Here is a 131,870-nt window from a genome sequence, read left to right on the forward strand (position 1 = left end):
ATTTGTCTGTTTGTTACTTATGGGGGAGGATAACTTTGATCTCATCTATTTATTGTCTTAAATCTTCGTCCATAGATGTTTCTATGATTTGAATTTTTATCTATATATTGCTTTGAATCGGTGGATAGATTGATGTTTCATATATATATATATATATATAATATGTCGGTCAATGCAGGTTGACCTCGACCTTCAGAGTCCATATGTACTAACGTGGTCTTATCATCGGCCAACGGTGTCTCAGTCAACGCGTACTAACGTGGTCTTATCACCGGCCATCGTAATTTCAGTCAACGCTTCCGTCTCCCACGAAGCTTCTTCCCAACATGCACAGTACACTTCCTTGGGTCTCTCTCTCTCTCTCTCTTCTTGTTGGTAAGGCATATGATACAGGAGGAGGCGTCCACGAATCAATGCATACTCTGCATGCACACCATTAGATTTTACGCTGCATCAGATCTACATCTTTATGTTCCGAAGGGCGTTGCGTCGTTTACCTGTCGCCCCCCCTGCTTGCAATTGCAGCTTCATGTTCAATCCCCACCTACGTGTAGCACCACTAATGGCGGCTATCCCTCGTGTGAATGGAAGAGTCAGTGTGCAAGATACCAAAGCTAGCTTACCATTCAAGTCTCAAATCTGGAGCGATTTCCAGAATCCACCACTTGCTCTTGTGACTTTTTTTTCGTGTGTGGGAACGGGCAGTAATGTCTTGCGTAGAATATTGTTTTCTGCAATGTCTGTCTTTCTTCGACGCTGTACATACAGCAGCAGGTCTCTGACCACATGTTGACCAGATCCATCCATCACCCTCTCTCTTACATCAAACTGTACTTGGATCACAACACTATTGTATCCTTGGCTGCGTTGTTTGAATCAGTGATGGTTGGACAAACAAGAGAGAGAGAGATAAAGAAAGATCAAATGAACCTGGCACCGCTGACTTTTGGCTCCTTAGATCAAGGGCTAGTCTTTATTCTGGTTGACTTTTCAGCGTCTGTTCAGCTTCTCCGTGTAATTCGCCGACAGCAAAGCAGCCTCCACTGTCCATCTCCAGTCAACAAAAGCAACGGAGAGGAAATTAAATGAGCTGTTGTTTGCCGTCGTTCCTCCTCGGGTAAGCCTTTGCGGCTTTGCTTTGCCTGCCCTAACGAAAGTCAAAGGTTCCTTCGTATCAATGGAGACATGGCAACTGGTAAGAATAAGTGAGATTGAGATGATGATGATGCATCGATACTTCTCCTTGTCTGCCCAAGAATATTACTTCCATTTGCGAGGAGAACTCTTTCTGTCCTCCGAAGAAGTCAAAAGGACGATATAAAATTCAGCTATGTGTTGCCTTCGCCGCTACTCTTCCGTCGACGTGACTGCTCGTAACGGACTCGAACTTGTGGGAGTACCTCCGATCCCTGTTTCGGCCGAGACATGAGTTGCCAAGTCTGCCTCGCAGGAGCGACGAGAGCTGATGTCGGCAACGTCTCGGCCCCGCACTTTCAAGGCGAGGATCTCGTGTTCCGTGTCTCGTGTCGATAGAGGAAGAGTCGGTGGGTCCAGTCAAAGAGTTGACTATTGGCCCGCCCTCTTACGTGGGAAGCCTCGCGTTGAACTGTTATTCGTCCGTTGACTCCTGATAGATTACTTCACTACAGTGTACCCGTTCATCTACCTCTCAAGCGTAGGGTGCCACGTAATATTCTGTCCAATAAAAAGCCAGGTAGACAGCCGATTCTGATCGTCCATCTCAAGGTTAACCCTCTTCCTCCGCTTCTGGTGGTAAGTATAGCCCCGTCTCTTCCTCACCGCCGAGAGCGCTGACGCACCGCCTGATGTCATCGTGGCGCCGCCCACGGCTACTCCCCCCTCCCCTTATTATTGCCCTCCTCATCGCACCAGAGCAAGACTTCGGACTTGTCATCTCCTCTCTTCCTTGTTCTGCCTTCCCTTGATCTCTTCCTTTTCGATCCTGCCACAGTCATTTCATGACACAGAGCTATATGGACAACAGCGGTGGCATAGGAGTGCTCACCTTGGACACATCGGCTCCTCTTTTCCTCGCTTCGTCTTTGAGCTACGGCGGTGGAGGTATTCTGAAGCGCAAACAGCCTATGGACTCCGGCGGCCACCACGGTGGCGCCGGCACCATCGAGTTCCCGTTCAGCCTAAATCCCCGAAGGGATGCTGAGACGGCGAACGAGGCGTTGACAAGCAAGCGGGTCGTCGCGGATGAGGTGGATTTCTTCTCCGATGAGAAGAAGAAGCAGAAGAAAAAGGATACGATTGCAGCAAGCCCGGTGGAGACAGATCTCGATCTGAAGGTGCCAAGTCTTGGTATCAAGAAAGAAGACCTCACCATTCAGGTTGGTGATTGCAGTACCTTTGAACGTCTTCATGCACATCTTAGATGTCTTATGTTGGTGAGTTTGGATATGCTCAGACTGGATTGCACCTGCGCAACGGCGATACGGCTAAGGAATCGGTGGACGATGGGATGGCAGCCATGCAAGCGGAATTGGCACGCATGAACGAAGAGAACCAGAAGCTAAGGGGAATGCTCAGCCAAGTCAACTCCAGCTACAGTGCCCTCCGGATGCAACTGGCCACACTGATGCAGCAGCGGAACAGAACCCCGCAAGCACATGAGGTAATCGATCGATCGCTCACCGACTCATCCACATCAAAGCAATCAGAGAACCCGAGCTTATCAATCGCTTTCTCATCCAGGAAAAGATCGATGCCGAAAATGGCGACCAAGGAGGAGCTCGCGTCCTGAGGCAGTTCCTGGATTTGGGTCCGGACGCCGACGTCGACGAGCACTCCAACTCGTCAATTGCTAGTCTCGAGCGATCCTCGTCGACGCCGGAAAACGTCGAAGTGGGATCGATGGGTTACGGTCTACACAAGAACGAAGGTAACCCCCGCGAAGCACTTGAATTGACCCCCACAGCGACTGCCGAGCAGGAATCCACCATGAGGAGGACTCGTGTTTCTGTTCGAGCTCGATCTGAAGCCCCCACGGTAATTAAGTTCACCACCGCTCACGACCAGTAGGGGTTTGGCACTCATCGATCGGCTGAACTGATCCGGTTGTCTTGCAGATCACCGATGGGTGTCAATGGCGCAAGTATGGGCAGAAGATTGCGAAGGGGAACCCGTGCCCGAGAGCTTACTACAGATGCACCATGGCCACCGGTTGCCCCGTCCGCAAACAGGTAAATGCCGATCGGTTTCCTCGATTCATTCGTGCGTCACTGTTTATGATGGCTGCAACTCAGCATCCACTGCGTGCTTCTTCGATCAGGTGCAAAGGTGCGCCGACGACCGATCGATCCTGATAACGACGTATGAGGGCACTCACAACCACCCCCTCCCACCGGCAGCGATGGCGATGGCATCGGCCACCTCGGCCGCGGCATCGACGCTCTTCTCGGGTTCCACGTCGAGCGCCGATGGGCTGATGAACTCGAACTTCCTGTCACGAGCTGTTCTCCCTTGTTCCTCGAGCGTCGCCACCATATCGGCTTCCGCTCCTTTCCCGACCGTCACGTTGGATCTCACCCGAAGCCCTGATCCGTTGCAGTCCCAGAGGACGCCCGCAGGCCAATTCCAGTTCCCCTTCCCGGCCCTCGGTGCGCTGCCTCAGCCTCCGTCCCTGCCGCCGGTCTTCGGCCAGACACTACTCAACCAGTCGAGGTTCTCGGGGCTGCAAGTGTCGTCCGGGATGGCCGCCACCCAATTCCCACACCCAAAGCCGCAGACGACCATGCCGTCCTCACTGGAGGAAACCGTGAACGCGGCAACAGCTGCCATAACGGCCGACCCAAACTTCACAGCGGTGCTCGCCGCTGCCATCAAGTCCATCATCGGCGGTAATGATCAGGCCGTCAACAGCAGCCAAAACGACAACGTCGCCAAGAAATCTTACAGCTTGCAACAATAGGCATTACTAATACACTACTGTTGCCTTGTTTTCTTGATTTTTCGGTTGTTTTTGACGGAACGAGAGAACGAAGAATGAAATTATAATGATAAAACAAAAAGGCACACTTCAAGTAGTATCATTTGAAGTCTATTTATACATAGTGAAAGAGGATATTTCTTTAACTGAGCAGAGAGATTTCCTCATGTAGTTGAGGAAATCTCATCTACTATGCAGTTGAGAATATCTCTCTTTTATCAGAGAATATCTCTTTGTTATCATGCCCCCGCAAGATCGAGCTCCTATCAAGGATACCGATCTTAGATCGATGAAACAAACAGCCGTATGGACATGAGAGACACGAAATTAATGTCTGACAACTTGATCTCGCACGAAGTGAAAGTCGATGGCGATGTGTTTCATGCGCGAGTGGAACACTGGATTGACACATAAGTAGGTAGCTCCAACATTGTCACAATATATTGTGGGAGTATGAGTAAAGCTAACTTTGAGTTCCTTGAGGAGATTTGTGATCCAGTTGAGTTCAGCAGCAGTGGTAGCAATAGCACGATATTCAGCTTCAATTGTAGACCGGGCCACTGTCTTTTGCTTCTTAGAACTCCAGCTGATTGGATTAGACCCAAGAAAGATGACATACCCTGACGTGGAGGTTCTATCATCAAAGTTTCCCGCCCAATCAGCATCAGCAAAGGCATGGAGATGAAGTTGAGTGGTTTTGCGGAGAAAGAGACCATGATCAAGGGTCCCTTTAAGATATCGCAAAATTCGTTTAACCGCAGACCAATGTATAGCAGAAGGTTGGTGCATGTATTGAGACAATTTATTGACTGCAAATGAGATATCTAGACGGGTGAGAGCCAAGTATTGTAAGGAGCCAAGTACTTGCCGGTATTGAGTTGAGTCCGTGGTAGGGCTGCCATCACATAATTTGAGTGATTCACCAGTAGAGAGAGGAGTAGCAACTACTTTCGCTTCCTGCATATTTGTCTTTAATAATAAGTCTTGAATATACTTTCTTTGAGAGAGGAAGAGACCGGAGGATGTAAATGTTGCTTCCATTCCCAGAAAGTAGCTCAATGGTCCTAAGTCTTTGAGGGAGAATCGATCAGCCAATTGATTTAAAAATGTCTGAACCTCCAAGGGATCATTGCCTGTAACAACAATATCATCTACATAAACTAGAAGATATATTGTATTGCCATGATGTTGTCGGAGGAATAAAGAGGTGTCAGACTTGGAGTTGATGAAGCCAATTGATATCAGAAACGATCCAAGTTCAGTATACCAAGCTCTGGGAGCTTGACGGAGACCATAAATGGCTTTTTGTAATTTGCAAACATGTCTCGGATACTGGTGATGAACAAAGCCAGGGGGTTGCTGCATAAAGACATCTTCAGTTAGAGTCCCCTGTAAAAAGGCATTGTTAACGTCCAGTTGTCGTAAGTTCCAACCTCTAGAGATGGCCAAACTTAGAATAAGCCGAATTGTTGTGGGTTCAACTACAGGACTAAAAGTCTCTGTAAAATCAACTCTAGGTCGTTGATGAAACCCTTTGGCTACCAATCGTGCTTTATATCGAGCAACGGACCCGTCGGGGTTTCGCTTAATTCGGAATACCCATTTACACCCGATGATATTTTGTGCAGGATGAGAGGGTACAAGAGTCCATGTGGAGTTATGTAGAAGAGCATCATATTCTTCACACATAGCTTGACGCCAATGTGAAGATTTTTGTGCTTGAGTAATTGTGGTGGGTTCACTGGTCTCAAGAGAAGAATTGGTGATAGTATGGAGGTCGAGAACCTGACGTGGTTTAAAGATACCACTTTTTGAGCATGTTGTCATTGGATGGCTAGGAACTGCAGGTTGTGTTATTGGTAAGAGTGGTGGAGAGGCATCGACAGGATCCAAGAGAGGTTGAGATACATCGATGGCACTAGGTAAAGAAAGTTGTTGTGTTTCTGAGGATACGACTTCAGTGGTAGGGGAGACTTGTGAAGAAGGAAGGGGAGAAGGAATGGGGGGAGTGGAGAGTTGTTGAACCGGGAGAACAAAAGAGTGTGGATCTTCAACAATAGGACTGGATGGTGTGGGAGGAGGTTCGTTTGAGGGGATCGAATGTATACTCTAGGAATGAATATTTGTCGGAGTGGTATGAATGGTAGGAGATTCATGGTTTTGAAATGGAAAGGCAGATTCAACAAAAACAACATGCCGTGAAATAAAGACTTTTTGAGATTGTGGTTCGTAGCACCGAAAAGCATTATGCTCAAGAGAATATCCTATGAAGATGCAAGCTTTAGATCTTGGCGCTAACTTGTGTGGGGCATAAGGACGTAGCCACGGATAACATAAACAACCAAATATTCTGAGTTTTTGAATGTTTGGGGATTTGGAAAATAGTTTTTCAAATGGAGACTGGTATTGAAGAATTGGAGTGAACAAACGATTAATAAGGTAGACAGCAGTTTGAAAGGCGATAAACCAAAAAGTTGGTGGCATGGAGGCTTGATGTAGAAGTGTGAGACCAGTTTCTACGATATGTTGATGTTTACGTTCAGCAGAGCCAACTAGTTGAGGAGTGTGTGAGGGTGACTTAAGGTGTTGGATGCCACAAGTTGAGAGGTAGAATGTGAGGGCTTGAAATTCACCTCCACCATCAGAGTAGACTGTTTTAATTGTAGACTGAAAGAAGTTTTCAACCAACTTTTTAAAGTTGGTAAAGACTTTTGAAACTTCTGATTTATGACGAAGAGGATATAGCCATGTGTATTTAGTAAAATAGTCGATAAAAATAATATAAAAACTAAACTTGTCAAAAGAAGTGACAGGAGCAGGGCCCCAAACATCAGTATAAATAATTTCAAATGGTTTAGAACATGATATAGAGGAAACACTGAAAGAAAGTCTATGACTTTTATTATGAAGACAAGCATCACAATAAGTGACAACCCTATTATTTGTAAGAGTAGGAAGAGAATTCAATGGAGGTATTATTTTGTTTGCAAAATTGAGAAACGGAAATGAGATTTCGTTTAATGTAAGGTGCATATAAAACATCATCGAGTGTAAAGGTTGTGGTAGGTGAATTAAGCAGTGTAGAACCCGTATGAGTAATAGGAATTCCTTTACCGTCACCGATGATGATGTCCTCAGTGCCACCATAGTTGTTGTGGATGGACAAGTTCTAGAGATCTGAGGTGATATGGTGGGATGCGCCAGAGTCCACAATCCAATTATGATCACTGGTCGTTGGAGTAGTCGTGAGATTTGCTTGAGGCCAATGTGATTGAGCAGGAAGTCTGGGTCGAGATCGACAGACCTTTGCAGAGTGACCGACTTTATCACATAGTTGGTAAACAATTCTTTGTTGGTTTGTGTAGTGAGGGCGCCAGGACTGCGGATGATTGAAGAAGCCACCTTGGTTGTTGTGATTGGAATGTTGAGGATGAGGAGGAGGAATAGTTGGTTTGGAGCTCATAGGTTCAGAAGGTGTCTTGGTCAAACCTTTGTTGACAATCTTGTTATACGAATTGCCCCTCCTTTTTTGAGTGACTTGAGCTGTGATGGATGGTCCTGGCGGTTTGTCCTCGCGCTTGAGATATATCTCAAAGTCAATCAGCTTGTCGAAAAGTTCTTCGAATGTGATTGGTGAATCACGCGCCCGTATTGCTGCTGCCAATTCCTTGTACTCGTCTCCGAGGCCATTGAGAATATGAACAGTAACTTCTTCATCACTGAGGGAATGACCTACCAAGGCCAAGTTATCGATGATAACCTTTATGTTATGTAGATAATCAGCAATATTACTTCCCTCTTGTTTTATCTTCATGAGGCTGGATAGAAGACTAAGCATGCGAGTGCGAGAACGATTGGCCAAGGTGGTTTGCAACTTGCACCAAGCTTCGACAGCAGTGTCACATGAAGAAATGAGTGGGGCAAGGGATCCAGCGACCGAGGCTTGAATTGCTTGAAGAATGAGGCGATCCTGGCGTAACCATAGTTTGTGATCCGGATTTGGTACTGGATCGAATGCGCCTGGGATGTTGAGCATCGCCGATGGACAACGAAGAGAGGCATCGACATAGCCTAGAAGATCATAGCCAAATAGTATATTAAAAAATTGAGCACACTATGATGCGTAGTTACCACCGTTGGATAATTTGAAGGGGATGAGGGTTGCTGCATTTATGGAGATAAGGTTTGTATGTGGGAAGATACTATGGTTCCCTGCGGGAACAGTAATGGGAGCATCAGAGGTAGATGATGATGACATATGAAAGATATGATCAGGGAGAAAGAAGTGTTGGTATAGATCAATGTCACCTGAGGTGGTGGCAAATAAGATCTGTGAAAGAATAAGGTCTTCGTTGAAGGAAAAGACTTATGCAAGATGGTGTAAAGCTGTAGATTTCTATGCAGCAGTTCTATAGGAGGGACTCTGGGCAATGATGCAACCAGTGGCGTGATCAGCTTTGTGCAAGACAACTGCAGATCTATGTGCAATAGATCAGCAGTGAGGAATCTTGGCAATGAGGCAGCAGCGTGGAAAGTTACCGAAGGCTGCTTGTCTCTACGAAGGCAGAGCAGGATGTTGGCTGCTGGGAGGCCTGCACCCAGAAGGTCCTCTCGGAAGCAGTGAGGATAATGTTGCCGGAGTCAAGGACAGCGGTGGCGGAGGCGTTGGAGGGAGAAGGCCAGGAGCTGGTCGATGGACCAGCACGCGGAAGCAGAGCAGATCTGGCAAATCTGGAGCAGAGGGTCAGTGACGGGGCGCTGGCGGCGATGAAAGGTGGGAAGATGATGATGCAGCAGCAGCTTCCATGGCCTCTGATGGGTGAGGTTAAAAGACTCAAAGAGGAGAACGTCGCTCTGATACCATGACAGAATGAGAGAATAAAGAATAAAATTATAATGATAAAGCAAAAAGGCACACTTCAAGTAGTATCATTTGAAGTGTATTTATACATAATAAAAGAGGATATTTCTTTAACTGAGCAGAGAGATTTCCTTATGCAGTTGAGGAAATCTCATCTGCTATACAGTTGAGAATATCTCTCTTTTATCAGAAAATCTCTCTGTTATCAGTTTTGCGGATAGAAATAGAATCATGTAATCGATAAGTGTACACCGACCTTTGTCACTCCCTCATGCTCGTTCATCTCCCCTACTCCAATTGGATCGAGAAGGACCTCTGACGGCCGGCGTTACCACGCGTCGTCGTTGGAAGGTCAACGATTGCGTCCATGCACGTGAAAAAGCAGGCCGCGGAAGAAGAAAAGGAGAGGGGCGGCATTGCAGACAAGGAGGAGACGAAGTCGAAGTCGAAGCCAATTTGGACCCCTTAAAAGGTTGACACCGACAGGATGAGACTAAGTTGGTCTTTTGCAATATCTTATTGGACCGAGAACAAGAAATCTTAACTGGAGAATAATGTTTTGTCTTGCACGAGAGAGGCTGCATCAGATCGAGAGAGAATTATGAGAAGCTAATAAGGGTGACAAAATGATGATTGGGAAGAGAGAAAAAAAAAAAGATAATTTTTTTTCCTTTCTGAATTAAAAGAAATATGATTGATAAGCTGTCAGTCCTAAAAATCTTTGTTGAATCAATCTGAAAAAATTCGTCTCTGTTCATATTCTGAGAAATTTGTATTTCTAAAGCTGCAATTGGTCAGAAAACAAAAAGTGAGAGAGAAGGATAGAAAGAGAAATGGAAACAGTGTTCTCTTTCTCTTCAATTGTTTGTATTAGTAACGAGAATTTGTGCCGGAGGGTAATCACATCGGTATCCAAGAGATGGAAACATGACTACAATAAATACAAGGATAAGATAATTAATATAATTGGCCATTGATAATTGGCTAAAATACAAAAGAAAGGTTTTAATTTTCTTAGAAACATGATTTGAAGTTACCTCAAAACTGATAACAATCAAGATCTCTCATGATAACAACCTCGATAACAGCTAAGATCTCCCTAATTACATGATGAGATATCGTAAATCTGAAAATATTTTTACTTTTAAATGTATAAATATGAAGTATTATGTATTGTTTCAATCAATACAATCTTTTTCTTTCTATTTTATTTCTATAATAATAATATGCAAAATTTTCAATGATGATTGTTTATGGGAGCAAAACGATAAGATAATTAATATAAGTGGTCATTGATAATTACCTAAAATACAAAAGAAAGGTTTTAATTTATTCAAGAAATAGAAACATGACTTGGAGTTACATTAATACAAATACAAGCTGAACATGGATTTTTATGCAGTATTTTCAATGATAATGATTTCAAGTGATGGGAGCAACACTATAAGACAATTAATAATAATTAGTCATTCATAATTACCTAAAATACAAAAGAAAGGTCTTAATCTCATCCATTCTAAACCATAATTTTACTCTTAATAGACACCACCTCAAAATTTAGCTATTTGCCCCCATTTTAAAATTCTTTATTCAAATATTACATGACATTCAACTTTTTTTTTTTTTTTTTGAATTTATGGTCCCAATGATATCTGTTTTTTTTTTTTCTTGTTCACCACATATCTCCTACAAATGTATTCAACATATGATGCAGGTCATAACAATGATTCCAGAGATATCAAAGTGATGTGATGCACTTCAAGGAATTCAATGCCTTAGATCTATTAGAATGCGCTTTATAATTTGAATGAAAACAAGGTGGAGACAACTCTTTTCACTCTTTCCTCCAAAAAAATAATAATAGAAGGTAATAAAATAAAATCAGCTTAAAAGTTCTAATGAAGCCATAAGTTAATAAAACATGACCAAAGAATATGTCACACATGATTCAAATCAAGCTTTTACTAACATACAGAAGACGAGAACAAATTCCGATTGAATTGTGACTGCCAAGACTCAACAAGCAAACTTTTGGCATAAAAAGAAGACTATAAACAGGATAACAAATGGTAAGGTTTCACATGTACCAATGAAAAAGAACCGATAGCAGCTACTGCTACATGACATCCGTACGTCAGAACAAAGGAATTGTATCGTGCCACTGTGTCGGGTTGCCAACATTGAAGTACCTTTGTGCAGCACATACTCTTATAAGCATTGAAGAATAAGGCATCCTGAAGCAGTTCTTATTCATGTCTCCTTTTTGCATCATCATGTCCTGCTACAGGGCCAAATCGGAGAAACATAATAGGGTGAAAAGAGAAACGTAAGCAATTTATCTTGTAAACCAAATATGAACAGCAAATTTAGTAACAGACACAAAAGTAATCTGTATCACAGCATGAATATGATGACAAAAAAAATGTCATCTAGGATATCAAGAACAAGTTTTATTATCTGATAAGGAATAAAAATGCAGACAAGTAGTCAAAGTTGTCGATTGGAAAACAAAGTAAAACGATTTAGAGACAGTAGGGAATAGTCAAATCATTGAGATCAGCAGAGATGGCACCAATTTATATATTGCAACCCTAAACAATCCCAGAAAAAAAACACTCCATTTTCTGACATTTAATATGCATCTTCTGAACAAACCAAATATAATCTCGAAATACATCCCATAGGAAGTTAGTACGGGTTGGATGCAATTGCTGGATATAACCAACAACTTATCAGACCAGACAATTGTTAAGGAAAAAAATCCCATAGGAAGTTAGTATGGATTGGATGCAATTACTGAATATAACCAACAAATTATCAGACCAGAAAATTATTAAGGAAAATCAATAGCAATTAGCCTAAGCGTATGAAATAGTTGTTTTCTTGGGCTTTAAATGTTAGAAGCTAATTTGTAGAGTAAATTTCAATGTGAATATTGAACCCTTTGGCTGAGATGAAAACTTCAATTTAACTTATCATAAATGTTTGTAGTTTTGTCAGTTCTGGTGGCTTCAAATTGGTATCAGAAGCTCCAAATAATAAGGTCAAAAGAGATAAGAAAAGCATTAGAATTAATGAGAAAATCATAAATTTAACTTAGGCGGTAACATCACACAAATTATTGTAAAATCTCTAGGGTAATTCACAAACCATTTCAAGTTCAGACAGCAACCTATCCTCAAAGATATCATATATAACAAACAAATCAATCATGAAATTAACAAGGTTACCATTCACACATTTTTTTAGCAAGTTTGAGCTGTAATAATCTTCAAGCTAAAAGTATATGGCAACTTGGAAACCTATCGTAACAATAACAAGTCAAAATATCCCAACTATAGCCATATGGATCTTTTTCCACCATTAAGCTATTTGTAACATAACATATCTAACTAAATTAAGAACATTAAAAAATATAGTTTATGGTAAACTTTTTTCGTCTCCCTCTACCTCTCCATACGTCATTAATTTTAATTGACTCACTTGTAATCAGGGTTTTTAATTTCGTACCATACCACCTGGTACGGGTGGTATGTACCGACCCGTCAATAGATCGGCACATGAGAATCGCTCACTACCGAGTGGTATTAGGTTTTTTGCCTCGTATCGGGTAATACGAGGTTATATCGGGCAATAACAATTGAAATTTCGACCATTACCGACCTGTACTTGACGTTACGTAACAATTGTCATCTAGCCAAGCGAACACGTCATTCCCCTTCGGCACAACATTCTCCCAATGGTCGTTGTAGCAATTGCCATTAGCCCAAATGAGTGCCCCACGACTGGATGTTACATTGTTCCGCCACTCGCCGACATATTGGTTCCCGCTCCGCCACTCGTATCGATCGTAGCCCTCCTGTAGGTTGTGCCACTAGCCGCGCCTGTGATAGTCGTTGTTGGAGTACCACTTGCATCTGAACCTATGCTCTCGGTTGGCGACACAGGAGCTAGGGTAAGTGTTGCCTTCCGACTCGATGAAGGTCCCAAAGCCTTCCATCCGGCCGGAGCAAAGCTCACCCATGAAGGTTGCGTTGGAGGGCCACGAGAACTTTCCCTTTTCGGAAGCCTTCCCTCTTCGCCACTCCCCCTCGTGCATGCACCAGTCGGCCCTAAGGCATTTTGCCCGTCGGTGGGGGGAGTTATTCTCCTTCACGTCCACAATCATGTACAAAAACCGTAAGTTGCTTTGTGTTCTCCGCTCGATATGCTGGAACAGTACAAGATTAAAAACCTTACCTATAACCACAACATTAAACATGATCTTACTATCTTAAATGATTCTTCCTTATCTTATCCTCTATCAGAGCTATTAATTTTGTAAATCTTCACATGCTCAACATTGTTATCACCACTATAGTGCCATATTATTTCCTTAACTTCCCAACATTCATCCAAAGTTAACTAGTGACTGAAATACTTAATCTAAAGTTAAAAATGTAAGACTAATCAAGGTGCTACAATCTCCCTCACTAAAGGACTTGATGGCCTCATCAAGGCCCAGCATAGCCCAAATCAAATCATAGTATGATGTATGTGAGGCTTAACCTAGAGGTGACTCTATACCATGACACATTCATTAACCCCGTTAACAAGTAGCCCTTTCCTATTCGAGCCCCTCATCATACCGCATACTAAGCCGATCCTGGTACTAATTGTCATGACTCGACCTGATGGGATAACTAACCTATTAACTTTATTTAGCCTAAATTACTAATCAAAATGCTTAAGCTGAAGTTAATAGGAGTACACTCATTAAACCTTTATAAGTCAATCTTAATCTTAGCCCATTTTCGATATGAGATTAATCGAGGTGTTGCACATGTAGCGGTAAAGAAACTCTAAATAGCATGGCAATCAAAACTTCCATAATGTTACTAAAGTTGTTTATGGAGGATATCAACATCAATTGTCACAATGGATTTCATTCCATATATAATGGAAGCTAAAGATTAATGCCTTCAGTGCATATTAAGCACATTAGGCATCCTAATTATCATTATAAAAGAAACAAGTGCAAAATTAGGTAAAAGAATTAGATATGCTCTTATTAACTTAATCCATTTCAACTGTGTTAGTAGATGACTAATTTATGTTAATCTATTACTAGATTCTTGTGGGCCCATATCGTTGCATTATGTTGCAGGGTGCCTAACCGCCCAGCTGAAGATCTCCGTGAAAATCATTGTAATTCTGGGCACTGGTATGCTCTCCCTCCATCATGCCTATGAGCATCCTAGCTAAATCGTTTGCCCTCATACTCCTCACTATCCACCATTATGCTCCTCATCCAAGCTACAATTGCTTCTTTGACATCATCATGGCTTCTCCACCAAGCCTACAAGCACACTGGCCTTGCCCTAAGTGTCTTTGATCTCCTCAACGTCCAGCACTCCTTCAATACATTTATGTGAAAATATCAAGCTATTCCAGCTCTACATGAAGGTCCCACTCCATCCCGCCACATGCATGAAGAAGATGGTGCCTATTTGCATGAAATCATTCCGTGCGTCACTAGCAAGGAGCAATACCATCAACAAGTGAACCACCAAGGCATGCCATTGCGTGATAGAGGTGGAGCTATTGAATGACTTCATGTTCAATTTAAGAAAGAAATAGAAGGGTTAAAACTGCAGGCTCACTTACCAAGTTTCTTACCAGGAAGTGCACTTCAAATTATAGGTGTTCCTTTGGGATTGATTGTAAATACTCAAAAGACGGTGGTTCTTAAAAAAACACCTATAAGATATGATGTTATACTGAAAAATCTCAAAAAAATAAGATGATGATGTCCAACTAAAAATAAATGACTAATTTCTTATGTTTATGAATCAAATTTGCCACTAAATAAAAGAACAGTGAGTACATCAACAAAGAATGATATAAGGTAATTTATCTAATTTAATGCCTAGAGATATCACCTCTCCAAGAGTAAATTGCAGGGGCAGTTAAGATATAATTGTACACTTCAGTGTAATTTATGAATTAAAAAAAAAGATGGTACAGAATAAATTAATTGGAATTAAAAAAAAGGACATATATGCGACCATTGCCTATATATGAGAAGTTGTATTCTTCTCAGCCATTGGTTTGCCACACAAATCCTGTTCTTTTCCTTCTAACATGAGTATTTTAAGTAATCCCTTTAATCTTATGTAACCCCTTCTGCGCAGAAAAGTGTACATTTGAAACAGCTCATGAAATATTCTGTCATCTTGTGTGTTGTAACAAGGAAACCATATACAAAGAATAGGGTGACGAGTCAAGAGAGGACTAGGCAATCACTCAACACAAAACACAAGATTATGCAGCTTGGCTGATAGGCATATGTCAACAGCCCATGATCAGGAGCTTCAATTATGATGGAGCTAAATACAAAAATGGTATTTCCTAACCCAACAAAGAAACTCAGTTTTCACCAAAACTGATGTCTGTTCAGAAACCCAAATATTAGATATATACTACATTATAGAATGCCCTATCTCTAAATCACAATACCACAAATATCTATAAAGGGATTGTAAGCACATAGACCCAAGACATTGTAGGATAGGGTCAAAGCCATGAAAGAGACCACCCCATCTTCAGTAACCTCAATATTGTACTTCAGAAGTCACACCTACATGGTTACTTTGGTAAGTAACCGTTTCCAATAGTATCTTTCCTATCTCTGTCCTAATCCTATATGATTTGTTAATCCTCAACACAATCTGAGCAACTAAAACATAGTCCAAGATAGAGAGAAAAAAAGAGATAAACTTCATGAACCAACTAGAGGAGAAGCAATTTCACAACACTTTCATCAGGTGGAAGAAGACTAATGCAGAGATAAGTTAATCTTTAAGGAATAAAAACAAAAGGATAGCAGTCAACAATTTGTTAACCTGCTATTTTCTCTGGATCCTGTAAGAACATCAAATAATCCACAGCAATTCCACCAGGTGGCTCGGCGCTCTAGTAGTGTTACTGAAACCTGATAGGTCAATCCAATCAATCCCCATAAAACACTTAGCAGTTAGCAAAAAACAATATGCTAACAGTAACAGAAGACGGAGATCGGTGCTCGTGGTACTCGCCTCAGAATCGGCTGTCCCACGGCATAGCTCGGTGTTCTCACGAGGCACTTGGCTGACCAAATTGTTGAGGACAGTGACTGGCTTCTGTTCAGTTCCATGTGACAAGGAGTCCACATCGATCGAGGTCTTGGAAGTCTCGGCCGCAGGCTCGGCAACCTCCACGACCTCCTCTTTCGCGGAAGAAGACCCATCGACAGGAACAACCGCCGGAAAATCCGCTACGACGCCTGCCTCTGGAGCTCCATCCCGTACCAAGTCGACACCCACTTCTTGGGACTCTTCCGATGCAGGCACGGGTGCCACCTCCACGCTCACTTCTTGAACCTCTTTCGATACAGGCGCGGCTGCCTCCTCCCTCTTGACCACGGCGGTCTCACGATCGGCAGCGTCTTCTTCACCGCTGCTGGCGCTGTCCTCCTCCCGGTGGTGGCCGTGGCCGTCACCGCCGCCTGTTACGTTGACGAGAGAGCACAGAGATGAGCAGAGTGGCCGGGCAAACACTAGAAAAGAGGAGGGGGACGGGGACAGAGCAAAAGAGGGAAAGGACGATTACTACCTGAAGGAGAAGGAGGAGCGGGAGGGGAGGTCGGGGAATGGGGAGAGTGGGCGCCCTGTCCCATCTCCTTCTTGCGGCGTGCGGCTTTCCTCTTCTTCGCACCTGACGGCATGATGGGATGGGATGGGGGAGGTGGGGGGAAGACGAGGAGGGTTTGATGAGGGGCCGTGGATTGAAGCGAGGGGGCCAATGAGCAATGGGCGTTGGGAAGATAAAAAGGGATAGGATTTGGGGGCTTATAGCGGAGAGAAGAGGAGCACTGCGCTCTGATGAGGATGGGGGCGATGGGGACAGAGTTCCGTCTTGAAGCAAAGTGGAAAGCGGGGAGATTCCCATGTTGTCTTCTTCTTCCTCTTTAATTGCCATCATGGAGACAGTATCTGGTTCTCTCCAAGGCTTCCTTCACAAAGTTCAAATCTCCCAACACCTCGGTTTAAGCAACCCAAATGGCATATGATTGGGTGGGATTTTGAGGTCACGTGCTAAATCACTTCTGTTTGAACATTTTACCTAAAAATAGTTTTTAATATTAGGCTTTTTATATTTTTATTTGTTATTTTTTATTATTATTTATAATCCTTATATTAAAAAAATTAAATATTTATTAAACTATTTTTAAAAATAAATAAATATGCTCTCAATTTATAATTTAATTTTAATTAAACTTTTTTACTCTTTATCTATAATCTTTTTTTTCCTTTCATTTTTCATCTTTTTCTCTTTCTCCTCCTTCTTCTTCTCTTCTTAATCAAAGAAGATTGATGATAAAAAAATAATAGATGATGAAATATGATAAATTGAAGATTGATGAGAAAGATGTGAGAAATAATTTTTGACACTTGTTATAATGGTTTAATAATTTTAGGATTATATATATTCTGTAGTTTAATCTTCTACATCAGTTTCATTAACCTAGAGCGGGCGATAGGGAAAGATAGTATTGTGAATAGTAAAATATTATTTTTATTAAGTTTTTAAGAGATTATGAATAGTAACAAGGGGTACATCTTTTTTATATCACTTTGACAAAAATATATCTTTGTCCTCTACCAACCTTCTTCGATCGCCAACAAACTATCATCCCCACCATCTTCGATCACCAACAAAATAGATTATGAATACTATCTATTGCATTTACTCTCTTTTCCCACCTCTTATGCTTGTCTACTCGTCGTCGCCTTCGAAGAGGAGGATGTGATAGATGACACCAATTGTGGTGGATATGAATATCATAGTACCACAAGGGATACATTTTAGTATTTTTACTGTAGATTGTGAAAGCATTAACAAATACAAATCAAAAAATTTGGAAAGATGAGTCTTATAAAGATGAAACATTAACCGTTAACATATATCCATATGAGGCTACTAACATAATGTTAACAAAAGTTTTATTGATCTAAGAGATGCCACAGCTTAATTAATTTTACTTGATATAGATAATACATATAGTATTTTAAATATCATGAGTCTAAATAGGAGGATGATTTTTATTTTTTATGAGAGCAATGCATCATAGAGTATTGATAGAGAGGTATATTTCATCAATGAAGTAGTCTTTAATCATAAATTAAAAATATTATTATTATTTTTAGTTATTCTATTTATGTTTGACTTTCTATCTCCTCTTTTTGGATCCAAATTCTCAACATAATGATTTTTGCCACTACATATTCATAGCTTTATTCAAAAGGTAAAATACAGAGTCCATAATTAGATAAGGTTGGGCGTGACATAGCTCTTCTGTATCTCTCACACGGTTGGGTAAGAAGCAGCCATGGCGATACCACAGAGTCCTTCCTTCGCGGCGACATCCTTCTTCATCAGTATGTAACCATGGTCACCCCAATTGCTGCTCCATGAATTCTTCGCTATCCAATACTTGATCCCACGCCAATCTTTCCCGTATCCCACAACCGTGACCGCATGGTTAAGGTCAGTCCCACAAGGCCCGCTAAAGATCCCACCTGTGTACAACTGGAAGTCGAGTCCACCGGCATCGATGGCTACCGACACAGGTTGGTGCGACACCGCCGCCATGAGTGCTCCCTCGTCGTTCGCCGGGACGTCTTGGTATCCGGCGATGGAGGCCGCGTGATGCGAGAGCTTCTCGAAGTCGCAGCCTCGCTGGTATCCTACGTACGGGTACTTGGCTTCGGTGGTGATGCCTCCCGTTAAGACGACGAAGGCGAAGGCGTTGTTCATCCACCCACCGTTGCAGCCGAAATTGGAGGAGACGCAGTCGACGAGCTCTTGCTCCGACAGATCCATCAACTTCATCTTCTTGATCTTGGTGATTCCTTCTATCGCAGCTACACTGGAGAACGCCCAGCAAGATCCTGTTTTGGTGACAAAGCGATCAAGCTCGATTCGATATATATCGAGAGCAGAGTTGATATCGGCTTACCACAGGAACCTTGGTACTTCACCGGAGATACTGCACCTCGTCTCCGCCAGTCGACGTTACTGGGAACACCGGTCACGTTCTGGTACGAGCAGGGTGAGGCCGGTGGCTTGGAGGCGGCGTTGGGTCGCCTGAGTCCAGTGTGGGTTGCCATGAATTCTTCGTTGGTGAGGTCTGCGAACTGGTTAAGGCCGATGGTGTAGTTGCGTCGGCCGGATTTGCTGAAGGCGTCCACGTACTTCAAGTTCTTGGCGAACACACCGAGGCGGTACGACTTCTCGATCATGTTCTTGTAGGCGCGCCCATACTTGGCCATCCACCTCTCGAACTTCTCCACCACTGCATGGTCTGGAACGCCACCGGAGGCCGTCGGCCAAGTGCTGCAAAAGATGCTACAGACGAGAAAGAAGAGCAGTAGGTTGAATGCAGAAGCCATGCTTGTTCGCAGCAAATGCAGACAATTATTCTGTGCTTTGATGTTGGTGAAATCAATTGCATGCAAGCCTGTGTTTATGTAGAGGGATCCAACTACGGGTTGACGAAGACTGCGTCGTTTGTACCCGCGCACGGTATCCATATGTAGCGTTGACAAACCAGCCAAAAGGCGCAAATTAATTCTTGCAGAAATAAAGTAATGTTTTCGTGTTGCTTAATGCGAATTAGCACGCAAGTGCTTAGAATATTGTAAGGTTTTATACTTGCGTAAACATCTTGACAATATTAAATGGTGCATAAAAAAAATGCTCACACTGGTCACTATAATTCTAAGCATTTGCGTGCTATTTATTTTAATGCATTTTTTATAAAGATATTTAATCTTTCATATTATAATGTCATTTGCTATCTAATCAGATAATTACTTTTATTTTTAAAATTAATTATATAATTATTTTTGTTTGATTAATACTTGAATTAGTTGCTTAGTTAATGCTTTATTTACAGCTTCTTTTGAAATACCGAAATCAAAACACCCTTCTTTTGAAATAAGATCAGATTAACGACAACAGTCAAATGTGTGCACGCCCAGCAAATCTACAATTACACAACAAAGATCCCACAATAGCAAGCCAGCTTCTTCTTCTTCTTCTTCTTCTTCTTCTTCTTCTTCTTCTTCTTCTTCTTGATGGGAAACACACAAATAGATACATCAAGGGATAGAAAGGGATCATATCAACTCCTTGCACTTGCTTGACGTGTAGATGAACCCCCATGAATCACAAGAATGTACACCAACTGTGTCACTGATAGAATGATCAGGAAAGCCTCCATGGTTCTCTGCAAAGCGTCACACACTCTTCCTTAAAGTAATGCGTTCATAGAAAGATGTGAAGATTGTCATTTCTTACCAGGCGTGCATTTCTTCCCTCCAGAACGATCTCCTTGCAGGCCAAACTGCAACCAAATGTGATCGAATTAAGTAGGCATCCACGGGTCAAGTATTGCCATGCGTAGCGTTTGCCATTACCCCATCGCAAGAAGCGTGAGAAGCCATGCAGTGACAGCAGAAGACGCCGCAGGCTGCATGCTGTCGTAGTTCCAGAATCGGATGTGGTTGAATCCGGCGATGGCGGATGCGGCGCCGACCGTGCCAGCGATCAAAGCGAACACGACGAAGAAGCCAGTGGCGAAGTTGCCGATGGGAAAGTATACCGGGGCGAAGTGAGCTGGGAGGGTGAGTTCAGGACCTGCAAGACTCGAGACAACGGATCAGCAATGGCGAGGTCGGTCTTAGGGTTGATCTGAACGAGGTGTTGTACCTATGATGAAGCCGCGATTTATGGCGACGTTGATGGCCCATCCTCCGATGGCAGTGACGATGACGTACATGCAGAAGTTGAGGAAGAGAAGAAGGGACGCCACGGGCTTCAGTGCCATGGTTCCGAGGGTAGAAGAAGGCTGGTGTTTCCCTTTCTTCTACTTGTTAGTCTGCAGCAGATGGAGATCAGAGGTCTCAGCTTATATCCATGCCGATGCACAGCTTGTAATGTTCTTTGCTTGCCCTGACTCGGTGTGTTTTGTGATCTGTGGGGTACCTAAACGTTAAACAAGACTTGTATCGGAAGGAAAGGAGCCTAAGCCTTGAAGGGGAGGAATAGTACAGCCTACTCGGATCTCTCATCTTTCCACGTTAGCTTTCTTCTATCTGTTCCATGTTTTCTTTTCGGTAGAGGCAAACGCAGCATTTTTTGACGAGCTTAAAAGAGAGTTGGGAAAGATGAGAGATCGTTTGGCGTCATTACTCTTTCTGGCTGCAGGCAAATCATGGTCTCTAAACAGTCCGATGGCAAAGATGAAGAGTAAGCAGTTTCCGGCAAACTGCAGCTTTATTTCTCTTCTATTATTCAAAGAAATAATACTTAGTAAAACAAATGTATCCAGTATTACTCACATCAGATGTAATACCCCAACTTATTCCCACATTAAAAGTGAATGAATAAAGTTTAATATAGAAGTATATCTTTTATGCTAAATATATTGAAAAAATCAGTAACTAAATGGGCAAATTCTTTATAAAAAAATAATATTTTTAAAAATATCTTTAATTTCTAAAAGATGATATTATCTTAACTTTTAACTCATCGACTACTACCTCCATATCTTGTTCGTTACCTCTATGCATTATCCTTACCCTCCGACAATATATGAGTTCATCGAATATTTATGGCTCCTGCTATTCTTGTTTCCTCGTCCTCTTTCGCGATCATTTGTCTCTTTCTTTCTATCAACACTAATACTATTTATCTCTTCGAACAATAAAAACTATTAGATGATGGTGAAAGATGATATTATCTTTTAAAAAATAAATAACGTTATACGAAAATAAATCAAAAGGAGGAATTTTAGGGGAAAAAAAGGTAAAAAGTTGATATGTTTTTGAAAAATTTTCCCGACTAAATTTCAAATATCAAAATGTATCTCAAAATAATTATATTTAAAATGATAAAAAATAAAACTCTATTAAAATAATAATAAAAATATGTAATTCTTTTGCCGACACTGTCTAAAGCCATCAATAGTGGCCAAATTAAATACCTCTCAATCGTCTAACTCATAGCTCGTTCTGTTCGTCTCGCGGTAGGTCATCGTCGTGTTGTGGTAGAGGAGGAGGCCCCGATGATCCAGTTGCTGTTCGCGCTGCTGTTCGCGGAGGTGGCCGTGGTGGGGGTGCTCCTCTTCAACACCCCGCTCCGCAAGCTAGCCCTGCTCGGCCTCGACCGCCTCAAGCGCGGACGTGGCCCCCTCGTGGTGAGGACCATCGCCGCCACAGGTCTCGTGGTTCTCGGATCCAGCCTTTACAGCATGTCCAAGATCTGGAGCCGATCCGACCAGATCGGCGCCCTCACCCCCACCGATCAGGTCCTCCATAGCCGGCACTTTCTCGAGGCTTCCCTCATGGGTGCAGAGCTCTTCTCCTTCTTTCTCTCGTTTAGGGCTTTTGGTTGTCTCCTGCTTGAGTAGTATTGTCTGGATTTCTTCTTTGACTTCAACATGTGTCTCGTCAAATTGCTTGTCCGCCAACGCCGGCGATCGACAATTCTGGTTAGGGCAGAACACAAACTAGCATATGAGGTCGAGACTTCGTTGGACCTATTCCAGTCTCAAACCATCTTAGTTGAGTGATCCTGACTATTAAGTGGTCTTGGCAATGCTATGATGCATACAACAACGACTTAACCTTCATCTTCAATGATGGATTGGATACGATAATGAGTCAATTGACATCATCGACAGAGCCTCCATATATTAACCCCGATCGTCTCGTGGTAGTACCGGCCAAATAAAGATAGTATTTAGCCCTTTGATTCAACTATAGAGCTAACTTGATTCTGTTAGATCCTTGAATGATCATTTTGAGGGGGCTTGATGTCACGCCCTGGTCAAATTTATATGAAACCTCTTCACGTATATGTGTATCATCTCCTATAATGATTTGATAGAGTAAGTTGGGATCAATAAATTTCAAGAGTTTTAACATGAATCCTACTTAGAATGTCTTTTGATGCAACCAGGTCTGGCGACCAATAGCAGCCCCAAATTATATAATAGGAGACCCAAGAAAGTCATCATTATATTTGGAGAAGATGGATAGGGAAGCCAATAAGAAACTTTTTGTAGCAATACTTTTATTTTTATTGGCTATTTGAAGGATCTTTATAGTGTCTGAAAGTCCTAATATGCGTATAGCATAGGATATGTCATTTTTCTATGATGCTTGTGTTTTAAGAATTATATATATAGAGGGATTTTGTGGAGGGTAGTATCAGCTCTTAAGTGCATAATGTAAAGGATAATAAAGCTTTTATTTCTCAGTTTATCTTCTTCCATTGCTGTCTTTCTCTTCTCCCCTTTTTCTCCCTGTTCTGCTAAACTTTTTCTTATTACTTTTCCTTTGGGATCTTTTTTGACACTCTACTATGACTTACCACTATTGTGTCCATCCATCATGCCTTGCTATCTATCTCCTTGCCTAGCTACAAAGAGTTGGATGTTTATTACGATGCTAATCACTTCTTGTATGAGTCTCCATTGGCATAATTAAAGAAGTTATTTTCTTATGCTACTGCCTGCTGATCAATGACAAACTTATTGTCCATGCATGACAAGGTTGCCCAGAGAGCCCACGTAAAGTTTTGATTGACAACACCTAAAACCAGTTGGACATCAATGTAACTGGTGATTACACTTATGTGCACGAGGGATTGTCAATGATCCGAACATTACCAAAGATCATACAAGCTATACCAACAATGTTCTCCCCCATTTTGCAGAGTCTCCAATAGTAGTTAGTATTCGCCACAAGCCCAAAGAAGGGCCAATCAAGATTTTGAACCTGAAGAGATTAATTGCATCTTGGCAAACTACACCATGGAAGAAAAATATTACAACCCACCCTAGCATCTTGAAGCCTTCAAGAATGACATGATTAGCTTTAAGTGACCCCGTGAAGGCCTAGGTTATTCTCTGAATTTCTTCTTAGTTGATAATATAGAAACTAAAACAAGCAGCAAAAGGTATATTCTCTTGTAAGAGTATCAGAGTACAATTCACCTTAAATATAGGTTTGTGTTGGTAATAGAGCAGCAAATGTGCTAAGTTGATGTTTGCTAATTGCTGGTGGCAGTGTCCTTTCTAATTTATTCTCCTTTTTCCTTTTCATTGTAGAAGCAGTTTTCTTCCTTCTAATCTTCACTGTACCTTTTGTTATCCTTTCTGCTCTATAGTTTGTGTGCTATTTACTTCTATAATTTAGGTAGAAATTAATAAGTGTATTCATGTGTGTATAACTTTGACCTCTGATCAGTGAGCTTACTCCACTCTATAGATTGTATAGTTTGCTGGTGAGTCTAAGATAGTTCGGATCTCTTGGATTAGTGAACAAATTCAGGCACTCAAGTATTACAAGATTGGTTGGTCCCTTGTATTAAACGGATATGATCTCAACAGGAACTAGTGGAATGGGCATGGCTCGACCAGTTCATGTCACATTGAACTTTGTGCCATCGTGCCATACCAAAACAAAAAGAAAGGGCATACTCAGTGGGCTCCCCGCCAATGCAGGGTCGCGGGAATGTCAATATTTGCAGTTAAACTTTTAAATATTTAAAAAAGCTATTTCCGTGACGTGAACCCTGGTCTTCTAGGTCGTAAAGGAGCTTCCTACTGTTGCACTAAGGCTTAATTTGTGCCCAATGCCCTACCAAAAGACTGTTACAGTATTCTAATTATCACTGTTTATGGGATAGAACCATCATTCTCATTGGCACAAATTATATACGCTTCTATTCTAAATGCTCATGTGTTTTGGCCCCTGTTAAACTGAACATATCAGTACTTAGCCTCAGTCAGGCTTAATCAAAATGAACCTTAATTATTGTGTAGGGGCTGGAAAGTATCAATCAGTACACACTTAAACAATATTTTATTTTTCATATTCTACTATAATGTTCACATATTACCTTCTAATATTGAGAAGATTGCTTGAATGCAAAATCTTATCATTCTACAGGTCTTCATGTGTATCACCATAAGAAATGGACGATCATAAAGGATATTATAACAATTCAGCATTATTATTAATACAAACACTCTAATATTGCAAACGCATCATGTGCTAATCATGATCAGAAACTTTTCAGAACCATTATATATATATTCATGGAAACACCTCAATCCTTTGTACAAGTCATTCACAGCTTCACAAGGGAGGATCTAGCATGCATAACCCCTGTAATATTGCCCCTACAGTGGAATATCTAAACTCTTATATTCGATCCAAGAGATATAATGCAGGCAAACTAAGCTTGACTAATAAATTATGATCATGTTAATTTTGGTTGTTTTCTGTTTTGACAAACTTTATTGTAGCCTGCAGTTTAGCTTTTTTGATGGTCATATACAGTTGAAAAGTGAGGCACTAGCCGAAAATTAGGAATTCTTGGATGGAGACCAAGCAACATTATCGTACATTTTTTACTTTAAATATGTTCATTGAATGTCAGGATTTTTTCTGCTCTATTTTAAATGCTAGAACTGATGCAAATATGGTTTTTTCATTTGTTCTCTCTGAAAATGGAAATCTTTCTCTTTTTTTTGCAGGATATTCGTTGTTTCTTGCTCTAATCATTGACCGTCTTCACCATTACATAAGAGAGTGGCGTGGGTTAAGAAAGAGCATGGAGGCTGCAATGAAGCAGAACAGATTATTAGAAGAAGCGAAAAGTGGGAAATCAGATGAGATAAAAGGACGTGAAGAAAAGATCACGAGTCTCAATGATGAGATACAGCAATTAAAATTGGCTTCAGAAGAAAGAATGAAAGAGGTAAAGACGGCAGAGGCTAATGCCATAGCTCTGAGAAAACAATCTGAAGGGTTACTTCTTGAATATGACCGCCTCTTAGAGGACAACCAAAACCTGCGGAGCCAATTGCAATCAATTGATCACCATTTGTCACATTCTGATAGCAAGAAAAATGCATGAGCAGAATATTGCATTGGTATGTGGGTAAGCACAATCTGCCGCTCATTCATTTACAGTTTTGTTATCATGGTGTTGATTTAGTTTTGAGCTCTTTGGTTTGCACATGGTCCGATTAACTTGTCCATGACTCCGAGTTTTGAGCTATTTGGTAGCCTTCTTCCATGGTTACACATGATCCAATTAACTTATCCATAACTGCAGTCACACAAAGCATCTAATATTTGGGGTTAGTACTGTAAAGAAAACCCAATCTTTAGACGGGTGGTTTTATTCATCCATTGTCCATGGGATTAGCAATGTCATGCTCTATTGACTCTACCGTGCTTAAGCAGACTTGACCCCTCAGAATTGCATGTCTTTTGCATACTATTTCTATTATCAAATTTTTGTTTCTTCTCAGTGCAAATGAATGATGCATTAACTGGAGATCAATAGTATTTCTCGGCACCAATATTAGAAGCTAACCTCTCTTTGGCTGTATGCTATATAACCAAAATGCTGTCACATCCATTTTTTGGATATACATTCTTGTGTGCCTTTTTCTACTCTCTCTCTCTCTCTCTCTCTCTCTCTCTCAGACACACACACACATTGGTAGCTGCTACTGTGATGTGCATGGGCCAATTTATCTGTGCTTTTCTTGATGACTCATTTACAATAAACTTCGTGGCTTGGTGAATCTTAAAGAGTAACCTTGTTGCGTTTGACAGGATACTAGTGCAATGGAATCTTGTCCAATGGATAGGATACAAGATATGTTTAGGTATGTCCAACCCAGCTTAAAACTGTTGGTCGCTTGGTTTACTTTTTGGTTTTGAATGGTAGCAATAGAAACTGATAGTTGCTTTGGTTTCTCTGTATATATATATATATATATATATATATATATAATTTTTTTTTTTTCAACAAGCTCACCCTCTTATACTTGTATGGTGGTATTGTGCTTTTGACGCGGTTTCTACTGTGTGGACAGTAGCGGGCTTATGTTTTTCTCCCAAGTGTTGGGAAATGCTCCCTTTGGGATGAATAACGAGATAGATTAATCATATCATGGTCTTCTAAATGCAAGAGCATATAAAAGGAAAAACTTTAATGGAACAAATTCCAATCTTATTTTTTTGAACTGGTATTTGTCTTCTGCATGTTTTCAGTGATTTTTTATTTTATGCTAATACAATAAAAATTTTAATTGAAGTCATTTTGGAGGCGAAACAAATTGCAATACAATTAAAAAGGTATTTGCATACCCATTGGATCCAACCTGCCAATTGAGATGACTTTGTCGAACAATCAATCGTAACCACCACAGCATTCTCCTCCTACTCCTCACGTGGAACTAGTTTGCAGTGCAACAAGAGAAGCGTAGATGCCGTTCTGGATCCCCATCAACGTATCGTGTCGCCCTCTCTCGGCCACGACGCCGTTCTTCACCACGGCGATCGTCTCAGCTCCTCTGATGGTCGACAACCGATGAGCGACTATCACGGCGGTCCTCCCGACCATGACGCGGTCCAACGCCTCCTGCACCACGCGCTCCGACTCGGCGTCCAGCGCGCTCGTCGCCTCATCCAGCAGCAGCACCCTCGGGTCCCTAAGGACCGCCCTGGCGATGGCGATCCGCTGCTTCTGCCCGCCCGACAGCTGCACCCCTCGCTCGCCCACGCTCGTATCGTACCCCTGCGGTAAGCCCGAGATGAACCTGTGCGCGCCGGCGGCCTCCGCTGCCGCCACTAGCTCCTCTTCCGACGCTGGTCCTTGCTTTCCGTACTCTATGTTGGTTCGTATAGTGCTGTTGAACAGCACCGGCTCCTGGCTCACCAAGCCCATCTGTTGCCTCACCCAGCTCACCTTCAGCTTCGCAATGTCCATCCTATCCAAAGAGATTGTGCCCGCTTCAGGATCGTAGAACCTCTCCAGGAGCGCAATGACCGTGGATTTCCCGCTGCCGCTCTCTCCGACGAGCGCCACAGTCTGCAGAATACCAAGAAGAAGAAGAACAACAATAAGAAGAAGGTGACCTCTCCAGTAAAGCTGATGGATTCTACCTTTCCGGCGGGCATACTCAAGCACAAGTCTCTAAAGATTTGCACGTGAGGACGGGATGGATATCTGAAGCTGACATGGTGGAACTTGATGTCTCCTCTCACGTTCTGCAACACCTCGCCCTCGTCGGTGCTCGAATCGATCTTCGACTGCCGGTCCAAAATGGCAAAGATAGAACGAGCACTATCCCGGGCGTTGTTGATATCGCTAGCAGCTGTGCTTGATTGCGAAACTCCAAGGGCTGCCAAGGTTAGCGCAAAGAACACCTGGCATTGGAAAGAAAGAATGAGAGAAGAAGAAGAAGAAGAAGAAGAAGAAGAAAAGGAATACACGATATGAAGAAAGAAAGATTCACCACTTACCCTGAACACCTGGGCGAAGTTTGCTTGGGCGTCGTGCACAAACCGAGCTCCTATGTAGAAGCAGAGAGCATACGTGCAGTACAGAGCAATGAACGAGAAACTGTAGCCCAAGCCGCTTATGATCCCTTGCCTCTCTCCATTTCTCATGGGAGCTTCGCATTTCCTAAGGTAAGCATCCATGACATTCTGCTCTCCACAGAACGAAGCCACGGTACGGATGCTGGCGACCGCATCGCTTGCCACTTGACTTGCTTCTTCGTACATTTTCTGCAACACACAGTTTGCTAAAGAATTCATGAAGAGAGAGAGAGAGAGAGAGAAGCGGGGTGCTGGACATCACCTTTGCATCTTCACTGAATCCACGAAGAAACTTTATCTGAGCATATTCCTGCAAACTTAACAAAGGTAGCAGGACGAGGACTATGAGCCCCAACTTCCAGTTTGCTAACAGTGCTATCGCAAGCCCTGCGATACATGTTGCGATGTTCTGGACTACAAGGGACAAGGAATCTCCGACAAGCTTTCGCACGGTCGAAGCATCTGCTGACAACCTCGCGCCGATTTGCCCGCTGCAAAGAGAAGCACATGAGTGAAATGTTTGTGGGTATTGGAATTGAGTGACGTACTACCGAGACTAAAAGCATGGCTAAGTCAAACCTGGTATTGGAAGGCTTGTCAAACCAGCCGATCTCTTGGTGCACCAGCCTTTCGAACGACAAGAAACGTACTCGTTCGATCAGCTTCCCACCAGCCACTCCAAAGAGGTAGTGCTGCGCCGGCAACACAAGGAAAGTGACCACTCCGAGAAGAACAAACATCACTGCCCAAAACTTGGAGTCCTTGCGGAGTTCATCTGGGGGTTCGTAGAAAGTCTTGAGCACGCTTGAAATAACAATCCCGAACACTGGGAAAATGACGCCATTTATGGCAGCTACTATGGATCCCAACACAAGCACAGGCGTCTCAGGCTTGTTCAGATAAGCCAGTCTTCTAACAGAAGCTTTTTTGTCCATCTCGTCCTCGTCGGCACCCTCTTCGTCGAGTCTGTCTCCTTCTGGGCGGGAATCCTGCGTGGAGTTTCTGCGGCTACGTCCGAGTGATGATGAACGTCTGCCGACGGATATCCTGGAGGACAAATTACTGCTCCCGGACCGTCTTATATAACTCAAATCCATGGCATCAGACTCTGGAATCATTGATTCTTCCTCTTGCTCATGGAACTCTTGCAGCCGTATTAACTGGGAGTAGGAGCCATAAGGATCCTTGATCAACTCAGCATGTGAACCTGCATGTGTCGATGTTGCAGTTATCCAGATCTGTGAAGCTACAGATTTCCGAGAGGTTTCTGTTTCCACGTACCTTGTTCTACGAGTTCTCCACGAGACACGACCGAGATCGTATCGGCATTCTTGATGGTGCTCAGGCGATGGGCGACGACGATAGTGGTTCTATTCGTCATGACCGTCTCCAAAGCCTCCTGCACTATCCGCTCCGACTCAGCGTCCAATGCGCTTGTTGCTTCATCAAGAAGTAAGATCTTAGGGTTCTTCAGAATGACTCTCGCGATCGCTATCCTCTGCTTCTGCCCACCCGAGAGTTGCGTGCCATGCTCGCCGACCATGGTGTCAAGCCCCTGCAGGAGACGGGAATGAACTAAGAAGATGAGCATTTGGTCACATGTTGGTGGGTAGGTGTTCTCCGGGTTACGTTTGGCATCTTGTCGATGAACTTTGCAGCATTAGCGAGCTTAGCTGCTCTCTGGATCTCTTCAGCTGTTGCACCTTCCTTTCCGTAGGCGATGTTCTCTCTAATAGTCGTGGTGAACAAGACAGGCTCTTGGCTGACGAGTCCAATCCGTTCCCTCACCCATTTCAGCCTCAGCTCCTTCAGATCAATGCCATCGATCAGTACTTGACCGGCCTGGGGATCGTAGAACCTCTCCACCAGGCTGATCACAGTTGACTTCCCGCTGCCGCTCTCTCCAACTAAAGCCATGGTGGTGCCACTTGGTACGAACAAGGAGAAGCTATTAAATATCAACTGGTCAGGCCTCGCTGGGTAGCTGAATCGTACATCTTTTAACTCAACGTCGCCCTTGATATCTTCCAGCACGATCCCACTCGTGTCGTAGACGTCGATCTCGGGCTTTCGATTGATCGTCTCGAACATTTTGTACGCTGCAGCTTGGCCTGCCGAGAACGCGGTCAGACATGGCGATGCCTGACCTAAAGACCTGGTGAAGCAAAATAAATCGAGAGAAGACAAGAGAAATGAGCCTAATTCATAGTTATTTTTCCTGCAAAAACAAACTGGTGCCGGGGATGTGACTTACATTGCACCAGTCGTGACAGTTACCATGCAATTGAAAACATCTGCTCCTATGTATCCTTTCTCGATGATGAGCTTGGCACCGTACCATACAGCCAGACCGTAGTTGCAGAAAATGAACATTAGAACGCAACCGATGCCCACCCCAGCAGCGATCCCTTCTTGGACAACAGCTCCATATGCTTTCTTGATGAGCTGCTTGTAATCGTCGATTGCTTGCTTCTCACCATTGAAAGCTGCAACCTGAGATTCATTCAAACAAGGATTATAAACAGCTTCACCTTAAATGCGGAATGCAGCAGAGAATCTTTACGTACTGTTCTGATGGATCCGACTGTGTGTTCGACAACAATGCCGGCTTCAGCATATGCCTTTTGGCCGCGGGTTGATGATCTGAATATTATCAATGACATGGCGGCACCGGCAATGACGGTGAGAGGTAAACTCGCTATCAGGACAAGTGACAGAAGCCAACCTTTGGTAAATGCAACGACAAAACTGCCGAAGAAGGTTGCAGCTAATTGCAGACATTTTCCGACCTGAAAAAGACAGATAAAGTGATTCTTAGGAAGATAATGATTACAGCAGATGTCAACATATAACTTGATCTTTAGAAAGGGACTTGCATATGTCAAGATAATGAATGCATCAATTCTTAAGATTCTGTGAGAAATAACCTACAACATGTTTCATATACAATTTGCCCATGCAGATTAAAAGATAGCTTTACAATCGAAATGCATTTTAAAAGGAGTTATAAGAAGATCTTAATTAAGTACGACTTTTTTTACATTGAGTCTCAATGAAGGTATAATATCCATATAGCTTGAGGCTAAATTGTTGAGATATTACCACCTTGTTATGGAGATTTTAGGGCTTCATATTAAGAAAAAATTCGATACGTACCTTCTCACCTATAGCATCTTGAATAAGTATTGTATCTCCGGACATTCTACCAATCACTTCACCAGCAGATGTTTCATTATCAAAGAATCCAATTTCCTGTCTTAGTATTGCTTTCAAGTACAAACCACGGATTCGTGTTGCCTGCCTTTCTCCGGTTATCATCCAGCAAGCCACCTCTGTCACCAAAAGTTCACTATATTTAGGCGAGACTTTTAGGTGTAGGGGGACAATTGTTTCATGATGTATTATGAAAAAATTTGGAATGAATATCGTGTATCAAAAGACATCAATCCTTCTAGTCCACACAAAATGATACATCAATTGTCCTGATTCAGTAAAAAAGGCTAATTATAGACCTAATCAAACAGCTGAGAAACTATCTCATTCTTTAGATACATTCAGCAACAAATTAGGCGTCAATCACGACCAATAGTTTCAGAAATTTATAATTGGAAGGTAAATGGTACAACATACTTGTTAGTTGATCCAGACATCTTCAAATCAATGTAGCAGATATTGTCAAGATTCGTGTGACCAAGCCAGTGGTCTTTTTTGGCATTATACAAGCAAGTGCTTTGTTGAAAATTAAGATTAATTATCTTATACATTGTATTGACAAAAAATATTATAAAATGATGTGTGAAAAATCCATGTGACTTTTTGTGACATGATAAGGAGGATATTATAAAAAGATCAATAATAGACTTGTAAAACTTTCATATGGTGTCTTCTAGAATGATAAGGAGGATGATCATAAAATCCACCTTATCAATTGGGAGACCGTTTCCAGCCCTAAAGATGTTGGTGACCTTGGTATCCAAGATATTTTTGTTATGAAAAAACAAAAAAAAATCTTTATGTTAAAAGAATTCTCCCTATTCTCAATAATAAAAACTGTTTTGGGCCCGCATTCTTATTCCCAAATATGATCAATTAAATCTCTGGTATTTTTCTTAAAAGAAATCTCTCTTGGACTCGAAAAAAAACTTTCTTTAACACTTTGGGACTTATGAGAGGCTTTTGTAAGCTAATTAGCAATGGAATAACACTAAAATTTGGGATAACCCTTGGTTTGATAATCTTTCTCTGGTTTGGTGGCCAACTTACATTAGTCTGAATGAAATAGCTAATGTTTCCTTTGTAGATGATCTTATTTCCTCTTCTTTTTTTTAAATTGCAACTTACTTAAAGATCATTTTCAGCCCTTGTTGGTTAGTTTAAACTTATTCAAATTTCATGTCACACCTGATAGTTGGATATGGCCTTATGCTCCTAAAGGCTCATTGTCCTCTAGCGGTGCTTACTTTTACATGTGAAACAATCTTCACCACATCGAGAAAAGTTAGTTAGGATGGAAGGTGATGTGGGGCTTGGGGTTTCTTGTAAAGTTAAATTATTTATATAAAAATTATTTAGGAATAGATTACCAACCTTTATTTTTCTTTAAATAGAATCATGCACTTTCAATTGAACATTTGTCTAAACTTTTCTCTGACTCTCCTCACATCTTCTGCGAATGTGCATTTATTTATAATTATTATGACTAGCCAACCAACCAGGTGCATGCAACTTCAAACTCTTCTCCCATTAGCCTCATGACTATTGGTTATTTGAGGGACAAGTGCAAAAAAAAAAAAGGGTAAAGGAGTCCTATTGGTATTTCTCTTTGGTTTCTATGTCTCAATTATAATGGTCACATATTTTGTAATGGTTGACCTTACTCTTTATTGTGCAAAATGACTGTCATGACAAATGATTATTGTTCAACTCTAATAGGTACTAATCAAGCACAATATAAGAATAGAACTTTTAACACTATTAACTTATGTCTTTTCTAACATATCCTTGAATATGATGGTGTTTTTTTTATCAGGATTGTTTGGATGCTGACAAAGAATACATCATCAAAGATAAAAATGGACACTTTATAACGTATACCTTCTCAAAGTATAAATATTAAAAAAATGGATAATTACATATTATTTTATGTAATTAGTTACTAATTAATTATCTTTAGCATCTTAATTTTTATATTTTTAAAAATTATATTGGAATCCTTTTATTTAGGAAAGTAAAATATTGAGATCCCTATACAAGGTTAAAAATTAAGAAAGAGATAAGGGTTTTGTTGGAGCAATAGAGCTAAATATTTTATTAATAAATATAAAAATCTAAATGTAATTTTTGAAAATATAAGGACCGAGATACTAAGGATAACTAATTGCAGTAATTAGCTCTTAATAAGAAGTATAGTATATTGTTATCTTAGAAGTTTCCAAAATAACTAAAGAGGAAAGCTTTAAATATAATAAGTTGAAGGTTCTCAATTGGTTAAATGGAACGAGTGGTGTCCCTCGGAGTCAAGATCAAGGGTATCTGATTTTTTATTTTTGGTACAACAACTTAGTGTATTAACTTTCCCTTTATCAATAGAAATATAAAAATTATGATACATAACCTTACCAATTTTGCTAGAGTAAATAGCTCACTTCAAGTTAGGGAAGTGACGCTTCTCACCATTTTACCTTTAATTAAACAAAAGATTCTTTAAAAAAATGTATGAAAATTTATATGGAATATGAGTACATGAACTTTAAACGAACACATCACATATGGAATTATTTCATATTTCTCATAATTACATAGGGGTTTATAATATTGAGTGTTTAGAAAAGTTATAATTACATAGAGAAAACTTAATTGTGCAAAGACTCAACTGATCATACTAACACCATCTCTAAATCATTTCTCTTTGTATTTTTTTATAATAGACTTTTCGAAGCACATATATTGTGTGTATGTATGTGTTTATTCAGGTACATTAAAACATATGCATGTATCGTTGTATGTTTTACATATACATACATGAATGCATGTATTGTTTGTGTGTGTATATATATATGCACACGTATGTGTATGTATAAGTGTCACGAGTATATGATATGTAAAAGAGTGTTGATAACGGGTCTTGGTTTAAGTTATCTGGACTAAGCTACTTGATGTTCAAATTAACAATGTTTTGTGCTTTATCATCGTTTTAAGTAACATTATGTATGTGAAGCTATGCATGCTGATGCAGTGATGCAAATGGCATGAAGGCATGAATTCGCTTACGTAAGAAGGAAGCAACTCCTGATCCAGCTGCCAAATAAACGAACTTTAGAACCACCTGACCAAAAATACTCCAAAATTAGAGTATAGTCTACAACAAAAGGACAGTAAACAGAAGTGACAACATAATAAATCAATGCCTTCAGATAGCTGTTACTGTGTTGGATTAAAAATAAAAAAAATTGAAATCTATTCTCCATATATTTGTCATAGAATCTCGAATACGTTCTCAAGACATGAGAAATGTTAAGAGTCATAAATATATATTCCTTATTTTTTAATAGTTTAAGATTTTAGGATTTATGATCATCCAATCTAATTCCTTATCATGGTATCAGATCATTTAAACTTGCGTCATACATCTACATTTGACATGTGGGAGGAGATGTTAAACCCTATAAAGATAGTTTGGATCCTTTCATAATAATATGGATTTATGAGATTTGTGATCATCTAATGAAGATATTTATTAAGACTAGCTAAAAGATAACTTAAATTTATCATCATTGTAGAAGTTCAATCTCTCCCAGTTCTAAATGAAAGCACACGCAAAACCATATGGATAAATCGTATTCTTTCCATGATAGTGTCCATGAAAGAACGATCAGACGCAAAAGAATAATGGGTTACTCGATTGCAACGTAGCTCGGAATACTATCAACGCAAAGATGGAGGCTATGGCGCACCTTGGAGACCTCACGGACGATGGATTCGCGGTCGGCGACCCCGAAGATGTTGATGACCTCGGCGAAGATGAAGGTCATGATCGGCATCGCCAATCCGCTGCCGATCGCGCCGATCGTCCCTGTCGTCATGAGGACGGTGTCCCACGCATCCGCGAAGGACAGCAGCTTGTAGAACGCGACCCTCTCGACCGGCTGCTTATTCCTCCCCCTCTCGCCGCCGCTCTCATCGGCCTCCGCCTCTCCTATGTTCGTGCTCTCGTCCCCCATGTCTCTCCTTCGAACAGAGAGAGGGAGTGGAATCTTTCCTTCTTCTTCGTTGGGGAGAGCAGCGAGGAACGAAGGAATAGTTCTCGTATGCTTCTGACTCCACTTCTCACAGGGGATCGAGTTTGTTACGATCGGTAACGGCAAGGGCAAAACGAAGAAGTGGGGAGAATATAAGGGACGGTGATCGGGCGGTACCTCCACATGAAATGAAACGTACCCGCGTCCTCGAAGCAATGTATGCCAATCTCCGGAACACCGACGCTTCCAGAAGTAAGAAGGCCCGGGGACCGATGGACGGCGACGATCGGTCTGGGTCGAACACGTGGTCTACATCAAGCGGGCTTCTACTTCATTCTCCTAGATTTCTCGCCTTTCCCGTCCCTGCGTCGGTCACCCAGGTGGGCCCCGTCTCTCTTGCCAAAGTGGAAACGGGTAGATGTACTGGGAAGGGACATGGGTGAGAGACGGACGATCCATCTCACCGGGGGGGCGCACCTGACGCATGAATTAGGTGGATAACGGAACGGCAAGGCTTGCATGATACGGCAACATTTCTCTTTCGAAGCGTTTCCTTGTCTTTTGTTCTCTCTCTTATATGTATAAAAGGAAGCAGCGTCGCAGATAGACATATAATGGTATCTTCATTTCTGAAAAATATGACATAAATTACTATCCTAAACATTAATTTAGAATGCATGACAATTGAGTTTGATTCAATACTATGATTCCGACCCATGTTTGCTATTGCAATATTTATGGGGTTTGAATCAGAAAGAATCGAACGATATTATCGGTATAGAACGTGTACCATCTCGACACAGAGTCTATACCTTTTTTATAATAGGACACATGGTATGCACTCAATATGTTTTTTTTTAAGAGGGTATGTATCGATATATTTATACTCGATAGATCAATATACCGAGTCAAATTTTAACTAGTACTGAGATTACTAGTCTTGATTCCTACCCCCTCATAAATATTTATACTAAATCTTCATAGAATTTAGATTAATACTTAATGATAGGAGATACACTATCAATTAATCATCCAACATATCACAGAGAAATAGGCGAAGATGAAACTTTCTTATTATCATTTATCGCTATTTTATTATTATTATTTATGATAAAAAAAGATAATTATAAATTTTTCACAAAGATAATCATAAGTTTTCTTCTTTTTATAACAAGGTATAAAAGCTCATCTTTAACACATAAAAAATGAACTTCCAAAAATTACTCGCACTTGTATTCAGACATATAGTGTTATTAACTTGAGTATTGAAGGGATCGGATCGAGAAACATCTCTCAACATTGAACTTTATACATATGACATATTAGGAGCTCATCGTTTTCACCTCGGAGATACTTTAGACAACCCTATGCATACGGGTCTGAATCACATCGAGCTATCCCAAGGCATCAACGATATTTTCCTTAATATTTTAGCACTAGAAGCATGGTCTAATATTGTAGGAATATCTGTCTACCAACTCTCCCAATAAATGCTTAAGCGAGGAGGCTCTCCTCCCGATCTATAGTACTTTCACTCAAGGGGGTAGTAACCACTCTTTCTATACGTAGATGCATTCACCTCGATGCGAATACTGACACGATACTGGTGCCCTTTCAATGACCCGGGGGTAACCCCAAATCACCTACTTGTCCCTATTAAAGCATTCATAAACCTCACACAACATGTGCAAATGCTAATGCAAATGATGCAAGCTATTGCTCTGCTCTTGCCCTAACTAACGCAATAAGCAATGTCACCACCTCAAATGCGGTCAGCAGCTCAATTGACACCGGCACCGACGCTTATTGGGGTTCCCTCACCAAACATAATACCAATATCTCAGGAGCGCACGAGGCCCATTGAACCGTCGATTGAGTAAGTATCTCCATTCCCTAACTGTGAAACCACTCTATTCTACTTGAATCCTAAACCTAATTAGTCGATTGGACAAATGATTTCTTGAGTATCCAACTATGATAAATGGACTAGCACTTGGAAGAAATGCTATAAGAATTCCAATAATCTAAGGGGGAAGGGTCGACCAACCTTACCTCAGGTCAGTCACCATTTACCAAGGACATCGAAGAGGAGTCGATTTCGACCAACTTCTGTCTCCTATCATTGGAGGTCTTTGACGGTAATATCGACCCGTAAATTACATCATTGCTTTCCATGCCCAAATGTTATTATATAGTACTTCGGACACCTTGATGTGTCATGCCTTCCAAACTATATTAAGAGGCTCGACAAGAGAATAGTATACTCGTCTCTATTAGTTCCTTGGTTCAACTCACTTGAGAATTCAAGCTTCACTTCATCAGAAATATACACTCGGAATTATCGGTAGAAATGCTTCTTGGACTTAGGTAAGGGAAGAAGGAGATGCTCTCAGACTTCGTCACGTGATTCACCAACAAGATATAAAGTGTGCATGATGTTCATCCATCAGTTGTAATACAAACCTTTGTTGCTTAATCCCTCTTGTCTTTTCTAATCATTAGTAGAGAGGCCATAAGCCACGATACCTAAGGCACTCCAACATGCCAATCATATGTTACTATTGATGTAATGATCTCATGTAAATACGATGAGACATGCAAAACGTTAAGACATGATCAACTATAATCATTGCCAATCCCAAGGTCACCACAACGAAGAAGAAGTGATTGACTCGAGTTGCCTCACTCAAGGCCTAAGTCAACACTCATAAATATGATCAGAACTGAAATCATTTTATAAATAAAAAAAGAAGGGACTCTTAAAAGACCCTCAACCGTTGAATATTTCGTTGGCAAAGAGATATAGATCCAAGTACTGTTGCTTTCCTTGAGATTACGGCTATGGCATGAAAGATTATTATGACTTGAAATAACATATTAAAGAACTCATTCGTCATAAACACCTCAGGCAGTTTCTCTACAGGCACTGAGAACATTCACCCCAACCTCGAGGCTGATGGAAAGATAGATTGATGTCATTATTGGTAGATCTATCTCGGGAGGAGATAGCTCATCGAGTCATAAAGCTTATACCTCAGCTACCTTTGAAAAACACCCACGAACAGGGGATGACTTGAAAATCATATTTAAAGAGGAAGAGATAGAGTACCTTAACCCAAACTACAATGATATCTTAGTCTTCATGAGGTTGATCAATGCTTGAGTGGAGAGGGTTATGAATGATACATGTAGCTCTTGTAATTTCCAATACTACGATCATCGAGATAATCAATAAAAGCATCATCGTCAACGACCTTAGGCACACATTCTGGATGAAGTAAAGCTTGAACTCTTTTGTTAGTTGAGCAAAAAAACTAATAAAGAGCGAGTTTAGATGAGTGTACTACTCTTTTGTCGGGCCTCTTAAGGAGGTTAGGAAAATATAACATATTAGGGCATCCAAAGTGCCATATAGTGGCATATGAGTCCGGAAGGCGATGATGTGCTCCAGTGGGTTAGTAGTGTCGTCAAAAGTTTCCAATGATGAAAGATGAAAGTTTATTGGGATCGACTCCTTGATATCTTCGAAACATGGTGATTGACCCGAGGTGGGGTCGACTTGCCCATCACCCTTGGATTGATGAAAGTCTCGACGTATCTCTTCTAAGCACTAGTCCATTTACTATAGCTAGATCCTAAGAGAGTTATCCGTTGAATCGACTGAGTGGGTCCCGGATTCGAGTAGAGTGGTGGTGGAGTGGTCTATTGAACTCTATGTTTAAGGAATGGGGCGCTTCCTTGGTCGATGGTTCGATGGGTCTTAGATGCCCCTAATATGCTAGCAATTCATCGGGTGGAGGACCCCAACGGATGTTGATGCTAGTAGTTGTCGAGTTGCCGAAAGTGGCTAAGGCGATAGCATTGCTTCTTGGGCTAGCCGAGGTAGAAGCGGGGCAACGATCTGCATTATCCGAGCCGGTTCTTACATTTGTCGAGTAAGATTCAAGAATAATAAGTAGATGGTTTCACACCAAAATGTTATGAAAAAATATCATTAATATCTTTATTAGTACGAATGGCCCTGATCCATACACATAAAGTCGTTCGAAGTTGAAAGCATCTTTTCCAAAGTTATTACCTACACAAAGATGGGAATCGAGAGAAGTTTCCCAAGCCGATCCCTCCGATGTTTAAGTCAGTATTGAAGTTCACTTATATGGCTTTAAGTTCTCTATAATCCTTACATAGAGTTAAGGGTGTGTTTTTATACCTGATCTTGAGGATATGGAATATCCCATAAAGACTTCGCAAGAGAGGCGATTTGTAATTAACTCGAACTATCCCTTCAACTTCCGAGAATATTCCATAAGAGAGTCAATTCATAACCATCCTATGCTACCTTCAGACTTTTAAGAATATTTTGTAAGGAAGATAGTTTAGTAACCAACTCGATAGACTTTTATCCACATGAGCCTTTTGTGATGCTAAAATGACAGACAATGACTAACTGATGTATATTTCATATCATTCTTATATTTTCATGAATTAAATTTTTTTTTCCTCTGAGTACTCATAGCATCAGTTAAAATGTTAATTCATGAAATTATTCGTCTCACGTTAAAATACATCATCGAAATTATTTTCGATCACCTAAAATGTTATTCGTCTCACGTTAAAATACTCAGAGGAAAAAATGTTATTCATGATTTAACATGTTATTCGTCTCACGTTAAAATACATCATTGAAATTATTTTCGTCAGTATTTTTCTTTTGACGTGCTACCTGGTTGATCCTGCCAGTAGTCATATGCTTGTCTCAAAGATTAAGCCATGCATGTGTAAGTATGAAGTATTTCAGACTGTGAAACTGCGAATGGCTCATTAAATCAGTTATAGTTTGTTTGATGGTATGTGGTACTCGGATAACCGTAGTAATTCTAGAGCTAATATGTGCATCAAACCCCGACTTCCGGAAGGGATGCATTTATTAGATAAAAGGCTGACGCGGGCTTTGCTCGATGCTCCGATGATTTATAATAACTCGATGGATCGCACAGCCCTCGTGCTGGCGATGCATCATTCAAATTTCTACCCTATCAACTTTCGATCGTAGGATAGGGGCCTACCATGGTGGTGATGGGTGACAGAGAATTAGGGTTCGATTCCGGAGAGGGAGCCTGAGAAACGGCTATCACATCCAAGGAAGGTAGCAGGGGCGCAAATTACCCAATCCTTACATTGGGAGGTAGTGACAATAAATAATAATACCGGGCTCTTCGAGTCTGGTAATTGGAATGAGTACAATCTAAGTCCCTTAACGAGGATTCATTGGAGGGCAAGTCTAGTGCCAGCAACCGTGGTAATTCCAACTCCAATAACGTATATTTAAGTTATTGCAGTTAAAAAAAGCTCGTAGTTGGACTTTGGGACGGGTCGATTGGTCCGTCTCGCGGTGTGCACCGGTCGTCCCATCCCTTCTGTCGGCTATGAGTGCCTGAAAATTAATTACATCAAATATATCAAATATTATATATATTTTTGGGACTCGGTTATAAAGGGACCCAAACCTGTTCCGGAAGCATCCCGATGTGGCCGCTGCGCGGATCGACTCTGTGACCGCTGCGCCGTGTCGTCTCGTTCCTCGGAGGCGAGCCATCGGACCGCCCACTGCTACGGCGCAGGTAGGGAATCCTCTGTGCGCAGGCGGCCCGGACGCCATGTCGGCTCCAGCCGTGGAAGGCTCGGCCGCGGCGGCCTTCCGCTCGGTGCTCACCCGGGTCCTTCAGGCAGCCGAGCGGTCCGGCAGGTCGCCGGAGCAGGTCAGAGTGGTGGCCGTCAGCAAGACGAAGCCCGCATCCCTCCTACGACAGGTCTACGACGCCGGCCACCGCTGCTTCGGCGAGAATTACGTCCAGGAGATCGTCGAGAAAGCCCCTCAGGTTCCGCCACTCTCTTCTCTTCTTAGTCGCCGCCGTGGATTTAGATCCTTGAATCTGTCTGATAAAGATCGGCTAGTATTGGCGAGCTTCGATCGAATGTTCGGAAGTCTCAAGACGTCAGTGTGGATAACGGATTGTGTGGGCATATGATCGAAACCCTAAGTGCGTGATGTTAATTTATTTCATCCTTCCAATATCTTGATTAAAGTTCTAATCATTGTATGCTTTCAAATATCTAACTCTGTCTATCGAGGTTATGTTTTGTGAAGGCCGAGAACAGTGCTCGAGTAGGATGGTAGACGGTCCGATATCATCCATTTGGAGATAGAATGTCAGAAAAGCATGATGACTGAAGAAAAGGTGGTCCATATTCGTACATCGATAGAAATATGGGAATTTTGATGGATTAGCAGTGAGTTTTAATTATTCTATGCATGGTTGGTTGAATACCTAAACCGTCTGGAACAAGGAAGAGAACTTAAATTTGTAGCTCATGGAATTCCATTGAGGTAGGGAAAGAGCAAGAGAAGTTAGTGGATGTGCAGAAAATTCTGTAGTGACATTGTTTGATCATAGAATGTCTGAAGATTTCCTATGAGCAAAACACCATTCTTTGCAGCCAAGGATCATGGAAGCTTGAAAATGCTAGAATTTGATGAATTATTACATCTGTCTGATTTGACCTTTGGTCGTCGGTCTTTATCTAACAAGTATTTGCCAGGTCAAGAGAAACTTGATCTGTGACGTCACAGTTGAAAGGGAAAGCATAAATAATGTAGTGGTCCCAGTATAATGGACGGAACAATGTCAAGAATTTGATGCAGCATTTTTCTAATCTCAAAATGTGATGTAACTTTGTTGTATAAGTTGCATCACTAGGATGGTGTGATTGAGGCCACAACTAACTTTACTCATAATGGTGAAGCCCAGCAGTTATCTATCGTACACTTTCACATGGTAACACAGAACCACATAAAGAGATAATACAAGCCATGATTAGTTGTTCATGATGATTATTCTAACTCTAGCTACAAAGTTGCATACCTAAGATGATTTAGTTATTGTAACACCATGTTCAATACAGCCCAGATGAGCACTCAGTTTGATTAATAGATTCTTTGATGCAGTTGCTTATATTCACATATGATGGTTCCTTGAGGAGAAACATTCTTATAACTTGTGTTGCACATTCTATAATTACTTATTATTTGTTGAAGACCAATTACCAATAATTACTTCTGTGCAGATTCTGCATTTCTAACAAATGATACGAGATAAGGATAACATTAGCTTTTCCATGTTAACTTAATGGCAGATTATTCAACAGTTGATATGCTCCCTGATTACTTATTGCACTTATTTATGTCGATTAGATATTTTTAAATGTATATTCCTAGTGTTTTAGAGTAGGCAAATTCACATGCTTACATAAAAGAAAGTCTCATTTTATTGTTGGTAAATATTAACTGTTAAGTCATTTTCAGACATGAAAATTACAATGGTTTCATGCCTTTTCAGCTTCCTGTGGACATTGAGTGGCATTTCATTGGAAACTTGCAAAGAAACAAAGTCAAATCCCTTCTTGGTATTTTTCTAGAAACCATTGTTAAGTCTTTGGTTGGTTCATTCCATTAAGTTGGACTTTAGCTTCCTTTTCATATTGACTACTGAATTTTTTTTCCAAATATAGGTGATGTACTACTGTCAAAAATTTTAATTTTATGATTCCACCATATTTTTGTCTTGCTTATTGTTTTTGTTTGTTTTGCATTAAACACTAGTTCAATAGTAAAATTCTTTGATTGAATTATTGTTGTAAAATGTCTCACGTTTTACCTTTTCATCTATGGTAAGGCGAGAAGAACCAAGTAGTACCTTCCAAAACATATAGATATAAAAACCCAATTTCTTTTAACAAAACAAACTATGAGAAAGAAACAAAGTAGTACTTAAGATTTTACTAAAGAAACAAAAGAGTTCAGGAGCTTCCTAAAGAGAACTTTCACCTGAATATACTAATCAATAAGGATTGGTATGTCACATATGATATACTACAACAATAAAGATGTAATGATTTAAATATCGGCTATATGGATCTTTTGCTGTCATTAAACTATGTAAAGGCATATTCTTAGTTAAACTAAGAGAATTTATCAAAATCAACACGGATTTGATATATCACATGCTAAACCTATACGGTGCAATATCGATGTGAGACCAATAAGATAACTTTTTTCAACATTCATTTTTCTTTTGAGGATTCTGAATGAATTTGGATCATCTATGATATATCTTATGATCATGCACATTATCTAAGACCATGATAATGTATGATGAGTATAGTATCTCAAGGAGAGATGGTATACGACAATTAGTTAACTAAGTACACATGTTTCAATTAAAAGTGATGCATCTTAACCTAATGATTCATAGACAATATATCAAATTTTTGAAGAAATGTGATCCCATCAAATAAACCTAAAACCACATCAATTGCCATCGGGGAGCATAAATTCTATTAGCACCAATATTTGGTTAAAAATTATGTCTGATATATTCTCAACGCTGACCTTATGTGATGATATTTTGTAAACCTTGCATCGTGAGAGCATCGGATTAGTTCCTATGATGTCTGATGCCTGGTGCATATGGATGAAGTAAGTAGCCCCACCCAAGCAATTAAATGGCTCTTGTACTGGCTGGCCAAAATAAGGCATAAATAATTGTCTCGTGCCTGACCTATATCCCCACCTATACCAATTATGCACCAACCTGATACGAACCCATATCATTTTGTACTGTTTTATCCCATCAAGAACGTGTTTTTGATAAGCATAGCAAAATGGTCTGTGTGATGATATCTTAGAATGTTATTTCTGTTCCTTGTGAATAGGCCATATGGAAGACCATTTTGCATGGAAGAATGTGGACTGGACTAATTTCTTGGATTCACATGTCATGCCAATTTGTGATTAAAGCTGATTGACATGCCAACATTTATGCAGTGAGCTCATTGTTGATTCATTTGATGGAAATCTGTGAAATTTCTATATGATTTATGCTAAATGATACTGTATTATGTTACTTTGTGTTTAGTCAAAATAAACATGTTTCTTCTTTTAAGCTAACTCTGTGCTTGATAAATCCTATACCTGTCTGTTGTCAATTGTGTTAATTCTTGATATAACCATTGTCCATAATGCAGCTGGTGTCCCAAATCTTCATATGATTGAGAGTGTAGATGATGTAAAGGTAATTTCAGTTTCATGATTCGTTCTTAAATGTGGCTGATGAGTGTGCTAACATTAGTCAAATTTAGCAAATTTTTCTTTTTTTATATAGCCAATTCAAGTTCTAAGATTGTTCGGTGATTACTTAGCCTTGTTTCTAGACAGAAAATTTAAAAATAATCAAGGATTACCGTATCTTTAAGCTGAGTGCCATGTGCCTTCTATGGGTTTAAGAATTGCCTAAAGGATCAGATTTGTTGTATTTATACTTACTGTTCTTGTATCATTTGATGATGCAATTTAAATGAGTCTTTTCACGATGCAAATATGTTTTGATTTCTTTATCTTTTAGTTTGCAAAGAATACAACAAGATGGCAATTATAAGCAAAGTCAACCGTTTTTTTGTAATGTATATAAACTAACAAATACTGATCATGCATAGATAATATACAAAGATGAGAGAATAATAGGTTTCAACATAGCACTTACCAATGACCACCCGCAATTGCTATGACTCTTAACTACCAACTACCTTTGTCATAGAGAACCAACATCCTACATCAGAAATCAACTTTTCATTGAATGAAGAAAATCACAACTAAAATCCAATTCTCAATTCTCAAGATCCCAAATTACATTTCTAGGCAGCAATATCAAGCCCGGGGAACACAAAGGACAAATGATAGATCTAGTTCACAATGTCTCATATCTAAGTTTGTAACTATAAATCTGATCACAAGCCCAGCATGTAGATCAAGCAATTTTGCTCAGTTAGGTTTCATATTGCCAGTATTGTTAACATACACTACTGTACTGAATGGTAACCTATTGTGGTGTCAGTATTCTCAATGTCATTTCCTCCTCTTCTCATCTTATTCCCTCTTTATTCCCCCTTTTTTTTCTCAGTTTGGTTTTATGTTGGGAATAACGTTTTAGGACTGTTATCATGCCGAGTTCTACCAAATGGTTTACCTATTGCCGTGCCGGTATCCTCTCCACCCTTTTCCTACTTTTTCCTCCCCTTCTGCTTTCGCTTTCTTCTCTAGCAATAGCTTCTTTCCTCTCTTTCTTCATTTTTCTCCAAATTACTTCTTTTTTCGTCAGATTTCTCAAACAGCATGAGCTTAGAGCTTTTCTCTCTTGCTGCAGGACAACTTTCCTGAGAGGAAGGTTGGTTTTCTCCAAACTAAGGCAAATCTGAATCTTGTTACCACATTTATTACTTCTTTTTGTTTAAGAATATTTTCTTTTTGTGTGCTTAGATTAAGGCTAAAATTTCTCGTTTCAATCATGTCTTGTTGTTCAATTAAGGCTAGATGCCTAGATCTATGTATATTTCTTGCAGAATTATTGACAGCATCTGAATCATTCTTGCAATCAGAAAGTTTGTTCATCACAATAAATGAACAATAATTTGATGAGGATGATAAAATTTCTTCTCCATCTGATTGCGGTCTCTGTGAAGTCTGGAATGATGCTAGGGAGTTGAACAGTAGCATGTTTACCAATAACAGTGGTTATTAATATTCAACCATGTTATGTTACAGACATGAACCCACCTCCCTTGGCAACAGTCATTCCTTTAGTAGTAGTAACCATGTTACTAATAGGATATCACTTGTATCATAAATAAGTAGTGTATTTGTAAGTTGGCTAATATATCTGTGATGTATGGTTCATAATGCATATATCATTTATCATGTATCATGTATGATGTGCTAACATTATGCATTGTTTCTAGTCTTTTACATGTGTTTTGATATATGATTCATGGTAGCTTATACAAATGTGTTGTGCCTTGTATTGGTGGGGGTTTTAGGGGAGAACTTATATTTAACTTACTGTATGACAATCAATAGTGATACCTGACTGAGATTTAAACCTATTTATCTTCAACTTTGAACCCTATAGCAAATATTTTGTCTCAATCATTCTTATGTTTCCCACAACCACCATATTATATCTCTGCCAACAGAACTATCAGCAATTTAGCAATAAAGTTAAAGCTCTATCATCTTTAGCTATATGTAATATTGTGTCTTTCCATCTGAACGGCAGATTGCTAATCATGTTGATCGTGTGGTTGCTAGCTTGGGAAGGAAGCCTCTGAAGGTGTTGGTGCAAGTGAATACTAGTGGAGAAGAATGTAAGCAGTAAATATGCTAACTTCGACGATAACACTGCAACCAGTACAAATTCTGTTAACTTTCTATGGTTATTTATATTATAAGTTACTTGGTTGACTATATTGACTTTTTTAACCCTTGTTTTCTTCATAATATACACTCTACTATCATCTTCAGACCTTTTTGACTCAAATAGGAGCTCTTAATCATTTGACAACAGACGATATCCAATTGCTATAGTGTTCCTTTGACATTCAATTTATTTATTAGCTGTGATGGGTCACCCAAATAACAATCTCCATCACAGGAGAATCTTCAATCTTAGCTTCAAGCAAGATTCTGTGTTTCTGGTTATCCATTATTTCTCACCAAAGGAAATAGTTATCTTGAACATAGTGAACAATAACTAAGGTTGATTTTTCCATCTTTTTTAGCATGTCAGAACATGTCAAGATGTTGGAAGCCTCATGGAAGTTTTTTGATGTAGATTTTTAAGGTTGTGTCTGACTGGGTGAAGGGCATCCAATTTGGTTGTTCAGACGACGTAGAGGATCATGTTGCAAAGGACCTCCAACTTGATTGTTCAAAACTTTTAGAAAATTCATGATATCAGGACCCTTGACAATTAAATGGGCAAATAAGATTGTTCTTTGCTTCTATTTCTGGCTTTTGTACTCAATGGTGGTTTAGTAATCTATTCACTGAAAGACCTTCCATTATTTGGCAGCAAAATTTGGTGTTGATCCATCAGGCTGTGTCAATCTCGTGAGGCACGTGAAACTTGGGTGCCCAAATCTCATTTTCTCTGGTCTAATGACTATTGGCATGTTGGACTATTCGTCTACTCCAGAAAACTTTAAGGTACTGTTCTCAATTTAGCTTGCTATTCCGGAATTTATCCACACTGTTCATCACCTGTTCATCTGACGCTTGGTTACATGTCTGAGATCAGACACTATCAAATTGCAGGGCTGAGGTGTGTAAGGAGCTCGAAATACCAGAGGAGCAGTGTGAGCTGTCCATGGGGATGTCTGCTGACTTCGAGCAAGCTGTAAGTAATTACAAGTTTGAAAGTATATCCTACAGATTTAGACTAGCAATTTGGACAGTGTTGGTTGTGCTAGAGAACCTAACTAATTCATTTTGATATGAAATTTCCTGTGGAACAAAACTGAGCCGCCTCATGTACATTACAAAAAGTCGGATCATATCTGAGTTTAGACCATTCTCATACTGCGTTATCTGAGCATGACATGTGTTTATGGATCTCTGCAGATTGAAATGGGCAGCACAAATGTTCGGATTGGGTCAACAATATTTGGAGTGCGAGAGTCCAAAAAGAAGGATGAATAAAAAGCCAATGAACATGGTCTTTTTTGCACTAGATCCGCTAAAATTTGCAGGCTTAAGCAGAATGCAAGCCTTGCTTTTGATCTTGCGCTCGCTCGGCAACCATGGTAATAAGTTATCAGTTCACTATGTATCTGTGGGGATCCTTTTCTGCCACAAATATGGAGTTTTTCAAAGAGTTTATGATAGTTTGCTCTATATATAAATATGGATCAGGGATTTAAATCAATTAAAAAAAAAAAAAAAAAAAACTTCTTCCTAATTGAAGCTTACAGGATTTAAACTCTTCATATCGTGACTCCTGGAATTATCATCTTGTAGCAGTTAGTGTCTGAGCAAAATGAATCATGTAGAAAGTGTGCATATTAAAAAGAGAGTTCTACTATGGATTAATTTTATATTATACACAATGAAAAGAGTTGGATGAAATATTGGGTTTGATTGTTAATTTTTGTTGTTGTTGTTTTATTGTTAATTTGATAGTTTAAGTAAGCATTTACATCATGTCAAGTTTATAGTAAAGAGTATACGATTAAATCAATACTTAAATGATCGAGTGCAATCCAATTGGTCAACTTTGTCAACCCTATAAATATATGCAATAAATAATGTTACGCTAACTACGTAAGTATGTCAAACGGCATAGGTTATAATTATGTTAGGGTAATTTGTTAGTAGGATTCCGCTGTATATGAGTTCTATTTAATTGAAACTAGATAAGAAAAATCTCATAAATACCTATTAAACATCTCACTCGGATATTCGTAATTTTTTATACCAAAATTTGCTCTTAATATATGAGTTCTATTTAATTAAAATTAGAAATAAAAAATCTCATAAATATCTATTAAACATCTCACTCGAATATTCCTAATTGTCGATACCAAAATTTGCTCATAATATATGAGTTCTATTTAATTAAAACTAGATATTAAAAATCTCATAAATACCTATTAAACATCACATCTCACTTGGATATTCCTAATTGTCGATACCAAAATTTGGTCATAATATATGAGTTCTATTTAATTGAAATTAGAAATAAAAAATCCCATAAATACCTATTAAACATCTCACTCAGATATTCCTAATTGTCGGTATCTCATAATATATGAGTTCCATTTAATTGAAACTAGAAATAGAAAATCCCATAAATATCTATTAAACATCTCACTCGGATATTCCTAATTTCCGATACCAAAATTTACTCATAATATATGAGTTCCATTTAATTGAAACTAGAAATGAAAAATCTCATAAATATCTATTAAACATCTCACTCGGATATTCCTAATTATCGGTACCAAAATTTGCTCATAATATATGAGTTCCATTTAATTGAAACTAGATATGAAAAATCCCATAAATACCTATTAAACATCTCACTCGGATATTCCTAATTGTCGATACCAAAATTTGATCATAATATATGAGTTCTATTTAATTAAAATTAGAAATAAAAAATCCCATAAATACCTATTAAACATCTCACTCACTCAAATATTCCTAATTGTCGGTATCTCATAATATATGAGTTCCGTTTAATTGAAACTAGAAATAGAAAATCCCATAAATATCTATTAAACATCTCACTCGGATATTCCTAATTTCCGATACCAAAATTTACTCATAATATATGAGTTCCATTTAATTGAAACTAGATATGAAAAATCCCATAAATACATGTTAAACATCTCACTCGGATATTCCTAATTGTCGGTATCAAAATTTGCTCATAATATATGCCTTAACTTTAAACTTGTTCCTAACGAGTAATTTACACCAAAAATAAAAAATAAATAAATACTGATTTGACCATAAAATAATAATTAGATCAAATCAATTTAATTATATTATAAGGATTTTTTAATTTTTAAGTTTTTACTTTTTCTTGTATAGCATTTTTTTTAATTCTCGCATAGTATTTTTTTTTTTAAAGATGATATTATCCCCACCTTCGCCTAATCCATCGTGGCTCCTTATCGCCATTTATCACCTTTGTCATGTAATGGTTGCCTCATCGCAAAGTCATTATTGTTGCTTTTGTTATGCCCTCAACCACCACCTTCATCCTCTCCCTCACTCTTACCTTATCCATCGTTATCGTCGTGCCGCCAAGGTCGCATCGCACTCATTGGCCTCTTTCCCCTTCACCAAGGTTAACGATCGCAATTGAGGCAAGGGCTTTAGCGACGTGAGCGCAATTGATAAGAGCTTAAGTAGAGCCTCACAGTGGCAATAACATAAAGGTAACGAGGCCTTCCAAGGGGACGAAATCATTGAGAATAACAATAAGGGCCTTACTATCATAGACTTAACTAGTTTTACATAAGCATGCTGCAGCATGACTTAGTATTTCCGAAATCTCTTATGATCATTTAAATAATTATTTTAGTAAACACGAGCAATACAAATTACAAACAAATTTACAAACTCTAAATGATCGCACCATAAGGATCCAAGGTGATCTCCGTTATGATCAAAAGTTTTCATAAATACTCACATAAACCACCATACTAACTCAAATGTTCATCCAATCATGTGCCACCCGGGTAGCTCCAGATGCATTGGTTGATATTTTATACCATTATATGGAATTAAAAAAATCTTAAAAAATAACTGTCTAAATAAGTTATTTTTGAATAATTTTATCTTATACGATGATTGTATATAATATATGTTTATATGTTTAAAACGATCAAAAAATCAATTAAAATAAAATTATCAAATTTACTATATATCTGTTGTATGCTACTTAAGATATGAACAAAATTGAAAGATAAAAACATAATAAACATTATATCGATATCTTATTTATGGTTTTGTCCGTGATGACGGTGGAGATAGCCCATAGCATTCGATGAGATAGAGATGATTCCGATGACACGAAGGTAGAGGTAATCTCGTATTTAAAAGAAAATAAAGAGGCACCGAATAAAACAAAAACAATGGTCAACGGAGAAATCCACGTCGCACGCACGTGTCTACCAACCAACACGTGGATTCCCACAACCACTACCGTCCGTCGGCGACGGCCTCCGGCAAATCTATGGGCTGTTTTCCTTTTTGGACCCACCTTTTGTTTGACTCGGTCAAATATCTTTTGCCTGTAACTCACAGCCGCTCCATATCTTTTACATGATTCCACCATACTTAACACACACAACCAGCAACTATCTAACATTTTCCCAAAAAAATCCAAAAAAATTATATTTTTGAATAAAATTATAGTATTTTGATTCATTAAAGTTATAGTATTCTAACATTTATTAGCTATTCGTGATGGCAGTTTCATCCTTGCGAAAATAGAGGGATCTGATCTGTAAACAGTCAAAATGTGATTTCTTTTCGAAAGATCATCCAAAAGAATATATTATCATTATCATCATCATCATCATTTCTGCTATCATTTCAATGATGATGCAGTGTACTGTAGATTAGAATACAAGACAGCGAGAAGAAGTCGATTAGCTTTCTCATCTTCTCTCTTTCATCTCTCCTCTTTCATAAAATGCTTCAGCTCTCCGGTTTTGGAGTAGTTATGGAAGTCAACTTGCGGATTATGGTATGGCGGGGCTGCTAAGTCTGCATACTGTCAGTGTGACACCGAGCCGCACTACCTCTACCCACAGGAACACAGGAAACATGCAATCCCCTCTCTCTCTCTCTCTCTGAGGGAGGCAATACCGCTTACGTACGTACCCTTTGGCGAGCCAAAACCGGCGGCACCCACAGGTCTCCACACCCCGGACGAAGGCGAAGAGGCGGAGGAGACATCCGAAATCGCCACGGTAACCGTGGAGGCAGCACCACCCGGGATTGCATTTCTGCTCGTGGTTTTCCTCCACTTATTTACCCTTCGTCGCCATTAATTTATGTGAGGTCGTCGGTCGCGAGGGTTAGGAATAGCAGCAGCGACGTAGAAGTCGCGATGCTCCGTTAGCCGCAGCTCTTTCTGAGAAGGAAGACCAGCTGTATATTGGTGGTCCAATCCCCTTCTGGCCCATGAAAAGGTCGAGCATAGCAGCTGTGGCAAAGAGATATATCACGTAGCACAGAGAGAGAGAGAGAGAGAGAGAATGGATGGAGGGAATGGCATTCCGGGAGGAATGCTACCGAGCAGCATGAGCTCGGGAGGATTGATGGGCTTGGATATGTCCATCCACCCGCAACAGAAACAGCAACAGATGCTTCATCACCAACAGCAGCTGTATGCGCACCACATGTTGCCGTTCCAGGCGCCGGTGGGCAGTGATGATGACCACCAGGCGCAGTATGCCAACAGGCACGCCCAGTACGTGCAGGCGTTTGGCCAGGCCGTCCGGGGGAAACAGCAGCAGCCGGCCATGAGCTCCGAGGAGGAGGCCGGGTACGGGGAGGACGTGGAGGAGCAGGCTCGCCGCGGAGGGGTGTCGCAGCCGTCTCCGTCGCCCTCGCCGTGGCAGCGGATGAAGTGGACCGACAACATGATCCGGCTCCTCATCAAGGTGGTCTACCGCGTGGGGGACGACGGCGGCGCAGCGGGGGAGGGGGAGCAGCAGGCCCACGTCGCGCTCGCCAAGGGCAAGAAGTCGGCGGCGGCGGCGGCCGCCGCCGCGTCAGCGTTGTTGCAGAAGAAGGGAAAGTGGAAGTCGGTGTCGCGGGCCATGATGGAGAATGGCTTCTGCGTGTCGCCGCAGCAGTGCGAGGACAAGTTCAACGACCTCAACAAGCGGTACAAGCGGCTGAACGACCTCCTGGGGAAGGGCACGGCCTGCCGGGTGGTCGAGAACCAGACGCTCCTCGACACCATGGACAACCTCTACCCCAAGGCCAAGGAGGAGGCCCGCAAGCTCCTCAATTCCAAGCACCTCTTCTTCCGCGAGATGTGCGCGTACCACCACGCCGGAGGAGCCTCCTCCTGCGCCGCCCCTCCCCCTCCGCAGATACCGCCACCACATCCTCCAGATCAGCAGCAGCAGATCTGCTTCCACCACCCACCGCCTGCCGCAGCGCCCCCAGCCAAGCTTCCCGGAGATAGCAGAGGAAGAGGAACCTTCGCTGAAGAGGAGGGCATGGCGGAAGAGGCGGACGATGACGACGACGTGGACAGCGAGGAGGACGAGGACGATTACGATGAAGAGGAGGAGGAGGAGGACGACGACATGGAGGGTCACGGCCATAAGCGCCACTGTCACCATCACCAGCAGCAGCCCAAGAACGAGGAGGGTGAGGAGGACGAGGACAGTAAGGGATTCACGGCGGGTGCCAAGAGGCTCAAGAGGGCTTCCTCCCAGATGTCGGCGTCGCCGCCGCACTCGCTGACGTTGTCGTCATCCAGCTCCATACAGCAGCTGCGCTCCGAGATGATGGCGGTGTCCGGCGAAGGGGAGCAGCAGCAGCGGCAGTGGCTGAGGAGGAAGGCAACGGAGCTGGAGGAGCAGCGGGTGGCGTACCAAGGCCGGGCCTTCCAGCTCGAGCGGCAGCGCTTCAAGTGGCTCCGCTTCAGCTCCAACAAGGAGCGGGAGATGGAGCGCATGAAGCTCGACAACGAGCGCCTCCGCCTCGAGAACGACCGCATGCTGCTGCTCCTCCGGCAAAAGGAGTTGGAACTAGTACACGGCGGCGGAGCGCTCTCCACCGCCACCGTAATCTCTGCCGAGGCGCAGCAGCAGCAGCATATATCGAATGCTGATCACGCTGTCGTCGGCAATTGACGTGTACAATTCGTGCCTCCAAACAATGGTATGTTCTTGCACCGATCAATCAATATGATGTTCTTTTCTCTCAATGTTCTGTAGTTTTCTCTCAATTAAAGCTAATTTGAACTTTTTGGTGGTGTAATAGAACGGAGGAGTCAAGAGAGACACAACAAAGAATGCTGAGCTCCATGGCATTGAATTCTCTGAAAAATCAACTAAAACATAGTTCTTAAAATGTTTGGAAACAGAAACTCTTCGATTCTCGGACAGTCCCAAACATAAAGTTAAGGATTCATAGCTATCATATTCCAAGATTAAGAATCATTGAATACCTCATATACATCCACTTGAAGGAGGAGATGTGATCACATAACTCATTTCTAAGAACAGGGGAGAAGAACAATTCAGAACCACAAAAATAACATTATGGAACATAACTCATTCCTAAGAACAGGGGAGAAACACAATTCAGATCCAAAATAACATTATGGAACATTACTTCCACAACCCAAAAGCTTAAAACTACTTAAATTAAGAGCCAACATAACCCAACTCTTAAATCATTTAACCATCTCTAAGCTAATGTCATCCAGGATCTTCTTTTTTATTGCAATAAAGAATACACCAAGTGTGCGTTCTCAGTTAACAACCGCAGAGAATGAATCAGTGACCAAAGGCAATGGATTAAACCATCTCAGAAAAATGTTACCAGATAACTTCAATCTGCAACAATCTCTATCTCAGAGAGGAGATTGTCACAATATTACAGCAAAAAAACACTGGATTTTCTCAATTGCATACACCTTAAACGCAACTTGTATACTGGTTTTCGCAAACCTAACGAGCATACCAATTTAAAACTCTTACCAACTATAGATATAGTTGGATAAATTGTGTTTTCTTTGGTGAACTCTCAAAAACAAAAAAGACAAAATTAGTGATAGCTCACTGCCAGCGCACTGGAAGTTTGAAAGGAAAACAGCTCTTTAATCCTCTAACTCGATGATCTTCACGACGGAAGCATCCCCTACTTTCTGGCACACCACGACTCGATCATGAGGCATGATCAGGCCAGAGGCCTTGACGTGATCGAGAGCAACCTTCAGAACTGACTCATTGGTGGCACTAGTTGACTCAGCCTGCACAAGTACAAGTCATAATAAGTCTTCATTGTTTAACAACAAACTTAAGCATGTTAAAGGAAAGAAAGGGACCAGTGAGGTTTAAGAAGCAAATGGGATTATAATTTACCCAGAAAATAAACATATTTATTGTTCCAATCAGAACAATTGTCCCACAACTATAAGCTTCATTAAATCCATTATGATAATATTGCCTCCTTATTTTAAGATCATTTTGATCAGAACTGATTAGTTATTCACCATGTTTCCCCTCTCAAGCAGCAATTGATTATAAATTGTACAATCCCTTTATCTTATGATCTTAAAAAAATTGCAGACATTATATATATATATATATATATATATATATATATATATATATATATATATATATATATATATATATATATATATATATATAATGTGTGCGTGTGTGTGTTATATATGTATGGGAACCATGGTGAATTATGGATTATCTCCCATTAGATTTATGATTTAGGTAAGCGTTAATAGCACTTTATCTTCCTAGACAGGATATCAATGACTGCAACATAATAATTTTGCCCCCAACAACTTGAGGCAAATTTGTGAAGAACCAAAATTTTATTGATTGGAAGATTCCGAGTTCATTAGCTCTATCAATCATTGCCCAAAGTATATCCCATGAAACCCGTTCTTCCCACCCATGAAACCCTTCCTAGCTAGCATCTGTCACTTGCTCCTAAGCCTAGTAAACTAATCTGGATGCACTTCAGCCACATCATCTATAACATCTGGATTATCATGATCTAACATGCAGCATATCCTACAATTAAAGCATCAAATTTGTTATTTCCAGCACTAACATTTAAAGGTTCTGGTGAATTAAAGAAATATAATCCTCAGAGATGAGCTCAAATCCTTCCTCTGAATAAGTAAAACACCAAATCTTTTGGGTGGAGGGATGCCAATTTGATTAGATGACTCATAGGGGGAAAAATGAAAGATATCTTAGAAAAGATTCACACAGAATTTTTTTAGGAAAAACTGCACCATTCCACACTACCATATATACAAGGAATAACTTAAAGCTTGTAAGAAACTAATAAGAGGTAAAAGTACTTACAGGATGACGGGGATCAGCAAGCATGGGAAAAAGGCCTCTAACTATGAGAGATTGTCTAGCCTGCCAATGTTTAGCTTACATTAGTGTAGGTTCAATCGTACATACCAATGAGTAACCAGTAACCATACACAGTACTTAAAGAAAGTAACGGTAAAAAAGTTCATGTCAAAAGGACATAGAAATATTACTGTATTAACTGAAAATAAAAGACGAAAACCAGATCCTCAAATATTATTATTGCAAATCATCTCAATGACTTAGTGACTCAGGCATGGTCGAATTAAACATACTTCAAAAGCACCACTGAAACTCCACCGAAGTTGGTTTGTTTTAAGCTGAGGGATGACCACAGATAGTACAGGCATGGTGGGCCTATATTTAGCAATTAACCTACACAAAGAACAAAGTAAATCCAATACAAGTCAGAAACTTTTGGCATGTGCCTGCAAACAGATGCTACAACATGTGAATCGAGTCCCAACTAAGGTGGCACCTTGCAGCTTTTCCAGATGAAGTGAAACAAATTATCACAGAAGCCTTGACTTTAATGGCCGCACGTACCTATAGAAAATCATCACATAACAATTTTTTTATAATAGCTTCAAGATGAATAAATTTCTTTGGATAGTAGTTGATTATTCTTGGATCAAGAAAGGGAAGGTAGAAACATACAGCTGATGAAGCAATGGACTCCAGATGGGTCATTGGTTCGCCAACATATTTCATAGCTTTCTTGAAGTACAAATCCTGGTTGTAAACTTTCTCTGCCTGCAAAAGTGGTTTTATGATGATCAAAGGAAGAAAAAGTGAAGAGGTTTGTGGATCCAGAGATGCCTATTTTAAAAGTTAGGGGACAATTGCCCCCGCAGATCAATGTGGATCAAACACTGGATTCATTAAACTCTTCACCACACAGAGATGCACACATACTAAGAAAATTTTTACCATCACAATTTGTAATTACCTCAAACACAACATTATAGCTCATTTAACATAAACAGAATAAGAAAGGTGTATGACTGCCAACAAGAACATAGAAGATGGATGTTGGATGGGCAAAATTAATATACATATAATCTTTTTGTGTGCTACACAACAACCATTTATTTATATTCAATAACAAGATTTATAGTGGTTTTCTTTCTGTAGTTCACCCAAGCATGTAAAATCTTTTCCAAGCACAGAAATCTGATCATAAATCTCCATACTAATTTTGTCATTAACAACATAAAAAGGACAATAGTGGCATTCAAGATTTGTATTAAGTAGCCACTTACAAAACACATATAGCAGTAAGATGAGAAAGAAGGCTGCATATCAAAAGCTTCTTTTGTCATTTAAACTTCTCATATAGTTTATAGAACTTCCATAATTGCAATCTCGGTCTTAACAATCAAAACGTTCAAAATGATCTTATGCAAGGAATATGAAGGAAGGCTCACCTCATAACAGATTCTACCCACAGTAGAAATGGTCTCAACAGGATACAATCCTCGAAGAGTTTCAGCACCCAGAAGGATTGCATCACTTCCTGGAAAAAATCAAAATTGTTGAAAATTTGTTTGGAATAAGTCCATGAAACAAATTAACAAATGCATGCATCTTAAACTATAAACTGGACAATACTTGGCCATTGACTAAACAATTTAGGACAATTAATTTCCTCTAGCAAAAGAATATTACCATCAAGTATTGCATTCGCCACATCAGTTGCTTCTGCACGAGTAGGTCTCAAATTGCCGGTCATACTATCAACCACACGAGTGATGACTGCAGGCTTTCCAGCCATGTTACACTTGTAGACAGCAGCCTTTTGGAACAAAAACACCTGCAGACAAATCTCAGAAATTAGCATCAACCAAATTAGTGAAGTAGCATAGATAAGAAACAGATAGTTTTTTTCTTGTTTTTTGAGAGAACAAAAGAGAAAATAAATGACTAGATGATACTCTCCAGCTGCAATCTTGAATGATCATTAAGTCAAACACGATCACCAAGAAGCACAAAAATTTCTGCAGTTCTTCCCACTTCTCTTCTTGTTTAACAACTTCACAACTAACCATTTTTGTCCTAAAATAGACTACTGAAAAGACTGTTGCTTTGGATGTTACCAGGTATGCTCTTAATAAAATTGATGGAGTATACACTCATCAATTACCTCCTGAATATTAATGCATTCATCTAAATTGACTCAAAGCTGTGAGTTGCATCAGAAGAATTCACCCTTGACATAAGTGGGACATAAGTAAACTCATCTTGCTTCAGATACCTATTATTTACATATTTGCTTAATATTATTGACATAACTATTATCATATTCATGATTACCAAACATTCGTGATATCACAAAGACATGTCAAAGTTTGTAGTTTACATGTGTAAAAACCATGGTACCAAAATAAGTTCTCTAAACTAGTAAATTCAAAATTGGAGGAGAACGTGACGAATTGGAAATGAGAACTAATAGGGTCTGTATATGTTGACGAACAATCAGAATCCCAAATCTTTTTTAGAAAAAGAGAAAAGGATACACTATCTTCACATTAACTAACCAAACAACACATCAAGGGCCTCTATGGGATGCAAAGAGTCCATATTTGTCAAAGCAAGACATAACTATGAGAAAATAATCAGAATTTTGAGTTGAAGTTCTCACGTCAGTAAAATATCTCACTAATTGGAGCCCCAACCAGGTGTCATCATAATGGTTGGTTCTCCTCTGTCTTGAAAAGGTTATGAGTTCATATCCTTGAGGAAGTTGTACCCAAGTATTTCAACGAAGAAGTTTTCTAGGTGCAGGATCACCCTTTCTGTGACTCTCTAATTAAAACTCATTTGTAACAATCAAAGCATATGACTGAACAATAGACAAACTCGCATAGCTTGCCACAATCAGACACAAAAACATGGATTTCGAACAGCATATATAAACGTAGATGGGAGTGCTCATGCCTTGGAATCAAAATAATGTATCAACATGCTTAAATACATGGACAACCATATCTACATTTCTTCATGAGGTTTCAACATCCTGTACGATGCTCACATAGCTATGTTACATATGCCTAAGAATACACAGGCAGAACTTCAACAAATTATTTTGCAATTATGGATCCAGAAAGAAAAGAAAACAATTTGAAGTTTAATAATCAAGAATTAACAAGGTAAAAAAACCCATACAAAATGCAATAAACTAACCTTTTTAACCTCATTGAAGTTAATTAATTAGACATGTAATTAGTGTGTTACATGCAATTAAATTTTGCATGTAAACATAATAATTGGTTAGCAATAACTACAATACTACCCACAGTATAAGGAATGTCAGTAAGTGCAACAATTAGATAGCAATAAGTCAATCAACACTAGCCACAATAAGAACGCAACCTTCTCAGGAGGGAGATCGACTCCAAGATTCCCACGTGACAGAATGATGCCATTTGCTTCTTGTAGAATTTCATCAAAGTGGGTAAGACCCTGCAACAAATGAGCAATCCTACTCACAACTTGGAGATTTTTAATGTAAATGTTATAAGTATCTTGATTCTTATTTGCAGCTAACCTCTATGTTATCAATTTTTGCAAATATTTGAGTTTGGTGGAGATCACCTAACTTTGACAGGAATTCCCGAGCCTGCAATCAATAACAACATTTGAGGTGTCAGAATATTTTTAGATAAATGAAAAGAAGAGCATCAGAACAGGCACAATGAATTGCAAAAGGAAAGGTGGGATTAAATACTTTGATGCACCATAAGAGTGAATATTAAGAAGAGAAACAAAAGGTAATAAATGTGAATGAAATAGCTTACTTTCCGAACATCTTCTGCATGCCTCGTATAAGATAAAGAAAGAAAATCAATTTTGTTGCGAACACCCCATGTGGTTATCACCTGAAATATAGACCATACAGTGAATGGAACCCAAAGCTTCTTAAATAAACATGAGACAGAACAAGGTCATCCAGAAGAAAATTTTTGTACAAGCAAACCACTACCTGAATTGCTTAAACGATAGTATGTAACTCTCGAGGACTATAATAACTCCTTAATTGAGGGTGGAGTACAACAGACATGTTGCTTTTTCAATATGCTTGTAAGACAATAAATAAATAAATAATCAACAGCAGCAATCAAGAGAACAGCAGACAAAGTTAACTAGGCAATCTGTCGCCATGTAGTTCAATCTAGTTGAGCACAAGTTCAACCTTGTTGCATGGTTAACTATTGTAACCAATCTGGGATAAGCAACTAGCAAAACCAAACAAACAAAAAATTCTCATGCAAAGGATTACCACTAATAATCATACAAATGTGAGAACATTATACCACCAGCTATATGCATTATTCTAGGAATGGAAAAACCTACATTAAGGGACCAATAGAAATCAAGTAGACAAAATAATTGGGACCTAAATGCTACTAGATACACCTCTTCTGCTAAGTGTCAAGGGATCTTAAATTTATTGGGGGAAATCATGACTACAAAAGCAAGTCATTTTAATAGAAGAATGTCAATTCCATTCCAAACCCATCTGCAACCCATCTTCTTTATCACTGCTTGTATATATTTTCCATTTCTCATGCAACCATTCTTTGAAGAAAGCTTCACCATTACTGTTGCTTATAGTTGCTCTATAAAGCATGTTAAGATTTACATAGTAGAATCAATCAATGGGTGAACGAGTTCTTCACATGACAGATACCAGAAGAACTTTTATTGATCTTCCAGCAATTTTGATTGGTGTTATGCAGGTTTTTAGCTTACATTTTTATCAGCTTCAGTAAGTGTTGGCAAATCAATATGGATTTGAGAGATATGCAGAGTGAAGAGTGACCCAGCCAGAGTAGCAGAGTTTTTAATTATGCAGACTACATCATCCCCCTTCAACTCAGCAACCTGCAGAGACATTCAAAGAAAAAGAAGCCAGCTGTCATAAAACACTCGTTAATAAAAGCAACCAAGATAACAAATCTTCACAAGCTTAGAATATTAGATATAAAAAATTCTTTTCAAGATTACTATTGCAAACCATGCAATATTTTATCCCTTCAACAGATCAGATAAGCCTCCAAAGCCATACCTCCAACCAAACAGAAGTAGTTTCACTTCCAGTGAACAAGTATTGGCCGATAAAAATTGTGTCTCCCGGCTTCACCGACTGCAAAAAGTATAAAGCTTGTCACTTAAATCGCAGCTATGCTTGTTACAAATTTTGACATCAAATTGCAACTATGCTATATTATAGATTCAATGAACAAAATAAATCGTTGGAACTCAACATCTACAGTGACCTTGAAAGGTTATTATGTTATAAAGAATAGTGTAATCAAAGAAGCTAGGAAATATGTACACATGTTATATCTCTTTCTATTATTTCTAATAAATTCCTTTTTGGCCTTGCCTTGTCTATCCTTGTATCGCTAAACCCAATTAAGTCAACTCGTCTGGTACATAACTAGGTATCCTTTGGATAAATTCTCTTGATTAAATCAACACGATGAAAATTTAAGACAACGTAGTATATTTTTGTTAGAATGGTTACAAAATAGACTAAAGTATGTCAGTAAATTACGAAAAGATAAGTCAAAAAATTAAATACATTGTCAAAAAAACTTTAAAATTGTGCATATATGGAAGAACAAAGATTCAAGGCCAGTGGGAAAGCAACAATAACAACAAAACCATATGTTCTAACTATTTGGTGTCGACTACATGAATCTTTTGTCACCATTGAGATCTGTAAAAAACCATATGTTTAGTTAAGTTCAAAATACTTAAATATTTATTTATAATTTCTATCAAGATCATTTTAGATTTTCCTATACTCTTCTCGTACCACTAATATTAATTATTTCATCTCTTCTGACTACCACGTCCAAAAGTTTCCTCAGCATATGCTCATACTATCTTAAACGATTTTCTCTCATTTTATTCTCCATCGATGTGATACCTAATTGTTCACAAATAATAAAAGTATTTTTTTCTTATCTTTCCTAGTAACTCCATACCTCCATCTCAATATTTTCATCTCGACAACACAAACATTTTGTATATGATTTTTATTAACTGCCCAACACTCAAATACATAAAGCATTGTTAGTTTCACAATTATCTTATAAAATTTTTCTTTTAATCACAAAGATATCCGATGATCACACAAGATTCCTGATGCCCTCATTTTAACCAATCTTATTTTTACTCTATGAATAATATCTTTATTGATCTCTTCATCTTGTTGAATAAATGATCCAAGATACCTAAAACATTTACTTAAAAGTATTTCTTGTCCATCCAATTTAACTATATTCTCTTGTCAAATTTTAGAATCACTAAATTACATTTTATATATTCAGTTTTAATCCTACTTAATCATTAAAGGCTTGCCTCCATAGCTCAAGTATTCTAAATACTTATCTAAATTCTAACTTTCAGTAATGGAAGACAACTAAAAATGATCACACAAGATGGCAATACAATTTTTGGACACAAATATGTTCAAGTATTCTAAATAACTCTTGGTAAAAGACACGAGGACCATTCTTTTTGCATCACCTTTGGTCATCACAATTGAGTAGCTAGTGGTTTGGTTTAAAACAGCATCGAACAGAGCAAGTGAAGAAAAACAAAGAAATGTTAAATTGGGTAACGAAGGAGCAAGAATAGTGAAATAAGTCGAGAGGTACTCATTTAGACAAAATATACAAGCAAGAATACTCGACCATATCAAGTTATTCATGAAGCAAAAGAAGAGTCTAGAGAGAACACCATTGATAGCAGAGTGCAAAGGATGAGCATGGTATGAAGAAGGAAATTGCTTGCCTTTGATAATCCAATAAAGTTTATAGGCAACAGATCTGATGAAGCTTCTTGCTCCTGATCTGGTGTCAGAACAACATGACTATCAGCCACGAGTGAGATGGCTTTCTCACTTTTGTTCACCACCTGCAACTCTGGACCCACTGTATCCAACATGACCTGGGAAACAACAAAAAGTTCATGTGTTTTTACACCCCCATTCCAAAAAAGAATGCATTAGACATTAGAAAATGGTTAGTGACACGAGAACTTGGGGATAGACTCTCATAATAAGTAGAAAGAGAGCCGAGATAAGTTACCAGCCCAAGTTTTGGGAACTACAGCAATTTTGGCAGCTCAATATCTTGTATCAACAGTACGTGAAATATGAAACACTACAAGTGCTTCCATCAAACACTAGTAGGGCTTTTACCCACCGCACAAAAAAAAAAAGAACGTATGGCGGATAAGCAAGACTTACTGCGCACAACTTTTTGGTGCCCTTGATAGCTGCTTTGAGATTTTCCAGGGTCTCCTGGTGATAGTCGACGTCCCCCCACGAGAAGTCGAACCGTGCCACTGCCACAAAAGGATCTCATCAGGTCCATGGACCAAACCCAAGTGCCGATTGAAGCAATACATCAAATACGAAGACGGGCATCACGTAAGATGGAAAGAACACGAGGCTTACCCGACATCCCGGCCTTTAGGCAGGCGGAGATCACCTCCACGGACCGGGACTTGGGGCCGAGCGTCCCCACGATCTTGGTCATGGCAGGAAAGAAACTCTGGAGTGTCAAAAAGGAATAGAAGGATCAGGATCAAACACAGGTTTTGATCGACTTAGTTCCAATATCTTTTACGGATCATATTGGAAGGAGGAGGAGGAGGACGTACCGGCTTCGATGGCTGGAGAATGGAGACCATTCTGATGGGCTCTTCCAAGAGAAGGTTCGTCGAATGCATCTTTCTTTCTTAATCAGAGCTCGCAGGAGGTCGAGTTCGCTCGGAGACGTAGAGAAGAGAAACCACTCGGCAGCAGCGCCAGGGGGTGCCCTCCTTTTAATGCTGTTCGCCCACTACGCCTTCGCCTTTCCCCCTGACCCAATTCCCGCCGATATATATTATTCTATGGGTCGACCGTGTGATGCACGCCGCTTGCCCCGCCCATCTTTGGAATATGCCGACTTTCTATACCCGAGCGTTGCGAAGGTCGTGCCATTAACGCAAACACCTCATGAGCCATCATGATTAGACCGCGGAGCTCGATTCGACGGGCTTCGGAGGTAAAAATCCAGCGGCAGCGCGCGCGGCTTGTTCGGCCGCGTGGTGGGCACCCGTACTGGCATTTGCCGACGGTAACCGAGAACGGTGGGCGAAGGGTGAGCAAAACCGTGGGGGGATGCTCTCGCGCCTCGGCTTCTGCCCCCTGCCGCACCCTAACAGTGCAGAGCCTGCAATCATGGCGCCACAGCAATTCCTCCCTCTCTATATTTCTTTGGCATGGAGCGCTAATTTTAGAGTAACCTCTTTTCCAATATTATCATCTGAACCGCCTCATCACGTTCTAAATCAACGGTTTCGATTCCGGAATCAACTATTTTGATTTATTAAAACTAAAGAAATGAATGGACAAAAGGTTGATTTTAAATTCAAAATCGACGGTTTTGGATTCGATCGTTAATTTTTTTATTTAAATTTTAAATTATAAAAAAAATTATAATAACTAAGAATAATTTAAAACCACTATCATCGATTTTGATTTTTCAAATCTAAAAATCGAATTACCGAGGGTCGATTCCGATTTGATTTGAAACTAATAAACCATATGATTCTAATAGATACCGAGGGTCTCTATTAACACGATGTGATTCTAATCGAAGTGAGAAATATCGTAGGTGTCGTGGGAAACAACTTTGAGAGCCGTGGCCTCGGGGCCGACGCGGCTCGGTTCAGGTCCGGACGTCGGGGATCTCTCCGGGGCGTGCCTCGAGCCCGCGGGGTCAGTCCGGTGTGATGGTCCGATCGGGGACGGGGTCGTCGTGTCCTCCGGGCGGGAACTCCTCGTCCGCGCATCCGGCGGGGACCCTCGGCTTCGCACCTTCACAAAGGTCGGGTCGGGGCGCTCGACCCGACCCCTCCGACGATCAGGTTAGCAGAAGAGGTGGATGGGGTTTCAGAAGAAGAAGTGTTTGTATCTGTGACTCCCCCTCCCTTTCTCTGATGAACGAGAGGGTATTTATAGGGAAGCTTACTGTTGTTTGATGTGCCCGCCTGCAGGAGGCAGGTTGATAGCGTCTGACATGGGCGCTAGCGTGGCGTGAAGAACCGCGCCTGAGTAGGCGTTAATGTGCCTCGGTCGGTGTTTCGGTTCGGTTGACTAAGCACAGTCACGTCATCTGAGGCGTAAGGCGTCATCTGACGTAAGTCATAAGAGATTCTTTTGAGCTAATCCTCATCAGTAGGTGAGCAAGGTCTTTATAGTTTTGCTCATATATAAGAGATTCTTTTGAGCTAATCCATCTTACATTTAAGTTATTGATTCTATTTTCTTTGTTTTAACTATAAATATGCTTTTATACTAACATTTAAGGGAAAATAATACCTCGTGATAGAAGGGTTAGTTTATAATCGTCATAAATCACCTATTGATTTTTTTGGAATATGTTTATAATCGATCCGAATTATCCCAAGATCTTCTTCAAATATTATTATGAATATTTCGTATAAAAGCTAAATTGTATTCTGAACTGTTCTTTAATCTTTTTAAAATATTTCATAAAAAATTTATCCTTTTAGAATATTTCATAAAAAACTAATGCATAATCCATTAGAATTGTCTTTTGGTGTTCTTGAGAGATGCTTTGAAAATTCGATAGCTTAAAATTTTACTCGAGTTTTTTTTTTTACCTTGACCCCTTGACCCAACATCGATAATAAAATGATAACTACCAAGTCATATATTCTCTATCACAGCATTATTTGATTTATGTTCGAATCGAACCGTAATAATAACCTATAATATTTTAATTATATAAGATCGATCATTAAATGGAATAAAAATATTGTCATACTACCATTAATATGTTTTTCGTCTCCATGTGGAATAAAGTTTGGGGTTGCTAACTTATTTAATAATCTTAATATATAAATGGACGTACAGCGGACTTTTTGTTATATGAATGGGTTGTGAAAAGATGGCTGAGACTAAACGAAAGGATTTATTTATAAATTCTGAATATTTATTTAAATTCTTAAAAAAATAGATCTCTTATAGGAAAAATGTTCTTCTCTTATTAGGAACTATTTTTAGTTCGACTTTTTATATTATTTTTACCATGTGACAATATATCTGTGATTATTATTTTTGTAATATAATGCTTGGATTTTGTATTTGTTATTTTTTTCTACGTAAAAAACATCGAATGCCTTTGTACCACTCCATTCAATAATATAGTAATTCCTTATGTTAGAAGCATTCTTTGATTAGATCACGAATTTGAATTACGAATGCTCGAAAGGAAATTATATTTCTATTTTTAGAGCACAGTAAGAAGAAAAAGAGATGAAAAAGAAGCGATGTCGGGAGGTGGGCGTTTTCATGGGCCCAACGGCCCACGCAAATGTGCGGGTACGTGACGTTACGTGACGGCGCCGTGACGGGGCGTGACGGTCCCGTTGCTGGCAAGTCACGGGGCGCTCCCACCGTTACCCGATTAAGTGAGCCTCGGCCTCGCGATCCGTCGCCTCCTCGCTAACGTCGTCTGCCTCCCGTGCCGTGTCGTGAGGCCTTCCCCCGTCCGGATTTGGAGGCCCTAACCCTAACCCTAACGCCGCCTCCGCCATGGCCTACTGCGACGACGACTTCTCTCTCCTCGGAGACGAAGCCCGGTCGCAGCCCCAGCCCCAGCCCCAGCCCGGCCCCTTCTCCGCCGCCCAACGCTACCTGCCCTCCAAGCCGGCGCCGATCTCCCTCCAGCCTCGCCCCCACCACCACCTCGCCGTTGCAGTGGCCGCAATCGACAACCCCGGAAAGAACGGGGTCGTTGTCGACGGAGGGAGCGACGACCATGATGGCTACGGCGAGGCCTTTGGCCAAACGAACACCTCCAAGTGCCCCACCGCCCCGGGTTTCCACGACCAACACTGCTTCGCCGACGACGACAACCCGTTCGCCCCCCAGAACCCCGCCGCTGATGATGAAGGTGGCGACGACGATGGCGATCCTGACAACTACCCCGAGCGCAAGGGGGCCATCGTCACCGCCTCCCAGCACCAGCAGCCTCATCACCGCCTGCCGAAGCGCAAGGATCGCGACGATCTTAGCGACAGCGAGTCCCCCTACTGCTACAACAGCAGCGGGGCGGCTAATAAGAAGTCGAGGCCGATGTCGTCGTCGGGGGACTACCGCAAGGACCGGGAGGAATGGAGCGATTCGGCCATTAGCTCCCTCCTCGACGCCTACACGGAGAAGTACGTGCAGCTCAATCGGGGTAACCTGCGGGGGAGGGACTGGGAAGACGTGGCCACCATCGTCAGCGAGCGCTGCAACAAGCAGAAGGTTGGCAAGAGCGTGGAGCAGTGCAAGAACAAGATCGACAACCTCAAGAAGCGCTACAAGGTCGAGTGCCAGCGGCTTAGCAGCGGCGGGCTCCCTGCAAGCCACTGGCCGTGGTTTAAGAAGATGGAGCAGCTCGTTGGTTCCTCTTCGTCCTCGTCAAAGGCTGGTCCAGATGATGACAAATCCATCACCCTTGGTGGCTCTGCTGCAGTCATGAGACAGATCAAAAGGTCCTTCCTTCTCTCCAACCCCAAATCCTGCATTTTCTTGACCCATATTTGCTTCCATAATGGAACCATTTATCAAAGCTTGTTCATGACTTTGTGAATTTTATGCAATTATGCTGGGGAAGCTTTGAGGAACATCCTACCGCAGGTGGTTCAGACTTTTTTGCAGTGGCAAGGATTGATGTATTTAAGGGGCATTTGATTCTTTGAAGCATCTAGCACTTGATGACAGTGGTTGTAAGATCTAGATGGGAAAAAAAATTTAAGATCGTAACCGAAAATTGAGGGAAAAAATTTCAGATAGTTGTTCGAAAGGGAGCAATGTAGTTGTGGTCTAAGAAGGAAAAAGTGCAAAACAATCTTACTGACAAAAAGGAGTTGGAGGAACTTCAAACCAAACATGAGTTTTCATTATGGGAGCTAGTTAGACAAGAAAGTTCTTATTTGAATGTCATTGGCAAACTAATAGTAGTTTCTTAAATTAGTACAGGCGACAAATGCTAGAACAATCTTTAGTATGTAGCCAAGAGGTAGTTTAATTAATCAAGGAGTGAGGAGACATTTATGAATATCTTAAGTTGTGGTAGGTTCAGAATTTTCACTTTAAAGCGAATTATTTTTATATTGATTAAATATAGTTATTATATGTATATGTATATATTAGTTATTATATAGTTATATATATAGTTTCAGTTAGCTTTCCTGTTTTTATCATGGTTCTTAGTTGAATTCATCTTTTTTTTACAGGATTGGTTTCAGAATTTGTGTGGTAGTGTGAATCCTATTTAGGCATGCATTGTTTTTCTTTTTCCCTTTAGTTAGAGGGTTTGTCATTAATCCACTAGAAACCTATGAATTTTGAGTTTCTAAATTAGGAAAAAGTTTCACTTTAGTTTCATTGATTTTTTAGTTCTTGTTGACTTTTTGCAATAGGAGTTCTTAGATTTATAAGAGGAATCATTGTTGTTATATTATGGAGAATTCATTTTTTTTTAATCAAGTTAAATATCCTTGTTCGCATTTGACTTAGAAGCTTCACACTTAAGTTTGAGGTCATGATCACTTGTGATGCTAAGCAGGATTCTCATACAATTTTTTGACAAGCAAAGTGATGAGTATAATCAACTAGCTAGCACACACTGACCAAAGTAATGAGTTATGAGTTTCTAATACAATTTGATGCGACCATATTAATTTCGTCGGTACAAACAACAAGCTATTGTTAGTGAACTGTTGCTTTGATGTGTTGGCATTCCAAGAAAAGAAGATTGATAAGTTCATTAGTCATAGGTCATAATAGCAATAACGTGTCCAAAATGTACTGCATTCACAAATGATCAAATCAGTTTTCACAAGTTTTCATTTGTTTAATGATAGGTAATCTTATATGATTTTTGTGAACACAGCACCAATGCTGCTTCTGATAGTACCATAGCTGATTGTTGAAAACTGCCCTTTCTAATGTCATATCTGGAGAAAGCCAAAAAACAAAAATAAATTCTAAAATAAAGTGTTACTATATTACTAAGAAAAAAGGTTGATTTTTTACTGGCACGTTATATACCTTGGTTTCTTACTGATTGAATATTTTATTGGGGCATGATGCTTGGAAACATCAGTTTGTTAGTTCTTTTATCTTTTTTAATATGTAAGTACACTTATGATGATAATTGCCTTGCAGATATCCCCTTGCTGCATCTGGCCCTGTTATTGTAAATACTAACTCAAAGATGAAGGCATTATCAAATCCACGGTGGAAGAGAGTGATTTTGAAAATTAGTGGTGTGGCATTAGCTGGAGCTGGTCCCCAAAATGTTGACCATAAGGTTACCACTTTCCACTGTTTGCATTCTGGGGTTTTGGCATATTATGGTTGATCATAGACTGAGCCATTTTGTATTGCATAAAATGTTATCCCATAGTTTATTGAACATGTACTATGTTCATTTTTCAGGTGGTTATGCTAATTGCTAAGGAAATTGCAATTGCCAACCGTGCCGGTGTAGAGGTATCAATCAGCTCCTGTTGAGTCTCATTGGCATTTGAAGCTATCTTCATCCTGTAATCTGTTATTATTCCATCCTTCTGCCCTGCCTTGTGTTCTGCAGGTGGCAATTGTTGTTGGAGGTCAAAATTTCTTTTGTGGTGATACTTGGATAGCTGCAACTGGAATTGATAGGGCTACAACTTATCAAATAGGGTATGCATTTCCTGTTTCATGGTTGGTATTTATTTTGCTCCCTTGTTCTTAAACTGAAGCACTTTACTCCCTGGACCATTTATGGAGTTTCATTGTTTTATTGAGCCTGATACTGTTAGTTTTTGCGTTATTTTCATCGTCTTAAGTAGCTTTGTGGCATAGGTGGTCAATCTCGTCCAGTGCCCAAGAGTAGCTTCGTCAATGACCCAGGAAAATCTTAGTGGCATAGGCAATCAATCTAATCCAGTGCCCAAGAGTAGCTTGGACAATGACCCATGAAACAAATTTAGTGTAAGATAAATCATTTTTTGCATGTAGATACTAGGATATCTTTTAAAATTTATACCGCCTGTATGTTTTTGTATGTCACTTGTATTAACTCTCACAAACAAACATTTCATAATGGAAGATACAAATGTTTTTTTAATCCATTATAGTCAGAGACTCATGTAAATTAAGAAAGACGCAGATTACTATAATCTTACCTTATTTATATGTAATTCTATATTGCATGTGGTGAATGCATTCAGTGGTTGCATCCAAACCAACATGTATTATCGTATGCATGTATGAATGGTGGAACTTTGGGTTGATCTGCTATTTCTGTGTTCGTAAAATGGAACCAAATGTTAAACTTTACTACTGGTTTAAAGGCACAAACTAATTCCTTTGTTGTCCAGGAAAAGCAATACCTTCCTTGTCCAATTACTTTCTTTGAATTTTAATTGATGTTATGAAGTTGTACAATATGCTAACTGCAAAGGTATGCAAGAAAAATTTTAGGAGAACATTTGTTTGAGTTGACATGTTTAATTACCTATAGATTAGTCTGGAACCATGTTGTCACATGAGAGATGATACTGATGATCTTAGCTTGGGATGATAAAGATGGTATCCTTTTTTACTTGGAGTTTCTATTCCTTCGACACTTAGAATGTCATTAGATTGACTGTCATCTCGTCTACATGCAAAACATCATTAGTTAACTCTTATTTCATCTTTTTATAGCAATTTTGCTTCCCATATATGTTCAGAACTGTTCTCTACTGCAAAAGCACTGCTAGATGCATATCCACAGACAAATACATCTGTTTCTACAACTTTTTTTTTTCCTACAATGTTAGTGTAAGGTTATTTATTTGTTGAAGTTCTTTTTTAGCTAAGTTTTATTTGCATGTGGATTATGACAGTATGATGGCATCATTGATGAACGCGATAATGCTCCAAGCATTGTTAGAGAATCTTGGTGTTGAGGCACGGATACAGTCTACCTTATTGACGCAAGAGATTGCAGAACCATACATAAGGCGACGAGCTATCCGTCATCTTGAGAAAGGAAGAGTTGTTATATTTGGTGGAGCTGGTGGAGGAACAGGAAATCAACTTTTTAGCTCCGACATTGCAGCTGCCTTGAGGGCCTCCGAAAGTATGTTTCAACAGGCATGATTATGTAGTGTTCCGCATTGGATGTGGACCACCATCCACCCCCAAAGAGCAAACTTTTTGCACTCCTTTTTTTTTTTGGTTCGTGATTACCGTTAGTGATCAACTCTAATACATGTGCCTCACATCAGTTCACGCAGATGCTGTTCTGAAAGGGACTACTGCAGATGGCTTTTATGGTTGCCATTCCAGCAACAGCAATAGCAACGCGTTTGAGCATATTTCATTTAGGGAGTTGGTTTCAAGAGGTTTCACCGCAATCAACATGGCAGCATTGAAATTATGCGAAGAGAACAACACACCAGGTAAGTCGATGATATGCTTAGGGTTACAAAGTGATGCTTTGGTATTTGTGTTGCTGATATTGCTGTTCCATATACATCTGCAGTTGTTCTCTTTAATTTATTAGAGCCAGGCATTGTTTCGAGGGCACTTTGTGGGGAACCAGTCGGTACCCTTATTGACCAATCAGGAAGAATCAGCTGATCCTTTTAATTGTCAATCTCAAAGCAGTTCTCGGAGCCATTACAATTCCTTCTGAGAACTACTTGATTCTTGTATCATCATGTGTCAAAGCCTTGAGGCTGTAAGCCATGGATGCTGTGTCTTCCTGCATGTTTGGTTTGCCAGGGAGGCTCCGGGCCTGTCTGCTGTTCATACTTCAGTTGTAAAGTATTGAATACACTGTACAAAGGATGTCAGGAATATCCCGGGATAAGGAAGTGGCAGTATCATCTTCCATGTGGCATTATTGATGATGGATGGATTGTAAGTAGAGGTCTTTTGCTAGGTGAGGCATATCATCATCCAACTAGCGAGCACTACAGTTTATGATTCTTATCGATAAGCAATTACAGAGAGAATGAACCATGCAGATAAAGATATCCAAAACCCCTACGTTGCAGAGCAAGCATCGACATCAACCTGTATCTGCAAGCAGCCATCAAATTGTCTACTGCTGACACAGTTCGACATGGTCTCTGCGTTCGAGTCCCTCCTGTATCTCCACAGGTAGTTCAGATCAACAAGTAGCTCAGTGATGGCATCCTCCGTCTTCTTTCGATCCGCAAAATAGAGCGTCTGCAGCAGGAGAACGGTAGAGCTCGAGGCCAGACTCTGCCGCTCGAAGCTCCGATCGGAGTGCCACCGGATCATGTTATGAGCGAGCGGCGCCAGCCACTCCAACTTCTTCCTTACCGCCGCGCTCCACTCTGCCGCAAGAACTGGGTCGTAGACCGACGAAGCCGTAGTCTTTGCGAATGTTCTTAGCTTTGCTCTTAGAGCTGCTTTGATGCTCGTCGTTAGCATGTTGTACAGGTCATCTCTGGCGTTTGGACCGATCCAATGGGGAGATGCCGCGAGATTATCGATGACGATGATCACATTGGCGTAGTGCAGAGCCAGAGCTGCACCACCGAGCGTGGATGCCGGAGCGATGTGCAGCTGGAACCTGGGCTCGATCATGGATAAGAAAAGATTGGTGTTGACCATGTCGCCTTCGAGGTTAGCCTCTGCGCTTGCACCATCAGCTCTGTTGAGAGCCAGCGGCGTCACGATCGACTTCCGGAGGGCTGTTTCCAAGGGAATGCAGCTCAGCAGGACTGCGGGCTTGTCGCCACCAACCATGCAGTCACCGAAAGGTCCACGGCGGACCGGCCACCAGGTTCGAGAATTCTGGCGCTTCCGAGCGGGAGGAGCCGAGCCGGTTGTGGCAGGAAGACACTGTCCTGCGAATTCTCTGCGGTTGATGGTGGTCGGACCGGAGGCGAACATGTGGACCGCGTCTAGGTGCGAACAATGGACGGAGAGCGGCATGGAGCCGGCGATGGAGTGGCAGCGGGCGAGGTGGGCGCCGGACTTTCCCGTGGCTTCTTCCTCGAACTGGAATCGGAAGACTTGCCTTATCCTTCCGACGATCGAGAAGAGGGACCGGCCCAGCAAGCGGACGACGAAATCGTAGGGCGTGTACCACAGCGAGGCCTGGCGCAGGTCCTTCACTTGCCGCCGCTGCCACAGCACCTTGTTCTTGAAATCGTCGACACTCCCTTGTAGGTGGCCGCTGTCGTCGGGGTTGGCCAGCATCCGTCGCAGCTCCTGCTCGAGCTCTGCCAGCACCTCGAGCTCGTTGTGCAGGTCGGCGCTCGCGGCGACGAACCCCTCCATCTTCTTCACCTTTCCCTCAATCTTCCGCCCGGCGTACTCGAATCCGCGTGGGTCGGCTCCGGTCTTGACGAGATCCGCGTACGCGGCGTCGAACCGCTGCAGCGCAGGGTCACAGCTGCGCCAGCCGAGGCGGGCCACGGCGCGGGCCAGGGACCCGATGGCGTCCGTCATCTCAGCGACGGCCAGGGCGAGGAGGAACTCGCGGTCGTCGGACACAAGCTTGCGGACGCCCTCGAGGCGGAGGACCTCGTCACTGAGGCGGGCGACGCGGTCGTCAGCGAGGGCGTGCCATAGTTGGACGGCCTTGGACATGAGCCCTGCCACCTCGAAGGTGAGAACCCCGACCGTGGCCGCCTTCGTCGGCTCTGCTGCGCCGCTCTTCCTCCGCTCGCTCCCTCGCACGAGTCCCATGCGGCCCAGCCACGACTCCGACTCCACCTTCCTCATGGATCACAACTGGAAGACGCACCCCCCAACCCAAGACGAAGGGCAGGAAGAACACACCTCAGGGACTACAAAGCCGCAACCATGGTGGCGACATGGCCGTGGGTGGTACTCCTGCGTATGCTCACGATCGTTGCCCCCTCTCATCCTCGTCTCTCTGATCCATTCAACGCTGGAAGAGCCGTTGTGAAGGGGACATGAAAGAGGTAAGCAGAAAAGAATGAGATTCCAGAGAGAGACCACCGGCACAGAGATGAGCGAGCCAACGAAGACGAGGAAAAGGCTAAAGAAGACACTGTCGAAGGATTCGTCGCGGGGTTTGCTCCGCTCGCAAGACTACGCTACCCAACGCCGTCCAAGTCAATGCTGCTGCAGGTCTTTTGCATTCGTCGTTGACGACTACTGAGCCTGTCAAAAATCGCATGTCCAGTGCTGGATTCTGGATGTGGTGGGAAGCACATTCGCTGTCATGGATGGATCCCAGTTGGATCCAAGAAGGAAGGACTCGGTTCTTGGCCTCTTGCTTTTGGTTTTCTCTTTTTTCCATGGAGTATTTGGATGTTTCTCCTCGTGATGGCGGTGCAATTGATGTTAACTTTCAAGCGAGTCACAGGATTGACTTCTGCTTGTTAATTTAGATGGTCGTGTTCTTATATTAGCCCTCGAGTTGTATGGCTAATGATAAGAATTTTACTATAATCGAATTTTTGCTAATTGCAAATTATCTTATGAAATTAAAGCATATTATCTAAAAAAATATATTAATTTTTTTTATAATTTTTAAAATAAAAAAATAATTTTATTTGTTCTGATATTATTAATTGTATTGACGAAAAACATAATACGTGTGTTAGATAAAAAGATAATTTCATAAATTTTTTATTTTGAATATATATATATATATATATATATATATATATATATATATATATATATATATATATAAAGAATTTGTAGGGTAATTTTGCGAAAACAAAAGGAGGAGGAGTCCGGTCGGGTCAGGTCAAACGAACGGTTTAGGTGAGGCAATAAGAACCGGCTCGTCACCTCGTATCTCGACCTACTGAAACGGTTGAAGAGGAGAGGGGGGAAAGGCGGCATGGATGCCAAGGAAGGAGAGAAGGCGGCGGATGCGGCCGCTGCTTCGCCTTCCTCTCCAACCACCAGCAGCTCGCGGGAGGCCCAGAAGTTGTCCTGCACCAAACACTTCGACGCTCTTTGGTTCTGCTACTGTACGTTCTCCTTTCTCCCTCTCCCCTGCTTTTGGTTGGGTCTTGGCGTAATGGTACGCTTTGGATCTGTAATCGGGATCGTGGACAATGGCAATGTCGAATCTTTGAGGGGCCGAGCGCACAGTTGCCTTTGCCGAGAACATCGTTCTAAGTGCGTCTCTTGGGAGGACACTAGTGTTCTCGATCAACGTCTTGTGTGTCACAGGCTAATCTCTGACATAATTAGCTGGTTGTGCTATCTTGATCGCTTTAAAATGCTGTTAGATGATTGAAGTTGAAGTGGATAATGAGCACGGCTTTAGTGCCAACAAATCGTTTGTGTTAATTCCTGTGTGAATGTGTTGGAACTTAAGGTGAATTTTAGATGTGTATATTTTTTTCTGACCTTACCAAGTTTGCGAAATGCCTATGGGGTTATTACTGTGATGGATCATGAGTCTTGGCGAGACTGAAGAGGATACCGTGTTTAGCCAAGGCTAGATTGAACTGATCGTCAAGTGAGATAATTGATATGAGAGCACATATCTTGCGTCTTCTACCAGCATTTTCCTATTTCATGGTTGCAAATTCTGTAGTTTAGGAGTTTTCTTGTTCATTGTCATATATAATGGGAGGAAAAATGCTCGATTCCACTGCCTTTGTTATTTCTTAGGGGAACGAGATTCTTTGTTGTTGAAGAAACTAAAATTATATACTCTTGAGGTGGGCTTTCTTGTCTTTAACCTGGCCTTCTGCTTTATTATATGCTTCGGGGAATTGGTCATTACGAGGCATAGATTCATGGTTCACAACTGCACCAACGTATGGTTTAAGTGGGAGAGTCAGAGGGAATAGGGAATAAAATTTTAATTTATTGATGTGTCCAAAAATATTGACACTGACAGTAGGCAACTGGATAATTCACATATTGAATCTATTTTCTATGATTGAATAGTAACAAATATTCACCGACATTAACAAATAGCTGTACACACTGTCATATGTATATGACTTTTAGAGGGTTGATGAGCAAATATATCAGCTCTTTTGGCATTTAGGTTGGCTAAAATTTTTAAAATTAGTTGAAACATAGTGGAAATTCATCCAGAGCCACAGGGAAGGTGGACTAGGTTTATCATGCCAGGATTTAAATTTTTTCAGTTACCTTGCTTCGGTGTTCTGTAATCTGAATGAGCTGGTCAGTGGAAAACGCTTTATATTATCTTTTCCTTTTCCCTCTATTTTTCAAGTAAGAATACTATCATTCATATACCAAAATTTCCAACATTGATATCATTGAACAAGCCACTGGAGTCTTAATTTTCTAGAGGAGGTAATACTAGATAACTATAGGATCTGAGTTGTGAACTTGTGACAAACTAAATTAGAGGATTATGGGGTGCTTCTGTCATGGGTATAACTAATTGAAGTAGACTATGTAGGGCTAAATTGTTCCAAATGTGCTAATAGCATTAAACTTGTTTTCTGATTATTCCAAAAATGAGATGCAATTGGGAGATGGGGGATAGTCGAAAATGATGGCTTATGCAGTGCATCACTTCATTGATTTTCTTTACCAATAATGAACTTACATGATAGCGAATTGTTTAGCAGGCAATGGGTTTTCAGCAAAATTGTGTCTATAAACTAAATTGTTGATTTGGTTAATTTTTTCTAAGAATTTGACTTTGCTGGAATGTTGTTTTCATGCTTTACTCCCATACCAACATCTCAAAAGAATCTGAAAGGTACGAATTTTTATTCAAGATTAAGTTATTATCATCTAATATCAACACTACTAAATGTTTCAAAGGATTGAATTTGATTGAAGTTTATCTTTATGTTTTCTCGTGTGGTCCAATGGTTTTTTTTATCTTATTGGGAGTTGATGCAAGTAAACGTGAGTCTATTACAGAATATCTGTCTGTTCATATCCATCTCTTTATGCTATGTAAGTTCATGGCTCCAATTAAAGATGGAACTTGTTGCTTGCAGCTCCATTTCACCAGGTGCAACAGTATTATAGACATGGAGAGTTTGATAATTGCTTTGGCAAATGGAATGCTCTTTTTGATTGTTTGAACCTCAAGACCAAAAAGTCATCTGAAGTTCAGGTAAGGAATTGTTTAAAAAATAGATTTAATGCTGTTTATATATAATGTGATACGTTTATGTGCTCTTTTGTGGTCTTGAGACATGGTTAAAGACAAACATAGTAGTGTTTCAGATAGCACTGTTTTGTTAAATAGTTTCTAACCCCTAGTTTTAGTTGATGAGTAGATTCTTTTAACTTGGGAAGCTTCCTTCTGATACCGTGAAATGCAACAAAACCTAATTCATGATCTTTTAATGATGTTTGGATTGAGATGTTTTATCGGAATTTGCAACTATTGAGATCTTGAATTGAAAGATCATGCATACAATGCTTTGCCTTTATAGCTTGTATGACAAATTAGCTATCGGCATTAGTTATGTCAATCTTTATCCTTCTGTATCTAATGTTAGATGAACTCATGTAGCGATGCTTGCTTACTTCCTGCTGAAAGATACTTTCAGTGGGTGTTATTCAGTCTTTTAAGTTGATTTAATAAATGAATAACATGTGGAATATGAAGTGAACCATACATGGCATATTGAGATATACTTCTCAAAACTCTGTCTTACATATATGCACATATGTACATATATGATTATCAATCTCAGGTAGCATTTATAACATATTGGATACATGTCAAGGACCAGTTCAAGGTTTAAATTTTTTGAATAATTGATAAGATGATTAGATACTTTAGAAAGAAGATGTTCTGTCGAATTTTTTGGAGAACTTTAATAATTTTAAATATTTGAATTAAATTTTATATAATATTTAAGAATCAAATTAATGAAATAAAAAGTAATCTTCATTTATCAAAAGTTCTTGCTATTTTTTCTACATTCATGAAGCACTTTGTTACTAAAATAGTAATCTTTTTCATGATGAACAGATTAGGATGCTAATTCATTACTTGATACTATTTTCTAGGATGTTTGTATCCTAATACAATGTCAATCTTTGTTTGATATATATATCTCACAATTATTTGTCTAATTGTTACATTGTATCCTTCTTTTTGAAGGTTTGACATATCATACAGTCGTATCATGTCATATCAGTATCTTGTATATATACCCATACTTCAGATATCACTATCCTGTACTCTATCCATGCTTTCCATATATCTCATTTCCTGAATTGATTATAATTGATCAAACTTGATAGCAGGGTCTGTCGTACCGAGCCGTACCGCCTGGTACGGGTGGTACGTATCGGTCCGACAGGTTTTCGGTACGCGGACCGACTGTTATCGTTTCGAGGTACTGTAGTATTGTAGCAGTTACTGTAGCACGGTAGCAGTGCTACAGTACTCGGTACACCTGGGTATACTGCTCGGTATACCGTACCGTACCGATATCGAGCCCAGGTCGAAATACCGGTACGGTACGGTATTGTGAACCTTGCTTGATAGTACGTCTAGTTTTACCAATTTATCAACCTCAACAAAACGAAAAAGAAGAGGAACAGAAGGATGCCGATGGTCACAAATGTGGTAGCTACAGGAGGAGAGGCAGAAGAGGAGGGAAATGGAGGATAGACAATAAATACTTATTCAATGATTGTGTCTGTTGTTGTGATTGTCATTTGTTGTGGTCATCATATTTGTCATCTGTCGTCACTTTAATTTTTTTAAATTTTTAGTTACACTAGATAGTATAAGCCATTGTACCACCGGTATATTAGTACCATTACGAGGTGCTGGTATAGGGCCGAAACTTTGAACCTTTGGGTAGACAGCTAGAGAGTATAAAATACAAACTGAACAATGAACATTGGACTAGATATTGCTTTGCAATGACATGGTGCTGGCAAGTTTGTGTGACATTTTATGCTGCAGCATGTTGTGCCCATATTGGTCACGCGCCTTCTATTATAAAGCATGGTTTCACATCCATCTCTGACATCCATAATCTGCTGACATGCACGTGAAGATTGGCATAGAGGAGACTGCTGATATTGGCAATCATAGGATCAGATTACAGCTGGATTTCTTTTAGGTTGGTGTTGAGATAATTAAATGATGATCTTCAAGATTCTAATGAACTTGTCTCATACTGGACATAAGATAAAAGTATTCGATAGAACATAACTTGTTTGAAGAATTCAATGAAGATATTAGTTAAAAATAAAAATCTATTATAGCTTGAGAACAACAGGGTGGTGGTTTGGAAAGTTTGTGCATGCAATTAAGCTATACACTATATAGGTGGTATTTTTTGCTGCATGTAGTGTTTCGCATGGTAAATTTGTTTTTAAGACTTTGAATTGATCTATTCTCTGTCCTTGATTGTGCAATGACACAACTAATGGGCTTATTTTGTAGAGCACCTGGAGCTTTACAGATAGATCGACCATTTAGTATATCCATCTCTACGACGTTAAGATTTTAAGGCACACCTCCCTTCCAGAATGGTGCCCCCTTTTTTGTTTTTGACTTGAGTAAATCCAGTGTAAATTTAGTGTGAAGGATGATTCTCTTCTTTCATCGCATTAAGATTTTCTGATAACAAAAACTGACAATCACACTACTAAATTCATAAATCTCCTGTTCTGAACATTCTGCATTTTCATGTGTTTAAAGATTCTTTATTCATGTGTTTACGTGGATAAATGTAATGGCAATCCTGAAGGCTTTTACTTTTGCAGGAGATTTTAGTAGCTCGAGAGAAGGCAAAGCAACATATCTGGACGATTCGCACGGTGGAGGAAGCCTCGGTGAATTGGTGGATGATGTATGGCCATATCTTCAAGCTTCCTCCTAAACCTGACCCATGAATTTCCAATTTGATAATGCATTAGGTTTTACCATTCTTCTCAAGAATAAACAAAAAACTCAACATGAGGAGGTCTGAAAGTTACCATTTAGTGAGCACAAACAAAGAGTCAAACAGGGGGGTGAAGCCTCGCAGTGGGTCTGATGCAGTAGCCTATTTTGCACTTTAGTTATTGACCTTGCAGCTTTGTTTCTTTGTTTCTTGTTTTCTACTTTAGCTGTGTGCAGATATGAAAAGAAGGAGAAAAATAAAGATGACCGGATGCTTTCCCCCTTTTTGTTTTGTGCAAGAAATCTGCACCGAATCTCAAGTATTGCCAACTTTTGTTGATTATTGCAGGATCAAATCCCTTCTTCCAAGGCTTTATTGGGAACCACAGTCATTCAAAACCAAGGTCTGATGCAGTAGAGCCTATTTTTGAATTATTTGAATGATATGGTAGATGCTGTTAATCCATTTGATACCAAGTAAGATGCTGTTTACCTCTATAATCTCTAATATTATAATGCATGATGAGCGAGAACAACCACTATTGCACATGCAGGCAACCAGTTATTTTATAAGCCATTTCACATGTAGAAAAAAGCATGCCATGCTATGATTCCTCATCTTGGATATACAAACAACAAATCATACCGATACGATGGATCGGACAACCTCCTTATCTCTCTGTTTTATTTATGGAGCCACTGTTAATGTTCATTATTCCCGAGAGCTGATTATAATCTTTTTTTTTCTTTCTTTTTCGATCGGACTTTTTGATGATGATGTTGTCTCCCATCCTCTTGAAATTTTTTATTTGAGTTTCGACTAAATTAGTTGGATTATAATGCATGATAGTTGGACATCAACACTCTCCGAACGTGTCAGGTTTGATTACTAGTTTGTCTTTATTTTCTATCGCATTTAAAATTTTAATTTAAAAAATAGAATAAAATACGGTCATGATTATATTCTGGGATTGTTTTTATTTGATCTATTTGGTTGATAGCTTTTAAGATATATAATTATCACACTAATTAATTGTCACTTCGCTTTCTCTTTACTAATTAATTGAGCGTGGAAATCTGAGGGTGGGAAGAGAGAGAGAGCGAGAGAGAGAGAGGGAGTAGAATTCCGGGGACCACTTTGGCATGGTATGGCACGTGATAGATTGCGTCCAGGTGACTCATCCGTGCCGTCTTCTGCGTGTTGAAGAAGCAGCAAGTAGATGAAAGATGAAACCCAACGTTGACTATGGCGCTCAGAGTCAACCAAGTCATCGTGAATCATGACAGGACCAATCACAGGTACGATGGCCGCAAGGTTTCCTCGGCTGATGGCACCGAGCACTCACATCATGGAGCTGGACCATGGCGACGACCTAAGCCGAATCGAAACATCATTCGTATCCCGGAACCAGAGAACAATCCGTCGTTTGATGCTGCAGGAACCAGCGAACAATCCTTGGTGTGAATCTGTATCAGTCTCATCGCTGTAGCAGACGAAGCAACAGGTCGAGTACTGCTGCATGGTCTGAGGCCACGAAGGACGGAGAGAGGCCTGGCTACGGCCATGCCGATCGGGCACGTCGCCGCGTGCCATGTGCACGAAGACACGCCCGTCGTCGCCGTCCGATGAGATGCCGGCCCGCCTGACGCACTGACTGATCGCGGTACGTACGACTCGTGCATGCGAGAGGCGTTCGTCCCGCAAAGGTTGGAAGCGTTCAAAAAGAGAGAGAGAGAGAGAGAGGGTGGGGTACAATTAGTGCAGTTTCAGAGGTCAGAGACATGGCATGAGAGTGGGTGGGGGGGGGGGAGGCGGAGGACCCCGAACGAGTCTTCCGACAGCTTTTGAGGCTGTGCTGGTTGTATTCGCTTTGGAAGCTCTCGGTCCGCGGTAAAAACGTCTCCTGCTCCATTGTCTTTGCATGTATTAATGATCTGTGTGGATTCCTTGTGTTTATGTCATCTCACAGAGCACGAACTCCTCTCTATCGCCACCATCCTCTTACTCCAGTCAACAGCATCTCCCTTCCGCTTAAGGTGGCCGGGGAACGCTCGGATTCCATCCAGTTTCAGAAAGAAGGAGGTGTTGGGATTCGCACTCTCCTCGCTCTTCGATCATATAATCTATTCCGATTCCACAGATTTTAATATGGCTGGCTTGAGCTTTTTACAGCAGGGCAAGCAGTTGATTCCGCTTAATTAATCCTCACAATCAATTCTTTTCTTCTTTTCTCTTCCTTTCTTTACTCTCCTCTGCAATGCTTAATGGCCTCCTTTTCTTGGGCTTCGCCGTGACCCCCTCATAATGCCTACTTAGCCTTCGAGTTTTGCTTGGAACATAAGTAAACCACAACTTCTATATCCATCTAATCTATCAATATTCAATGGTCATCTATATATGGATCGCTAGTGGGGGGAGAGAGAGAGAGAGAGAGAGAGAGATGCTGCTGCAGCTGGTTATTTATGGCGTGAGTGACTTTGGTGCTTTGGATTCAAACTTGAAGAGCTCAGTAAATAAATGCATCACTTTGATCCTCCTTTTTCTTTTGTTTCTCGCTTTTGTAATTGGCTTTTTCTTTTTTGTTTCCTTTGGTTTCCTGGTGGTCTTTGTCATGCTCATAGTGATCATCTCCTGCTAGGTTAAATTAATCGGTGAACAACACAGTCCCAGCCGTCGCCAGTTGCCATCCATCACCCGCCTTGGAAGTCATTTATTTCTACCACAGCCAGTCACAGAGAGGCGAGAGAGAGAGAGAGAGAGACAAGGCTGTACAAGCAGAGAATATATCTCTCTCCTGTGTGTGTACTCTTTGGACTCTCACTCCATCCGGTCTCCGCTGAGGTTTCCCCACCTCAGCCTCTTTTTGCTTAACTCGAGCTGAGGCGGTGGATTAACTTGTGGAGCGGCACAGAGGAAGGTCGTTTCGAAGAGGAGAGTCGGAGGGAAGGTAAGAAACAGAGCCGGAAGCAGGAAAGCAAGCAAACCGCTTACGCTTGCATGCATGGAAGGAGGAGAGAGCATTGTGGTGTCAGGGTGTGAAGGAGGAGGTGGTGGAAGAGGAGATGGAGCAGGAGGTGAAGGTGGAGGTGGGTTGGGAGGAGGAGGAGGAGAGAAGGAGTTTCCTGCTTTTTTTCCTCCATCTCCGTCACTGCAGCCGGAGGCATTTCCCAGCGTGGTAAGCGGGGTGACGGAAATGGCCGTGCCGCCGGCGGAAGGGGCTGGCCTCGCCATGGGGGTGCTGGGGAGCGGCGGCGGCGGCGGCGGCGGGAGCGGAGGTAGCAGCGGTGGAGACCTTTTCGGGAGGAAGAAGAGAGGGAGGCCGAGGAAGTACGGGCCGGACGGCATGGCTCTGGCGCTGACACCCACCTCCGGCTCCCCTATATCTCCCGTCTTCTCCGACGGCAAACGGGGTAGAGGACGGCCACCTGGCTCCGGCAAATACCAGATCCTTGCTGCCCTCGGTAACATGCTATGCCCTCCGTTCTCCACCCTCTTCATCTCTGAGGCTCTTCTGAGCTGGTATTCGGAAGGCACAAACCCCCCAACGACATCTCTCTTTCTTTCTCTCTTCCTATCGAGATTACGACAAGCAACTGCTAGCTTTACTGGTAGATCGACCGCTTAATTTGCTGCAACCTGAAAGGAGAGTTCAGTAGGTATTTTACCGTGATGTAGGAGTACAAATCAACAAGTTATAACATTGGGTGGCTTTGGTCAGAAATCATTTATGCCATCTAAAAGAAAAAGGGGATTTTTAGGTGAATAACACACAACATATTTGGATTTTTTGCTGTTTTATAGGAGAGTGGTTTGCATACTCGGCTGGAGGGAACTTTACGCCGCATGTTGTGACCATTGCCACAGGGGAGGTGACATTTTTCCCGACCAATCTTGGTGTTCTAATGGTGATCGGATGTCTTACGGTTGAAGTTTGCAGAGTTTGATATCATGGTGTTGGATCTTCTTGTTGCAGGATGTTTCTGCTAGAATACTCTCCTTCTCCCGCAAGGGTCCGCGGTCGATTTGCATACTTTCTGCAAATGGGGCTATCTCCAATGTCACTTTGCGCCAGCCGGGTTCTTCTGGTGGTACCTTGACTTATGAGGTATGGAGCTGCAGCCATTTTATTTTCGGTTCTCGGTTTCGTTACAAGAGTCCTTTCTTATGAATGCTAACCATTTTACTTTCAAGCTTCACTATAGTCGGCAACCCGTGGATGCTAACCCCTAAGAGTTATTTTCTTCTTTACGGATTAGCTTTTGAGAATTCAACTTGATCTCATCTCGTAGTCAACTCTCAGCTTCTAAATGTTGAAATTAGTATTAAGGTTAAGATTTGCGGTTTAATTGGTAGAAGCTTGAGAAAATTATTAACAAACATCTATCGATTTACAAGGCCCAAGGCATACTTGGAGATGAGAGGGGGCTTGCGGCAAAACTTAGAATGCAAACTTGTTGTTCGAGAGGTCTAATATTTTTTATGATAATATTCCGAACTTTTAGTAATATGTTAATGAGTAACATTTCTGGCACAATTCGATCCATCGTCAATGCCACTGTTGATTGCCCGGTCATTTTTATTTTTGAGTCCATTAGCTTTATTTCTGTCTTCTAATTTCTTTCAATTTTGTTAGGCTCTCCATTTGATTTCATCTTGATCTCGTTGATGCGCAGGGCCGATTCGAGATTCTTTCTCTGTCTGGGTCCTTCACGATCACTGAAAACGGCGGTGTACGAAGTAGAACTGGTGGGATAAGTGTGTCGCTTGCTGGTCCTGACGGCCGTGTTATTGGTGGAGGAGTTGCTGGACTACTACTTGCTGCTAGTCCAATTCAAGTAATAAACATTATCCTAATTCCATTTGATTCTGCTATGTTAGTTGGGTCTAAGTGAAGAGCTGCCTAACATCGAGTTAGGTGGTGTATGTAGGAATGTTTATTGTGCTTACAGCTCCTAATAGTTTATACAGTCATTGCTTTGCTGATGCACTCTTGCTTTTGCATCATTCATACCGTGGTATGAGCTGTGTCAAACTTTACTTTCTAAACTCAAATATATGAAAACTTTTAGCGCCCACACATTATTAGAAAATGGACATAACACTTTTCAAAATGATATTTCTGATACTCGTATTTGCATATCTCTCGTCATGGGCTGTATACAGATTTTTTTTTTTTTAAGTTGCTGCAAGGGCATATAGGTGGCATCAAAGTTTTAGGTCATTCATGTGAAATTGCTCTGATTCGATACGCGTTTCATGTTATGTACCTGAAAAATCAGCTGAGTTATGGATTGTCAATTATCCTAGCTCGGTATTATATCCATGCAACTCAGATAAGAAACCTAAAGAATAACGAAGACCAAGTATTCGAATAAGAATCACCACACTTGAGTTCCCGAAATGATCTCTCTCGATCAGAGCAATAGGGGTGCCAGCTTAAAGGCGTCGACTTCAGAATTGATAGCCTGTGATGGGGTGTTTGTCCAACATATGTCCCATTTAATTTAATTTGTTGGACATGGGGTGTTCTTCATTGTTATTCCGATGTTATTAATATCATTGTTTATATTAACAAATGTTACTTTAACGGTTGTATCGGATAGAAATAAGAGCCTCTGTGGCAAGTATTCTTGCTTTTTCTACTTACGAGTGGAAATTACTGATAGATTCTTCCCCTTGGTTTTGACTTGTTTATCACAAACTAGTAGAGTCTTTTGGTGCGGGAAAATTTAGAATCGACATAATCTCTTTTATTTGCACTTTGCCAGGTAGTGGTTGGAAGCTTCATGCCGAACACTTTCAAGGAGCAAAAACCGAAACCAATTCAGCAAGCAACTTCTCCATCATTTCCGGCGACTACTGGGTTGTTGACAGCTGCAAGGCCTGTTTCGCAGGCAAACCCCGAGGATGAGTGCGAGACCCCAACCTCATCGTTGCCCGGGCAATCCCACGCCGAAAATAGCATGCACAACCCCACTCCAAACCCTACTCTTCATGCGCCAGGATGGCACGGTCTGCAGTCATCAGAGCATAAGCCTTCTCCTGACATCAACATATGCTTGCAGGGAGAATAGCTCCAAGGTACTTCTCTTTACACCCTAACACTACCAAACTGTTCTAATATGTGTAACGATATTTCTGCTAGATGTTAGGTTAGGGATAGTTTAGTCGTCTGACAAGGTATCCGAATCAATGATCGAACACTGTTCTGCTATTACTCTGAAATTGTTGTCGTCGTCATCTTTGTAGCCTTGTGGAAGCTTGAGGGAACCTGTCTTTGTGGAATTCATGATAACTGTTGATGCTGGAAATTAACTTGTTTCTTTGGTGATATGCATATGTTTTGTCTACCGATTAGTATTTCGCGAGTTTAAACCTTCATTCCTGGAAATTTAAGCACCTTGAGAACATGCAGTCAGGGTAGGTTGGTAACACTGTTAGCTTGAAATCACTGTTGACATGAAAATGGAGGATGGAATTGAAGGCCAAAATGCATCCTTTGGGATTGTGAACAACTGCTATCATGCTGTTTGGACTTTGAGTACTGTCCATGTCATGTTTGTGGTTATTCCTGAGAAGAAGCAGGTGAGATAATTGATGAAGCAAATAGTTTGGATTACAACTTGATTGCTGCATCCTTGAACAGATCAACATGGCTTAAACCCAAATCATATCATGTCACTCGTCTCTGAAGCCTGCTGATTGGGTATCTTTTTCTCACCTCTGTTGTTAATGGTGATCATTACTGATGAGGATGCAGTCTTCTCCTCCCCTCACCATCCCTTCTCTCACTTCTATCAGTACTTGATAAAAATCACTGCCAAAAGAAGCATAAATCTGCTCGCCCGATGAGTTTGAGTCAAACCAATCTCAACTATTTGATTCATGAGCACAAATATTAGGCATTGCTTGTGGCATTAATTTCCTTGAACATGAAGACCTGCAGAGATTCATGTAAGAAACTGAAGCAAGACTTGAGAAAAAATGGAGTCATTGAGATCAAACGCAGCAAGCAAACAAACACTTGTGGTTGCAATTTATCCAAATAAAACAATACAGAAATCAAACCCTAAAAGAAACTGAGTGATTTGAGCATCTGCTTATTACAAGAAGCTGAATGAAATATGAAACTGAGAGTGTTTGAAACTCCATCCATTCATCCATCTTTTTGGCTTATTCATTTCCTTTTCAACCAGAAACTTGCATTATATATGGCAGAATTCAACCATCACCACTCTATTTTATCTTCTTTTATTTTCCTCTGAAATGCACACAATCAATCTTCTTGAGACTAAACCAGTCTTCTCTCTACCACAACTGCAGCTGCTGTCCTACTTGCTTGTCTCCTTTTTCATTTCCTTGTATCTATTAGATCCCTGCATATGAACACTAGAAGTCTACGGGCAGTTGCTGCACTGCCTTGACTTAGACCGAGGTAGAAGATGAAGTCATGCGAAGCCTTTGGCAATTAGTGGAGGCACCTCATCAACTGGGGACGAATGTGCCGACATGGCCGAAACCAACTACGAAGAAAGCAATGGCTTGGAGGAAGAGGTAGATGAAGTAATGGTTCTTCCCGAAGGCCACATCGTAACATCCACAGAAGAAGAGGAAAGCTCCTGTGCCGAGCTCCAGCAGATGTAACCTGAGTTGGACATGAGAAAGTATCAGGCGAGATGAACAACCATGGATTCGTGCTTGCTGTTACTCTGTTCCTGTCAAGTAAGAAGCAGTCATAGAAGAAGCAGAAGCTGGAAGAAGAAGAAGAAGAAGAAGTAGTCATGTCTGCAAGAAAGAGCTGAGGACAATAGGGATCACCTATCACCGATTCTGGTTCGTGGTGGCTTCTTGACTGCCTTGGTGGCCATTTTGACCTTCATGGTGTCGCCAAGCTTCTCGGTGACGACCCATTCATTCGCTCGTCCTCCTTCCAACAAGCCAATGAAGGTGGCCTTTGTCCTGTGCAATGACATGACGTTCTCGAACAGGATCCAAAACACAAGCAGGTGAAGAGACCTGTCACGGCAGCAATCAAAATAACTTCGATGAGTTGGTTGCTGTTCTTCTTCTTGCTGTTGTCGTGATCAATGAACCGTCGATGGATCCACACCTTGGTGTTCCAACAGCATTGAGGAGGGTGATGACGGAGGGGATGTAGACGGCACCCCACTTGGGTATTTCCACCTCAGGAACAAGCACAGTGGCAGGGATGACGACGCAGTAGAACACAAAGGTCACGATGTGAGCTACAACCTTGCGAACGAAGAAGAAGCTGTAGATCACATGGACCTTCTTCCACAGATTCACTTTCTACATAGCAACAGAAGAACAAAAGAAAGCCTGATCAGATTCACAGAGACTCATATCGTTCTATCTCATCGATCTCCTCCACACTCAACTGACCTTGTTGCTTGCAATCTCCATCAACATTTTCCTTAACAGGTTTGCTGGGCCACAAGACCACCTGTGCTGCTGATACCGGTAAGCCTTCAGAGTACTCGGCAGCTCATTCTTAACCTGAATTCATAACACCATCCGTATCAAACACTGATGCAAAGCCTGTTTGAGTTTGTGATAAGAACATGATGAACTTACCTTGAGATCACCGAGGAATACAAACTTCCATCCCTTGAGGCTTGCTCGGACAGCCAAATCCATGTCCTCTACTGTGGTTCGATCTTTCCAACCTCCGGCCTCATTGAGAGCAGATATCCGCCAGACACCGGCGGTCCCTGCATGACAAAGAGAGAGACACAAAAGAACTATGTTGATTCTGTTCTTCGTTTTCCCTTCAAATTAGTCAATTCTTCTATCGACCTTTTTGTCGTTCATGTCACTGCAGAGACTGCTGGCAGACATGCCATGTTCTTGTTCTTAAAGCATGTTGGGTATGTTAGCACAGTTTGAAGAGATCAGAGAGGCCGAGGAGCTCACCATTGAATCCGAAGAAAGCATGTGTGAAGGATCCCACTTCCTGTTCCACTGCGAAGTGGTAATCCAGTGACATTTCTTGGATCCTTGTCATCAAACATTCATCTGAGTTCACTGCAAAAATGAACATAACTATATTTCACACACTCACATACAAAAAAGAAAAAGAAAAACATATCTTCTCTTTCTATATATAGTTCAAAGATGAAATAGTTAACCATCTCTCTCTCTCTCTCTCTCTCTCTCTCTCTCTCTATAACTTTGACATAAGATGATTCTTATTACCTCAAGTAAGGTATAAACATCATGAATTATATTCGAGCAGAACTCAGTCCACTAAACCCCACCATTCATATGATAAGCCATGACAAATATTTTAGCCGACTAGATTTTTATTTGGGTTACCAATAAAACTCTTACAGATTTGGGAAGACAAAGAGGTAACATTCCCAAAGCATATCTATGGTTGAGATCTTTGTGGTCTATTGGAAAAGGTTGGCTTGTTCAATTGATGCTGTGCAGGGTAATAATGGCTGTGGAGGTCCACTGTCAAACATACATGCATGTCATAGGAGATGGTAGCATAAGAAGAACAAATGCACATGGTATGTTAGGAACAGATGAGATAGTGGAGATGATACAACTTGAGGTGAGCATCAGAAACAGGTGACAAGCTTTCCACTGAGGAAAGATGACAAGATCAAGATCAGGTACTGCACTATCTCCATCACACTAAGTGACTTACTCTGGGGGGAAAAAAAGAGAGAAATCTCTGTTCTTTGGCTGATGCTCTTCCCTCTTTCATCTCTCTTCATCTACATTCCTCCCTATAGTAAGACCACAAGCTTTTTGTCCCCCCCTCCCACCCTCCACATAAAACTAGGCATGTGTTGTTCTTAGAGATTAGGACAAAATGCTACAGAAGGCTCCATATGAGCAACTTGATACAGATTTGAGACCACTGTTTACCTCACATGACTCAGGAAAGATCAAAGAGAGAGAGAGAGAGAGAGAGAGAAAGTTTCAGAGATTAAATGCATATGAGTTATTATGATGATAAAAAATTTTAGTTTTGAATCTCTAATATTCTCTTCTACCATTCCTTCTTCATAATTTGTTAAGACTATCATCTTTGCCGAGAAAATTTCCAATAAATTTTGACTAAGTCTATTGGTAACAAATAAAAATTTCCAATAAATTTTGACTTGGTCTACCGACAATTGATAATAGGATAGGTTGAGAGACACGTGTCACATCATGTGTCGGTGACAAAAGGTGGGCCATGACGTAAGTGTCGGCCGGCCCAAAAAGCCCACAAAAGCAAGAAAGAAAACTAACTCAACCACCTGCCTTGCGATTGGAGCAACTTCCGGGTCCCATGTGCCAGCACGGCATGGTTCCAATCCCAATTCAGGGAAATCTATGTAAAGGTAAAAGAGCGGCGTTTCACGCATGAAAAGTCAACATGGTCGGTGGACAGGTTTCTAAGGAGAAGGGTAGAAGAAGGGGAGCGAGGAGATGGAGACGGGCTTAACGTGAAAGCCATGCGATTACAGACCTGCACGAATCATTTGGTCCAGCGAAGGAGTGGGAGGCGATTGAAGCAGGTGGAGCTGCTGGGTAGCTGCAGCTCATAATTGTGGCACGTCCTAGCTTTTTACGGGGAGAAAGTGAAAGCAAGCAGATCCGCCACCGACACTCAAACGGAGAGAGAGAGAGAGAGAGAGAGAGAGAGAGAGAGAGTTCCTCCATTGACAAAGCTTAAGGATGCCTTTACTGTCGAGAAGCTCAAGAAAAAGAAGAATGATGAATAAAACAGAGGAGGCGTACCGAATTTCCAGCGGGCTTGGACGAGGGCGAGGTCGGGGTTGTGGATGAGGAAGGGGACGGTGCGCCAGAGGAAGTCGGGCTCCGGCTGGAAGTCGGCGTCGAAGATGACGACGTAGTCGCAGTGCTCGACGTAGCCTCGCTTCATGCCGTCCCTGAGCGCCCCCGCCTTGTACCCGCTCCGGTTGTCCCTCCTCTCGTACTTGATGTGCACCCCCTTGCTCGCCCACCTGTTGCACTCCATCTCCACCAGATCCTGCACGCCACCAACCAACCGGCACCACCATCACCACCCACCACCACACCATCTCCATTACCAAACATGCATCAATCCTCATCACCATAATATTAATAATATTATTATTATTATTATCATGCATGTTAATTAGTAAGTACATCCAAATCAGCCAAAAAGGAATCCGCTGATGCTGACGCTGCTGCATGACATGATCAGCACAGAGATTGCGTCGAGGATTTAGAACGGTGTGCGTGCGGATCTATTCTCACCTTCGTCACTGGGTCGGTGGAATCGTCGAGCACTTGGATGATGATCCGGTCCGCCGGCCACGAGAGGCCGCATGCAGCTCCCACCGAGAGCTGGTACACCTGCAATGCCCGCGTGTCGTCCCCTGCGTCAAACATGGAGCTGTACATGTACGCACATGGGGCGGGGGATGAGAGGAGAGACGGGCACCTCTTTCTCGTTGTACATGGGGATCTGGACGAGGACCATGGGGTAGGCGGCGCTGCCGAGCTCCAGGTCGTCGCGAATGGGCTCCCACTTGTACCGCTTCTCGGGCCGCCGGCCGAGGAACTTGACGAGGGCGATGACGGCGGCCATGTACACCTTCTCCACCACCAGCATGACCGACATCACCAGGCAGACGAACACGGCCAGCCGCAGCAGGGGGACGATCACCGGCGCCTTGATCTGCTGCCACACCACCCCCATCTGCTCCGTGATGTCGTCCCTCGTCCCCTGGAACGACTCCGGCAGCAGCGCCGTCGAAGTGAGCCTTTCCATCTCTCCTCCTCCTCCTCTCCTGTCTCTCCCGAACCGGAAATAGCGGAAGCAGGGGACGCTAAGTAGCACTCAGAAAGTGCCTGTAGAGGACAAATCTTATTCTCTCCTTGAGGTAAAAGCACGAATTCCTCCAACAAATAGTAATCGCGTATTTTACGTCGTATTCTGCTGCAAGTGTTGCTGGGGAATTAAGCAAGACAATGCGGTGGAGCCGCAGTGTCAGGGCTCTCTTTCTTCCCCACCCACACACTCGGTAGCGAGCAAAAGATAAGGAAGCGAACAACAAGAAAAGACCGTGAGAACACAACGCTTCGCTTTAGATCTCCCTCTCTTGCTTCCACGTAACAAAGCGGAGCTCAAGATTTCAGGTAAAAAGAAAGAAAGAATTCCTCTCTCTCTCTCTCTCTCTCTCTCTCTCTTTCTCTCTCTCTTCCCCTGCTTCTTCCAAGACTATAACAACAGCAGATACAAGAGAGAAACCGAACAAATGGGAGATCAAAGATGAACAGGGAAGAGGAAGAGGAGGAGGAGGAGGAAGAGGAGGAGGAGAGAACACAGGCAGAACCCCAACTGCAAGGTCCTCAGCATGCTCTTTAAATAAAAAACGACATCTTCTCCTCCACAGAAGCAAAAAGGAAAAGCACGTGAATTAGTCTTGGTTTACTGTAACATTAAGACTAATATCAGGTCGTGAAAAGAAGAAGAAGAAGGAGGAGGAGGACACCAAATCTGCGGCCCCCGCCTCAATAATTTCCGCCATTATTTTCAGCTTCCCCTGTCGCAAACAGATCGCGCGCAGGAAAACAAACGCCCTGCAGTAAAAGGGAAATCCACGGCCGACCCTGCACCTACGCTTCAAGGATGGGTGCTGCATGTCACACGTGTGGCTCATGCAAACCGGCATTACTGTGCGGGGAAGAAAAGGGAGACGACTCACGTGCCGGCACAGCGTCTGAAGAAGCCTGTGAGCTTCCATGGCTGGGCTTTAGGAAGGACCAAAGCATCACATGCCGCTGGTCCTACATGCATGCTAAGCTGTCCTCTTTACTTGTACCGAAAGCATGCAGAGGTCGCAAACGCTTGTGAACACATTAGAAGAGAACAACCACTATCATGTGTTGGAGCGCAAGGAAGACGAGTCGGTGACAAGAAAGGCTGCTGTGCCCTCGGTCAACAAAACCAAGGCAGTCAATATATTCTATGCTCGGTTATCTTAGAAGTCACTTCCCTCTCTTTTTTTTAATCTAAAATATTAATTTAACGATAATATATCAAACTTATTTGAAAACTCATTTTAAAAATTTAGAAATGTCAACTATAAGAATTAATGATAGAATATGTAATACAAAGATTACGATGGATGATTATTGATACCTCATCGTCACTCGAAACAATACGTCACTTGTCACATCTACGGAATACTATTGAGAAAAGCCCAAATGACAAGTTTGTTCTCACATAGTAAGAACAAAGGCTCTTTCATTGGTACTGCTATCATTAGTGCAAAGGGTGTTCCTACATGTGGGCATGTTTAATTTGTGGGTGTATATATATATCTATGTAACATCTTAATAAATTAGTGATTTCTCCACCAAATTGACACAATGAATTGGTCAACGTGGAGTAACTGGTCAACTTTGTCCGATGCCCCGAGTAGGAGGTTTGATGAACCTTAAACAATTATCCGTTGACCAGTCAACCATGTGAATAATTTGCTCGGTCAAGGGATCATAGTCATCAAAACTTTGATCTCAACATCGATTTAGAGATCCGATCGGATGGAGATGAGACTTTGGAAATTAGAACTCAAACCGTGTAAATTGGACTTGATCTACCTCGACAAACTTAGGTTTGGGTGGATCTAACTCATTTGGAGAGATCTAACCCTATTACCTCGCTTAGTCATCTCTAACCTCCTTTCCATCTCACACCATGTTATATCGGTCATTCCTAGTTAATCATAGAACTTATTAGTTGGGTTCAGAAAATAATCCTCGATCAATTCGGTTTACTAATCATCTTGTTTGAGCTAATGCCTTTAATTTTTTTAAATCTTATTTTATTTGTTATTCGGATGTATATAATTCGATCAGGTTAGTTATAAATTGCCCCTTTATAGTTAGATTTTCTTAGTACCTTGGACCTTAGACTTAAAAAATTTACATTGAAATCTTTGTTGGTTATAAAAGTAAATCATCTAGGTTCATTTATTCTAACATCATTGATTTTACTAACGAAAATATAAAAATAATAGATAAAAAGATAATTTAAACGTTCGAGTTGGTGGTGATGGATGATAGCACTGTTGGGGCTAATGGTGGTTGTTATGGATGAGAAGAGCAGCAACGAGAAATGAGTGTTACTCTATATCTAGATATATTGACGCCAACATAGTTGTTGAGTGACCCTTTCGTCGCTCTACATTTGCATTAGCATCGATGCAATAATCGAGTGACAAAAAGAGTCGCTTATTGCATTGACGTCGACGTAGTTGTTGAACGACGAAAAAATCACTCATTGTGTTGACGTCAACATCGACGCAGTTGCAGTGACGAAAGGGCTACTCGACATCTGCATCAGTGCTAACGCAAATGTAGAGCGATGTCGCTCTGCATCTACGTCGGTGCTGATACCGTGAGCGGCCCTTTCATCGCTCCATATCTGCATCGATGTCAACATAATTGTCGAGTAGTGAAAGGGTCACTCAACATGTATATCGATAGCCCTTTTGTTGCTCAGCAACTACGTTAGCGTCAACGTAGATACAGAGCATCCCTCATCTTTTATCATCGCTCTCCTTATCTATAACAATCACCCACGACAATCAACGTTGTCGTCATCTATCATTATCAATTGGAATATTATAATTATCATTTTGTCTCTTGATTTTATGTTTCCATTGATAAAACCAAGGATGTTATGATAAATGAACCTAATTGTTTTACTTTTATAATTAATTATAGAAGATCAACTAAAAAAATCTAACTATATTTAATTAGTCCAATCCATTGTTATGTATACATGATTCTAATGATTTGACCCATCGATTCAATTGATGGTTTATGTATACATGATTCTCTTTGATATATAATTCATGTTGCATTCTTTTAGAAGTTGTATAGGACCTTTGATCCTCGAATAATAGCGGAGTAATGAAAATAATACTAATTAATAAATTAGATAAGACAACTCCTCGTGCAATTATTCTATCATTATTCTAATATGAGAGACAAATCACATGCATTTAACACGGTTGAGGCATGATAGAGCCAACATCAGAAACATTACACATCCGATGATAGAAACAACGTGGGTGTGTCTGCTTCGCCTCTCTCGCTTCAATCTCTGCATTAATGGTTATTACGACTCTTATAACTACACAGTGTCGATATGTAGCTATTCTTCATCGCATTAAAGAATGCAACCAATAAACGCGAGACACCTATACACCACAAACGTGACGAGATTATTTGCCCACGTCTTCCCGAGACAAAATTGATTGATAGATTGTGATTTGTTTACATCCACTTGGTCAAAATTGCTTAGATCATATGTCATCGAACTATGTTGTCGTAATCGGTAGAAAGTATGACGTAGATAAATATAAAAGATAATTTTACATTTCTATTTTAATCATAATATTTAAGGATCAATCATATACTTTAGTGAGCATATGATCTAAAGAAATCTCTTCCATAAATATATATTATCTCAATAAATAAAATTATTTTTTTCATAATAAATTTTTAGGTTAAGATTCATTTTAACCCTTATAGTTTTGTTTATGGACAACTTAACCTATATGATTTACTTGTATCTAAAATAATCTTTACATTTTCAAAAACATAACATATAAGCTTCTTCCGTCAAGTCTGAGTTAACAGACATTAAAGTATGCTTGCGTGACATGTTACCTCATAATAGACTACTAATACAATAATATGTGTAATTTAAGTTTAAAAAAAAGAATCCATTTTAGCCCATGTGGTTTTAGTCATGGACCACTTAAGCTCTTATGGCTTTGTTTTTCTCTAAAATAATTTTTATATTTTAAAAAATATAACATACAAGTCTCTCCCGTCAAGTCTGAGTTGATAAATGTTAGAGTTTGCTTACGTGATATGTTGACTCATAATAAACTATTAACATAATAATATATATAATTTAAATTAAAAAAATTACGACTACCGTCAATGGTGGGAGAAGGTGTCATCATGGAAGCGACCACCACCAGCAGCACCGAGCCGCTACTGCCTAATAAGGCATCGTATGTATATAACCTCTCCTACGCTGACAACAAGCTCAAGAGCTTCTGGTCCTACCTCGAGTGGATGTGCATTGATGAGTCTGATGCTAAGCATATAATGGTCTCCTAATCCCTCTTCCTTCTCTTGGGCATCTTCGTCCTCACTACCTCCCACTTCGTCCTCTTGTGCACCTCCATTAGTCGCACTTACGATGTGGTGGTCCAACTCTCCCTTGCCTCTAACTTTGACCTTTCTTACCTTTGCCTCTCCACCTTCGTCAATTATTACGACCTTCGTCGCTTCCTCTTTCTTGACAAGATAGATTTTTTGAAAAATTTAAATTGCATGTATCATTATCATTATATTAATAATGTATTATGAATTAGCATGTCACGTAAGTATACTTTAACATCGATCAACTCAGACTTAACGGAAGGGACTTATATACTATATTTTTAAAAATATAAAAATTATTTTAGATACAAACAAAACCATGAGAGCTTAAGTGGTCTATGACCAAAATCACAAGGGCTAAAATGAACTATTTTTTTTACTTAAATTACATATATCATTATATTAATAATTTATTATGAATCAGCATATAAACTATAACATTTGTTAACTCGAATTTGATGAGAGAAATTTATATACTATATTTTTAAAAATATAAATATTATTTTAGATATGAGTAAACCATAAATATCTAAATGATTCATGATCAAAATCACATAGGTTAAAATAAATTATAATCCTAAATTCTTTAATAATAAGTTATGAGTGATACAATACGGGGAGGAGCTTCACAAAATCTAACACTTGTACAACACAATCGAAGAAAGAAAACTTACGGTGACATGACCACAGCATCATCAACAAGACAAACAATCGAACATCGTAAACTTCAAACAAAGTCAACGAAGGCACTCGAATGGAGTAAGAATTATTTTATGAACATTTTGGTCAATGTAATCGTATCCGGCGATTTATTTGATTCATTGTGGTCCTCATCTTAGATAAATGGGTTAAATCTTGTCTCTATCATTAGTGTCCACCTGCTGTGGGACAACTATTTCCTTTGCCTACGGTGCTTAGTGCTGCAATTACTCCTTTGTTTCAACTTACGTAGATTACTCGCACTCCTGCGAGATCGAAATCCTCAGACAAAACCGCATCACATAATTTAGTTTCTATGTTATTCGAATAGATTTAATTAGCTTTGAGATATTTTGTATATGGTTTAACTTATCACATAGTAAGAAGATCTGAATAATTCTAATATATTTTCTTAAATTTTGATTGTAAAATTTACGAAAATTGATCTTTATTATTCGATGGAGTGATATTATGAGTGCCAAGTGATAGTAATCCTTTATTCGATCATCATCATCATCGTCTCTTCGTTATTTTTTTTATTATTAGAAAGAAGAAAAAGGAGGGAGGGAGCGATGCGGTGGCCGCCGACAGTGCAGTGCAAGAAGATGAAGCTAGTTGGTATTCATTGCATGAGGTCGCGACGGCGGCCCCCTCGGAGATGTCTTTAGCTCGTCCCTTATTGATGTGATTGCTTGAGCTTTCGTAGTCGTCCCTCATATTATCACATATGCATGCATAGGGTTTCGTAGTACACAACATGTGGTCGTTCGCAGAGAGTAAAAGTTCCGACGAGTCGTGACAATCCATGATCTCATCACCTTTTGACGATCGAGTCGAGGATGGAACGCACGGTTTTGAAGACAGTCTGTCACTAATATCTCATGTCACTCATCATATATAAATATATAAATGATATAAGAAATATCTATCAACCAACCAATAAATTGAACATATGGAAACAGAAAATGATAAGACGAGTCAATAAAGTTTACTATATCATCATAAATTATAATAAAAAACTATTCAAAAATCTTTGACGAATAAGAGTACTCGAAAGTATAATTAAGATTTTTTTTTTCTCTCTCTCTTTTTTTAACTTCTCATATTACTACTCGAATCATCTAAATTTTAAAATCTATCTCGGATAACTCATTTTCTTCTTTCGATCGAATATGGACTTCGAATATTCAAGAGCGATCATTGAGCATTCGATGGAGATCGTAAAGGGAGTCTCTTTGCTTCATTTATTTTTTTTCTTAGAATCAAATTCTTCGACATAAAAAGTTTGAAAAAATAGATCAAGTCGAGTTGCTTCTTCAATTTCATCACTAAGAATAAATAAAATAACATTCTTAACGAAAAATAGAACACACACACACACACACACACATATATATATATATATATATATATATATATATATATATATATATATATATATATATATATATATATATATATATATATATATATATATATATATATATATATATATATATATATATATGCACTTACAAATGTTATTGTCGCGTTACAATTCTCTTGCTATGTATGTCATGGTTTAAGGTTTGCTACGATGGATCCAACAAAAAAGTCCTCCGCTGAGCTCCATTCATTTGAAGTGGTGCTGAAACACAACAAGCAGGACTTGCGATGTCAGATCTGTTGTCGGGAATGAAGCTTTGAGAATCCATTGGTTGGTAACTAATCTGTGAAATGTAGGTGTTCCTCACTTAATGAGGCAATGTACCATTGCATATGATTCCAATGCAACACATCAAGCCACCACTGCATTTATTCTAGCATTCCTCCCTCTTGATCCAAATTTAGTGTTAGAGAATAATCAATCCATGGCACCACTAACAATCGAGGATACTAAATTTTATACCTAAAATTATAATCCGATATATATATATATATATATATATATATATATATATATATATATATATATATATATATACAAAACTTATATATTAAAATCTCATTCGATAGATTTTTAATTTTAAAATACTTATTTGATAATGATGTGACGAAGTTGGAGGGTTCGAAATCTCATATGATTAGTAAACGAAAGCTTGATCTCTCTTTCCACACCGAATGATAAGATGTTTGTGGGTCAGAGAGAGAGAGAGACCAACAGCAGTGAAGAGAGATCATGGAATCTTGCCTTCAAAAAGTGTGCTTGTCTCGTGTTAGGGGCCCTCACCACACCATGTCGGTGCTTCTCTTCTCCTTTTTTTCTCTATTTGTAGCCTTGTTGGCTTTCCCCATATGAAACGTACACGTCGTGAAGAAGGAGAAGACACAGCAATCCAAAGCTTTGTCGCCAATGATTGAAGCAGCGAAGAGGTAGAGAGAAGTCTTCTTCCCACCGGCGGATCATTAGGTTGTAGGTGAGATTTTGGAGTCTGCAACACCCGTGAGAGAGTGTGTGAATCCACCTACCACCACCACTGCAGGTTTCACTGTGTAGAGATGATGGATGAGATGAGATCATCCGCTCCTCATGCCCACCAAAGAGAATACTTTGAAGAATGACATGGAAGAATACATTCTTATATGAACACATGCCTATATATTTATAATAAACATTTGGTATATTTCTATAAGTTTTGTTACATTTGCATGCAGCATTGAATTACCAAAACTGATTGGACATCAATTAACGTGTCTTAGGAAGAAAATCTAAGTTGTCGTAAGATTTAATGTGGTTTATAATTTACTTATGTGATGATGTGAGATGAAATCATCAGTTCACTTGAACTAATCTCAACTTAAGTAGTGCATCTTCTCATATATACATCCAAAATAATTCTTCTCTTTTTTTGTCTTTTATCCTCTTTAGATATACTAATGGAAACCAGTAATGCTTACTATATGTTATATTATCTTCTCCCATCAAACCATCGAAATACATAAATTATTTTATAAAACAATCTTAGTTTTCAGGATTTCTTTCTTTTAAGTCCTTATTATTGTCTTGCAGTTGGGTTGATGGGTGAATAATTTGGATCACATTTTGCAGGAGAATTTATAATTAAAATATGAATATATTCTATCTTATTAACCAAGCAAATAAAAAAGAACTCTCATAAATCGAATCACCACAAGAGAATAAATAGAATAAAGAGAGGAGGAAACACCACCATAGAGAGAGAGAAAGAGAGAGAGAGAGAGAGAGAGAGAGAGTAGCTTAATTCTCCATCTTTTTGGTGCAAACAATCGAGTATGGTAAACATTTGATTCTTTTATTGAACAATAGTCTTCTATATATTTGCATAAATGATATGATACAAAGATATGTATGTGTATGTAAAATCATTCTCACACATTTTACTCTCCTAAAGTGGCTCTTCAATATTCGTGCTCTATCTAATAAATCTGCCAACATTCCTTCATCCAATCCCACTTTTCTTGAAGTGGTGGTGCTTGCTATCATGATGAGGAATAAAGCTGGTGCATGTCTTCTATATGACTTCCGAATCTTCTTTACTGAAACAAAGATAAGCTCGGATTTGGGACTTCGGAGTTCTCATCCCATTAATTTCATGCAAATTGATTTTATCTAAGCCATTATATATATACTTCTATATAATTTCTATTTAGTCTTATAAGATCTGTACCATTATAATGTTTCCTTACTAAGAGTATGTTGTTACCATCATCAATCATTCCAAAATAAATTTTATAATTAATTTATTTGATGTGCAAAGATAAACAATATGGCTTTTATCATCCGAGACAATATTATGACTTCTTATAACCTCTATAACAAGATTAGTGATGAGTGAATATGTCACCAAAATATCATCATTGCTTAATCAAAATATAAATATTGACATTATAATATCCTGATTTATTTTTATATTAAAAGTAGAAAAAAAAAACTTAAACGAGGGCTAAACATAACTTATGCTTGACCAAATATTTAGATTCGAAAGAATTAGTAGGTTAATTATCCTATCGAATCATATCGTGATAAATGGTATCATAGCCAATATATTGTTAGGCAAGATGAGAGGGGTTTTGGTAGATTGAGAGTATCCGTGGATAGAGATAAATGACGAGTCTAGATATGGAATCATCAGGCCTTACATGCCTCATTAAGAATGGATTAGATGGGTCTGCTACCACTAACTTGAGCTCAACAAAATTATAGATCGATTATCCATCCATCGGACAACTTTACTAACTTGAAAAATACTTATTTATGTAGACCTAATTTCTTCACGATCTACCAACAAATCTCAAATTGTGAACCTTCAATGTCTCAACCACGGGCTTAGGCCCGTATAGATATCCAAAGCCTATGTCGAGAAGAATAATCAAACTAATCCCGACAATTGATTAAGACAAGAATAGTACTCCAACATAATTATTTGTTAAACCTATAGGTGTTCGCTTGAGTGTGTGGTGAAGAGGGGATGTGAAAAGCCTCCTCTCACTAAAGTGATGATTCTCATCTTTTCTTGGCACCACCACATGTTGCCTAATTCCTTTAGGAAACATGGTACCCACTTTTGTACCAAATTCTATGGCACCGAAAGAAATTTTTGGATGGATGGAGTTCATAGCATCATTGTTAAAGCATCACTCGAGATGGGATCATTACCACTCATTCATGTTCCATTTTAAAGCTTTCCTAAAATTTTAATATGATTTAAGCTTAGTTTTCAGTTCTCACAAGAATCAAACAATGAGTTGCGCTTCCACAATCGAGTGATATCAGTGGCAGCTGATGCAGTTGTTCCACAAGCAACTCATTGTCTTCTTTGTCACTCGTTTTCCAGCCAATTTGAGATCCAATGGCAGCCTGCTCTCTCATCTCTGCACATGTTCTTGGTTAAAGCGATGTCACGATCGGTTCAGGTTCATTAAAATAAATGTGTGGATGAGTACATCAAGTTAGTATGCTGTGTTAGAATAGGACATGTAGCACTGAACATGACTCAGTCTCTTTAAAGGAGGAAGATGGGGAGATGAACATGGGATAATAGCTGGCCAGCTTAGGACTAATAACCATTATTACAACAGTAGAGGATGATAGGGACAACGTGAGTGCAAGGAAGGATGGGCTTCGGCAATAAAGAAGAAGTCATTGCTGCGGCAACACCTAATTTCCACCAAACTATATGGACCTTTGACCTGAAGGTTGCGTGGGAGGGTAGAAGTGTTGTCTGCAAGCTGTGACATGTTGGGTTTGGTCACCACGGCATGCAAGAAGAAGATGGTGGTGAGGAGAGGGGGAAAACCGTGGGAAGAGCAGCTGATGTATGCATGCATCCTTAGCTGCATTATTTCATGTTGCTTGCCTTACAACAGTGTCTGCGGATGACCGGGTCGTGTGTGATGCTTCGAAATCTTGTTCTGTATCACCCAACTCAAATCACTAGGGTTTGGGGAAGCTCTGATGCATCGTTCTGCAAGGTGTCAATGAGCTGAGATGGCAGTGTCCATGTAGCTACAGTTGTGTGTTCTTGTCATATCCAATTGGATTTGTCGGAGAATCTCTCTGCTCTTCCTCCTGATTCAATGGCTTGTTATTATACTTTTTGTTGAAGTCAATGGATAACTCAAATAAAACAGCAATGCTGTTGATCAGAAGAAGTAGGTGGTGGTGAGACCTTAGGACAATTTTGCTCCTTTTTGATGCAAATTTGAGTCAGTCAAATATATTATTGATGGATTTGTTTTGTTCCCTTTTTTTTTTATTGCGTCGAATAGTATGTATGTAAAGAGAAATGTTGAATGTTTGTTTGAGAGAGAGAGAGAGAGAGAGAGAGAGAGAGAGATTTCATTTTCCCCAAGGGAATGGGAAACTTACTGCCATCTCAAGCTTTCTATATCCCTAATAAATGGGGAGAGAACAAATGGTGAATGGTCCTCGACAATCAACTGCTCAACTGCACTCTTGTCCGCAGGACCCCCTTCCCTCTCATCTCCCTGTCACACAGCCAACAGGGTTCCGCATGCCCTTTAATGTGGCCGCACCTCGCGGCCGAGACCCTCGCCTCTCTGGATGCTAATGCGCTCCATTTCCTGCTTCCTGTCTCGGTCGACATAACAGAAAGCACGGCCTCCCTTTCATGCACCTACCGGTCTCTGTGCCACGCGAACGAGACAAGCACTGTTCTCTTGTGATCCCTTCCGTTTCAGTCCCTCGAGCAACGCTTAATGCCGCCACGGAAGGAAGTCTCCTCCTCGCTTGCTCTCACCCATCTTTGGTCACACGAGAACGAAGACGAGCTTTCCTGCCATGAACCAAGGAAAGACACAATGCAACGTCACCAGCAATGGAGTTTTCTCTTCTCAGGAGGAGCACGGCATTGCTGATGCTTGACTTCATGTAACTCTTCTTTTTCTGTGCTCTTAGGTGGTGATGACCGCACTCCATTCCTCGGAGAACATGACAAGCCTTGTCATTCCGCCTATGGTGGTGGTGTTGGTGGTTCTACTGTTTGTTTATGGTATTCGGTGGACCCTGGCTTCTTCTTCGTGAGCTCCTCCAATCTCTCACATCATCCTTGGCTCTAAGACTTTGTTTACCTTTACTTGATGTCTTGTTCGACACACTCTTCGCCACTGCACAAGAAAAGGACCTTAAATTAGACCAAGTCCATAACCAATTCAAGCCTTCTTTTCTTTGGATTCCACATGAACTGGACATGAAAAGCAACAAGACAGAAAGAAGCAACGGCAAGCATATTTCTTCCCTTCCTTTCTGCTCTGCTTCCATGCACCTCGGAAGAGCAACAATGGTGAGCAAAGCAAAGAGGAACCTCCTGCCTTCCGGTCATCTTCTCCTTCCTCCGTCCATGAAGAACTTCGCCTCATGCTTCAGCGAGCACGCAGTCAAAGTCTCCGAGCCCTCCTGCTCGGGGAGCAGCAGCAGCGGCGGCAGTTCCTTGGTGGTCGACACCAGCTGCTCGGTTCTAAGCGCCGTCACCTGCCTCTACCGGACGAGGCTGATCGCCACGCAGAGGGAGCTCCTCATCAGGGTCGCCTGGTCCAAGGGGCATGCCGGCCCCATGCTTTCCGTTGGCATCGACGACAACCCGTCGGTCGACCGGTGGGAGCCAAACGCCATGAACTGTCAGCTGCTGAGGAAGAAGAAGGGCAGCAGAGCGTACGCCGCCGGGGACTGCGCCGTTCGACTTCACTGGGACATTTCCTCTGCTAAGTTGGGATCGGGTCCGGAGCCGATCGATGGGTTCTATGTCGTGATGGTCGTGAACTCGGAGCTCGCGCTGTCGCTCGGAGACATGAGCGAAGAATGCACGCGAAGGTTCGAGGAGGCGCTTCCGGTCGCGGAATCCTCGATGATCAGCCGGAAAGAACAGGTCATCGGCCAGGGACTTCACTCCACGAGAGCTCGGTTTCGGGAGGACGGCGGCGACCACGAGATCACCATCAGGTGCAAGGAAGACGGGTGGGACGCCAAGGAGTCGGAGCTGTCGGTGACGGTCGACAAGAAGCGGGTGGTGCACGTGAGGCGGCTGCGGTGGAACTTCCGGGGGAACCAGACGCTCTTCATCGACGGGTCGCCGGTGGACATGATGTGGGACATGCACGGGTGGAGGTTCGGCAACGCGCCGGGGTGGGCGGTGTTCATGTTCCGGAAGCGGAGCGCGTTGGAGAGCAGGCTGTGGCTGGAGGAGGAGACGGTGGACAGGGAGCAAGGCGGCGCGTCGGGGTTCTCCCTGCTGATACAACAAGCCTTCAAGAGCACTTGAAGAAGCTTGGCGAGGCGTGTGATGTTGGCTGGCTTTCTACTGTTGCGCGTTGGATGGGGGGTGGGGGGGGGGGAAGCAGTCACTGACTCGATCGAGTTGCAGAGATGTGAATTGGTGGATTGATGGAGAGTAGATTGCTTCTTCCCAACCCAAACCCCCCTTTCTTTCTTGTTGATAATACAGTTTCAGTTGACTTTTTTGAGACGAACAAAAATTCCAAGGCATGGAGATGAAGCTTTCTTAGCCTTGCCTTTGTGAGGGAAAATGGTTGTGGACATTCATGCATTTAATGTGAAATGCCACTAAGAATTGCAGAATCCACCCTTAATAATCGCCACGGTTTGTCTCGACTCGGTTGGGAGCTCTGTGTTTTTTGTTCTCATGATGGATGGCTCTCCCACCACTAACACTCTCTATGAACACACAGCAGGATTTCAAGGTGATGAGATAGAAAATAACATGCTAGTTTTCATCCAACTAATCATGCTGCAACCCATGGGTTGGTTATGGGCTCCATGAGATCCCAGGGCTAACGTCTGACACCATTTTAGCCGCTACAGGATGTCAAACGGTCGGTTTTCATCACATGATGATGCGATGGGCGAGTGCTTCTTTAACACCCGCCCCTTCTTCTTCTTCTTCTTCTTTCTTTCTTTGTTTTTTTTGCCTGAATTCAGACCAAAGTTACTCCATCTCACAGAATAATATTGCATATCCTATCCTCACAACTAAAACGGTGGCAAATGAACCACAGACTACAATGGCAAGTACTTGGGGAAGTAGTCTGGCAGATCAATAATGGAATGTCAAGTTTCTTGTAGTTTTCTTATGACCTCCTATTTATGTCTGTCTGGTGTTAGGTGCTTCCTCTTTGAACTGAACAGGTCTTGGCCACTCCAGAGACTGTTTATGAGGTCATCTCCTTACTTGAAACAACTCACATCCCTTGAATTAGTAGTAGTAGTAGTAGTAGTAGGGTAGGTTTGACGCCTTCCGTTGTCCATATCAAACTATCTTGTTCTACCTGCTCCCAAAAGTTTTCTGGCCTGGGAAAGATATGGATGAAGTTTCGAGTTCAAGCAAAATCTATGTAGTCCACTGGCAAACTTGTACTCACAAGCAAGGATTTCCTTCAACCCATTGCCATCTGCAGTGGAAATGACATTTCTTGAGCCATGAGGAATAGTAGCAACTGTTGCAACAAGAGATGGACCCAAAGACTCTGAACCTAATTGATGAGTGTTGCTGCTGGTGTCTCACATGTATCTGATGACACCTAATCGAATTGATTCATTCTTGTCTCCCAGAGCACGCACATTCAGTAAACTCCGGAGAAAAAATTCTGCTGCATGACAAAAGTATACTTCTTTAAACTGATACAGAAAATGGTTTTTAATTTAAATAAGATATAGGTAAGTATGCACAACCTCCAAATTATACTGCTACCAACACAAGAAAGAAATTTCTATACATAGCAAGTGTAAGCATTTTTGTCAAGTTTCCTGAGTTGAGCAACTTAACAATCATCTCCTTGACTTCTTTTAGTTTCTTGTCTCCTTCTGGTATAACCTTTTCCAGAATTCAGGGGACAGATCAATATAACTTTTATAATGTCATTTTCAATATACTTATGTGCTACTGGACAGATTCCGAAAGCAAAAGACCAAATACCTCTTCGCATTTCACCCGATAATGACGCGACTGGGATGATGATTGGAATAATCATCAACATGCTTACAGGTTATGCATACACTTCCCAGGCCTCCACTTCTGTTGTTTAAATCATTAATTTGGTAAGTACCTCCAATTTCAGGTTTACTTCTAAACCTATAATGCCACCATTGCAGTCTTGCAGATGACACTATTTTTAGATAGTGCATACCAAAGAGGATATTATCTAGCAATGGTAAGTAGCAACAAAACTTGAAAGGAGGACCAATAGTTTCCTATATTGCTCATACCATGGATACTTCACTGTTGGAGTGTTCTTCTTTCAGGCAAACACATGGAATTCAGAGAAAGCAAAGACACTAGAGGAATTACCTAATGATACTGTATAGTTTCTTCCTTGTTAGAATCATATTCAGAGAACCTTCAGAATTCTTTTGCAAGTTTATAGACATTGAGTTGCCTTTCAGATGATTTCATTTCAGGAATTGTTTGATGCTGTCAGACATTTCAGTCAAGAATCCACTACATCACAATTCACATACTATGACAAGACTAACCTAGATCACTTATCTACAAGTCATTTTACAGCAAACAACTTTAAGTCCAAGTTTTTGTTTGCCAGTGATTATTTCAAAGAGATTTTGATTAAGAAAAAGCTTGATTTTAAGAATTTAAAACCTATGTTAGATTTTCGATTATTGAGGATGATTATGTTAAGGAATTACTCAGTCAAGCAATAAAACATGAATAATCCATCTATTAATTAATTAACTAACTAAAATATGATTAATTCACTAAGAAAACGATTAAGCAATCCTTCAAGAATAAAGAAACATCTAATAATACATAGGCTATTGCTATGGTGGCCCCCATGATGTTCTACTTTCACCAAACTATCATAAAAGAATGAAAACACAACCACAATAACAACAACATGCAGTGCTTCTATCATCATTGTCCTTCTTATGTAACTTATCAAACATAATTGATCAAAAAACTTTTCAAGATGTTTGATGATTTGCTACATCTTTTTATCTCGGCTTTAATACCATCATGAGCCATGCTAGAACCAGTCCATGAATGTTAAATTACCACTTGTTCTTGCAGACAAATAAACAACCATCATTCATCCTAGATTATAATTATCACACTACTGCTCATATTAAATAAATTTGCAGATAAATTATTTGTTGGCTAGATATGAGCAATTATTATCTAATCCGGATTCCTTACAGGCAATTAAGGCAGTCATCACATGATCATCTAATTTCACCTGATAACGGAGGTTGATGCTCAGCATCTGCTTGTACCACCACATACAGCTGCTGATCTCATTGAGTTGAGTCTACATCCTCAGAAATGAACCAAAGAGTGTTGGGTAAATCTCAACTGCAAAAGCAAAGGCTTCAGCAACTAAAGAAACATGGGGAAATGTAATATCAGAATACTTGCCACAGCACTGTGGATTGGATTGGTATTTAGGGATATGATAAAGAAAAAAGGTTGTTTTCAAGGTGAAAATTTTGAACCTATTCATTAAGTACATGGTCAAAGGGTCTTCTAAAGTACATCCACCGGATCAAAAGTATGACAGTTCAGAAAGAAAAAGCTATATTATGTACATCATGCAAAATGAAAAGCATGAGTATGATATCAGGTTCTAAATCCCTTCTGTTCTTGTTTCATTGGCATGGACATCAATCTCAAGTTTATCCTATTTCCTGTTACTTGAGTGACTAAGAAACTGAACTCTAATATATCTCTTAATCTATTTGTTCTGCTTTAGATAGAGCAGTTATATCAAAGCTTAGAAGATTATCACCTAGATCAGTAGGCCAAAGGCACTAGGTGGTCTTGCTAAGAAGATGCCATTCTTTGGGTCTCTGCCACAGACTAGTCTGACTGTGCTCTGCAAACTGATACCAGCTTGGATCTGAAACAAAATTTTCTTGTTAAGGTTGCATGTTTTCTATCAGGAGATCTTGCAATGAAATTCTACACACACGGCATTTTACATGAAATGTAAGCCCACAAAATCGAAGAATGTACAGAACATCCTTTTCTTGGAATTCTGAAAGAAACTACACCTACAAAAAACAGAGGGGCAAATTAGATAGGTACGAACTGAAAATAAACAGGTGAATAACTTTTAGGAGCTGGTCGAAAAGGAAAAAAGACAAACAAAGAGCATAGCCATTGTGAAAATTAGCTATAGAAGACTATAGGTGAATAACCAAGCCCAGCTCTTTTCTGTGAGAGAGAGAGAGAGAGAGAGAGAGAGTAAAAGAAAGAAACTTCAGCTGAATGGGTGGATAACTAAGTCCATATCTAGAGTATTCAACATAACTTGATTGAGATCACTTTGGCTGGAGTGCACAAATCACATATAACAAAATTAGGCCATATCTTGTGAGTGACAGTAATGCAATTGGCTGCCATTCCACAACTCTACTTTTGTTCTGGCTATGTTCTACAGCAGTGGAACATGTGTAGGAAACCTATATGGAGAGCTTTTTTCTTGCATAGATACAAATGTACAGGTCAATTGATAGAGCAGTTTGGATGGTTTTGCATTATGGAGCTCCTGATAGTAGTTTTGTGACGGTCATTACAAAGGAGACTGCATTCTTATATTCAACAAACCTATCCTGATATATAAACACTCATGGTAAGCCCAAGAAACTAGAGCTACTATGGACCCTTTGAGTGGGATAACACTTTGTGGGTCAGATTGATGTCCAAGATGGTCATAGTTCGCTATAAAACAGTAGGATCACTGAATTATATAGGAAAAAGCAGGAGAGATGAATGACGAATCAAGTTTTAGTCTGTATATAACCCTAAAGGAGAATTGTTGGACTACAATGTGCAGTAATGAGAACATTAGAGATCGAGTTGAAAACATGGTGAAACATTTGTCATTTTGTCTTACATAAGGAAATTATAAAGTATTGATTATTGTATAAAGATGAGTGACTCGGTACTGTCTCTAGGTAAGAATTTTTGTGCGACATCACAAGGTCCATCACAAGCAATTAATTGAGCTTATAAGTAACCTGAAAAAATATGGAGAGGCATACAATGACATATTCCTTGATAAAAAAATTAGAAAAAACAAACAATTTTTTTTATTGTGGATATGCTGATTATGTGACAAACAGTGAAGAAAAATCAAGATAGTAGTGATGATATGCAAAAACTTCCATTCGCTATTCACGACAAGAAGGATAAAGGCAGTGTCTGCCTTTAAAAGATGATATTGAATCCTAGATTTTAAAATATTTAGTGCTAGTGTGTATTATGTCTGATGTTATAATTTGAATGGCAAAGCAGTCAAGTGCAAATTTGTTCCATTGAAAGGCTCAACTTAGTGAAACAAAATGGCTGCAAAGTAAAAAAATTTAATTCATTAAATAATAATTTCTCAGGAAAGGCCAAATATAAGCTATGACACCATGTAAAAGACCAGATAGAATCTGATTCCAATTAGATCAGCCAGATAGGATCATGACCAGGAACAAATGAGCCCATAAAACCACACTTTGGCATGTTTTACAAAATGCACGAGAACTTCCGTTGTAAAATCATTACCATTTTCTTCACAACCTCTTGAATACTTCCAGGTTTTTGGAGGCATAAAACTATGCATTCTTTTCTCTCTTTTTTTACTTAGTTCTTGATACCAAGACTAAGGTACTGTCTTAAATGTTTCTATGCTGTGATCAGGAAAAAGAATGAGAGGATGGGTGTGTGCCCTTTCTCTTAATTCATGTCTACCTCAACTCTTCTTGCCATTGGTGAAACCCCTCAAAACCTCAAATTTACTTATTCAAGATTGCATTGACCATATCACTAACTTCGGGAAATCACACTTTGTCAGCTCAAACAAAAGCCCATACTGGTATGACTACCTTCTCAGTAAATCAGGATACAAGATGAGTCAGCAGATAGCCTAGTGGAAAAGCTTTCAGAAGCAAACTTTGTTCTGAATATGATACAGGACAGAGACAATAATAACAGAAAATTTGTCACAGCTGGGAGTTATTTGAATTGTTACGGGACTGTCAACTTTGATTTTTTATGCATTTCCACTCTCATCAACTTAAAATCAGACCACTCTGATACATGTAAAATAGGGAAGTCTAGTGACCTACAATAGAATCAAATCATAATGATTACATCAGTTTATACTCATCATTAGAATCTTAGAGTCTCAGAAGAGCATATCTTGCATCAAAAGTAATCAAAAACCTAATTGTCCTCTAAGATACATGGAGCAGTTACCAACCATCCAGAATCCTCTGATTTCTTTTGTCAAACAAGGGATTCACATTATTGAACCTGCACCACTCACCAGTGAAACAGCATCATACAACTTCTTTAGATTAAGTCCTTGAATTTAATAAGTTTTGTTCTAAAAAGAAATGAATATATAGCTGAAACATGACCATACTTTAACCAGTCCCTAGACCCAATAACTCTCACAATATAAATTACTTATAATCTCCTTTAGATTTTCAAGACTGTTCCCTTCATTCTTTAGCAGGAAAGTGGCAACAAGTTGAATCTCTTGCTTTCTAGCATAAAATGATCCCCATACATCTTTTAAAAAACCTTCTTCATATGCTCCAATGCACTGTCTTTAGACAGTGACATCACATGAAACAGAAGAGAGCTGTCTATACCCCTGAAACAATTAAGTTCAACAAATCATATGATTGTGTAGTATCGTAATTCAGTTATCATGAACATGTCAGCATACAGAAAAATTGGTACATGAAGATGGAGGTGTAACATCAATACTTAATTGAATGGACAGTCCAAAATAAGACTACTGAATGTACACCAATTTCAGAAGATAATGTAAATCTTGTAATTGTTAAAAATAGAGAGATTAAACGAAACCTACAACTCAAATCACTGGAAAAAAGAAAAAGAAAGGCTCCATATAAGACCTTAGAAGGAACTACATGCTTCCATCAGGTAAAATTTGAAATTTGATGCGCAAATATAAGCAGATATATATATATATATATACATGTATATAATATTTTTTTCAAGACTATAAACTTCAAAATTGATTAATCAAATGATATATACATGCATTATTTCTTTGCAGCTATCTTATTCAGAAATACAAATGATATATGTTGGGAGAAAAAAAACAAACAAGGAATCATGTTCTGTTTGGTCAGGTACTAGGTCATCAAATTAATTTTCATTTGACACAAGCTGACATGGCAAACATCAAATTAATTTTGTCAATAAAAACGTTCTTCTCCTTACTGTGTAGATGAAAATGAATTGTATAATAAAATAATTTATATCAGAAGCAAGGTTCAAATATTGATCGAGTCAGCATGTACTGATTGGTATTTACCGGTTTGACTAGGAATGATACTGAACCATATAGCCCGCTACCGTTTGGTGTAGATTTTTGTTATTCTTTAGTGATAACAAGCATTACTTAGTATCACGCAACATACGGGTTACCATACTGGTCCAACAAGGTGTCAAAACTGGCATCAAACAGTAATGCTAAACCTTGATCGGAACTGCTTAAGAATAAAATATGCTGTTTCAGGAGCATGGTAAATCAAATTCACACCCACTGCACGAGGTTCACACCAATGCTTTGTAGAGAGGCTGTCGGAAAGGATAACAAAGCTCACCCTAACATGAAGGCACAGACATGAAGGGGACATGGTGAAGTTGAAACGTCAGTGATTTGTCGCATTCAGAATCCCACAGATTTGTGTCTAGCGGTAAAGGAGTGACGACAAGAACAACAAACGAAAATATCTATGATTTAGGGTTATCATTATTGGGAAAGGAACTGATGGAAAGACTTACTTCTTGTTCACATGAATGGAACCGATCACCAAATTTCCGTGTTGGAACGCCAGCAACTACAAATGGTTTCAACCCGTGGATCACAAATATCAACTTCTTCAGGAAAAAAGAGGGGGAGCAATGAGATGAGTAACATCAATCGCCCATCGCCTTCCCTCGATTCCGGCCCACGAGTCTGTCCATTCTTCTTCTCTTCTCTTCTCTTCTCCACTTCACTTCATAGACGGCCATAAACCACCTACCCCGATTCAAAATCCACCGCAGCTCCTCGACAACGCGTGTTGCTCTTGTGAACCATGAAAGCTTTCGTAATCGAAGACCTTAGGGAAAGGACAGAGCGACGGAGGGCCGAGGAGAAAGGAAGCGGAGGCAATCCAAAGGTGCGGAATAAGACGGGAAAAACGGCCCCGTCTTATTATATAAAATATTTTAAAATTTTCATATATTTTTAGGGTAAATTTCTTTTAAGAAAAACATTAGGTTTATTTTTTTTTATAGAGTCTCTGTTTACTTTATTTTTGGCATAATATCTTTTTTCCTAAATGATAATTTATGTGTTGTTGGTTACCCGTTTACATTTACATTTGCTCTTGATTTATCACTATTGTTACGTCATTAGTCGTTACGTTTATTGCCCATGGGCATGTTCTCGCTCTTATTTATCATCGTCGTCACACCGTCATCTAAACCCTCATCCTCTTTTGTTGCCTTTGTCCTTACCCTCATACTGTCAAAGTGCCAGTAAAGCCTTGTCGCAAGGTCCTCACCCTCCATCTTCGTCACATCATACTACGAGTTATTACTGTTTCCTTCCTCTCGCAATACCATCTTTAAGGATGACATCTTTAGTTTCCTCCACTACCTCTTGGATTTCGAGCCCCTCCAATTAAAGGAGTTGACTAATATTCACTTTTATTTTGTTGTTGCTTAACTGAAAAAATAAAATAATTTGGGAATAAGGCATGATGGCCCATGTGGGGGATACGAGAGGGAAAGTCTTATCGTGATCACTTCCTTCCCTTCTATCGAGTTCAACAACTATGATGCATGAGAAGAGCCTGACGATCAACATGGTGGAAGACAACATTGTGGTTGCCTTCTTGCCTTCAACCTCATATCCACCTCGACATTGTTGGACAATAGTGGAATTTTGTATCGAGACAAGCAATATTGATAACAACAACAAAAGCGATGGACGATAACAAGGGATGAAGATGACTATGATAAGACAACTAAGCAAAAATTATGAATAATCTTATTTATTAGAAAAATAAAAGATACTGTATGAAAATAAAATAAACATGAGGCGAAAACTTAAGTTTTTCTTAAATTACTCTTTATTATTTCCTTAAAAGGAAAAAGAGTCCGTCTTATCAAACTTGCAAATTTGGATGGTGGAGTCATGTTTGCTTAGGCTTTGATGTCTGACCAAATTTGACACTATCGCCTGTATGTGATAAGACCAGTAGCCACCACATGGAACAAATATGAAATGTATGGTTTGATCCACAAAACGTGAACATGAAATTGTTGGCGTATTTCCATTGCGAAATCATACATCTCAGGGCATGAAATTGACTTTCCATGGAATCTTTGACTTAAGGTTTGAAATGACAAAGCCTGACGAGATCACACTACGACACCACATTAGAAAAGTTCCACAAACATGTTGACGGCCTCTCCGACATACATATGACTCACACATTTCAAGTCATCCCAAAAAAGCAAAATCGAGTTACTTTGTCCACCTATGTAGCATTTTTTCAAACATCACTTTGCATCCGGTAAGCCAACTCAAAAGACCTTACAGTTCAAAGGGTTATTTTGTTCTAATAATTAGTTTGAAAGTGTTTTGTATGTTAGTGATTCAAGTTTGAAAGTGTTTTGAATGTCAATGATTTTGAGATTAGACCGCTTGATTTAGACTTAATGTAAGAGACATTCAAATACTTGTTGGGGATTGATGTGGATTCAGACTATTGTTTCATGAAGACCTTAGTGAGATGTTTGACATAGTTAGCCGGCAGTCAAACCATCGTGAAAGTCTTGTATTCAATTTCAAGATATTAACAACGTGTGTTTATCTCATCCACTTCTCCATGTAAAACATAGAGTTGAAAGTCTTCCTCTTTCGGTCGTTCTCAATGGTTGACCTGTGTGTGAATCAACTCTCCTTAATTTCCGCAGCAACACTCTCGATACTCACATTGAAGCCGTCAACATCACATTGTTGCTGTCTCACCGACGCAACAGTGTCCAACGTAGTTTAGATTCGAAGACACAGTTGACTTGGGGTATGGAGATCTCGTTGATCACATGTAGGTTTTTGATGGTGTGTCACACATTTGTTAGGCCGATCGATCAACTCACGAATTCTCTAGTGTTATTCAACAAACCTAAAATCGTAACATATTCTAATAAAAGAAGGAGAGAGACACTGATGATTAATAATCTCTTCTTTTCTCAATCTTTAGATCTCTCGATCTTTGTTTTTAGTTATAGATCATAGACGATTTATATGGTCGAAGCCACGCATGTTTCGCGCGCCGTCACGGGGGTCAATTCGAGTCAATCACCCTCTCACGTGTGGACGCTCGGTCGTTACCCGTCTCCCTCTTTGCCGGCATGGTAAACCCCGACAGGCGGAGCTCGATACAAAAACCACCACGTGTTCCTTTCGCCACCGGCTGTGGGGCTCTCGTGTGGAGGCGCCGCACTCAGCGCACGTGTTTCACCGCCTCTCTCGTCTGTGGACTTTTACGTGGACGACCGCCGTCCTCGATTCCCGTCGACGCACTGCCTGCCTTCGCATATATATATATATATATATATATATATCATTCGTAGGAAGCCTAAAACACCCCCACCCCTCCACTGACCGCAGCGCTGTCACATGGAGTTCGAGGAATCGTCGTCGTCGTCGTCGTCGCCGCCCTCTTCCTCCTCCTACTCCCGTTGCTCATCGACGTCGACGGCATCGGGCGCACCGATCACGTCGGGGAAGCGGAAGGCCGGGCGGAAGAAGTTCCGGGAGACGCGACACCCGGTGTACCACGGCGTGCGGGAACGCAACGGCGGTCGGTGGGTGTGCGAGGTGAGGGAGCCCCGGAAGAAGAGCCGCATCTGGCTGGGGACGTTCGGAGAGCCGGAGATGGCCGCGCTGGCGCACGACGCGGCCGCCATCACGCTCCGCGGCGAGTCGGCCCTGCTCAACTTCCCGGACCTCGCCGGGACTCTGCCCCGCGCGCGGTCGCCGGCTCCTGAGGACGTCCGTCGGGCCGCGACCGAGGCAGTGGAGATGTTTCGGCCTTCGAAGCCGACGCCCGCCCAGCTGGCCGCCGTGTCGGATGCAGAAGGAAGTCAGGGAAGGAAGGAGAATACAACGACCGAGGACGCTGCTGCACCTTCGGCGGCGGTGTTCGTGGACGAGGATGAGCTGTTCAACATGCCGGAGTTGATCGAGGACATGGCGAGGGGGATGCTGCTGACGCCGCCAGCGTTGCAGCGGCGAGGGTTCGATTGGGATATTGCGGTGGAGGAGGAGCAAGAAATAGACTTGTCGCCACTGTGGAACGATGAATAACGACATGCAATAGAAATGGACACCGTTGTTTTGGTTAAGACGAGAAAATTAATAGTAATTGATGAGGATAGTGATTATATGATAAGACTCGGTTGACGTCAGATGACGTCTCACGTTTCGATCAACGTGACAGCACCTGGTCAAACGGACCAGAATGCCGGCCGAGGCGCATTAACTCCTGCTCAGGCTCGGTTCTTCACGACACGCCAACACCAATGTCAGACGCTACCAGCCTACCCCCTACAAGTGGGCACAGTAAGCTTCCATATAAATACCCTCGTATTCTGAACAGGAAAGAGGGGGAGAGACATACCAAAAAGACTTCTTCGTCTGAAATCCCCTTCACATCATCTGACTTGATCGTCGGAGGGGTCGGGTCGAGCTTCCCGACCTGACCTTTGTGCAGGTGCGAAGCCGAAGGTCCCTGCGGGACGCACGGGCGAGGAGCTCTTGCCCGAAGAAAGCGGCCACCCCGTCCCAATTGGACCACCTCAGCGCGACCACCTTGGCGGGCTCGAGGAACGCCCTAGGGAGATCCCCGTCGTCCGGACCCGAACCGAGTCGCGTCGGCCCCGAGGCCACAGCTCAAGGCTGTTTCCCATAATAGATTGGCGCTAGAAGGAGGGCTCGGAATGTCGAGCGATCACCTGAGCAGCTCAGATGAGCCTATGGCTGAGAGGTCATACCCGACTGAAACCTCGGGGGAACATCCCCCGCACGGAGACCATCGTGACGAATACCCCGCCACGACCTCGGAACGATATTAGCGAATATTCAACGACCCGGGCTTGTCGCCGCCCGACGGCGCCCCAGCCGACTCGACACCCGTGTCACCAGAGGCCTTTCAGGACCTCGCTCATCAAGTCCGAGCTCTGATGGATATGGTGCAAACCATTATCCAACTCGTTTCTCATCCGGTGCATCCGCCTGTGATCGAACCACAGTGACAACGCAAGGCGCCCGTTCGGGCCCACACGACACTTCCGGAGCCTCCCGCTTCGCCTCGGGTCCGACCGACCCCACTCGGGGATCCAATGATGGCAAACCCGAGCGGTCGCCCGGAACCCGAGGCATTCTCCTCGGATTCTATAAACTCCCTGCGTGCCTAGTTGCGCTTCGTCAGCCAGCGACTCGACGAGGTGCAGAAAGAGGTTTGCAGGTCCAAGGGAGAGCTCGGGGAGGACGCACACCAAGGGTCTCCCTTCACACCCGAGATACGGGATCAAACAGTCCCCCCGGACTTCCAGCTCCCCTCTCTGGACGTTATGATGGCTCCACCAGCCCGGCGGACCATGTAGCTACTTTTCGCGCCCAGATGGCGCTATACGAAACCTCTGATGCTCTGATGTGCAGAGCGTTTCCCACCACTCTGAGAGGGCCGGCCCATGCGTGGTATGGCGGTCTGAAGACTGCGACTATCGCTTCCTTCGACCAGCTCGTCAATGACTTCGAGCTCCACTTCATGGCCTATGCACGGCCAAAGCCTTCCACAGCACTGCTCCTCGAACTCAAACAAAGGGAGGACGAGCCCCTCTCACATTTTGTGGATCGCTTTGCCATGCAAATCTGGGGTTTACCGGACACTCACCCCTCTCTGTTAGTGCAGACATTTATGATAGGCCTGCGACCTTCCAGATTCCTTTGGTCCCTCGCAGAGCGACCTCCCACCACGGTGCTAGAGATGCTTAAGCGGGCTTACCGGTACATCGCAGCGGAGGCCTGGGCGATCGTGAGGAGAGGGGACAACTTCCGACCGCGGGCTCCATAAGAAAGGTCAAGCACCCGCGGTGGCTACTTGATGTAGTCCTCATGAAAAAAAATCTAAGCCCTGCCTCAGTCTCTTCCGAGCGAAGGTTCAAGTATCTGCTTGACCCCCTCTCGACTAGCGGTTAGCCCCGGCTTAAACCCTTTTGAATCTACATGACTCGGCCAAAGACTGCCGAGTTCACCTCAGCGCGGCCTACCCGCCTGAGCCGTGCCCCTCGGCGTGAGCCGTGTCCTTGCCGAGTCCACCTCAGCACAGCCTGCCCGCCTGAGCCGTGTCCCTCGGCCTGAGCCACGTCCCTTGGCCGAAGACTGCCCAAGTCCACCTCAGCGCGGCCTGCCCACCTGAGCCGTGCCCCTCGGCCTGAGCCGTGTCCTTGCCAAGTCTACCTCAATGCGGCCTGCCCGCCTGAGCCGTGTCCCTCGGCCGTAGACTGCCGAGTTCACCTCAGCGCGGCCTGCCTGCTTGAGCCGTGTCCCTCGGCCTGAGCTACGTCCCTCGGTCGAAGTCTGCCCGAGTCCACCTCAGCGCGGCTTGCCCGCCTGAGCCGTGTCCCTCGGCCGTAGACTGCCCGAGTCCACCTCAGCACGACCTACCAGCCTGAGCCGTGTCCCACGGTCGTAGACTGTCGAGTTCACCTCAGCGCGGCCTGCCCGCCTGAGCCGTGTCCCTCGGCCGTAGACTGCCGAGTTCACCTCAGCGCGGCCTGCCCGCTTGAGCTGTGTCCCTCGACCTGACTCGTGTCCCTCGGCCAAAGACTACCTGAGTCCACCTCAGCGCGGCCTGCCCGCCTGAGCCGTGTCCCACGGCCGTAGACTGCCGAGTCCACCTCAGCGCGGCCCGCCCGCCTGAGCCGTGTCCCTCGGCTGTAGATTACCGAGTTCACCTCAGCGCGGCCTGCCCACATGAGTTGTGTCCCTCGGCCACATGATTCTCGAGACCACACCTGCGCGGCCTGCCCGCCTGCGTCGTGCTCCTCGGCCGCATGATGCTCGAGACCACACCTGCGCGGCCTACCCGCCTGCGTCGTGCTCCTCGGCTCCATGCTCCCCGAGACACACCTGCGCGGCCAGCCCGCCTGCGTCGTCTTCCTCGGCCCTATGCTCCTCGAGACACACTTGCGCGACCAGCCCGCCTGCGTCGTGCTCCTCGGCCCCATGCTCCCCGAGACACACCAGCGCGGCCAGCCCACCTGCGTTGTGCTCCTCGGCTCCATGCTTCTCGAGACACACCTGCGCGGCCAGCCCGCCTGTGTCGTGCTCCTTGGCCCCATGCTCCCCGAGACACACCTGCGCGGCCAGCCCGCCTGCGTCGTGCTCCTCGGCTCCATGCTCCCTGAGACCGCGCCTGCGCGGCCAGCCCGCTTGAAAGCTGAAGCCATGCCTCGGACTCTCGTTACAACGACCGACGCATAGCTTGTTTCCAGGGGGGAATATGATGATGATAGTGATTATGATAAGACTCGACTGACGTCAAATGACGCCTCACGCCTTGATCGACGTGACATCACCTGGTCAAACGGACCAGAACGTCGGTCGAGGCACATTAATGCATGCTCAGGCTTGGTTCTTCACGCCACGCCAATACCAATGTCAGACGCTACAAGCCTGCCCCCTGCAAACGGGCACAGTAAGCTTCCCTATAAATACCCTCGCATTCCGAATAGGAAAGAGGGGGAGAGACACACCAAAAAGACTTCTTCATCTGTAATCCCCTTCACATCATCTGATTTGATCGTCGGAGGGGTCGGGTCGAGCTTCCCGACCCGACCTTTGTGCAGGTACGAAGCTAAAGGTCCCCGCGGGACGCGCAAGCGAGGAGCTCTTGCCCGGAGGAAGCGGCCACCCCGTCCCAATCGGACCACCTTAGCGCGACCACCTCGACGGGCTCGAGGAACGTCCCAGGAAAATCCCCGTCGTCCAGACCCGAACCGAGCCACGTCGGCCCCGAGGCCATGGCTCAAGGCTGTTTCCCAAGACAGATGAGCAAAGGTTTCAAGTGACAAATTGTTGAGATTTTAGATTATATATATATATATATATATATATATATATATATATATATATATATATATATATATATATAATCTATTTCTTGCGAGAAATGTTTCTCATTCGTGATTCCACAGTGGCCACAAGCTTATTTCTTGCTCCTCCTCCACCGCAATATCCCAATCGAACCCTCGCCACTGCAACGCTGGGGGCGTCAGCAGCAACCCCCTCGCCATGTCCTCGATCAACTCCGGCATGTTGAACAGCTCCTCCTCGTCCACGAACACTGCCGCCGGAGGTGCAGCAGCGTCCTTGGTCGCTGTATTCTCCTCCCTCGCCTCACGTCCCTGGCTTTCTCCTGCATCCGACACGGCGGGCAGCGGCGCGGGCGACGACTTTAAAGGTCGTAACATCTCGGCCGCCTTGGCCGCGGCGCGGCGGACGTCATCGGGCGCCGTCGATCGCGCGCGGGGCAGTGCCCCTGCGAGGTCCGGGAAGTTGAGCTGGGCCGACCCGCCGCGGAGCGCGATGGCGGCCACGTCGTGCGCCAGCGCGGCCATCTCCGGCTCCCGGAACGTCCCCAGCCAGATGCGGCTCTTCTTCTGGGGCTCCCGCACCTCGCACACCCACCGACCGCCGTTGCGCTCCCGCACGCCGTGGTACACCGGGTGTCGCGTCTCCCGGAACTTCTTCCGCCCGGCCTTCCGCTTCGGCGACGGGCCCAGAGCGCGGGAGGCCAACGTGGAGCCTCCCGTCGATACTACCGTCGGCGATGAGCACGAAGACGAGGAGGGGGAGGCCGACGACGGCGACGATTCCTCGAACTCAAAGGCGACAGCTTCTCCTTCCTTCCTTGCAACTTGAAAGCCGAGATCGAGCTGCATTAGTCGGCGGGTATGTCGACGCTTCCTAAGCACATTATAAAGAGGTGATCGATCGGTGCGTCGACGCACAGAGAAAAGACGGTACTTCACGTCGAAGTCCACCGCGTTCGACACCCAAAGCGCAGTGCTTCCGCTGGAGGAAGCAATCGCCAACGTTCTGCAATTGCGGCGCGAGAGTCAAAAACGTGTTCTTTTTTGTGGCTCTTCCTCCTTCGTTGTTCCTCAAAGGAGGGACCTATCACCTGAGGCTGACCGACTCGGTTGACTCTCCAGTAAGCTTCGAGCTGAGCATCACGAAGTTTTTGGTCTCATCCGATTTCATGCGTGCCTACGTCGTTCGTCCATCACAACTCGCATGCACGATAATCGAGGTATATATATATATATATCGATATATCAGTATAAAAATATTCTTTTAATTTTTTTTATTTCCTTCTCACATATAATATTTTCTAACCCAAACCCATATGTTGGAATTCCGAGATAAACCATCGGTTTGGAAAACATTAATTTCGTCAAGAAGAATCAGTGTGCACACGACATATTAAGGAGCAGCGTCGACGAGAGTCATCGGCGGCGGACGCTATTCGAACAGTGGACGAACCGCCACGGGCAAACCGTCGACGACGGCAACAGACAGCGAAGGCGACCGTCTATCATCATCTGACAACACGAATCTTAAGTGGATCCAACCGATGAAAAGCAATAGTTCTTGCTGCGCAAGTAAACCAATGCAAACACGTTTTGCAGTTTTCCTCGATGCAGAATGTTTCTTTCATCTGTGATGTAAACACAAACTCGCTATCAGCTTATTACACTCATCAAGCCACACAAAGCAGCAATTAAAACGAAGAGTAAAGAAAGGGCAAGCATTCTAGTCCCGATGAGAGATGCAATCGGAAGACGACGTCATCCGAAACAAGAACATGAGGGAGCTCCTTCCTCGACCACTAGCTCCAGCAGACTTGCCCTACCGAAGAGAGTCTATTGTCTTGCTCAACTGCTCCAGCTTTCTCATCCTTTGCCTCTCGCTCTCGCTCACCAGCTGCAGAGTGCGATCATTTCCAACCCATATTTAGATGCAAAATTAATTCTACATTCTTGGTCAAAGAAATGCAATCGATGCTCTTCACCTCCATTAGCTTGTTGACTAGTTGGGCCTTCTCCCTGTTCTTTCCATCGAAGGCCTCAAGAGCATCCCTGTACTCCTTGTCCTTTACGAACAGCCAACACACAGGTCATGGTGAAATATGTATATATATATATATATATATAGAGAGAGAGAGAGAGAGAGAGAGAGCTCATTGATAATGAGATACCTTCTTCAAACAGTTCTGGCCTAGAGGTTTCAGTTCACTGTTAACTGCATCTATCTTCTTGCGTAAGTCTGACACTTGCTTGCTTGTTGGATCCGCCATGGTTTCGAGTTCCTGAGGAAATTTCAAGTTCATAGATCAACAAAATCGAGCCACAGAATGGACCTGGTGGGACAAAGAAAGATGAACATTCAACTCACCTTTCGGATCACGGCCAGGCGTTTGCTTTCCTCTTCCACCCTGCCCAGCTGAGCGAAGACCTTCTCTCTGACCTCCATCTTCTTCCTCTCGATCTGTTCTTCCTTGATACGGAACGAGGAGAGAGCTGTCCTTGATGCTTCCTCATCTGCTCTCTCTTCTTCGGACGGGCTCTCTCTATGGCTGCTGCGCACGGAGTTCCTCGCGCGCAGAATGTGCTGCTGTTCCCGTGCCGACGTGTGAGTCTGCATCTGCATCCTTCTCCGAGAGTCCTTCTTTCAGAACCCAATTGGACTTTCTTGTTCCTTTGCCTCCTTTTTATATATAGCAGTGCTTTGTGTCAAGCAACTTGACTTGCTCATTATGTATGCACAATGCAATAAATAAGCTGCTGGCGAAATGACAAGTCACTGCCCGGTGAATGTATTGGTTGGCAGGAAGGTTGCGTTTCGATCTTGTTTCCGGATGTTCATCAGCTCTCGAACATCCGTGGCAGCTTGTATAAGATCTTCTTTAACTCAAAGCTATGCGCGTTTCTGATGGTACCGCGAATTCTCCGTTGGAAATCCTGTTAGGGCATGGATGATACAGTGCTTGAGGAAGGAATGCTTCAGGATGAAGCCTGGCTTCAGTATGATAACAGTAGGGGCCAAGACAAAGGCACAAGGATGCAATGGATCAGCTGCCTCTGGTAACCACCAGCTGGATTCCAGCATGAACATGACATAACTCCCTCACCTTTATTTTTCCCTTCCTTGCAGCTCACAAGCCAGGTGTGTGATCATGCATGCATAATATTTTCCCCTCGGCACTTGGAAACTCCGGGTGTGGCTGAGCATTGTGCACAAGAAAGTTTGCTTTGCTTTCATGTAAAGTAGGTTGTGAAAGAGCTACGGAGGAAGGTGAGACATGGTGCATGGCCACTAAAAACTAATGTGTTGGACCAGGGTGTCAACGCTGTAGCAGCAGCCCTCGCCATGAGTGCACTGCTCAGCTGCAGCAGCAGAGGACACCAACCTGCCCACTTCTACGACCTAATTGATTGTTTGAAGCTCTTGCAAGGTTTTAACGTTTGATAGAGTCGATGGAAGAAATGATGACATGAACCCGCTGAGAGCCCAACCCAAACCAAATGGCTGCAATATCGGTTGGGTTCAGTGCGTTTCCTAAGAAAAAAGAGAATATATATATATATATATATATATATATATATATATATATATGATATCACTTAAAATGATATTGTAATGGATGACAATCACAAAGAGATGTTATTTATAATATTTTTAATCTATTAATAAAAATAATATTATATTATTAAAAATATTATAAATGAGTCAAATTGAAAACATTGTAAGGATCCAAAACTGACAAGAAAACTAGTCAGAAAATTACCATTAAAGTTGATGAGAGATATTTTAGATATAATTCGTAATAAGAGACATTTTTCGAGAAAAATAAAACTAGAGATATCTTTAGAGAAAAAATAATTTTTTTTTTCAGAAAAAGTACAATTTCAACATATAATAATAATAATAATAATAATAATAATAATAGTGAAAATTAAATGACCGATCCGGGATTACTACGTACTTGGATGGTTTTCCATCTGGATTCATTTATCTAAGCCGAGGTATTTTGAACTTAGAAAGGAGCCTCCCTTCGCAGGCAACTACTGGTCATGCCGCGTTCCGCCACCTCGTGGCCTGCTACTTTTGGCGGCCACCGCCGCAGTCGCAGGAGAGATGAACGGCCCAGATCACGTGTTTGACCCAATCCGTCCACTCCACGCTCTCACCAATTGGCCGCCTGCCGCACCAATTCTTCCCTACCCACTCGTACACACCGTCACAGAGCGAGTTAGGCGTTTCGAAACCCGACCTACGTCACGACTGAGACGACGACGGCGATCGTCACGGCCGATGTCACGAATCGAGAACCGCACCGGCTAGTCGTGACGTAAGTCTTGACGTACGTCAAGACGTTATGACGAGCTCCGGAATAAAAGGCGTGCGTTGCGACCTAATATACTAAGTTCTCCTTTTGCCCGTTCTGCTTCTACGTATATATAGGTATATACGCGATTGAGCTCTTTCGTCCCTAATTCTTCTCGGATACCAATTCGCTACGCGATCGAGTTCCTCCAATCGATCCATGGCGGAGAAGCACTTCAAATACGTGATCCTCGGCGGCGGCGTTGCAGCGGTGAGCTAGCCTCGCGCTCCTCCATCGTTTGATTTCTTGATCGGCTTCCTGTCTTTTATCCTTTGCGTATGATTGCGGGAGAAGGTCGTGGATCCAAGAGTGTGTTTGACCCGTTAGACTATTTAGGGAATGCTGGAGAGATTAAATTGTTTGATCGGACTGATTATGAATCCATGTAATTTTCCCCTTTCTGTGATTTTAGGGATATGCAGCTAGGGAGTTCGTGAAGCTTGGCCTCAACCCAGGAGAGCTAGCAATCATATCCAAAGAGTCGGTATGGTTTTATATGCTTATTTCCTTCTTGATCATCTTATCAAAACCTTTATAGAACATCCACTGGTACTGGTGCTTTTTTGACATACAGGGAAATTGTGTGTATCTTGCATATGTGGTAACTGAAATATATGGTCTGATTTAACTTTGAAATTATGAGGGGTCATCAAAGTTTTTTTTGCCTGTCAAACAGGAACCAGGCTTTACCGTCTTGGCAGTTAGTAATCATTTCTTTTCATGATGGATTCATTTTCTTATGTTGTATGAATATAATCTAGTATATGAGCACTAGGAAATTGCTATGGCTGCCTTCACCGGCCTCTATCATCCCACAAAATGAACTACCATCTCTGTATAGACTGTTTTCTTTTCCTGTCAAATTCTTCTGTTACTGTCATAGTGAGATGGTTTCATGTCGTTTTAAGGATTGTCTGTGTTATCACAATAAATGTTTTTTGAATTGGAAGCTACAACTCTGATTGTTCTGAGATTAGAATGATTAACTTGGCATCTTAGCATGCGATGGTACAGTAGATGATATTGACATTACATCTTCTCCAATAATTCTTTGAATGATTGGTCCTTGAAAAAAATCATTCAAGAATTGCAGGACGAACAATGATCACATGCGATGTATATAATCTGCTCATATGTTTATCCTGCCTTCAAAGCAAGAAGAAAGAATCTAGCTAGACGATCCTGTAGTATTTTTATAATTTCCCCTTAATTTAGAATTCACAGGTCATTTTTGACTGAGGCAAAACTTACACCTTAATAACAAATCAATAAAACATCCAGTTAGATGATTCTTATAGGTATCTTATAATGATTCTATATGTTTTTCCTTAATTTGGGATAAGAAAATCATTTTTTTATTGAACGATAATTCACACTTCCATTCAGTTCATCTTAGACCTTGTTCTTGAAATTTCTGCAAAGATTCTTTATTGATGTATCTTAGTGAATTATTTAGGTGGCTCCTTATGAACGGCCAGCGCTCAGCAAAGGCTACCTTTTCCCTCAAGGTATGTTGAACTTGTAATGGCAAATAGCCGACAATATGTCTTTGCTGTCGAACCATATAATTTTCACATTTGACAATAACCTCATTGGATTTTGTCATTTAACTGTTCCTATAACCTTAATTCAAGATTGTGTGGTGACTTGAAGATTCCTTCCTGTTGCACATATTCATCTATATCTCAGAATCTTATAATTAAGCATATATATGTTTGATGTTCTTCGTCAGGTTATTTACTTGCACTATACCAAAACATCAGAGTGAAATGCCAAAATATCATATTCACAAAATTCAATCTGACTGCATCTAACGCACATCTTACCAATAGTTCAGTGGTTTCATCATTCATGAACAAAACAACTAATAGTTGAGTTTGCCTGTGTTAGTCATGTTGACTTGCTAGTTCCTCCCCTTTGATTTGTTAAGCTCAGTTGGTACCTTGTATTCTGGCTAAAGGATGACCCTTATAAGCAGATCAACTTAAGTAGATCAATCTTTGGTTCTGACATTATACAGAAAGAGATCAAGCTGTTTCGGACCAGATATGTGGCTTTTAGTTGCATATCTTTACAATTTAAATGCTTATAGACATTTGCCTGACAAGTTCCTCTTCAGTGACAATTTTTTTACAGTATTCATGGTTCTGCTTTCCTGTCAATGACTTGTTATATTCATCAATATTAAAATTTAAATCTATGTATTAATGAAAGTTAGATAATCTTGGCAATTAAAAATTCATTAAATTTTGCTTGTTTGTCTGCCTATCTTTTACTACCAGTTGCATCCTTGTAGATGTACATAATCTCTCTTTTGCCAAACATATGATCTATTCCATGGTGAGTAGTTGCATAAGGAATCTTTTAGGTAAAGAAAGATTGATCATAGATTCTTTTCTTTCATCCACATTCTGGTCTACAGGTGCTGCAAGATTACCAGGGTTTCATGTCTGTGTTGGCAGTGGCGGAGAAAGACTGCTTCCAGAATGGTATGCTGAGAAAGGTAAATTTGTTTTCTCTCTCTCTCTTTTTTTTTTTGCATGGTAGAGCTTGCTTAACCTTGAAATGGTTAATTCAGATAGACTATAACTTTATTGTCACATTTCCTGGATCCGTGCATTGTCATTACCCACTGAAATTCTTTATCGGTTCTTGCCGATTTTGAGTAGTGTATGGTTTCATGAAATATGAACTAATATTTTTAGGATCTGTTGGTGCCGGTAACTTTAATCAAGAAATGGTAATGCTCTATCCCTTGCTATCTTTGTAGCCAAACTTTTTGCATTTGACAACTCCCTTGCTTGCAGCACTTTCCATCATTCAAACTTTTGTTTAAGATTCTCAAGGATATAACTTTCTTGGCAGGCATTGAGCTTATACTTGGTACAGAAATTGTAAAAGCTGATCTAGCATCCAAGACTCTTACAAGTGCAGCTGATGTGATCATTAAGTATGATATTTTGATCATTGCTACTGGCTCCACAGTAAGTCAAGGAACTATGAACTGAATAGACACATCTTTTCACATATCTTTGTCCTAATTTTTGAGCTCATATTTGGTTGAACGTCCATCTTGACTTACATTTTCTTCTCCAATTTACTTGCCTAAGTCCTATTGAGTCATCAAATACACTTGCCAATTCCTTATTTCATCTAGTTTTTCATTGGATGTCTGTGCTATGTAGGTCATAAGACTTTCAGACTTTGGCGTCCAAGGTGCAGATGCAAATAACATATTTTACTTGCGGGAGATTGATGATGCTGATAAACTTGTTGCTGCAATTCATGCAAAGAAAGATGGAAAGGCTGTAATTGTTGGAGGAGGGTACATTGGTCTTGAGCTTGGTGCAGCACTCAAAATCAATAATTTAGATGTCACCATGGTGTACCCTGAGCCTTGGTGCAGTAAGTTACATTTCAGTGTCTATGAATTATTAGGATGACAAAAGGTCTCATTTCTTTTCACTTGGGGATGTCTTTGCTGTTTGAATATACTGTCTCTCCACGTCCCAGGGTGCAAGGATGCTTGCCTTTATTGTGTTATCAATGGAACTTCATTTAACAGCTCTTTTTTCTTATTCAGTTAATATCGTGATCAGCAACCATAAATTGAGTGACTTTTGCCTAATTTTGTGACCTTTGAAAAGATCCTGACTGGATGTATCAAATTCGGTTACTCTAGAGTTCTTGAACATAATAACTTGCTATTCTTATGCAGGCCCCTTTTTTTTTTGCAGTGCCACGGCTATTTACTGCAGGAATTGCTGCTTTTTATGAGGGTTATTATGCAAATAAAGGGATCAAAATAATCAAAGGGACTGTAGCAGTTGGATTTGATTCTGATGCAAATGGAGATGTAAGTCTCTGGTGCAGTAGAACTCCTAGTGGTAAGTTGGTGATATGGTAATCTTCTTAATCCAAGCCCATAATGTGTTTATCAGGTAACCGCTGTAAGGTTGAAGGATGGAAGAGTCTTGGAGGCTGATATTGTTGTTGTCGGTGTTGGTGGCAGACCACTTATTACACTATTTAAAGGTCAGGTAGAAGAGGAAAAAGGTGGAATTAAGGTGAGACAAACATCCCTTCTTATTATATAATGAACATCAGCTATAATTTGACAAGCTATTGTTTCTGGAAACACAAGCAGAAGAAGTTTCTTGTCTACACTTTACCGTTAGGATGTTACTTTTTATCCTTGGCATGATGTATAAATTAGCCTTTAGACTTAAAAATTTTAGCTTTCTAATGATCACTATCATCCATCCAACTATATATAAGCTGCTGTTAGGAAAGGGCTCTGTAAATTTTGGCTACCTGTTGCTTAAATTGTTACTGCTCATCTTCTTTACTGCTGACATTGTACGAAATGCCATTTTCATATTCCAACATAGAAATTTTTACACTGGTATCAGACTGATGGTTTCTTCAAGACAAGCATTCCTGATGTCTATGCTGTGGGAGATGTCGCTACATTCCCTTTAAAGCTCTACAACGAACAAAGGAGAGTCGAACATGTCGATCATGCAAGAAAATCTGCTGAGCAAGCTGTCAAGGTGAGCTTTCTAACGGTATTCTTCCCGTGTTTGCATCATAGAAAGTAGGCAGAATGAACAGTCTGGGTTCTTATTTTTTGTCTATCTTATCCTATGTAGGCAATCAAGGCGGTAGAAGAAGGCGAATCGATAGAGGAATACGACTACCTTCCCTACTTCTACTCACGCTCATTTGACTTGTCATGGCAATTCTATGGAGACAATGTCGGGGACACAATCCTCTTTGGAGACAATGATCCTACCTCTGCAAAACCAAAGTTTGGTACTTACTGGATCAAGGAGGGGAAGGTGGTAGGCGTGTTCCTCGAATCCGGATCTCTTGAGGAGAACAAATTGATAGCCAAGGTAGCTAAGCTCCAGCCACCAGTGCAGGACCCTGAACAGCTGGAGAAGGAAGGTCTTGCATTTGCCAGTAAAATCTAATTATCAAGCTCAAAGATGTGTAAATTTTCTGGTATGGCTCGTTATGCTTCTGTGTCTATCTCTGTTTTGTTCATGTACGATGGACTTTGATATCTATTTCAGCATGTGTGATAATAAAGCTTGATGATTCCAAGAGATTTCTGAGCATACACTAATACTGAATCTAATCTAATCAGAATTCTGATATAGTCATGACGGTCTAATTATAGATTATTCTTTATAATTAGTCATGACATTTTAATATCTTAATCTCTATATCTTTAAAAATTATATTGAGATCCTTATACTTATGAAAGTAAAATATTTAATTCTGTTTCTCCTTATGTTATATCGACTTTGTTGATAGAAATATCGCACATGTTGTCATATGTGAAAAATAACTCTAAAATAAGATTAAAAAGCTAATTTTGTAGGATTAAAAATTAGGAGAAAAAGAAAAAGAGAAGGGTTTTATTGATAAATGAAGTGATTCAATCTTTTCTCTTAAACATTCGGTAGAAAGAATCTCTCTCTTGTGATTGAAAAATTAATATCGATAAAAATAACAATATGAAATTATTTTTTTAATCATGTTTTATTGCTATTTTCCTCATGTGACAACACGAGCAGTATTTTTATAAAAAAAATCAATAATACGAGGATAAATGAGATTAAATATTTTACTTTTATAAATGTATGAATCTAAATATCGTATACTGACTCATTGATTACTTTGAAGCATGTAGTACCTTGCATATGCTAAGGCAGAGAAATCATTCAGACCTGCATATATGCAGACTATTATAGCTTTCTTTTGACACATTGTTGTGGCAACAAAAGAGCTCTGCATTACCAGTTGGTGTTAACACAGTCAGCTGCTAGGATTTTTGGATAGGTGTAGTCATCCTCTTGACTTTTTCTTGTCAACGAAAATAGACACTATGACTAGCGTAAGATATGACTGCTGGAACAAATCAAGAACAGGAGAACTCACTACAAGCACAAGAAACTTCTTGTGTACTTACTAGTCAATTTTTGTACTGAAATGTCATGTTCATCATACCTTCGGCATCATTGGATAATCGTTGACGTTAGATTAAGTAGTTCTTAAAATAATTGGTCACCAGAAAGAAAATCCTAATTTTGATAGATTATTTTGTTGAGAAGAACTCTGGAATGAATGAAACTTTTTGAGTTTTAATTATCGATCAATTTATTGATTGTAGTGAATCCATAAAAAAATAAAAAGAGAGGAGAATGATATAGTATTGATGTGCATATTTACTTCTACAGAAGTTTCATGACGTTGGAGGTATTTGGTTCATAGAATAATTTGAGTTATATTTTTTCTTGTGGGCTAATTATAGATTACCTCCATGTAATTAGTTACTTTAGCATCTCGATCCTTATAATTTTAAATGTTACATTAATATCCTTATGTTTACGAAAGTAAAATATTTCACCTCATTGCTCCAGCAAAACTCATATCTCTTTTAATTTTTAATCTTTTAAAATTATCTTTTTAACTTTTTAACCTTGTATAAGGATCTTAATATTTTACGGAATTCCATTATAACTTTTAAATATACAAAGATCGGGATACTAAATATAATTAATTATAAAAAATAAGATATAATTAACTCTTTTCTCGTCAACGAAAACACACACTATGACTAGCATAAGACATGCCTGCTGGAACAAACAAATCAAGAACAGTAGAATTAACTACAAGCAAGTACTTACAGCTTCAGAGCTTTGACATATCCTCGGAGAATCCTTAGACCAATCTGTGATCAACCAATAATTGTCTCACAAATCAAAAAATTCTTTTTTTTTTTTTTGCCTTTTGTTTTGGTCATTATCAGAATTTACAAACCAAAGACAAAGATAAAAGAAATCAAAGAGGAGTTAACGAGCCTTAGAAGCACTCAATCTAACGCGACATCGGCGTCTTAAGCTTCTTGTGATCGAAGAACCACACCGTGCTGCGATTGAGTCGAGCAGTGTCTATCCCTTTCCGCCTTCTATAATTTCCCCAAACACGAAAACCCATCAAAATCGAGTGCTTTAACATCTGTACATCAATCAAGAAGGCGAGCAAAGAAAAAGCAAGAATTTACCAGAGTTCTTCGGCGACAACGGCCGGTGCGGTAGCTCCGATACACCTTCTGAAGCTCCGTGGCCGCCGCCGACTCGAGCCATCGCGCGGCCGGCGAGTTTAGGGAGAGGCCACTCCCATCTCCCGAAGCCGGGGTACGAGAGTCCACCTGGGAGAGCGGAGCGTCACGGCTCACCTCCGGGCCGAGGTCTACAAGAAATCCAGCGGCCGCGTGGAAGGGAGACGGTTCGAAGACGGCCGGGGCTTGGAGCTCCGCTGGGGCGTGTTCTACGTGGGACTCCGGAGACGGGGGGGCTTCACGAGAGACACGGGGATGAGGGCGAAGGGTGATCGAGAGTTCGATGCCACTTCAGAGAAGCGAGACCGCCACCACCTTCGTCGAACTATTAATCGACGCAACGACGACGAACGACGAACGACGAACGACGCCAAGTCTTCTTAAGAAGCTATTCACGGTCCTATTAGTAAATCCTTGGCTGTTGATAATCCATTAGAACCATTTAAAACATGACATTTTATTATTTTCAACCCCACAATTATCTATCTTTTAATTTTTTTAATTTTTTTTCTTCTTCACAATTTATTATTTCATCAACTCATTGCCTACATCACTTGTCGTCGATATTACTTGATGTTGACGTCGCTAACGACCCCCTTGGATACCTCTCCACTCATCGTTGATATCATAAATGCTCCCTTAATGCTTGTCGTAAGTGTAATCGAAGGTGATGTCGTTTGTCACCCCTTTGAATGACCACCAAACACGTTTGCTCGTTGTTGACATCGACGTCCACTCTATTGTTTGCGTTTATAATTCTTTTGTCTTCTCATATGTGAACATTGTAAATTTTTGTTACGTTAGCCGCCTACTCTTCTCCTATGTGAGCGACCCTCACAAAGGCCATCCTCATCCCGTGACCATCACTCGTGCTTGCTAGTATCACTATTA

The 131,870-nt window shown here is 41.2% G+C and overlaps 19 protein-coding genes across 29 annotated transcripts; 10 read left to right on the forward strand and 9 right to left on the reverse strand.

Annotated features, from left to right (window-relative positions):
• The first annotated feature begins 1,891 nt into the window (after positions 1–1,891).
• On the forward strand, positions 1,892–4,058 carry LOC135631344 (probable WRKY transcription factor 31). Its single transcript, XM_065138939.1, has 5 exons — positions 1,892–2,357; positions 2,435–2,641; positions 2,722–3,015; positions 3,096–3,209; positions 3,299–4,058. Exons 1-5 carry the CDS (start codon positions 1,980–1,982, stop codon positions 3,935–3,937), a joined length of 1,632 nt encoding a protein of 543 aa, XP_064995011.1. The 5' UTR covers positions 1,892–1,979; the 3' UTR covers positions 3,938–4,058.
• A 6,693-nt stretch (positions 4,059–10,751) lies between these two features.
• On the reverse strand, positions 10,752–16,742 carry LOC135630706 (uncharacterized). Of its 4 annotated transcripts, none has more exons than XM_065137849.1 (5): positions 16,449–16,742; positions 15,893–16,341; positions 15,701–15,789; positions 14,475–14,555; positions 10,752–11,094 (listed from the first exon to the last, which is right to left on the reverse strand). In XM_065137849.1, the coding sequence occupies exons 1-5, from the start codon at positions 16,558–16,560 to the stop codon at positions 11,088–11,090; spliced, it is 738 nt and encodes a 245-aa protein (XP_064993921.1). In that variant the 5' UTR covers positions 16,561–16,742; the 3' UTR covers positions 10,752–11,087. The 4 variants fall into 4 exon arrangements, with proteins under 4 accessions (XP_064993921.1, XP_064993922.1, XP_064993923.1 ...); XM_065137850.1 differs by having other exon boundaries at positions 10,752–11,097; positions 14,463–14,555; positions 16,449–16,741; XM_065137851.1 differs by lacking the exon at positions 14,475–14,555 and having other exon boundaries at positions 10,752–11,097; positions 16,449–16,736.
• Positions 16,743–18,107: 1,365 nt separating this feature from the next.
• On the reverse strand, positions 18,108–19,336 carry LOC103976503 (ervatamin-B-like). The gene is made up of 2 exons (XM_065138478.1): positions 18,856–19,336; positions 18,108–18,787 (listed from the first exon to the last, which is right to left on the reverse strand). Exons 1-2 carry the CDS (start codon positions 19,286–19,288, stop codon positions 18,201–18,203), a joined length of 1,020 nt encoding a protein of 339 aa, XP_064994550.1. The 5' UTR covers positions 19,289–19,336; the 3' UTR covers positions 18,108–18,200.
• A 536-nt stretch (positions 19,337–19,872) lies between these two features.
• Positions 19,873–20,795, reverse strand: LOC135631103 (membrane protein PM19L-like). Its single transcript, XM_065138513.1, has 4 exons — positions 20,610–20,795; positions 20,318–20,537; positions 20,199–20,244; positions 19,873–20,127 (listed from the first exon to the last, which is right to left on the reverse strand). Exons 1-4 carry the CDS (start codon positions 20,725–20,727, stop codon positions 20,023–20,025), a joined length of 489 nt encoding a protein of 162 aa, XP_064994585.1. The 5' UTR covers positions 20,728–20,795; the 3' UTR covers positions 19,873–20,022.
• A 1,088-nt stretch (positions 20,796–21,883) lies between these two features.
• Positions 21,884–26,670, forward strand: LOC103976505 (uncharacterized). 3 transcript variants are annotated; one of them, XM_065138453.1, is made up of 3 exons: positions 21,884–22,249; positions 25,450–25,856; positions 26,543–26,670. In XM_065138453.1, exons 1-2 carry the CDS (start codon positions 21,967–21,969, stop codon positions 25,830–25,832), a joined length of 666 nt encoding a protein of 221 aa, XP_064994525.1. In that variant the 5' UTR covers positions 21,884–21,966; the 3' UTR covers positions 25,833–25,856; positions 26,543–26,670. The 3 variants fall into 3 exon arrangements, with proteins under 3 accessions (XP_064994525.1, XP_018676132.2, XP_009390004.2); XM_018820587.2 differs by having other exon boundaries at positions 25,450–25,848; XM_009391729.3 differs by lacking the exon at positions 26,543–26,670 and having other exon boundaries at positions 25,450–26,231.
• Positions 26,671–27,153: 483 nt separating this feature from the next.
• On the reverse strand, positions 27,154–35,663 carry LOC135631063 (ABC transporter B family member 9-like). The gene is made up of 12 exons (XM_065138452.1): positions 35,269–35,663; positions 34,586–34,640; positions 31,472–31,647; positions 30,883–31,104; positions 30,570–30,808; positions 29,945–30,470; positions 29,597–29,870; positions 28,895–29,522; positions 28,578–28,806; positions 28,238–28,504; positions 27,878–28,141; positions 27,154–27,803 (listed from the first exon to the last, which is right to left on the reverse strand). The coding sequence occupies exons 1-12, from the start codon at positions 35,533–35,535 to the stop codon at positions 27,159–27,161; spliced, it is 3,792 nt and encodes a 1,263-aa protein (XP_064994524.1). The 5' UTR covers positions 35,536–35,663; the 3' UTR covers positions 27,154–27,158.
• A 5,392-nt stretch (positions 35,664–41,055) lies between these two features.
• Positions 41,056–48,406, forward strand: LOC103976507 (uncharacterized). Of its 3 annotated transcripts, none has more exons than XM_009391732.3 (8): positions 41,056–41,432; positions 42,951–43,017; positions 44,638–44,684; positions 45,813–45,854; positions 46,722–46,809; positions 47,517–47,650; positions 47,742–47,840; positions 48,065–48,406. In XM_009391732.3, the coding sequence occupies exons 1-8, from the start codon at positions 41,211–41,213 to the stop codon at positions 48,140–48,142; spliced, it is 777 nt and encodes a 258-aa protein (XP_009390007.2). In that variant the 5' UTR covers positions 41,056–41,210; the 3' UTR covers positions 48,143–48,406. The 3 variants fall into 3 exon arrangements, with proteins under 3 accessions (XP_009390007.2, XP_064996404.1, XP_009390009.2); XM_065140332.1 differs by having other exon boundaries at positions 41,069–41,432; positions 45,813–45,833; positions 48,065–48,345; XM_009391734.3 differs by lacking the exon at positions 45,813–45,854 and having other exon boundaries at positions 41,069–41,432.
• Positions 48,407–51,932: 3,526 nt separating this feature from the next.
• LOC135631456 (uncharacterized) lies at positions 51,933–53,950 on the forward strand. The gene has a single exon (XM_065139150.1). It carries the CDS (start codon positions 52,219–52,221, stop codon positions 53,833–53,835), a length of 1,617 nt encoding a protein of 538 aa, XP_064995222.1. The 5' UTR covers positions 51,933–52,218; the 3' UTR covers positions 53,836–53,950.
• Positions 53,951–54,479: 529 nt separating this feature from the next.
• On the reverse strand, positions 54,480–64,294 carry LOC135631018 (pyruvate kinase 1, cytosolic-like). Its single transcript, XM_065138382.1, has 16 exons — positions 63,742–64,294; positions 63,536–63,632; positions 63,326–63,423; positions 62,869–63,024; positions 61,130–61,207; positions 60,814–60,945; positions 59,859–59,939; positions 59,609–59,680; positions 59,434–59,523; positions 57,730–57,874; positions 57,489–57,577; positions 56,719–56,814; positions 56,540–56,607; positions 56,337–56,436; positions 56,047–56,106; positions 54,480–54,959 (listed from the first exon to the last, which is right to left on the reverse strand). The coding sequence occupies exons 1-16, from the start codon at positions 63,808–63,810 to the stop codon at positions 54,807–54,809; spliced, it is 1,584 nt and encodes a 527-aa protein (XP_064994454.1). The 5' UTR covers positions 63,811–64,294; the 3' UTR covers positions 54,480–54,806.
• Positions 64,295–66,584: 2,290 nt separating this feature from the next.
• LOC135631796 (uncharacterized) lies at positions 66,585–72,014 on the forward strand. Of its 2 annotated transcripts, none has more exons than XM_065139695.1 (7): positions 66,585–67,635; positions 69,314–69,458; positions 69,587–69,640; positions 69,741–69,853; positions 71,023–71,258; positions 71,407–71,580; positions 71,664–72,014. In XM_065139695.1, the coding sequence occupies exons 1-7, from the start codon at positions 66,689–66,691 to the stop codon at positions 71,759–71,761; spliced, it is 1,767 nt and encodes a 588-aa protein (XP_064995767.1). In that variant the 5' UTR covers positions 66,585–66,688; the 3' UTR covers positions 71,762–72,014. The 2 variants fall into 2 exon arrangements, with proteins under 2 accessions (XP_064995767.1, XP_064995768.1); XM_065139696.1 differs by having other exon boundaries at positions 66,587–67,635; positions 69,741–69,832.
• A 61-nt stretch (positions 72,015–72,075) lies between these two features.
• LOC135631797 (protein PSK SIMULATOR 1-like) lies at positions 72,076–74,419 on the reverse strand. The gene has a single exon (XM_065139697.1). It carries the CDS (start codon positions 73,883–73,885, stop codon positions 72,170–72,172), a length of 1,716 nt encoding a protein of 571 aa, XP_064995769.1. The 5' UTR covers positions 73,886–74,419; the 3' UTR covers positions 72,076–72,169.
• A 499-nt stretch (positions 74,420–74,918) lies between these two features.
• Positions 74,919–80,623, forward strand: LOC103976512 (uncharacterized protein C227.17c). Its single transcript, XM_009391739.3, has 4 exons — positions 74,919–75,114; positions 77,089–77,207; positions 79,835–79,920; positions 80,302–80,623. Exons 1-4 carry the CDS (start codon positions 74,982–74,984, stop codon positions 80,360–80,362), a joined length of 399 nt encoding a protein of 132 aa, XP_009390014.2. The 5' UTR covers positions 74,919–74,981; the 3' UTR covers positions 80,363–80,623.
• Positions 80,624–82,350: 1,727 nt separating this feature from the next.
• On the forward strand, positions 82,351–86,313 carry LOC103976513 (AT-hook motif nuclear-localized protein 1). Of its 2 annotated transcripts, XM_009391740.3 has the most exons (6): positions 82,351–82,462; positions 82,592–83,414; positions 83,755–83,822; positions 83,927–84,058; positions 84,627–84,788; positions 85,722–86,313. In XM_009391740.3, exons 2-6 carry the CDS (start codon positions 82,955–82,957, stop codon positions 86,025–86,027), a joined length of 1,128 nt encoding a protein of 375 aa, XP_009390015.3. In that variant the 5' UTR covers positions 82,351–82,462; positions 82,592–82,954; the 3' UTR covers positions 86,028–86,313. The 2 variants fall into 2 exon arrangements, with proteins under 2 accessions (XP_009390015.3, XP_064996002.1); XM_065139930.1 differs by lacking the exon at positions 82,351–82,462 and having other exon boundaries at positions 82,536–83,414.
• Positions 86,314–86,962: 649 nt separating this feature from the next.
• Positions 86,963–92,309, reverse strand: LOC103976514 (glucomannan 4-beta-mannosyltransferase 9). 2 transcript variants are annotated; one of them, XM_018822526.2, is made up of 9 exons: positions 91,406–92,309; positions 91,219–91,317; positions 90,715–90,967; positions 88,888–88,998; positions 88,549–88,685; positions 88,357–88,470; positions 88,064–88,263; positions 87,772–87,969; positions 86,963–87,668 (listed from the first exon to the last, which is right to left on the reverse strand). In XM_018822526.2, exons 1-9 carry the CDS (start codon positions 91,733–91,735, stop codon positions 87,422–87,424), a joined length of 1,689 nt encoding a protein of 562 aa, XP_018678071.2. In that variant the 5' UTR covers positions 91,736–92,309; the 3' UTR covers positions 86,963–87,421. The 2 variants fall into 2 exon arrangements, with proteins under 2 accessions (XP_018678071.2, XP_009390016.2); XM_009391741.3 differs by having other exon boundaries at positions 86,963–87,598; positions 91,406–92,308.
• A 10,530-nt stretch (positions 92,310–102,839) lies between these two features.
• On the forward strand, positions 102,840–104,912 carry LOC103976515 (uncharacterized). Its single transcript, XM_009391742.3, has one exon. The coding sequence runs from the start codon at positions 103,323–103,325 to the stop codon at positions 104,589–104,591; it is 1,269 nt and encodes a 422-aa protein (XP_009390017.2). The 5' UTR covers positions 102,840–103,322; the 3' UTR covers positions 104,592–104,912.
• A 10,096-nt stretch (positions 104,913–115,008) lies between these two features.
• Positions 115,009–115,698, forward strand: LOC103976599 (dehydration-responsive element-binding protein 1F-like). Its single transcript, XM_009391865.3, has one exon. It carries the CDS (start codon positions 115,009–115,011, stop codon positions 115,696–115,698), a length of 690 nt encoding a protein of 229 aa, XP_009390140.2.
• A 3,851-nt stretch (positions 115,699–119,549) lies between these two features.
• LOC135631639 (dehydration-responsive element-binding protein 1F-like) lies at positions 119,550–120,660 on the reverse strand. The gene is made up of 2 exons (XM_065139377.1): positions 120,581–120,660; positions 119,550–120,495 (listed from the first exon to the last, which is right to left on the reverse strand). The coding sequence occupies exons 1-2, from the start codon at positions 120,658–120,660 to the stop codon at positions 119,574–119,576; spliced, it is 1,002 nt and encodes a 333-aa protein (XP_064995449.1). The 3' UTR covers positions 119,550–119,573.
• Positions 120,661–120,874: 214 nt separating this feature from the next.
• Positions 120,875–122,286, reverse strand: LOC103976517 (uncharacterized). Its single transcript, XM_009391744.3, has 4 exons — positions 121,855–122,286; positions 121,658–121,768; positions 121,472–121,552; positions 120,875–121,383 (listed from the first exon to the last, which is right to left on the reverse strand). The coding sequence occupies exons 1-4, from the start codon at positions 122,107–122,109 to the stop codon at positions 121,309–121,311; spliced, it is 522 nt and encodes a 173-aa protein (XP_009390019.2). The 5' UTR covers positions 122,110–122,286; the 3' UTR covers positions 120,875–121,308.
• Positions 122,287–123,884: 1,598 nt separating this feature from the next.
• LOC135632043 (monodehydroascorbate reductase 3, cytosolic-like) lies at positions 123,885–128,958 on the forward strand. Its single transcript, XM_065140344.1, has 10 exons — positions 123,885–124,057; positions 124,260–124,331; positions 125,304–125,355; positions 126,270–126,350; positions 126,713–126,831; positions 127,033–127,252; positions 127,585–127,703; positions 127,789–127,914; positions 128,260–128,400; positions 128,500–128,958. Exons 1-10 carry the CDS (start codon positions 124,007–124,009, stop codon positions 128,821–128,823), a joined length of 1,305 nt encoding a protein of 434 aa, XP_064996416.1. The 5' UTR covers positions 123,885–124,006; the 3' UTR covers positions 128,824–128,958.
• The last annotated feature ends 2,912 nt before the right edge of the window (positions 128,959–131,870 follow it).

This window comes from Musa acuminata, chromosome BXJ3-2 (assembly GCF_036884655.1).
Source record: "Musa acuminata AAA Group cultivar baxijiao chromosome BXJ3-2, Cavendish_Baxijiao_AAA, whole genome shotgun sequence".
Classification (NCBI taxonomy): domain Eukaryota; kingdom Viridiplantae; phylum Streptophyta; class Magnoliopsida; order Zingiberales; family Musaceae; genus Musa; species Musa acuminata.

Bases quoted from the DNA above. Each gene is read 5' to 3' on its own strand.
- LOC135631063 (XM_065138452.1), bottom strand. From the start codon at position 35,535: ATGGGGGACGAGAGCACGAACATAGGAGAGGCGGAGGCCGATGAGAGC. The intron at 34,641-35,268 runs GTGCGCCATAGC...ATTTTTGGTCAG, and splicing joins TCGTCCGTGAGGTCTCCAAG to GTGGTTCTAAAGTTCGTTTA. The intron at 30,471-30,569 runs GTAAGTCACATC...TTGCTTCACCAG, and splicing joins ACTGTCACGACTGGTGCAAT to GTCTTTAGGTCAGGCATCGC.
- LOC135632043 (XM_065140344.1), top strand. From the start codon at position 124,007: ATGGCGGAGAAGCACTTCAAATACGTGATCCTCGGCGGCGGCGTTGCA. The intron at 126,832-127,032 runs GTAAGTCAAGGA...TGTGCTATGTAG, and splicing joins TCATTGCTACTGGCTCCACA to GTCATAAGACTTTCAGACTT. The intron at 127,915-128,259 runs GTGAGACAAACA...CACTGGTATCAG, and splicing joins AGGAAAAAGGTGGAATTAAG to ACTGATGGTTTCTTCAAGAC.
- LOC135631344 (XM_065138939.1), top strand. From the start codon at position 1,980: ATGACACAGAGCTATATGGACAACAGCGGTGGCATAGGAGTGCTCACC. The intron at 3,016-3,095 runs GTAATTAAGTTC...GTTGTCTTGCAG, and splicing joins CTCGATCTGAAGCCCCCACG to ATCACCGATGGGTGTCAATG. The intron at 3,210-3,298 runs GTAAATGCCGAT...TTCTTCGATCAG, and splicing joins GTTGCCCCGTCCGCAAACAG to GTGCAAAGGTGCGCCGACGA.
- LOC103976514 (XM_018822526.2), bottom strand. From the start codon at position 91,735: ATGGAAAGGCTCACTTCGACGGCGCTGCTGCCGGAGTCGTTCCAGGGG. The intron at 88,686-88,887 runs GTGAGCTCCTCG...TTTGTCATGCAG, and splicing joins TGCTTTCTTCGGATTCAATG to GGACCGCCGGTGTCTGGCGG. The intron at 88,471-88,548 runs GTAAGTTCATCA...TTATGAATTCAG, and splicing joins TATTCCTCGGTGATCTCAAG to GTTAAGAATGAGCTGCCGAG.
- LOC135631639 (XM_065139377.1), bottom strand. From the start codon at position 120,660: ATGAAATCGGATGAGACCAAAAACTTCGTGATGCTCAGCTCGAAGCTT. The intron at 120,496-120,580 runs GTGATAGGTCCC...CCGCAATTGCAG, and splicing joins ACCGAGTCGGTCAGCCTCAG to AACGTTGGCGATTGCTTCCT.
- LOC103976503 (XM_065138478.1), bottom strand. From the start codon at position 19,288: ATGGCTTCTGCATTCAACCTACTGCTCTTCTTTCTCGTCTGTAGCATC. The intron at 18,788-18,855 runs GTAAGCCGATAT...TCACCAAAACAG, and splicing joins GAAGTACCAAGGTTCCTGTG to GATCTTGCTGGGCGTTCTCC.
- LOC103976517 (XM_009391744.3), bottom strand. From the start codon at position 122,109: ATGCAGATGCAGACTCACACGTCGGCACGGGAACAGCAGCACATTCTG. The intron at 121,769-121,854 runs GTGAGTTGAATG...AAATTTCCTCAG, and splicing joins GCCTGGCCGTGATCCGAAAG to GAACTCGAAACCATGGCGGA. The intron at 121,553-121,657 runs GTATCTCATTAT...CTGTTCGTAAAG, and splicing joins GCCAGAACTGTTTGAAGAAG to GACAAGGAGTACAGGGATGC.
- LOC135630706 (XM_065137849.1), bottom strand. From the start codon at position 16,560: ATGCCGTCAGGTGCGAAGAAGAGGAAAGCCGCACGCCGCAAGAAGGAG. The intron at 15,790-15,892 runs GCGAGTACCACG...TTGACCTATCAG, and splicing joins GTGGGACAGCCGATTCTGAG to GTTTCAGTAACACTACTAGA. The intron at 14,556-15,700 runs GTTAACAAATTG...CATATCTTATAG, and splicing joins GGATCCAGAGAAAATAGCAG to GTGTTTTTTTAAGAACCACC.
- LOC135631796 (XM_065139695.1), top strand. From the start codon at position 66,689: ATGGCCTACTGCGACGACGACTTCTCTCTCCTCGGAGACGAAGCCCGG. The intron at 67,636-69,313 runs GTCCTTCCTTCT...ATTGCCTTGCAG, and splicing joins GTCATGAGACAGATCAAAAG to ATATCCCCTTGCTGCATCTG. The intron at 69,854-71,022 runs GTTGGTATTTAT...GGATTATGACAG, and splicing joins TATGCATTTCCTGTTTCATG to TATGATGGCATCATTGATGA.
- LOC103976515 (XM_009391742.3), top strand. From the start codon at position 103,323: ATGGTATTCGGTGGACCCTGGCTTCTTCTTCGTGAGCTCCTCCAATCT.
- LOC103976512 (XM_009391739.3), top strand. From the start codon at position 74,982: ATGGATGCCAAGGAAGGAGAGAAGGCGGCGGATGCGGCCGCTGCTTCG. The intron at 75,115-77,088 runs GTACGTTCTCCT...TGTTGCTTGCAG, and splicing joins CGCTCTTTGGTTCTGCTACT to CTCCATTTCACCAGGTGCAA. The intron at 77,208-79,834 runs GTAAGGAATTGT...TTACTTTTGCAG, and splicing joins AAAAGTCATCTGAAGTTCAG to GAGATTTTAGTAGCTCGAGA.
- LOC135631456 (XM_065139150.1), top strand. From the start codon at position 52,219: ATGGATGGAGGGAATGGCATTCCGGGAGGAATGCTACCGAGCAGCATG.
- LOC103976599 (XM_009391865.3), top strand. From the start codon at position 115,009: ATGGAGTTCGAGGAATCGTCGTCGTCGTCGTCGTCGCCGCCCTCTTCC.
- LOC135631797 (XM_065139697.1), bottom strand. From the start codon at position 73,885: ATGAGGAAGGTGGAGTCGGAGTCGTGGCTGGGCCGCATGGGACTCGTG.
- LOC103976507 (XM_009391732.3), top strand. From the start codon at position 41,211: ATGTCGGCTCCAGCCGTGGAAGGCTCGGCCGCGGCGGCCTTCCGCTCG. The intron at 41,433-42,950 runs GTTCCGCCACTC...ATGCCTTTTCAG, and splicing joins TCGTCGAGAAAGCCCCTCAG to CTTCCTGTGGACATTGAGTG. The intron at 45,855-46,721 runs GCAAATCTGAAT...TCTGAACGGCAG, and splicing joins TTGGTTTTCTCCAAACTAAG to ATTGCTAATCATGTTGATCG.
- LOC103976513 (XM_009391740.3), top strand. From the start codon at position 82,955: ATGGAAGGAGGAGAGAGCATTGTGGTGTCAGGGTGTGAAGGAGGAGGT. The intron at 84,059-84,626 runs GTATGGAGCTGC...GTTGATGCGCAG, and splicing joins GTGGTACCTTGACTTATGAG to GGCCGATTCGAGATTCTTTC. The intron at 84,789-85,721 runs GTAATAAACATT...GCACTTTGCCAG, and splicing joins TTGCTGCTAGTCCAATTCAA to GTAGTGGTTGGAAGCTTCAT.
- LOC103976505 (XM_065138453.1), top strand. From the start codon at position 21,967: ATGATCCAGTTGCTGTTCGCGCTGCTGTTCGCGGAGGTGGCCGTGGTG. The intron at 22,250-25,449 runs GTGCAGAGCTCT...TTTTTTTTGCAG, and splicing joins TCTCGAGGCTTCCCTCATGG to GATATTCGTTGTTTCTTGCT.
- LOC135631018 (XM_065138382.1), bottom strand. From the start codon at position 63,810: ATGCATTCGACGAACCTTCTCTTGGAAGAGCCCATCAGAATGGTCTCC. The intron at 59,681-59,858 runs GTAAGCTATTTC...TATTGATTGCAG, and splicing joins ATGCAGAAGATGTTCGGAAA to GCTCGGGAATTCCTGTCAAA. The intron at 59,524-59,608 runs GTTAGCTGCAAA...CATTTGTTGCAG, and splicing joins CAAAAATTGATAACATAGAG to GGTCTTACCCACTTTGATGA.
- LOC135631103 (XM_065138513.1), bottom strand. From the start codon at position 20,727: ATGGCACTGAAGCCCGTGGCGTCCCTTCTTCTCTTCCTCAACTTCTGC. The intron at 20,538-20,609 runs GTACAACACCTC...CGAGTCTTGCAG, and splicing joins AAATCGCGGCTTCATCATAG to GTCCTGAACTCACCCTCCCA. The intron at 20,128-20,198 runs GTAAGAAATGAC...GACGCTTTGCAG, and splicing joins AGGGAAGAAATGCACGCCTG to AGAACCATGGAGGCTTTCCT.